The sequence below is a fragment of the Chroicocephalus ridibundus genome, chromosome Z (genome assembly GCF_963924245.1).
Source record: "Chroicocephalus ridibundus chromosome Z, bChrRid1.1, whole genome shotgun sequence".
NCBI classification, from domain to species: Eukaryota; Metazoa; Chordata; class Aves; order Charadriiformes; family Laridae; genus Chroicocephalus; species Chroicocephalus ridibundus.
The window spans coordinates 21,928,364-22,060,470 of NC_086316.1; the positions used below are offsets into that span (position 1 = coordinate 21,928,364).

The 132,107-nt window shown below is 41.5% G+C and overlaps 2 protein-coding genes across 3 annotated transcripts; one reads left to right on the plus strand and one right to left on the minus strand.

The window, feature by feature from the left end:
- The first annotated feature begins 20,419 nt into the window (after window positions 1–20,419).
- Window positions 20,420–63,291, plus strand: GRAMD2B (GRAM domain containing 2B). 2 transcript variants are annotated; one of them, XM_063320526.1, is made up of 14 exons: window positions 20,420–20,612; window positions 43,506–43,628; window positions 45,672–45,759; window positions 46,071–46,137; window positions 47,962–48,065; window positions 51,941–52,036; window positions 53,075–53,146; window positions 53,268–53,348; window positions 53,985–54,096; window positions 55,780–55,902; window positions 56,088–56,175; window positions 56,619–56,720; window positions 58,501–58,594; window positions 62,043–63,291. In XM_063320526.1, exons 1-14 carry the CDS (start codon window positions 20,488–20,490, stop codon window positions 62,082–62,084), a joined length of 1,317 nt encoding a protein of 438 aa, XP_063176596.1. In that variant the 5' UTR covers window positions 20,420–20,487; the 3' UTR covers window positions 62,085–63,291. The 2 variants fall into 2 exon arrangements, with proteins under 2 accessions (XP_063176596.1, XP_063176597.1); XM_063320527.1 differs by lacking the exon at window positions 20,420–20,612 and adding an exon at window positions 29,968–30,159.
- Window positions 63,292–79,971: 16,680 nt separating this feature from the next.
- On the minus strand, window positions 79,972–96,121 carry ALDH7A1 (aldehyde dehydrogenase 7 family member A1). Its single transcript, XM_063320408.1, has 18 exons — window positions 95,861–96,121; window positions 95,669–95,722; window positions 94,580–94,645; window positions 92,846–92,926; window positions 90,631–90,754; window positions 89,930–90,062; window positions 89,263–89,307; window positions 88,196–88,273; window positions 87,217–87,314; window positions 86,152–86,193; window positions 84,724–84,818; window positions 83,799–83,883; window positions 83,395–83,501; window positions 82,536–82,652; window positions 82,007–82,104; window positions 81,778–81,851; window positions 81,294–81,369; window positions 79,972–80,487 (listed from the first exon to the last, which is right to left on the minus strand). The coding sequence occupies exons 1-18, from the start codon at window positions 96,032–96,034 to the stop codon at window positions 80,433–80,435; spliced, it is 1,602 nt and encodes a 533-aa protein (XP_063176478.1). The 5' UTR covers window positions 96,035–96,121; the 3' UTR covers window positions 79,972–80,432.
- Between the last annotated feature and the right edge of the window lie 35,986 nt (window positions 96,122–132,107).

Below are 132,107 nucleotides of genomic sequence, written 5' to 3' on the forward strand. Positions count from 1 at the left end.
ACACAGACAGACCTTTTTCTGGACAAAATTAACAGCTGCCTCAGGTTTTGTGGCACCTGCACTTTCAAACGGCTTGAACTTCATGCAAGACTAATTGAACTGGTGCTTCACAAATGCAAGTGAATATGACTCCTGTGTGTTCTTGTAACAAAGTGTAGTTCTCCAGATTTGGAATGCAATTTTAATCTTCAGTTTCCTGTGATATCTTTGGACTCCCTTCCAACAAACTATCACAAAATAGAAGTTTTACGGTGACTTTACTGAATGAAGAGTATGTTGTTACTGCACTAATTTGGAAATAGTGTTTCAAAAGATGATGCAGCAAAATAGACACTGCACAGAAAACAAAATAATACAGATGCAAGTCATTGTCAGATCAGTTCAAAGCTACTAAGACTTAATATGGTTATTATTAAAATTAAATTATGATTATGAAGTAGTAAGTTCCAATACAGCATTAGGACTTGCTCATGAAGTAGCAGCTAGACTGTCAGAAAAAACTTCAGGACTGTGGCAAAGAGCGCATGAATATTTCTGCATGTGTGAAACATCCAAAGTGGAAAAAAAATCACAAATGGGTCCCTCCTTTAAGGAGATTTTAATTTTAAAGGTTCATAAAACATAATTGATTTTGTTTGCCTGCTTTCTGAATTTTAAATATGAAATGAAATCATAGGAAACCATCCAAAGAAATGGGGGCAGGCGTTGCCTATCTCCCATTTGTATTGTTTGCGAAATGCACTTAGTTTTTATTTCCATTTGCTCCTACAGAGCAGCCACGGGAGACTGCTGAAATATGGGAGTATCACCTGGGTACGGGGACTGCCCAGGACAGAAGGAGCGCTACTGAAATCAGTCCTTCTTAGGCTACAGAAGAAATGGGGAGGAACTGGATAGCTTGCACACCAGGGCTGAGGCTTCCCGCCTTTCCGCCTCTGCAGCCAGGCACAGCAGCCCTGCAAGCCCCCGTGCCGCCCTGCCTCCCTGTGGGCACCCGTGTGTTCCCATGGTTGTCCACGCTGGAAGCAGCCTGTGCTCTTGCTATGCCAGGGCCACCACATGCCCCAATCCCAGCTGCCCCTCACTGCCTGACTTGCACCTGCAGCCCAAATCCCAATGTCCAGGAGAGGTGCCACCCCACAAACCCAGCAATCTGGGCACTGGCTGCAGTCACCACCATGCAGCACAGGTGTCACAGTGATGTTTGAGTACTTCCCCTTGGCACATGCAGCCAGACATTTAAAACTGTTGAATTTTTAGAAGAAGAAAGAACTGGTCAGTGTCCATACAGCATTTTCTTGTTTAAATGCAGAAATGCTTTGACACGTTTTCTTGGACTCCAGACGCTTAACTGACCACACAGACCTCGTCCTATGGTTGAGATATGTAAGGCTGTTTTCTCTGGAAGTATCGTGATGTAGCAGCAGAGTCTGGTGTTCTTTAGCCATGAGCAGGGTAGGGCCAAAATCAATGGAAAAGGCTTTAGGAAGTAGGCTTCCCATCCTGCCCCAGATATAAAGCCATTTTCTAACACAAGGATGAGAATTCTGCACCTCCAGCTGCATTTATGCCTAGTGATCTAAAGGATAATCATAAAGGGACACAATAGTTTTCCTCTCAAGGGCCCCCATTTAAAAAAAAAAAAAAAAACCAAACAAAAAAAAACCAAACCAAAACAAAAAAAACCCCACACCCACAAAACTCAGAACACAATAAAAAAAAAAAATCTTTTTCAAAGGAGAACATAATGAAATTCAGACTCAGATTGTGCACGCACGAGTTTCTGTGCACGGATTTCTGAGCCAAGACCAAATGACAGATACCAAGCATGTTGTGACTCCTACTGTAAACATCTGACTAACTCAAACTATGCTGCCAATAGCCAATTAATTTTTCATAAACCTGCCTAGTTAAATTCACAGTGGCATTATAAGTGGAAGTCAAATAGCTAAGTGTGCCAGACATGAGTATTTTCAGTGCAATTATATCATGAGCCTGATAATAGCCACAGCAAAGAAAGAGGATTAAGAAAATTATCAGTTTCAGAAAAGAAGGATGGAAGAGGAAGGACAGAGTGGCTGGGTGGGCACCTGCTGGCCAACCACGGTCAACCCACCACATCAGTCATGCCTAGGTCTTGGTGAGTCTCCATCATGAAGATGTTTTTATGGCACACTGGAAAGACACGTTACAGCCCAGTGCTGAGTGACCAACAGGTGCATCAATCACCCTGGCACCAATCCCTGCCCTAGGATGGGCAGGGTTGGGGCTGCAGCCAGTGCCCAGCCTGCTGGGTTTGTGGGGTGGCTCCTCCTCTGGACATTGCTTGGCCTTCACCATGTGGTGCCCTGAATAGCTGCCTTCTGGCCGCCTGCTTTCCCCGCTGGGTTCTCCAGCTCTGTGTGGGTGGTAGTGCAGAACCCCCTCCCTCCCCCAGGCCACGTTACAACGTCAACACCAGCTAACATTGTTTTTGCTGTACTTACAAGGGCTGTGGGGCCAACATTGCTCCTGTTTCAATGGCAGGTGCAGTGAGATGAGACAATCTGGCTCTTTCTGACCTTGCCTGCTGGGGCAGTGAGTTGAGACAATCTAGTACATTATTGTCCTGGTGCAAGTATGGCGAGTTGGGATGATGAGGCATTCTGCCACTGCATCTGGAATTCCAGTTGCCTGGGCAGCACACCCAAGACCCCTCCTGCCTGGATCACGAGCCCACTTAGAAAGTTGCCAAGATCACCTGAAAAGAATTGTGCAAACAACACAAAAGTACTGACCAAAGACAATCATCTTGTGACCCTATAAGCATCAGTCCTGATGTGAGGCCCTTTGGAGCTCTCTGGAATCGCAGCAGGCTGCTACCCCACATATTTCATGACAGGATTCAGACCATCCACTGATAGAATCTGACAAAGGGATAAGAGTTAGGAGTTTTATACTGTCCACTGACAGAAGCTGATGAAGGGAAGAGGGTGAGTATAGTTTGATTTCGATCACTGGGTACCAAAATTTACTATAATCTGCAGAAAAGGAACCATCTTAATAATAGGTTAACCTCTATATCTGTATGTGTGCTTTGATTTAGGAAACTGTTGTCTCAGGTGAACCTTGCCATTTTTGAATCTGTAACTGAGTCTCTGTGTTGATTATAGCAAATTTTGTTAAATTAATTTTATCATTGGCTAATTAAGTATTAAAAATCATACAACCTAATCCTGTGTTAATACATCTTAAATTACTGCTATCTCAAAATTGTGCAGGATCCTAAATTAACATTCATGGCAGTGTGGAAATGCTTTTCCCAACCATCCATCCTGTGAGTGGTTGCATGGGGGACCTCAGCCTGGCCTTAGGAACATCTCCCCCACCACCTCTGCTGCCCAGAGGCAGCCCCTGAGCACTGCCATTCCATTCCAGGATGTCTACAAGACAAAGCTGGGGCTGTTTCTTATCTCATCACCGAGAGAAACTTCACTCCCTTACAGGGAGTCCTTCTGTGCCTGGCATCCCTGCTTCCTGCCAGTTTGACCCCTTCTTGCAGCTGGGCCTTCTTGCCCTCCATGCCTGAACAGTTACAACTTGAATTTCCCTTTCATATTCTCTCCTTTCTTGAGCAGTTATCACTCACACACATTCACCATTGCAATCCTTTCAAACTCCTCCTTATGCCTTTTGCTCTCAGTTTCCGTTTACAAAACGACTTGCTTTGTCTCACATAGTTTTATTCCCTTTGCCCCCTTCTTAATTTGTTTGCAGCTTAATTTTAGACACCTTCAGATAAGAAACTCTTTCTCTTAAACATATAGAGTATGGTAGGAGGGCCACATGCACCCAGCCCACGACTCGTGAGAGATGAGATCAATCACCACGTGGGCCGTGCTGTCCCATCATCTATTGCTGCCTCTAGGTTTTGTAATCATTTATAGTCATTCATGCAAGCACTTCTTCCTTTTCTTCTTCCTTATCCTCTAACATATTCAGCATTTTGTTCTGGCCTCTGCTTGCTTTTTGCCGTGCTCTATAATTTTAGATACCAATTGGGTACAACGCAGGATCAACTGAACTAATACATGCACAAGCACTAAAATTAATAAACCTAACAAATTGAACCCTCATTGTGGCTTCGGTAGTTTTTCCTAACCATCCTTCCAGTCTGGGAGCCATTCCCACCAGTCAAAAATGTTTTTCACCAGGTGTTTCATGCAGTGTCTGAACATCACTTCAGATTTTGTGTGCCCATTTCTATTCCCTGATCTTATTCTGCATCTGTGCTGCAAGAGGTCTTAACCAGTATCCACGTAGCTTCCTTGAGTGACGAGCATGTAATCAAATGCCGTTCTGTTTTGCAGGGCTACCTGAGATGCTCATTGTACCTCTAACCATAAGGCTGAAATAGCATTACACATCTCTTGCATTACTTACAACATACCTTCGAGAGCCCTTTATAATTCTGATTATAACGCTGACTGGTGGATGCAAGTTTTTCCAATTAGAAGGTCTTTGCAGAGAGTATTTTATCTTTTGGTTTTTATGCTGTGGTAAGTTTTGTCCATCTTTGCAGGACAGGTCTGGAGGTACTGAAATACCAAGAAAAATTGAAAACATTTTAATATACAAGCACCAGTCCAATGAACATGCAGCATCTTATGGGCCTTAGAATCACATACCCCTCACAATCGTTCATTCCTTAGGGTCTTACCATATAACAATTCTTACAGGTTAGCATGTGGCCAGTAATAATATAAACCCAAATGCAAAACCCCAAGCTAAAATTTCTAAAAATAATCACGAGGTTCAGATGATGATAATAGGGTCATCAAAGTCTATTCGCAGGGCTGTAGGCTGTACTTCTGTTGGTACGTGATCAAAAGAAGTTCATCCAGATCATTCGGCTCTGCTGTGCCTGGTGGTATGCTCTGCTTTGTATCTGAAGATCTTGTGGTCTTTTTACCCTGGGAAGCATGGATCCATCAAGCAGTGCCTTGCACTGCAGCATTAGTAAGTACCAGTATTGATAAGGTCCCTTACAGTGCAGCTGCAGCACATGTTCTCACTGTACAGTAACTAAGTGTACACTCACCCCCCCAGTTTCAACACGTGACAGACTTCAGTAGTGGCTCCTGGTAAAACAACTTTCAGTGGTCTGTAGAAAGTCCTTAAACATCTCATCAATAGCTGACATTTCAGAAAAGCATCATCTGTTAGTCTTAGGTTTGACTGTAGAGGGTGCTGTGACAGCCCATATTTTCTATTCACGGTGCTTTTTATATATACATCAGTGGGAGAGGTAACACATCCAGATATTTCAGGCCAGGCTCTGCACAATTTTTTGCCATTTTTGTTTTAAAATGGGAGGTTTTCCTCTCTGCACTGGATTAGGGATGATGGGCACAATGACACCTTGGTTCTATTTGTAGGACTGCCCAAATTTTTTGCATTACTTGTCCACTAAAATGGGTCTCCTTGTTGCTGTCTAGCATTAGGGAAATATTAAAGCAAGGAATTAGTTCTCTGGGCAATATTTTTTGCAACAGTGTACAAGGACATGTTTGTCCTTTGCATGTTTACAAGGACAGGCCTCCATCCTAAGAATATACCTAAAATGACAAGGATATACTCAAAATTACAGCACTTAAGCACCTGAATAAAGCCAATTTGGAAATTTAGAAATAGTTCTCATGGTTTATGGTGTGCAGATATACTTGTCTTCTCCTTCAGTCTTCTATTATTTTGTTGAAATCATGTCCTAACATTATGAAGATTGAAGAATGTGAACAGTACTTTGCTAGCAAGCCTCAGTTGTTTGCATCTTAATTTCTAACAAAATGAAAGGCCATTCCTGATCATTCAAGCTATAGAAGTATTTGATTAAATAAAAACGTGTTTGAATTAATCAAATCCTAAAAAAAAATGTGTAGAGTATTAAAAAAAAGAAATCATCTCTCATGCTCTTTAACTTTCCTTTTTCACTATTAGGTCTATGTTCAGATACACTAACATTTTAATGGTGTAGTTATTAGCTCAGTTTAGAATGGCCTTTGAAACTCTACATGTGAAATTACAGAGACAATTGGTCTGTTAAGTGCAGCAAGAGCACAACATTTTTTCTCAAAAGAACCAAAACAACTAAACAGAGTTTGAATGAGATATCAAGAATAACAGCGGAAGCCTCACAGGACAGGTATGCATTTTGATGCTGCACCCTCAAAAAATAAAAGGCAACACAGGACGCAATGCAAACTTTACTGTGTACCATTAAGTATAGGCAATGCAGGTCAGGACAACCTTGTTTCTTGGCTGCATTCCTCGCATATTTCACTAACAGCCTCTTTAACCCTTTAAAGACTGGGTAGTCTGAATCCTGGAATGAAAACAAGGCATCATGACCTTCATACAACAGCTGAAGCTCCTCTGAGGATAACTGAACACACGCATAGCATGTTCAGCTAGCAGCTTTATCTAGCTTTATAACAGGCCTTGGAGACTACATATCACCACCTGCACACTTTGGATTTAGTTTCCGTGGTTTGGGATGAGCTGAAAGGCCAATTTTCCAATAGCACACAAATGCCTGTGTTTTGATTGACTGCCAGATGAGGGAAGAGTTTTCTATGCATTAGAAAGAAGTCCTTTCAATAAGTAACATGGGAAGCATTACCAAAATTAATAGTTCCTGCTTGCCAATGGTGTTGATTGTTGCAGGGAGTGTGCTGACACCCTTCTGCTTTCCTGCACACAGATGCTTCATACAATAAAATCAAACACACTATGAAATCGAAACATCTCTGAGTCCTTCCTAGTGTGTACTAGTACATCCAGTTGTTACCATAACAACGAAAAATGCAGGGGATGAGATGTTATTTTCAACACTGAAATATCTGAAGAACTACTTTCCTCAGAAGAATCAAAACAACACTAAATACCCTCTTCTTCAGTTGCAATAGGATTGCAAGCTCCTACAAGCTGAAAAGCTGCTTTCAAAGCATTCCTGGGTAGTTTTGGGGAGCACAAATAGACACCAAAAAAAAATGCCATAGAATTAAAATACTTAAAACTGTATAAGTTTACGGGTTTTAAATAAACTAGGTTTTTTACTTAATGAAAAAAAAAAAGGTTTTTTCCTCGGGAACTTCTAATAACCAGCTGTTCAAGTAAATGCCATGCATGCTTTCAGAATGTAAGCTATGAAATATATACTTTTTCAATGTAATCCACCCGAAAAATTAATTTGCTATTAGAGTTTAGACAGTGTTCAAGCCAAGAATTCCAGATAGGCCTTTAAGTGCATGACAAACTGAATATATTCTTCATATCCCTAACATAACACTTAAGATGAAGTTAAATCACAAAGCAAACCAGGATGAGTGTCATGCATAAGCTGTTTCATCAGTTAGATAGTAAAAAAAAAAAAATAGAGAGCTTCTTCTCCCTCCATAGATGTTATATACAGACAGGTTAGTTTGAAAAATGCTCTGTTTTAAAATGGTGTTATAATTCACTGACAAGCATGTACATTTCTCCTGATCAATACAGCACTTGCTTGTTTCAATTTTTTAAATACATCTATAAATACTCCCAGCACATTATTATTTTCAAGAAAACCTGTGAAAAACTCAGAGAAGGAAACCTACAAAAATAAGGATACAATTTAACAGAGGGGAAAAAGTACACTAATAGCCAGATCTGGAAAGTGTGCAAAGTTTCTTGCAGTCTCACCACTCTTGCTGTGGTTGAGGTCAAAGGAACCATGCCAAGACACACTTAATGTCCACTAAAACGTCCACATGGTTCCATATCTGTGTAACTAAACCATGAAATTTAGTGCTTATGATGAAACGGAGCTCAAGCACATTCAATCTTTATTTCAGTTTGTGCAGTACTGTTTCTCAAGCCCACAAAGCTTGATCTTACAAGGAAAAGTAAAAACAATGTTTAAAGGTAAATAACTGCAAATACAGGCAGACAGCAGTTCTAGCAATCCAGAACCCTGACTATGGACTATGTGTCTATCTGTATGGAAGAGGCAGAGCTACTCCTTACTTAGGGGAGAAGTGGTGCAGAAAAATTCAGTTTCCATATCAGGAAATGAAATTAGACACTGCAGAAGTCTTCAAAAGCCGTGGATTCATAAACAGATAGATGTAGATGAAGTAAAGGGAAACCAGAGCCCTTCAGCATATTTTATGGTGAAGTTCATATTTTTGAACCCTCTTCTATCCATCCCTTTTGAAAAAGGGTAACTTATAAGATGTAGTTCAGAGACTTTTGGTTCCAAAAATGCTAAAAACAAGTTTGGTGTCTTTTTTTGACAGAAAGTGAGGGGCTCTTTTAAACACACAAAAGCCCAACAAGCAAATCACACAAACCTTTTTTTTTTCCCCCCATAAATAATTCTACTGCAAAGTTTCCAGCGAATTTTCAGATTTCAAGATGCATACTCAGTTCCACATGTAATTTCAAGTACTCAATGAGTGGCACTCCTTGTTAACACCAGGCAGCATGGTACATACTTCTTTACAGTTTTAGGACTGTGTCACATCTCCTGTTTCTCCAGCTTCAGGTGGGGCTACATTCAGCAGAATACTGTTATGCAGGTTTACAGCCAGAGATTCAGTCTGTCAACACATTCTACCACTACCACACTCAACCTTTTAGCACTAAGGGGAACTAGGAAGGAAATAAGTAATAACCAGGATAAGTGCATCTGTGCATATAGAGTAATCTAAGATGAGCATTGCACGTGAAACAGGTGAAGAGCTTCACTCTGTTAGGTTTATCGCTACAGGGGGGAAAAGCAACAGAAGTCAGATCACTGATTTACTCCCAGAGATCTCTCAGCTACGTACAGTAGTCGCAAAGTTCCATTGACATTTCTGTGCACCGTCCTAGCAAATGAAGCACTGTTATCAACGGGCCCTCTCCAAGCGCAAGCTTGGCAACTGCCTTCACACCAGCTTTGATCCACTGTCAGATTACCACATTATCTGCATCTGCAAGTTTGTATGATACAATAGGCAGTCCGGATTAGCATTCATCATTTTAACAAGTGTATTCCAGAAAGCAGACAAGCTATGGATTACACAGTTATCACAAAGAGTTTGTGACTGAGCATTAATTCCCTGGGATACACAGAAACAATTCTTTCTAAATGCAGATTCCAGAGCTAAACCTCCTTTGATTATACTTTTTCCCTCATCATATCCAGGACATATTCAACTCTCTTGTTTTGCAATCAGATCAGATTAGCATCTGTGTCACTCTCCATAATTCATTTCAGATGTGTGATTTAATATACCAAACACCTAATACTTTAAAGTTCTTGCATATGGATTGGATGATGAGAAATACCATTCCCAGAGGACTGGGGAGCAAAAAAAATAGCACAAGACAACTAAACCCTGATGAAGCTAAAGCAGAGCACAGACTCAGCAGTTCTGCAGCTAACTAGCCCTCGCAGAACTATAGACTTGCCCAAGTGTTTCCTTCCCCCCTTTTTCCCTTTTTTTGAAGGCTCAGGCTATTAATTCACAGAAGTTATTATTCACCACAGCCACTACGCAATGTATGAATTATTCACTATAACTTTTATAGCATCCCTTATAATTAACAAACCACAAACATCCACATCACAAATGAGCTACAGCTTATGTAGGAGGATCTCATGAGTACTCACTCATACCTCGTGGATACGTGTTCTTTTCCATTATCCAATAATCTCAGATGTAGAAAATGCAATATTGTCACAGAATGCAGACAATATTGACTTAAAAGCAGCATAATAAACATACTTTTTCTACAGAGAAAACATATGAGGCTTCTTCTGATTTCTAAATTTCTTACTTTCTGCCATTTTACATTAAAACTAGAAAAAAACTCACAACAAAAAAACTACCAAGCACCTGTTTGGACATCTGTCTGCTTTCAAATCTCAACTTTCTCATTTGTTCCATTATGCTTGGCTCAACCCCTTAAAGTAGCTTTAAATTCTATTCTTGCAAAACTAAACTACATTTAGGCACCATTTTATGAGAGTCAGAAGGGCTAATGGATCACAGTGGAAAAGGTTTTTTTTGGAAGAAAGACCATTGCTGAAAAGCTGTGTTAATTATTAATAAGTGACTGCAGAGATAATCAAGAGCATTCTCAAATAGGGAATATTTGTAAAGGATGCTCTTTAACTAAAGTGTTATCAGAATGGTTTTTAGAACAAATAAAAAAATGGATCATTGAATATCCTGAACTCACCCCAAGCTGTAGCAAATTCACCCACTAACTTTTTGCGGTAGTTTTCAAAATTGACTGCAGGACCCGCTGTTTATCATTTGTATTGGCCGCCACCCCAAGCAAGTGGGAAGCAGTAGCTGCATCGCCAGCAGGAGAGCTGCAGGTGCTCAGCAGGAAGCGGCGAGCGAACGCCCCCCAGCACTGGCCACCAGGCTGCCAGCGCCCACTAGATGGCGCTGTTCTCCCGTATATTTCGGACCTTTGGCTTTGAACGGAAAAAATAAGGATGGGAAAATACGCACTGGGGGGAGCGGGGTTTTTTTGGGTTTTTGTTTGGTTGGTTTGGTGAATTTTTTTTTTTTTTTTTTTTGAGAAGAAAATAGGATAAAGCTTCAGAAGAATATTTTATCTGCTTTTTCCTGCATGAGTGGTACAGGCTGCATCACATCTTTTTCTTGAGGCAACGTTAGATCAGAAAACTAAACTTTGTCCTAGCGTTACAAACTTGGAGGGGTGTTTTCTTTTTTAAATTGTTGTTTTCTAAAATAATTCAAGGCTTAGACTACTCTAGTGTTAATGCATATTATCTAAACAAATACTAAATTATACCATGGGAGAGTCTTCTTACTTTATTAATTCAAAGAAATAGTCAACACGTTTGAAAATAATTTATATAGAAAATATAATTTACCTTGTAGGTTAATATATTTTTTATATATATATATATATATATATATATATATATATATATTTAGATTGTGAGGAACAGAACCTGACCTTTTGTTTTCTGAACTTTTTCCAGTTTATACACTGACAAACGTCACAAGTTCATTGCACACAAAGACTATTTTTTCCAGATGGCTTACTCCATTTTGTCTTCATTTCAAAGTAATAGTTTATGCTCTTCCATACCCCTTGAGGGCACACCATGGGGGGGGGGGAGAAAAAGTATTTTCGGAAGATTTTGGTGTAAAAATGGTAGTTGAACCAAAAAAGGTGGTAGTTTTCCCCTGGAAAAAGAAAGTTACACCGAAAAAAAAAAAGTTATACACACTCCTCAAGGAAAGGAATAATGGTTTGAGTCATAGGGAAACTTTACTGAAGAGGGAAAGGAGAATAATGTGGAAAGTACTAAGCCAATAAAGTACAGTAGACTGCATCAGAAAAGATAAAGTGTCATAATAAAACACAGTGAAGATTTAATCTTTGGCAGTCTCAACAGAATTTAGAAAATAGGTGTGTTATTGCTGAAGGCCTAAATAAAGTTAGAGAAGAATTCACAGCAGCAATTGCAGATGGTCAATGAAGAATCACGTTAGAATCTACCTTTTTTAGCTTCTAATGGAAACCTCAGAAACAAGGCTGAGCCCAAAAGTTATGTTCAACATATGTTAGGCAAAGAACAAATCCAGTGCTTGCCTGAGTAACAATGCACAGAAAGCAACCTGCTGATGAAAAGTGTTATTATACATGCAAAGTTACCGCCACACCTCAAGAACCTAGTATAAAATAGTGATTTTTAACAGCATTTTTAAGGACATAGGATCAACATTACATTAGAATGATTCATGTAAAACCATCAGTTCTTAAACTAAGCAATGATTCTGATTATAAACCAAAAGGTGATTTTAAGTATGACTGCACAGGTTTCATTTAATATTTCAGACACAAAAATGTTAAAGGTTATCAAATAAACTAGCAAGTGAGCAAAAAAAAAAAAAAGTATTTGCAATATTTTCTGTCTTTCCTTAATACAAATAATTTACTGCCAGATGAGATCCCTCAGAAAGTAAATTAATAGGTAACATTTATTAAAATTTTTAAAATTTAGTAATGAAAAATAATGTTAGGAATTTAAAGCTAGATGTTAAAAAAACAATTAGTATTGTTTTCAGTTTTACTGGAACACTGGACTATGTCTCCTGTTTAAGTATAAGCAGACTTTGTTCACTTACGGTACTATTATATTATCAATAACAAAGTGATAGCTTGGCATAGTGAAGTGACCTACCAGTCTATACTTAGGCTTAAACATAAAAGATTGTTCTGGACACATCAACAGCTTATTTGGGCTTCTTACTATTAGCTTACTCTGTAGCTTGTTGGATGTTTTGCTCACTATAGAAGCTATTTTTCAATACAGAATAATACAGACTAATAGTCTGGATAGAAATCCAAATTCCTCTAATTTTAAATTATAACCTCTGTAACCATTGGAAAGTACAAAACACTTGTTGCATAATGCCAGTTCTAGTACAGATTTTGAAAGTGCTTCCTTATATTCTCAAACATGTTTCTACATATACTAATGATTAATACAAATGTTTTTCTTGGTAGTTGCCAACTTTGTTGCATTAATCTGCTTTATATTTTGTTCACTTTCTTTGAAAGGATAGGAAAATAGCCATAAGAATATTAAAACAGATATATAAAGGAAGCTGCTAAAAACCTAACCCCAGTTACCATCTGAGGAATGCATGCAGAGATGAACTGACCTAAATTACCATCGTTCGGCTCCTTTAAGCAACTCTACCTACTGCAAATTGAGTCAAACAATGGCTTTATGCAATTCACTGGAAGTATTAGGGACCGCAAGGACACAGTCCGGTATTGCTGGTCAAACTAAAGAGCTGAAGTTTTGAAGGCTCTCCCTACCTCACTTTGCTGAGTGACATGGGCAGCTTGAAGCAGCTTTTCACTCAGTATTAATTGGTAGCACAGACTAGATCAAAATCAGCCCGAGTTCCTTTAACCTTCCCCAAATACGCTTACATGTTCAAGTTTCACTTAGTGTAATTGTAAAAACATGTCTACTGTTATTCAACTCTCAGAGGTGGCATTAACTTCTTCAGGTGCTCTTTGTACAATGTTTTAAGCTTCTCATTAGAACATGCACAGTGGTATTTTAGACTAATGAGGCTCTATTCTTATAGTCTATCACTGCGTAATTTCCATTCCTTTATAAGCATCTGATATGGTGCAAACTCTCTTAAACGGTAAATACTGGCAACAACAATCAGTTTTCACTGATGTGTACTTTAAAATAAATCTCCCCATTAGGCTGCAGACCCTATGCCTATTAGCTTCAGACAAAAAATTATAAAAAGAAAAAGAGAACTACACACGCATGACAACACCTCGCCCATCTGCTGCAACCTCCATCCCTTCTCCGTGGCCCCTCTACGCAGCCCGATCCGCTGACCGGACACACAGCAGCGGCAGGTTCCACACCTACCGCCCGGATGACAGAGTCCTGCTCACCCCACCTGTGTTTTTCATCAGCAGCCTTCACTGACACCCCCAGTTCAGGTATTACACTGTCTCCCCTCACGCTGGAAGAGAAGCAACCCCCAGAGGTCTGGATAGACAGTTTCCTCTCTCGTAAGTACACAGTCACAACTTTGCGTGTTATTGCAGCTGTGCTCACAGTGGCAGGAGGGGACAGATACTCAATCAGTCAGCTCAGCTCAGCCCAGCAAATGCAGTGGCTAATGCTCTAGACAGGACAAGTACAAACAGCAACTCATGCACGACACCTAAAGGTGTTTTGGAATGAAAGAACTTAAACAAATCAACGGAAAAACAAAAGCAAAACCAAACAAAAAATATCCACGTTGCAAACAGTTTGCTTCTGAAGCAGTTTCTGAACAACGTCATTTCTAAGTTCTATTTTACCTTCAAGTAAAGACACAAGGCTTATTATATTTAAATAATGTACATAGCTAAATATAACATAATCTTCAAGAGAAAAGAGCCATACCTAAACCTTAGCCCCTGACAAGGCTTCTTCTAATTGTCATACCCAGACAAAAAAAGTTCTGCTTTTAACACAGTTGCACAGAGAAAGACAGCAGATTAAAACAGATGTTTGCATGTGCAGGGACAGAAATTTATCTCTGAAAAGACATTCAAAAGGAAAAAGTTTTTTTTTTAAAAAATACTTATTTTTATTTCACTTTCAGGAAGCACTCTACTATGCAATCATGAAAGATTAAACTTGTGTCTCCAACTCTTCCTCCTATTGTTTGTGTTATATACAACAAAAGTACATGGTAAGAGGTAGGAAAGGAATGTAACAGCTGGGCCAGTATTCTTATCAAAGAAGTCTACATCAAAGCAGTAAGTTGCCACTTTCCTCATAAAGAAAGAAAAACAGGTTGGAAGTGCTTAAATTTCCTAGATCTCTTTTACTTTCCTCATGAGCTAGACTCATCACTTCGTAAGAAAATCAAAGCAACCAAATCCATGATTTGTTCTGACTGTCTTTATTGATTAGTGTAGGCAAGTTTCTATCAAATGAGGTTTTTTCCATGCTTCCTACCTACAAATTAAGTTCACTGTTGCCACGCAGGTTTGTCTGACAGTGATCTGATTAGAAGCCTGACAAAGCTTCTGCTCACCTCGATGGAGTTTTCTATGTCTCAAATGCCCTTCCAGTTTTAACGATTTGCTACGCTGACATATTACAGCTGGCCTTGTTGGGAGTTTTATTCCTATTAGCACCTTGTTGTTGTTTTACTGACAGCTGCTTCTGTCTCACCAACGTTATTACTGTCTCATGTGTCTTCCTGGTGCTGCTACACTAGCTAAACATTGCTGGAATTTCCTACTTTATTCACTAATGCCTTTGGCCATGCAGCCCTCAAGAGGGGGTGTCACTGCACAGACAGCAATCTTATTTTACATTTTGAAACCAGTAGCTCATTTACGAAGTGAAGTGTTTGACAAAGCAGAGGTCTAGATAGAATACTGGTAGCATAAGCTCACCTCAGAGATGACAGTACTACGGGTAAGCAGAAATTTTCAACATTTCACAATGCTGCTTACTGAATTTATTTCTTCCTTTCCTGTCAGCAGCTTCTGCTGCTCAAGTACTAAAGCTGTACGTACACTAATTTTTTAGACTACAGCATTTCCTACTGCTACAAGAAAATTTTACAAAATCGCATCATTTCAAGTCAGAGTCACCTTTTGTAACCCCACCACATCAGACTCTCTTCTCCACTCCAATGGCTTTCTTCCAAGTTCATTGGGTGGGGGTTTGTTTTTTAAAAAACTCTTTCCTGTCTGGAAGTAGAAGCTCCAAAACACAGATAAGCCTGAATGCTCCAAGTGAGTAAGTATCACCTAAGGGCTCCAGAAGTTGAGCATAAGGGAGCTCCAGCAGGAAGAAGGTGATCACTCATACACTGGAGTAAGCACAACAGCATCTACTGAGGTGACCACCATGCCAGAAAGCAAAAAGACGTAGCTTTAAGTGCATGTTCCTACAACAAGGTTACTGAAGAGAAAAACAGCCACTGGCTTCCACAAACACAGACACCACGCCATTGAGTTCATTCCTATATACCTCTAGGTGTCATTCTTCTGTGCTACATTTTCATCTACCTCTCTCACTGCACCTGAGCAGCTGAAGAAGTTTTCTGTCTCCTTACTCCATCTACATGTTTGTGATTCTACTAGTTCTGCTCTCATCCAGCATTTCAGAGCAGCACAGAACGAGCCACAGCAATCCTACGTATCTGCCTATAGCATCCCACACGCTCAGCAATGCACTGGTCTAAGTTTAAGGAGAAACAGGCATACAAACTGAGTGTATCTCACTGTTGCAGGCTAAGCATAGGGTGGAACAGATGAAACACTAGTTCAAGAGGAAAACCAAGAAATCTAAGATTAGAAAGAGGAACAGAATATAGGAACCAAGAGGTAAAAATTATCTAAAAATGTCCAAACCGATTTTATATTGAACTAGTTCTGACCCATATTTCATTGTGGAATTGTCTGTTGAAGGGTGCATTTTTCAAATGTACAATTCAGAAAAAAAAAAATAAATTACTAGTTTTTGCACAGGCTTGGTCCAGGCAGCAAAACAGAAAACAGAAACTGAAGGCAACCCTAACCATGAAAGACAATGTCAGCTCTGAATCAGAGCAGCTGCTTCTTTATATACCACAGAAAACAAAAACTATGCAAGCCAAACCCATAAAGCAAGAATTCAGTGCTTTAGGCCACTGGTGAAATGTCGCCCTCCCCCCCCCCCCCCCAATTACTCTAGGGATCATAACAGACTAATTATGCACAGTCTTGTTCCTTAATCTTACAGGCCTGTAATTTCTAAGGCTCAAAACAAACTGATGAAACACCCACTCATCCATTCCTCTGCTCTTTATTATAAAACCCATAAGGTTTTGTAGCTGCACTCCAGCCAAGATGTAAACTCTTACGATTGTACATAAAAACATTCACTACCATCTTAAATCATTAATATGACATTCTGCCCCAAGTACAATGGCTGGTTTATTGTTGATTTGATTCATCCTTGGATGGAAATAAAATTGAATGTTTTGTTGAGAATGTATTTCCAGACACCTCTTTACCTTTTTTGCTTAATAATGTCTCCCTTTATCATCACTTCAACTTGCAATCTTTATGCCGTTTCTTACCAGTTCCCTATCACAAAGCACAAAGGCTTTCCTACCATAAATGAAAGCTCTCACTCTGAATACTCAGAATTCATTACTTTTTTTCTTCCTATCCAATAACATGAGATCATTTTAGTAAAGACATAGGGACTTAAAATAGGTGCAACCCAATTGATATTGCTGATATATTTACTGGTATCTCTTTCCTCAAAAGAAATACTTCAAGAACTGAGAAAGCAAAAAAAACCTACCATTTCTTTTGCTGAAGTAAGCCACTTTGAAAAAAAAGTTCACAGCCATGGGATAAAAGAACAGAAGAGAGTTGTAAATTTTTCAGGACAAATTCTAACCTTTCAGTGATGGCCGCTGCAGACTAAGAATAAAATTGCATGAGGTTCAAGGACACCAACCACTTTTTTTCCCCTCTGTCTATCAGAAACAATTGCAACAGTGCTAGACTCCACCAGATAGAGTCTAGCAGGTAAGCGATAACAGAGTGTCAGTGACAAAGGTCAGAATTAAAGGGCATGGTTTGATAATTGAGAAAAATAAGGATACACTTGGACAAATATGCATATAGAGTTGAAGAAAAGTAGATTACAGGAAGATAAACAAGAAATAAAGGGGAAAAGCTGTTTTCGTTATATGGGACGGCAAGAGACAGAGTCAAAAAAATATATTCAAGCTTACAAGGCACTGAGCTACCAATTTCTTCAGAACATGAAGAACAATTCTCTGGGGAGAAGTCCATGTACAGCAGATAGCCACACCATCAGGAGTATCAGCTTCTCCCCACACCTGATCCACTGCATCAGAAAGAGAAAAGATATTGGTGTCTGTTAACTACTGCTAAGAGATCTGAAGCAAGCCACTAAGAAAAGTAAATACTGTATCTGCCACATGCCTCTACAGGTGAAATTTCTTTAGGTATCTAAACCTCCCCTAGAAAATTTTATGGATACCAGGAATCAGGAAGACAGCGAGTGACTGACTGCTTGAAAATCTGTATAGCGCTTGTAAGCTACAAGGTTTGCATACACTTGCAGCAAAATAGGGCAATCCCAAGGTTAATCATACAGTGTAGATGCCCTTCCAATAAAAATGGCATGATTTCAAGTCTTACCTTTTATACAGGCACTGTCAGGGCAGCCCCTTTAAGCTCCTAACCACAAACTACCATCTCCTTCTTTTCTAGCCCTGAAACAATCTCCAAAACATTTCAAGATCACAGTTGCACAGAGCCCTAGAAATCAATAGCAAACTCGGTTTATCTGAGCCTGGCAATAAGGAGAGGAAAGCTCCATCCCTTGGGCCTAAAATGACATCACTACCTCCTCTGCTCCCTCTGTACCTCTTCTGCTCCCACCAGAAATGCATCTTGTAGGCCTGCTCCCCTTCTTGCCCTCAATCCAGGTAGTTACTGCTGAAACACTCAAGAAAAGTGAGCCCTCTTAATAAGCAGCAGCTGTAAGTCTGAGGACACTATCACAGCCTGTTTTTCTTTGCGTGGCCATACATAACACCACTGTCACTGCGACAAAGTTCACGCAGTGAACTTAACAGCATGAGATTTATGGTTGGACCAAATGATCTTAACGGTCTTTATTCCAACCAAAATGATTCTATGATTCTATGTAGTCAGGCCTGAGCTAGTCCTAAACTAGCTCAGTAATACCAGCTGTATAGCCACCTCAGCATTTAACTCACCAGCCAAGTACCTGACCTGGTTAGTACAGCAGTAGCACGGACAAACCTAGAAGCCCTTCAGAACAGGCATACGTGATGTAGTCATATAATTGCAGGCTGGAAAGCATAGATTTACCCTGTGGTAGCATAAACCAGAATACAGTAGTTTAGAGGGGGCCACAGGCCTCTGTAAGAGAACGTGACAACAGCAAAGATGCGTAAACTTGAGGGAAGAAAATTGCATCATGATTGCTTCTTGCTAAAAACGTTCCTCCAGTTACTCACTGAGGGAAAAATTCAATTGCCCTCTCTCTAACATACAGAAGGAACACGGTTGCCACTCTAACTTTTAATGAAGGGGTTTCATTACATTTTACTATAAAAATAGATTGTTTTCAAAGATAAATATTTCTTATTAATGATTTACAAGCTCACTATGCCACTTAAGTTTTCTAATCAGTTTTAAGGATGTTTGTTTCTTTAAAGACTTCCTATCATAAATAGATAGATATGAACAACAGAACAGAGCCAAGGACAATTCTCCTTGTGACTAGAGGAGGAAAATAGGTTTTTTTACTGTATTTGTTGAAGGTTATATCGCTTGTTTTATGGAGGAGGAATAAAGTACAGAGACTTTGCATAGCTAGCCAGCCCTGTGTTTGTAGTCTGTGATCGTGCAAGCTCAAGCAGAATCAGAGTGACAAAAAGGCCTCAGAAACCAAAAATGTACAGCATAGCTATACGTTAAAGGAGGCATTCATTCAGAACATTTAACCCGGGGAAAAACAAGAAGTCCAACTGAACTTCTAAGCAGCTTAAATACTGCTCCTAAATAAAAGTGTTTGATTTGTTCTGTTTCACAGGGAATACCTAAGATGATGAAAAGTGTGTATTTCATTACTTTTCTGCCTTTTTCCTTTCAAGATTTTTCACATTTATTTGGAATTTTCACTTTGAAGAAAATTGCTGTTTCATCTCTACCATTGCTTCTTAGCTATTATGCTAATCCTGTATTTTAATAGTTACAGTTTCTCCTGTTGTTTCTGACATTTATAGATTTAATGATAGTTTGCTTAATACTGATCACAAAATAAATTTTGTATTTTAAAAAGCAAAGACCAAGTATTTAGTCATGCAAAGAAACCAGAGGGGAAAAAAAAAAACCAATACCAAAATATGGAAAAAGACATCATAGTTTGACTAGATGTCTTTGATCTTACAAGTAAAACCTAGGAATTGTCCAAATGCATTTGTATTGTCTCACAATCTCTTTATAGATGCTGAGAATAGAGTGCTACACTCCACGTTTGTTCAGTCTCATAAAAAAGCCCTTATTACCATGCAGGTCCTAAATGAAGTTTAACAGAATTTCTGGAGGCCTTCGGGTGCTAATCTGGTATTATAAAAGGACTTGCAATCTGAAGAAACAGCATTTATCATTTCCTTGACTAAACTAATCGTTATAGACATCTTCAACAAACAGAAAACTCTAAATTTGTAGTTAATGTTTGCCAATTCCTATGGAAAAAATGGTTAGGGAAACTGTTTTTTTTCAGTTGGGGTTTGGTGCATCGAGAATTAAAAGATTATCTGTATTTAAACTGAACTGCAGTGACTTGACTTTATAGCAGCTATATGCAATGTGCACCAATTTGTCACTGGTGAAGTGCAATATAATAATTTTGACATGTCAGAATGGGTGGATATAGTTACTTCTGAAAGATATACAATTATGTTACTCAAACTTAGGTAATTAGAGACAGGTAGATAATTCAAAGTAGAATTTCTGACAGACCATGTTACAGCTTTTGGTACAAACCTGTCATTGAAACATTTGAATTACAGTTGTTGGTTTGCATTCCGTCTTTTTCTTAATTCATCAAAACCAAGTTATTGCTACTAATAATGACATTCCCAAGAACGGTGCACCTAGATTTGATGAGTTTTGTTTCCAAGTAAATCCGTGAAGTGCTGCACATAAAAAGGAAAACCACCTTATGATGTCACATCAATATGTTACTCATTAACTGATTTTAAAAACTAGCCTGAGCTGGAGTCACACCAAGACTGCACTTCCTATAGCAGTAAAAGGCTGTGTGTTTGAAGGATCGCTCTGGAACTGAACTTACCTAACTCTGCAGTTAACTCCAGTAATATGATGAGAAAAGGGAATTCCTTGGAGGACTCCGTTTTTCATTCTGAAAGGCAGAACAGCTTCCGAAAGTCAAGTAACGACACCCCAGTCAGCCCCACAGAGAGTTCTGGATCAGTATTTATAAGGTAAATCCTGATGTATTTGAGTGTTCTGTATGTACTTGGTGCCGGGGGGGACACAGGGCAGCAACACAGGAGGGCACTGGAACAAATGCACCAGTGAAAATACCCTGATGAGGAAGCTTAATATGAGAAGGCAATGCATGTAGAGATGGTAATTTCACTCATGTTACTGATTGCACTGGGAAGGGGAGCACTACCATAAAGAACAAGTTCGTAAGGGAGGACAGGAGGGTGTTGGTCTCTCTCTCCATACCTATTATGCTGAAGTAGAGCTTTGCATGTGTACAGCACTGTACACTAATAAACTGGTCTTAAAACGACCTCTGCGAGGTCATCCAATACTATCTATGATATCTGAGTGAATTTCTGTACAAAACAAATGTGAGCTTTGTTAGAACAGGGAATTTAACAAAATATTTTCATGTGCATTTTGGCCTATATGAAAATTTATAATGCTTATTAAATTATGTTTCAAGAGAAATGCTACCAGAATCATAAGGAGGGTTCATGGAAGTTGAATGCTTACATGAATGAATCCTGCTAAAGGGTTTGCTAGTAGAACAACTGAAACAATTTTAAGGGGAAATCTGTTTTCTTACTTTGGAAGAGCAGATATGTGGATTGCAGATTCACATTGTGGTGGAATTCATTGCAATGAAGACTTCTGGATAAATCATGCACATTTTAGACAGTATAGTTAAATGAGGGAAGGCAGTGTGGGAGGGTTACTGGCACTTACCACTTATCCTTCTCTATCTACTGCAGGAGATGCACACAAATTCTTTATATGGGGTGACAGCTCATATCACTAACTGGGTCACAAGTATAAATAAGTCTGCTGGCCTCCTTTTTCCTCTTTTGAAATGTTATTAGGGCTTTTTAATATTATATCTGTATAATGTCCTTTCTTCCAACTCAAATGTCACAGAGATAATGATGTCCAACAGTTTGAATAGGGAATAAGGAATCAGAAATTTTAAGTTTTAATTAGAGCTCCCAAAGTCTTACCTAATCTAATCCTTACCTTAACTAATCACTTAAAGCCTGTTTTTTAAAACAACATCCACATGCATTTTTCTATGCCTCTCTTGGTCTCATTTTCCAATTAGGCAAGGGACATGAGTACATCCAGTGGTGTCTGGAGGGTTCAACACAAGTAGGTGATGTTTAACCACATCTAATTTGGGCAATCTGTCTGACCAGCCCGGAACACTGGGCAGACAGATTTAACTACTTTTTTATTTACCACAAGATAACCAGTACACAAAAAGCTACCATATATGCTCTGAGAGCAATGTGATCAGCCCTTACAAAGAACAGAGTCCTTTGCCTCCGATTTCGCAATAATCAACCTGCCTGCCAAGCAGTGACCGGCAGGGGCAGACCTTCTAGAAATCCAGTTTACTCAATTGCTGTTTCAGTAAGAAGGATAATAAGATCGTAAAGCCCTGCTGTGAATCTATACCTTTATCAATAGCAAAGATGGAATAGCAGGCTGCAAATACCAGACAATCTAATAAGAAGAATGCATGACTGCACACAATGAGCTAGTAGCTGGGCTGAGCTCTCACCGAACTTGCTTTTCATGTGTTTGTCAGAGTCTTGATGCACTTAACACAAATTGAGCCACATGAAAAATCACGGAAAATGCTGCGGGGGAAAAGAAATGCAGGCTCTGCATTTTTAGGTACTATTTTCAATACAGTCCTATTTACTTAGAGCACATCTCCCATTATTTATGAAGATGCATCCAGAGAGAAAATTTACTATATTAATGACTGCTCTTGCTCATCCTAATTATTCATGCCTGAGGACAAAAACTGCCTAAGTTTTTATATACCTCTGCTTTCACGTCACTGTAATTGGCACCCTGTGGATGAGCACAAATTTGCCAGAATCCAGGGGCTTATTAACATTTCAGACAGGGGAGCTCACAGTTTATCGCCGTGGCAGCATGTTATTCCTGATACAGAGCGGAACTGATTTCAGAAGCAAATTAAAACTCTGGAGCTATACCCAAGCTGTCAGCCATGCATAACAGATCAGAGATTTGTATTGATAAACGTATTGGCCACGTGTGTATGCAGAATTTTATCAGCATGAATGTATAAAGTTGTTCTGACATTAGAACAAAACATTTTCCAGTAGTCCAGATCAAAATACTGGCAAAACCAATAGGGATCACAGTGTTCCCTGTGGAGCCCATCCCTATAATGTTAGTCAATACCCTGCATCCAGATCTCCTAAACTTTAGAAAAATCTCAAGCCTTGTGGGTTTGACCAATCTTCAGAATGACCCTGAAAAAAATATATTGAATACAAGAAAATGAGATTTTTAAGCAATTTAGATGAGGACTACTGACCACCAGCTCTGTGAATGTCATACTGCTACATATGTTAACATAAACCCTAGCAATAGTCAAATGCAGTTTGTATATCAAATGCTTGTTAAAAAAACAAAACTGGAAGAGTCAGCTTTTGCCAGAAACATTAATACTAGGTAAAAATTACAAATTAAAAAAAAAAAAACCAAGCAGGAAAAAATACAGTATGGAGAGGTATATTTTCTACATGCAAAGTCATGGAAATGGGAGTCAAAAGGGTCCTTGACTCCAATCCTGGCTTGGCAGCATATTTGGTGCACTGCAAGGCATAAATCAACTAAATATAATACTTGTGCTTCCCATCTGTGATCTGGCATTAATACTTACCTATCTTTTGCATACAGCAGAATAACAGAAAAACTGTGTCACAACTTGCAATAAACTGTAAAGACTTTTGTTGCAGTTGGGTTTTTGTTTGGACACAAGAAAGCATCCATACATTCAGGTTTTCTCTATGAACATTTTCGGATGGGAATGTGAACTTTTTTTAAGGAAATTTCCTTCTGCATTGAAATTATACCCCTCAGAAACATCCAGTGCACTGCAAGGCTGAGGCTTAGTTCAGACTAATCCAAGCAGTCATGTTAAAGAGATACCTGCCATCTTCTAAAAGGTGTGTTGTCTTTATAGCTCAGTTATGAGCACCTGAAACACTGGCAACCACTCTACTGCTCAATGGCTTACACCTGGGATTTGGTATTCACCCTATGTGGCCTTCCTGTGCAAGACATATCTATTTTTTTTCCCACAGAGTAATATAGCTCATAGTTCTAAATGAGACAAACCAGTAAGTCTATCCAGCTCAGTAGAACAGATTATTCACAACCTCATCTGATGTAAAGACTGTGAAAGAACTGATAGCATGATTCATTCTTTCACAGTATCTTGTGTCCTTCATTTTAACCTTCCTGGCCTCAGAGTAGGAACAATCCTTTCCTAAGCTCCTGGAAAGTCTGGGCACTATTTTTTCTTGTGGAAGATTCCATTTATCCTCAGATAAGCTGTGCTAACTTTCACTTTCTTACATATTTAACATACTGTACTGCTGCCCTTCAGAGACTGCCAGATGACTAAAGGATTCTCTCAACAAAATTATCACCGTATTTAGACGTACCATGTTTAGACGCACGCATGCACACCTGGTTCAAAGAGGCATCCGTGTGTATTCCTTTATGAGACACAGATTCAATAACTACATATATGTATGCACATTATTATTCATTAGACACATGCAATCTGTTTGATATCTTAAACATATGAAATTTTTGCCCATGTAATCTGTACACAGAGATGTCACACTTGGATGTCACCCAGGATCTCCTTTGAACATTCATAAGCAGAGGATGACAAATCAAGCTAAGCTGATCCACCAGGGCAGAACAAGCAATATTTGTATTTATCTTTTCCTGCCTATCTGAGCAATATATTAAATGACGGCTATAAATGCAGAAAAAAATGGACTTCACTGCCATGGGATTTGGTACTTTCATTACAAATGACAAGATCTAAGCACCACAGCATTCTAACAATGCCATCCATGAGGCATCCAGGGCAATATATTCCTTAGGAAATACACCATGACTGCTTTTTTTCACCTCATGAACTAAAAGGAGACGCTGACCTGTGTTTTTCACCAAAGTACCAACTGGCTGAGTGCTGTCTCACAGGTGGCAGAACTGAACTACTACATGTCACAAGGCTGCTTTTTTCAGAATAGAAGAAAGTTGCCATGAATAATTTGGAGACATGAACGTTCCTTTACTTCACCAGTTCCTCTGTGTTTTGCCATTAACCCTCCTTCCCATACTGTTCTTTTGATCAGTATGACACAGAGTAAAACACATTGGTAAAATGCACAGTATGCAGTGTGTCTTCTGTGGCTCTACACAGTAAGTTGTGTGAAGGTCACTGGTATCGAAACAGTAGTAAATGTGCTGATAGAGCACACACACAATGTGTAACACATTCACTATGAGGGAAGCTGACACCACATTACTAATAGCCCAGTAGTTTTGTGTGAGAATTTCTGTCCTTTTTCCTGCTGGGCGCTACAATACACAATTGTAGTGTAGTGTACTTCTTCCAATTGCTTCAGTATTCAGCCACAATGAACAGCCTCTGCATGCCTCACCATTTGTCACTCTGGCTTGTGGGTGACTTACATAAATTCTAGAAATCTAAGTTTTTCACTGTTTCAACATCTTTCCAAATGTCTATTAGTTTCTGTCTTATACTATCACAGCTCCTATTTTTATCGTTCTTATCAACACAAGTCTGCTTTCCTATTGCATTTCAACAGAGTAATATAAGGACTTATTTAGCAGGTCTTTGACCCATTAATGGCTTCCGAGGCATTTGAGTAGCTTTCACAGAATCCTACCAATGCACAATATCATAAAGAAAACTGAAGACAAGACATTAATGACCTATAATCCAAAAGTACCTGTATTCAGGTACTGTTAAGGCTGTATCTCTTTGTACCATCTCACATCTGCAAAGAAGTACAGAATAATTCTCTACTGAGAAGAAACATGCTCAGAGTACACAGAATGACAGAAATCACTGTACTCATTTTCTGCTTTGTTCCTTCCCAAGAACTTTCCTCACATTTAGGCATGCTGATACTCACCATATAAGCTGAGAAATACTTTATGAACAGCTTTGATGACTGTACTGAAATAAAACCCCAAGATAAATAAATACTGTTGATTAAGACAGTCTCTAACTCTGTTTATTTCCAGCTAGATTGTCTTTTTTATCATTCATCAGCAATATCCTATCCAAGAACCTCTAGGCATGGGTAGTAGTCCTATTGCTTTTTATAGTGACCTTTCCAATGTGTCTCATTGGATTCCTTTACTCTTCCTTTCCTCATGTCATTCAAGACAGGATTCAGAATTATTCTGATAAATTGAAGAAACAGTCTGAAAAAAACTAGAGTGAAATACAAAAAGGATATGTAGAAGGTCCTACTTAATCCAACCTAACAATCAGCTGCTAATATACTAGAAGAGAACAACATCTCAGTTGTCCTTTATAAAAGCTTTGCCAAGTGGCAGTGGTTCAACAATTAAACCTAAGCCAGCCTCACATTGCTGTGAAACACGTAAACACTTTACTACGAAATATAAGCAATGGCAGTGTGTATAGGACAGAAAATGTCATCTTGTAACGTTGTCTCTATTCAGCCTTTGTAAGGCTTCTGGTGTCCAGCTTGCAGCACTGTACTTCAGAAAAAAATCTGAACCTATTAGAGACAGTTAATGGGAAAAAAAGCAGTCCAGAAATCACAGTTTATACCTTTTATTTGAGGCTAAAGAGATGAAGAAAATGGGGGGAAAACATGAGACATTTTTTAAACGTTCTTCATATTGAATAAATTAAGAAGGAATGGCTTTAAATTTCAGCAAGAAGGATTCAGGATCATTTTAGAGATTAAAGAGGACTTCCCCCGGATGTTAGCAAACACTGGAATTGATTGCCTGAATACATTGCTGATTTAAGAACAACTTAGACAAGTGTCTTGCCAGGAATGACAGAGGAATAGCAGGCCTTGCCTTGGGATAGGGAATGAATTTCATGACTCAGTGAGACTCTCACCATTCTGCTTTGCTGTGATTTCATATATATCTTACAATGAAAGCTTTTCCTATTATTTCATTTCTAGTTTTAAATCCTTTGCTGTGCTATACATAATGTTGAAGGTCCTGATCATAGAAAACCCTCAAACTCTCTGAGGCCCCGAGACTACCTCTCATAGCAAGAATACATCAACTTTTGCCTACATGGCATCACCAGTACTGCAGGCATTAAACAGTAGTAAGTAATTTTATAGCACACTAACTTCTCTTTGCCTCCCCAATCTGTACTTCAGCAATTAGAGAAACACACAGTCCAGATTTTCACAAAACAATGGGTCTCTGTTGGTAACAGCTTGGTCTTCACATACTTGCTTTACTGTATCTGTATACATGAGCAATTATAACTGTACTGTAAAAAGGTCCTTTGTGCTTTTTTTGCATAAGACTTGCCACAGCATATCAAAATAAAAGTATAAGGTTTTCAAGCATATTCCACCTACATGAGCAGCTGCACATTTGATTGTTTAATATAAGGCACTCCTCACTACATATTACTGAGAATCCTGGCATTCAGGACTTCTATCACTCAAGAGCGTATCCTCTTGCTCTGGGGTTGCTGCACCATGCACAGTTTGACAAAGCTTGGCCACAGAGTTTCTTTTTCAAAGCCTCCAAAAAACACAGGCTATAGTAATTGCTTATTACTTCCACTGTCATTGACAGGTAATAACAAAATGCCTTAAGGAGGCATGTATTGAAAATTTGATAGAACCAAGTCTCTGACAAGAGTTACAATATCATGATATGGAACAAAGTGTTCAGTAAGGATTCATTTTTAGTGTCTAGGCTGCAGGCATCAATTTATTTGAATGTAAGTTTCTTCTACAGTAAATACCTGGACTAATTAAAACCGAGAGTTTTGAATACCTTGAGAATGGAGCCAGACAAAACCAAACAGACTGAGCTCCAGGGAACAAGCAGCTCCTTTTCAGCTCTTGCACCAGTGTGGTAGAGGCAGGAACCTCTAGAGATGAGTAAGCAGAACAGTCAGCAGTAACATTTATCTCTTGTAGCTAAATCTGCCAGAGACTGAAAATCTAAGCACTCAAAAGGCATCTGATTTTATTTGTTCAAATATTTAAAAGTCAGACTCTCACATACTGTAAACCAGCATTGTTCTGTTGGAGTGGGTAGAGCTACACAAGAGTTATTGAACCACAAGTCTGCCTTCAGCCTCAAAATTAGGACTAAAATAGCAAATGATAACTTCCTAGTACAATAAAAGGCCAAAACGAAATGAAGGGTATGCAGTAACTTTTCCTGCTGATTCCAGACATACTGTGCATGCCTCAGTAGTGCACACTGATAGGAGAGCAACTCCCAGGGAACCCAAAACACCACACCGGTTGCTATACCCCAGCAAAGGGTCCTGGGTCGAAACACACACAGGATGCCAACCCTGCCTTCCCAGCTCTTTCAGTTCCAGCTCTGCTTGTAGCCCAGACAGCTGAAATGGAGTGTATTCTGTTATCCCTTGGATAAATGGGATGCCACTACATAGCCACAAGTTGCATCCGGAATTAGCGGGTGGGAGAGGCTCTTCAATGCAGTGCCAAACCTGCTCAGGTGCTCCACAGGGGATCATAAGGCAGCAATCAAAGTTTCACAGGTGCAGGACCTAACAGGTCTGAATAATCTTTCTTGTAAATTACATTTCATTTATTTTCCACATATGCCTTGTTTTTCATGTTAAATAATACATAAACATTAGTTAATGGTGTCTCCCAGAAATACAACAATTTTAAATGTCTTCCTTTATATACAATGATTTTAAATGTCTTCCTTAGCACACAGTTTTTAAATTTTCTTGGACTAGAGCTAATTAAACCCACCTGGTCTAGCTAAAAGCATGCACTAATCTCACATCTTTTGCAGGATGCATGTGCCCAAGCAGTTACGCCAGTCCTGAGCCTTTTCACCACCAACATTTCTTTCCTTTTACTGATTTCCTGAATATATTGCAACAATACCTAATACTTAGTTCTTGCACCTTCAAAATACTGTGTGAGTATGAAGCAATCCTCACAGTGCCACTGGAAGGCTGGGTGATCTGCTTTATACATCTTTTAATCTGAAATGTACATTGGAATCTATCTTCTACCCCGATGTCCACTAACAGAGACCACCCTCCTCTACATATTCTCCCCTTATTGCCTGTGAACAGTACGGCAGTTAGGAAGAAAACTTAATATATTCTATTTTTAATTCTATTTGTATATTCTAACACATTAAGCCATGAAAACAGACCTTTTTCTAGAGATGTTACTGTGAACTCTCATCCCAAAGCTGACCTTCCTTAGGCTGCATCATTACAGCCACAGACTCCACGAAACATTTTTCACACGCGCATTGACCATGTGTGCCTGCCATGAGAGATGACCTGGCTGCCCAGGAAAGTGGCGGAATCACCATCCCTGGAGGTATCTAAAAGACAGGTAGACATGGTGCTTAGGTACATGGTTTAGTGGTGGCTTTCGCAGCATTAGGTTGATTGCTGGACTTGATGCTCTTTTAAGGTCCCTTCCAACCCAGAGGATTCTATGATATGCTGACATTTAACCTTCCTGAGTGCAGGCAACTTCCCCAACAGCCCCACCAGCGCAAGCTGGGGGAAGGCTACAGTCGCTTTGCTTTTTGTGCAACATCAGGTCATTTCCTGGGCAGGCAAACCAGCCTGGGGGGCTGCTGAAGGGAAAAGAAACAAACAAAAAAACCAACTCCTGAGGCAGCCAGAGATGGAAGTAACAGCTAATAACCACAGAAGTCTGCTCTAATGCAGCCGTTTGGAGGCCAGCGCCGGTATGTGGGCTACTGCCTGCTTCACACAGACACGGTGCAAACGCGCTGACGGAAACCTGTGGAAAGCCGTTTTCTGCGAGTTAGCGCCGGCCTTGCAAAACTCCCTCCCGGGCCGGGCCGGGCCGCCCTGTGGGCCGCACGCTCCCCGGCCCGGCTGCCCTCACCTCAGGGTCGCGGCCGCCGGCCCCTTCCCTCCTCAGGCCCCGTGCGCGTCTGTGTGCGTGTGTGAAACCGCATCTCCTGTCCCCCCCTATAAAACATTTAGGACACCTTTTGTTCGAGCCAGCGTGAGGCAGCTCCTCACGCCACAGCGCCCCGACTGAATAATTTAAGGAGCGTAACGGATCGGCAGCACGGGCTCCCGCCGCCATCCCGTCATTTCGCGGCCGCAGGGGGTGCCGACCTCCCCCCGGGGCGGTAATCAGTCTTCCTCCGGACGGGCGGAACCGGTTTTTAGCGGCTTCCCGCCGCGGGCTCCCGCTCCGGCTCCAGCCGGCCCAGAACGGCAGCGGCGGCGGTGGGGCCCGCCCCGGGGCGGAGCGGCGGGGGCGGTGCGGCGCGGCCCGGCCCGGCCCGCCGGTTGTGCTTCGTGCGGCGGCGGCGGCGGGGGGCTGTGAGGAGTTGTGTTGTGCCCATGGTGCTCATGACCGAGCAGCGGTGCGATGCGGAGGAGCCGAAGGCTGCGCGGGCCGCCGGCAGGAGAGAAAACAGGGGCGCCCTGCGGGTGTGAGTACTGCCCGGGCCCGGGAGGGGCGGCCGCCCGCCTGCTGCGGGGACCCCCGCTGCCCTGCGGGGGACGCGGCCCGGGCCGCCCTGCGGCGGAGAGGCGGCGGCGGGGACCAGCGGCCAGGCCCTGTGAGGCGGGCGGGGGTGGCGGGCGTTGGGCTCGGCGGGGGCTTCGTTCTTCTGGGCGTTGGCTTTGGAGTGCCCCCTTGAAGTTGCCGGGGGAGAGTGGCCGAGGACGCTCCGCGTCGCGGCTTCCGTGAAGTGCCAACATTTCGTCTCAGCCGAGCTCTGCCCCCTTCAGGAGGTGGCCCCGAGCACGGCGGCAAACTACGGAGTCGTACTTTTGGGAGGAAAGCGTCTAAATGTCACTTCAAGTAATTTCATGCAGCGGCATAGAAATCTTTCTCTGCCGTGGCACGGAAATCCAGCAGCTGTGCTTTATCACTTACAGGAATGTGCACAGGCTGCCGTGGGACGCCGTGGTCCTCTCCTCGGCATACCAAGAAAACCCATAACTTCATCAAAAGTTCACAAACTTTGATACAGGCAAGATGCATTAAAATGGGAGTTCAGCCTGACTCCTGTCACAGACTGAGACCGGCTGGACTGCTCTGGCGGGGCAGTGGGCATCCGCCTGCCTTGGCCCAGTTTCCCACCACAGCCATACACATACCTGGCCCCCTTCTGCTTTAAATCTGAGCAGTACTGTAGAAATTGAGCAGATAAAGAGATCAAAAATACTTACTATGTTTTCTTTGGGAGGAAGAGGAGGCCTTGCTGGCTGGTAAAAGCTGCTCAGGCTAACTGATGGAAGGTAGGGAAGTCTTCCCCTTCTATGGGTGGCAGGACTCTCTGCATTCCCCCAAGAACCTTCACAGCCCCTGATGGGCTGGGGACGTCAGGGGTTAAAGGCAGCATCTTCTGCATTGGTCTTTGGCTTCCTGTGGAGGTCTCAAGTTGTTCAGGTGCCTGTATGCCATGGTAATGGCCATCACGTGAAAACCTTGCTGGAATCAAGCAGCTGTCTGGTTCCATACCAGGCTCCTCATTAATGTGGGACTTGACAGTCCCAAGGATGCTGTTTGAGAAGTGAAGCAGCTGCAAACGAAGAAAGTAAAAAACTGTGTCTTTCTCCTCTGAAGAAGAAAAAAAAAAAAGTTACTTTCTTCTAATCTGGGATGATTCGCCTCCCAAAGAATTTTTCTTCACAAAGATTTAATCTTAACCAGCCTTCAGGAGAGAGAAGAACAAGTTACCAGCAACTAGCTCTTTCTCTAGAAAAAAACTCTGAGAAGGGCTGTGAGGTGGTTTTTTTTTTTTCCAAACTGTTGTATCCCTGGTGTCTAGGCAGGTGTATTCTCAAAGTATGTATCACGGTGCAATCTGTTGCCACAAATAACTTGTTTGTTAGAGAGCACTGGGAATCAAAGTGTCTTCTAAGTGTCCTTTATCCTGTATAGTGTAGTCACATCACTGACTTCACATTACAAGTGAGACATAATTCCCTGACCTTCTGTAGAGCCTTCTGACTTCAAGCCTTGGTTCCTGATCCTCCACGCAGAATTATGCCACTGAATTTAGTGAAGTTCTTCAGGTATGCAAGATCTGTATCTGATTTTTCTCTAAGGAGTCTAAGACAGCGTATAGAAAGCTTGATGTCAAGGGGTGTTGTTCAGCTGAAGAACTATAACAGAATCTTCGTTTTGATTCAGTTAGAAGTGAACTTGCAAAAGTTGTATCACTGAAGATTTGTTTTTAGAAAATTTTGTAAAATAGTGTGTGTGATTGCCGTGGAATTTTATTCCCTTCATGTACTTCCAGAGAACAACATGCAACCAACAGAGCTCACACTGACCTCTCTTTAGAAAAAAAAAGCCTATCAGAGTTATAGAGGCTAAGGGGATCGTTTTGTGTTTTCCAAAGCTCAGGGGAAAGATTTATGTGTGTACTGTAATCTGTACTTCCTGGAGGTATGCTTAAAATGTTGCTCGGTTTAGAGATGGACTTTATAGTTCAATATGTTTCTGCTGCTACCATAAAGGTGTCTCTGGTGAATAGGTGCTTCTGAAGGATTGACGCTGTAGAAGTTTTGGGTTTGTTTGGGTTTTTTTTGGGGGGGGTGTTGGATTGTTTTTTTTAAATTATTTCAAGATTAGATCTGAGAATATTATCTGCCAGTGATTCAGGAAACTTCGTGCAGAAAGAGTAAGCACATTCATACTGATTTAGAAAATGGGCTTCTCTGACATGTTTAGCAATAGTTAAATCTTTGCAAAGTTTGTACTACATCTCTGTGCATTGTAGAACTGCAGAGAAAACACTGTGTGGAAGATGGGCACTGTTATTATGCGGACCCAAAATAGTGATGTCATTATGTGGATTACCTCCCAAGTAAATCAAAAGTTCCTGCACAGAAAACACCTTCCAAGTGATGTTCCGTCACCCTCACCATTACATCCTGATGTGGCCTCAGACCAGAAAGGAATTAACCCTTGCATGGCGTTTAGTGGGTATTTATTTTTCTGACTTGGAAGTGGCATGTGTTACGTTTGTTGTGGCGCTGGACCTGCCTCAGCAGCTGTCAGACCCAGTGCAGGGACAGTTGGTGGAACAGATGCTGTATCATTGAAAACAGTGTGGTGTGTTAAGGAGAAACGGCAGAGGTGTAATAACGAGCAGTTCATATTCCGTGTCAGCATCCTTCTGCTTTCACAAACACTTGCTTCTGTGGAAGTGAATATAGCATTTTCTGGTTTCCACAGATAGTATTTGGCCTAGTACCATTAAATCTGTGCTGAATTACTGTATGGTGAGATGCTGCTAACATTAAGTGGCACATTCTGCTCCCTTAAGTTACAGCACAAGGTAATGTTCAGTTATGGAGTGTAACTTAAAGAAATGAGGAGGCTGGGACTTAAGACTAAGGTATGGAAAGTTTTAGATTATTATTTTTTTTTTTTGAGCAAAGACACACTCCAGTTACTGGGGAAAATATGCCACTGAAAGCAGTGGAAAATGCTTACAGGCAAATTATGTACTTCTGGGAAAAGAGAGAATGTGATTTTTACGGTTTGTTTGTCTGACATGTTATGCTACCATAGCAGATGTTTCCTAATAACTATTTATCAGTTGGCAAGTTAAAAGAAAATTAATTGACTGACCTGTGCATAATCATAGCTTGCTAACTTTTTTTCATAAAATCTCTTACTTAGCAGAAATACAAAATGCAGAGAAGAAAGGGGTGGTTTTTTATTACTGATTCAAAGTTTTATTTCAGCTTTGGTCCAGGTTAACTCCTTTCCAACAGCCAAACTTCTACTGTTTATTTGTGAGGGGGAAAAAAGGTGTATATGTGTGCCTATGTTACTCATGTTCTGTACTTTCAGTGGATGAAGATATTAACACATATTTAAGTATCATGTTTTTTAATTCTTCCCTATTTTATAGCAAAAGTTGTAATAGGTGATCTCAAAAGGAGGATAGGCTTGCAAAGTGAAACATTTAAATCAGCTTTGTGGCAGGGAAGAGGTTTCCAATCTGGATGACCTCCATTTTTTCATGGTGGTGTTTTTTAGTTGCTCTTATTTTTCCTTTTTTCCTGTCATTCTTACTTTGTTCACTGTATATACATGCTTAAGTTATAAAAGCAGCTATTAAAAAATGATTGTGCCATACGTAAATGCACACTATGAATCTGAACAAGCCTTTTCTTTGCACCAAAGTGCCTCATTGTCTAATCCGAAACACTCCCAACTGTGCTGCCTTTACTGGTTCCATGCAGTCTGTGAGAAATGCTTGTTAGGCAACATAATACTGCAGATAAGCTTTGGGCAGCGGGATTTAGTGCTGGTGTTTGACAGGTGATGCATAAACATAGTATCAGAGTATTGTCTTCTTACCACCGTCTACACAAGTGTTGCAGTCACATGGTTAGAAATTATGTGCTTATCTAATGATACCACTGCTGGGACTAATGATCTTCATGCTCTGTACATAGCTGTTGCCAACTCCATGTATATCCTTTCCAGATTACCTTTTTATAGTTGTGTTACTGTTATGCCAGAGAAATCTTGTGTTTGGTCTAGCAATACTTACAGACCTCTTTTGTAGTACTTACTTTAAGCAAAATTCATGGGTAGCTGTCTGGATCCAGCTGGGCGGATCAGCGAAAGTCTCTTCAAATATTGTCATCATGGAGCAAATAATTTCCCTGCAGATAATAGGGATACATCAGGACAAGTTGTCTTTCCCTGTTTCTCCACTTTTCCTTGAAAAGAAACATCCTGCTTTATCTGGAAGATCTCTGAGCAAAATTACAGCAAGATTATGCTCTCTTGCCAGAAAGTGGTAAATGAATATTTAAAACATCCATTTTTTCTTCTGGATAATGCAAGGGTCAGTGGGAGATTCTGGGAGGTTGTGAGCAACTGTTCCTTGCCAGTCCACTGTGTAGGGCCCTTGTCTCTTCTTTGTAAAATGGCATAGTGTGCTGTCTCATGCTGGGGTGGTTGTTAGAGTAATGGAATTAAGTACTGGGAGGTGGAACACCTGAATAAAAGGGAGAACCAGGGACTGTAGGGGTATGTACAAGGAGAATGCAGTTACCTCTTCTTCATTCCCTGGTAACTGAGCTTAAGTGCTGTACCGAAGTATTCGCTTCCTTTAACTAAACTTCTAGCTGGCACTGTCTGGCTTGTGCCTCCGTCCTTGAAAAATAAATAGCACACTAAGGTGAGGGAGGTTAATTAGCTTCCAGAAAGAGTGGCAGGAAATAATGTGCAGGTTGCAGATAGGCCGCAGAGAAACTCAGCAGGGTAGAGGATGTAGAGGCAGACTGAAGCCTTCCTCCTCTGTGGATGGATGTGGGGAGCCTTGTAGTTACCTTACTATGAAACAACAGTTCCTGACATACGCCAAAAAAACAACCATACCTAGGCATGTCCTTTACAAAGATCCATTCCTTTAGGCTCTTCAGTCATTTAGCCCTCAAGGAATCTTAGTTTATGTTGTTTGTGAAAGGTAGACCATGTAGGCAAAAGACTCAATGGCAATTTTGTAGCTACCATTTATGCTACGTTAGCTCAAGAAGAGCCATTTAGGTTTGTTCAGCCTTTTTCTGGACAAGATGGAATGTTATAGTACAAAAGTCCAGTAAATAACAAAATTATATATATGCCCATTTCTATATATGCCTTTCTACTGGCCACATGCTGTACGCCACAGGCTCATACTGAAGAAGGAGGCTTAGACAGCATTTGGACTCATCTGTGTCCTGGTGACACAGAAAATAGAAAGTCAAGCTGACCCTAGCAGGGATCTGGCCACTGCGTGTCACATCTGATTCTAATAAGAATATCTTTTTTTAGGACTTTGGAAGGAAAATAGTTCCTTATATGCAGTGTCACAGTCAAAGGCGCTGTTGTGATTACTGTTGTTTAGACCCTTTGTTGGAAGCTAGTATTTCCTACTGTGAAATAATAGCTTTTGCATTAGACTATCTACATTGGGCTTTTCTGTGAACACATAGGTAGGTCTGAAAGAAAAATCTTACAAGGTTGTAAAGATAATTGTGGGAAATTCAGCATTGCCAGACCCTTGGTGAACAGTAAGCCTCCAACAGTGATTTTGCTTTGATCTGCTTCCATCCTTGATGGAAGGTGTGGTGAAACAGGGTAGATGGACACAGTTAGATGCTCATTTTCGTCTAAGTTAGTGTTTTGCATTAGACCTTGTTGTACACTATTCTTTCTGGGAAACCTACAAAAAAAACATTGTACTCGGGCATCTTTTGAATATCTAATTTAAATTTTCTCTGCTCAATTAGTGTTGCTTTGAAACAGAGAAATCTCATGGATGAATGTGGATTATCTTTGTCAGTGACAGTTCTCAAAGAAACTGCTGGATGATCAAACCCCAACCATCCCTCTCTTTGTGTATATCCTGTGTGAAGAACCAACATTATTTTTCCCCCGTACATTGATTAAAGCACTTTGCGTGCAGTGTGTTGAGCCATTATTTCTATGCAGCATATTGAGTCTTTATGCCATAAAATAGAAGCTTCTGATCAAGTGATTCATGGCAGCTTTATTTTTTAACTTTGTTATCCTAAGCAGCAGAGAAAGGAATAAAGGTGTTGGTAGGATTGCTCCCAAACCTCTGCTATCATCTCTAACTGTTCTGCATTCTTAACAGTAGTTGTTAATATAATTGCTGGTGTCTGCTTTTTTTTTTTTTTAATTCTAATTCAGTCTCATACAACTCCTCATTTTTTTTCAAAAGCACAATTAATGCTGGAAAACTGCCAACCAAGTCTTGTATCCTGTGGAGGCATGTTGCTCTGGAGTTGTTCCTCCGAAAAACAGAGATGTAGCTTCAGGTAACGAGGCCAAAGCTTTATGCTTATGCTGTGGTGATCAGGTCTCATTTGTGAAGATGCTTGTGGTGTTCCAGAGGGAGATTTGTGGTGTTTCTACCCGAATTATGGAGCAGATTTAATTGATAGATGCCTGTGAGGTCATACTGAACGCAGGGATTGTGTATAGATGCAGTATTTATCTTTTTTATTGTGTTCGGTGTAGAACAATTGGTACACCTGACACTTAAGTGCCTTTGCCCTCTTTGCTGCACCTGAATAAGTCGTAGATAGGGAATCCTTCATTCTTTTCCCTTGTTCCTGATGCCTCTGGAAACTAGAGATGAAAATGTGATCTAAGGCTGCATGTTTCCTCTTCAGCAGGAATTGCGATCATGGTTTTTGCCTTGTTCTGGATTAGAAGATAAGGTAGGCTAGAACTAGGAGACAGGAAAACTTTTCCACCTAAAGGCTGCCAGTGAACTGGAGAATGAAAAAAATACATGCTCCAATCCAAAGTAGATGTGAATGAGGGTCTTCCCTCAGATCTTTTCCTTCAATTTTTTTTTTTTTTCCCAGAAATGCATCTGTCGAGAAGGTTTGTGCTGTTTGCTGGTTTTGGCCATGTCTATGTTCAGATAAATAGTTGTTGGTCACCCTGCTGAGACTCCCATGAAAACTGTGTCATGGGACTTTTGTGGAGTGGAGTGAAGATACATATGAGAGGGCTTTTGCTTTTTGAAGTAGATATCTGAAATGGAAACTCTTGAAAAGACAAGAGAACTAAATGGCTTATGTTCCTGTTCTACTGTTAACTTAATAAAATATCTTGTTATAGTGTCTCATGTTTCAGAGCACAGGGAATTCTTCTGTGTTTTTTTTTTTTCTATGGAACTTGATAGCAGTCTGGTTTTGATTAGACAGGGAATACAGCCAGTTAATAATAGATGGTATTTAGAGCAGAGAATTTACATACTTGCTAATGATGTCTGCAGTGTCACAGTGATCTTGCTGATGTCCAAGTGGTAAGGTAATGTGAAACTTGATCTGGTTATTATGTGAAACGTCTATTCAGTTGAAGAAAAAAATTCACTTTCTCTAACAGTATTGGAGGGGTTTCTGGTCAGTATTAACTCAAGAATTTCATTCATCCTTTTAATAAAGGATGAACAAGGATGTAGTAGGATATAGCAGAATAAAGGATGTAGCAACACAGACATACAAAACTACTCACAGGTGACTAATTGTGTTCCAAGAGATAGCTGTGAAATACAACACAGTGAATATTTCTGAAATTAATTACCTTAATAATTAAATAATATTCACAATTAAAAACCATCTTTAACAGTTGAGTTAGTTCCTCTTTCGGTGCTAGCTGACATTGAGATTCCACCTGTGGCTGCCAACCTGTTTCATCCTAGAAATGCATAGAGAAACACATGGTGTATATGCATGTGTGCCTATCCTTATGCATATGATATTCAATTAATGTGCAGCTGCATAACTTTGTCTCCATTATGCCATCTTTAACTGTGATCTCATGAGAAGAGAATGAGCCTGCCCCTTGAACAACCTGAGGTAGTTAAATCTCAGTCTGGTTCATACCTATTCATATTCACAAACTGACCCTTTGCCTTATGCAGGGTTTCACATCGCTGCTCCTTCATTAATGCTTTGCTGCTCTCCGTATTCAGTATAAATACATCTGCTGGCTTTATATTTGTCCTACAAAATATGTAACAAACGCCATATTTCAGAATCAACTGCTTTACTTCCTTCACTTTTTATCCTTAAGTACAGGTTGTGGACTAAGTATATGGAATTACACAAATGCCAAATGAGTACATTATGGCTATCCTTACCATCTATTATAGTGTCTGTTAAGCAGCTCTCTGCTTCTCTGTGGTTAGCGTAGCTGTAGCTTACAGCTGTAGCGAAGCTGTAGCTTTTCTCCCTGTTCTGATACTTTTGGAGTCTTGATAGTCAATTGATACTTTGTCTTAGAAGTAGCTTAAATCATAGCATTATTCTGAGGCGTGTTTTTTCAGGAGATTTTCTCCCGTAAACAGTGCCTTGTGCCACGTAACACTGGAACATAGCCATGGAGCTACTGGAGGCATTTTGCCTCTGAGTGACCAGGCTTTGTAGAAACAGACAACATCTAAATCCTCAACTTGAGCACTGTTGTTAGTTTATCCAGTACAGAGAACACTTGAATCTGCTATGAAGAGGACAGCGGGAGAGTTTACAGTGGAAAAAGTCTTTTCATCAGTCCAGGGGTGAAGTAATTCAACTGTGTAAGGTATGAAAGCAATCTGATCAGATAAAGCACTCTGGATTCTGATTACACATCCAAGAAAGGTTTGTTCAGACTGCTGTAGCATAGAAAAGATGTTTAGTGGAATGATGGGACGTGCCTTCTGGAAGAAGATTTAAGACTTTAGGCCTAGCAAAAGGAAAGTTGAGATGATTGCTCTTTCAGGGCTTGATAGGTCAAGGAAGGTCTGTGCTGAGAAGGAGGCCTCTGGCCTGCAGCTTGCTTAGCAGGGTGTCCTTTCAAGCATTAGCACACTTTATCTTACCACCTTGCAGTCATTTGTGCTTGAAGTATGTTGCCAGTATGTCTCCTGGATGCTGCCTAGATAAATCTCTTCATCCTGCGCCCTCTCCCCTGCTTTTAAGCCTGCCAAAGTCTTAATTTGGGATCCTGAAATGTTTTGAGCCTCTCCCTTTGGCTTTTAGTTTCTGAAAGAATAACCAATTCCGTTATCTGAATAGACTCAAGTCTGAGAGTAAGAATAGCTTAAATAACACTATGTCTTAGTATTTGGGCCTTTCACACTGCATTGGTTCCTTTGCCAAATCCTTTTGGTCTGCTAATAGCTACCCGACAGAACCAAATGATACAGAATGTCATTGTATTTGTGACGGGTAATTCTACATACAGTGTACCAAGCATGGTTGTGGACAGCAGGGGAGAAATTACTCCACACTCTTTTGGTTGATCATTTGCAATAATGCAGCAGTCTTAACTGATGTTGCAAAATTAATCTTTTTTGTATAAAAGAGACAAAGCAGGATAACAGGGCTTCTAAGGTAACATGATGACCCAATATGTAAGCTCCTTCCACAGAGAGACTATTGCAGCTGACTCACATAAAAACCCTCGGGAAATACTGATTTGGCTGCAGTTTTGCAAACAATTGAAGTTGTAGCTAACATCTCTGGTTATTCAAGACGCCTTTTTCCTCCTACATAACTGATCTGCAGTTTGTGCACCGGTGGACTGGTTTGTCACAACTTATTGTGGCTTTTGAACTTTTCAGACCTGTTATCATACAGACCAAGTAACGTAGATGTCCTTTGGGGCAGATCTGAGGAAGCTTTGTAGAAAGGTCTGTGTGGTTGTGGGAAATTAAAGGCTGTAACCACTGTACAGTTCTGGAGTTTTTGATATCTTTTACACGTGCCTGAAAAGTGATGTCTGGTAAGACTATATTGGGGTTGTCAGACAACTGTTGTTGTTAAGGCTCTCTTTTAAACTGTGGCCTTTTGGCACCTCTCTCACATTATTTCTGTTCAGTGCTTCTTATTCAAACTAATTTTGAAGGGAATAGGGAAAAAGTTTATATTTACATTATTGTCTTTAATTTTTTTTCCCCTTGAAAAATCCCCATTAATCTGACACAGCATGATCTTCTCAGGAAGTGTGAATTTTTCAGGTCCTAAAGCAGATTAGCGCCAAACAAGAAAACCTTTTGAAGTTCTGAAAACCTTCTTCGGTACAAGGAACTTGACAAACCTGTCTGTCAGAAAGTTTTTGTTTCACAGAAACCATTCAAATCATAAGTGATGAAGTTCCTCTGACTTTTAAAATACATTGACAAATAATGTACTTCGGAACACTTCATTAGACTGAAGCTTACTCTACTGCCTTGATGAATGTATTTCATAGCACTTTCCCTTTTCTGTAATTTAATTTTAAATTACTTAATTCAGTTATTGATGTGTATTTAAAAAAGGAAAAGAAACATTTGCAAAAAGTTAGAGTGCTTGCAACTCATGTTTATTTTAACTTGCTTAGATACAAGATATGATCCTACAGTAAGTGCAAACCTTGGCTTTGAAAATACTCCCTATGACAACCATTCTTTATTTGGAAACTAGAGACAACTTTTTGCCTTTTTTTTCTTTTAGCTGTTTTTTTTTTTTTTAAATAGCCTTTGGTAGTAGTACAAAATACACAATATATGTTCAATTTGAAAAAAGTGGTTTTTTCACATCAACGAAATCCTGATGTCACAAAGTTTACTTGCTTTGCCCTGATATTTGCAAGTACAGTTCACTTATGTGCAACTATTGCTAATGGTTGTATTAAGCATCACTTTGTTTCTTAAATGCACTTGATCTAATTCTTTTCATGGATTGCTGACTTTTCTGTGCTTTTGAAAAGCATTTATGAATCCTCACTCACATATGAAAATGTAAGGAGTGCTTTAATTTGCTTGTAATTTGATGAACAATATTGTACTGGTTTTAGGTCATACATGTGATCTTTTCTTCTCTGGAAGGTCATCTAAGATTCTTCTGATACTATAAAGACACCTACTAGGAACTCAGAAGCTGTGTGGAGCTATAGTTATCAGAAGTATAAGGAAAGATTCTTGTATAGTTTTTCATTATGTTAAGGGGGCATATAGGAGGTAGGGTGAAAGACAGACATAGCAAAACCGTATTATGTAGTAGGAATACACCCAGTTGCTACTGTCAATGGCATGTTTTACACAGGTGAGTCTCCTCACGCCTGAGATGTTTTGAGGAAACTCTTCCTATGTATGGGTACATTCTTCCTGTTCTTAGCTGCAGAAGATGATCCTGGAGAGGTGACCAGGCTGGCATGAGGTAGCGCAGCATTTCCGCACAAAGAACTCAGCAAGATTAGTGTGTTGAGATACCCTAGCTCTCCACCATCTGAAAGCAGCTAGAGGGAAGGAGTTCAGACAATAGAAGTTCCAGAATAGTAGTGGTTAACAGGGAAGACAGACAGGATAGAACAGGCTCATAGGTTTAACTGTTGAATTAGGGATTCATTTATGGGTGAGGGAAAAAGGAATATGAGTGGCAAGTAAAGAAAGTATTTAAGAGCAACAAAACACCTAACCATGCTGGTGTAAGTGAACACTAAAACTTGTGTTCTAGGTAGTACAGAGGTGTGGTGTGACACAGGCTGCTTTGATCAGTCGATAGCATTGCTGTGTAAGAATAGCAGGCTGCCCAAGGCACTGATGGACAACCGGTCAGGCTCCAGGCTCAAACTACATCTTAAAAATACTGCTGTGTCATGTAGCCTTATTCACTTGAGAGTTTCCGTGTTGCGCTGCTCTTTTGAAATGCAGGTGTGACTGAACCTGACAATTTTGCCTCACGCTGTTCCTCACTCCACTCGTGTCTGGTATTCTCTGGCCTCCCTTGAGGCCCAAGAATTTGGGGAACAAAAAAACCCTGAAAGACTGTGACTAAGACATTTGTAGGATTTGCAAACTTTTGGAATACAAGCTTCTCTATGCTTGTGGGGTGCATCCTGGGTTGGCTGTTCTCTCTGCTTAAAATCTCAAGCAGCATAAAACTGCTTATTTGGATTTTTCAGGCAAAAGATTGCATTCCACTTTAATTTGTCGAATTGACCATTTAATTCTAGTTTATGTTGGCTGAAAATAAAAGCTGATGCCTTCTGGTCAGGCAGGGCCAATCTAAAAGTGAAGCAATGGGGAAACAATTGTTATTTTTCCTCATTGACTTTATTAATGCTGTAACCCTTTCAAGTATACACAAAGTGCGAATTAGAAAGTGTCGATTCAGTGCACCTGTGGTGGGGAGTGCTAAGGTTGAGGAAAGATTAGATAGCGGAATAGTTGCTGTTTGTAAACGTAAGACCCCTTGAGAAAAAGTCCCAGCACCAGTAAGGCAAAACTCCATGGCTTCTGTCCTGTGACATAAGCTCTACTTTAGCTGCGAGGTAGGATACCTTCTCATTAGATCTCAGTTAAGATGTTGTGAGGTGTATCTTCTGATCTTATTCACCATAGTGTAAAAAAAACAATGGAGCTTTTTTTTGCCCTTCCTAAAAGAAAATAGATTGTTAGTCTGGGAATCTCTATCAGCAAAGCTTTTGTCTTAGTAGGAAAAGAAACTGTAAAGACACCGATGCATGATGGCGGTGGCTGTGTTGTTGCTGTAAAGTTGCAGAAATTAAACATCATAATAGAAAGCTTCTGTAAATGGGGTCATTCAGTCCAGACATTAAATTAACAGGTAAGATATTTTGTCTTTCTTAATCTCTTAGCCTTCAGACTCTAGTTCCTTAACATCTATTTCTGAGGCAGTGGCATGTGCTGTGAAAGGGCAGTGCGCTGTGGTGGCAGTGCTGCTTTTGAAAAATAAAACCAGCACTTTTGATACTTTGAGACGACCTTTTATTGCGAAAAACCTGCAGATGGACTCTCACAGAAGAAGTGAGAGGCAAAAGAAGACCCAGCTTCTTCTTGCAACCTTGAGCCGCAAATAATCTGCTAAGCACTAGGTACTGTCATGCAGGATGTTTTTCTCCCAACTTGCCAATCAAATTAATTTCCATTAGTCATTGGATCGGAGTACTGAACACGGAATGCATTTTTCCTAAACAAGGCATTCCCTTTGGAATGGAAGCTACAGCTACAAATTTTATGAACGTTGAGATATCCATGGCACTATTTCAATTTTCCTCTCTTCATTGCTGAAATTCCAGTACTGGAGCTCAGAATACTGTTCAGTGTATAATGCTGTCAAGTCACTAGATGAAGACTTTTCAGGACCTTAATATTAAAGATGTGTCATAATTTTGTTCTTCAATATGTGCTGTATTGTCAACGTGTTGCAGTGGCACTTGACACCGGTATGAATCCTGCCATACACATTTCTATCTCTCTCTTTTTTTTTTTTTTTTTTTCCTCTGCAGTTCAGACGGAGAAAATGGAACAGACGAAAAAAGAAAGGCAGGAAAGTCGCCTACTGTGTTGCTGCACACTGCTAGCAGTGAAATGGAGTATTTCGATGACCGGAAAAAAGTTGATGTTGCTAGGTAATGTCAGAAATGCTGTAATTTTTCTTCTAGTCAGATAATTAGAATGGTTACAACCCATTCAAGAAGCTACACTGAGTGGCAAGTTTTATCAGATATCCCAGTTTTGAGTTAGCTTGCACACTATGCAAGTAAATAGGAATGTGAGCCACCTTCCAGGGTCTGCTCTGTCAGTGAGAATAGTGGGAATTCACACTTTGGACTGGCTTAGCTTCCCGGTTCTAGGAGAAAAATACATTGCACTGTTTGGTGCCACTGCTAGTTACATCCCTTTCACAGTTAATTTGACAGGCAGTCAAACTGAGCTGCAGTTCAGGTCCTGGGCTGTTCCCAGAACACTTTCATGCTGGAATATTGATTGTCCATGGTAAAGCAATGACAAAAGTTTTAATTTTGGACTCTGTGCTGTATATTGCATCAGATTATTGTAATGTCTGTGTAAAAACAGCTGTTCTTCCTTTGTTGGAGAAATGGAATGCATTTAAAAAGAAAATTAAATCATACTAAAATCCTGCTTGGAGGGGTTCAATACAAATTTTGCATCCTTCTCACTTTGTCAACTGAACAGCCAATGCAGAAGTCATCAGTCTACCTGACACTGTGGTTTCAATCACAAGGCAGATACTGAAAAAACATCACTTAATTTCCTGAAGCATCTTTGAGGAGAAGCTATTTGAAGAAATAAGTGATTAGTTTGGGTTTTTTTGCAAACTCTGCCCGGTTTTACCTCTCACGTACAATGTAATTGACTGTGTGCAGGTGAGGGGTTGGCATAGGTTTTTGTAAGGCTCACTGTTCCTTTCAGTTTGACCTGTACTTGACACAGGCACACAAATACACGTACAGATGTTTTTTATAGTTTTCTTCTGTGAGGGACCACCTGAGATATGCAGCAAATCCCCCTGCTATCTAAATCAGTCCTGCTGTACAATCTCTTTCCTAAATCCAGCTTTATCCCCACTACACTTGGGGGTTCTCTTCCTCTCATGCTTACAGTTTTTACTGGAAATCCTGAACCTCTCAAGTTTAGGAAAGTAAAGAAGACTTATTGTGCAGGATAAGGTGCCATAATGGAAACTTCTGTAACACCTTTCTTTCCCCGTTGAATCTTCAGCATGTGTTCTACAGGTCATTCAGTATAGGAGTCCTGTGTTGCGTTTTTCCTTCTGTTCTTCAGTCTGTATCTGAAGGCTTCTAAAAAAGAACTACCTTATTTTTATAGCCTGTTGATATGCTTTGTTCTGTGCTAAATAGGTCTTGGGGATAATGTTCTTCTCTTCCTAGTTCATGAAACACTGTTGTCCCACCTCTGTTTTTGTTTTTCTGAACAGTCCATGCCATTAATTTCTCCTGTTGTATAAACAAACAAAAGTTGTTTTCTCAGCCACCAACAGAGACTTTCCTCTGTGCTTGTTCTACTCTAGATTTGTTGGGTTTTCAGTTTGTTTACATTTTCCAGTATGAATGGCTAGGGCTGTACAGGTACAACTTCCTATGCAGCTGACACAATTCCCTCTCTTCTCCTCTAGGATTGCTGACTATCCTAATGATTTCATTATACTACATTAAGCCGTTTGCAGCCATCCTCTTGACTTGTGCACCTCTTGTTTCTTCTCTGTTGCACTTGCCAAGTGATCTCACGCTTTATAGTACAAGTTGCCCTCTCAGCTACTAGCTTTTGTCTTGCATTAATAAGTAACATGCTTACTGTTAGTATTTCACATGCTGCCCAGAAACAAACCAACATGAAGCTAAGCATTGTGATAATTCATTAAGTTGTAAAAATGTCTTAAACTTTTTTTTTTACTTTCTTACGACTAGTAATTTAGAATATTTCTTCTAAATTAAAAGAAGACTTTCAGTGAGGGCTGGCATGGTTTGAGAATAAGATATACTCCTCTTTATTGTTGCATAATCCTTGATGAATCGGGTAATAGTTATTAAAGGATTAATATGTTTCATGGAAAAGAACATCCTGTTTATAATTTACAAGACTAATGAACCGAGTCCAGGCTTATATGAGATGACTTTTTTAATCTGCAGGACAAAGAGCAGCACAGATAGTCCACTCCTGACAATGGATATCAAGAGTGACTCCAAGATTGAAAGGAAAAAACGTGCCTCAAATCAGGTAGGGCAGAGGATGGACTTGTTTGTTTATATAGTAAGAGTAAATACATAACTACTGTGAGAGCCCCCTTGCTTAGCAATATTATAGTTTGTGGTTGTATAAGGACATAGGTTCCTTTTTCATCATTGTGTTAGGGTCTGGGCAAAGCAGGATACATACTTAATAGCCACATAGCAAAAATGAGAATTTGTTATAAAACAAGTGGGCAAAATGAGAAGGTATTGGGAGGACAGGAAGTGGAATGGGTCACTTGATTGTAAGAATATCTAATAAGGCATGTGTCTCTGGGTGTGGGGCTTTCTGTTTTTTAGCTGAAGGCAAATGCACACTTTCATAAGCTGTTTCTAGATGTTCCCATTGATGAGCCACTGAAACAAAGTAAGTATTAACCCCCTTGTCATTGCTGGCTGTGGATGTAAGATAATGTTGTTACCTGCCAACTGTGGTGATGTACAAGAGGGACTACCTAAACTTTAAGAACCTTAAACTCCAGCTTCCTGGAGCTACAAGGCCCTCATCTGCATGCAGTGGGTGTTTTTGTTGTAATGTTGCAAAACGTAAATCGTCACATGTTGGGGCAGGTCATCCGTGGGAATTGTAGCCTGCTTTGTGCTTCCTAGCAGAGTAACCTGGTGCAACATTGTTTTGGTATTGAAGCTTTCTTACTAAAGTTACTCATTAATTGAGACAGCACTGGTCAAGTGACTAGCTTGAATTTTTGCTGACGATACTTTAATATTTAAAAACACTGGTAGGATTTTAAAGTAGAAGCTGCTGCCCGAGCACTCCCACCCAACTCGAGGAAGGGCACACACACCACTTTAGTCTTTCTCTGCTCGGACCAGGGTCCCTTTGCAGCTGGCAACCCCCAGGAGCCGACAGGTGCCTCTTCCCACTCCTCACACACACATACGCTCACTCTCGGGCAAGATCCCTCCTTCTTCAGGGCTCCACTCTAGGTTTCCCGCAGCAGAACCTCAGTCATCAGATTTTATAAAATAAATAATTTAAATGGGAGGTCCAGCAGCAGGGTCAGCCTGGGCTGGGTGCCTCCAGAGAGGGACCTTGAACAAAGAAATCCCTGGGCAATGACACCCTTGCGATCTCTACAGCTGCCCCTCGTGCGTTTTTCATGTGTCTTTTAGTCCAGTAGTGATTTTTGGGTTGGAATCTTCTAACACTGCCTGGGATTCTTTTTCTGTGTCCAGGCAGGTCACTGACTGCTCTTACCCTGTTGATGTGCAGTCTCTGCTCAGGGTTGTCACGTCCTTATATCTCCTGGTTTATGCTTCTTGTACACCTGAGGTCCCTGGCAGAACGTGGGGAATGGAAAAGCCCCAGACCTAGGGAAAACACTACCAAAACATCAGTGTGTTATCGACATTTTTCTTATACTAAAAGACTAAGCGCAGCCCTGTACCATCTGTGAGGAAAATTACTAAGAAAATTAACTCTATTGTCGCGCAAAGGCTTCAGCAAATTGGCTATTCACGCTAAGTAAAGCTAGGCAAACAGCATAAATCACACCGTATTATAACCCTAAGTAATTTATTCTAATTAAAACTTACTTATTTAAGCTAAACAACTGATATCTCTCAACATAGCAGAAGGACTTAAAGATTCTACTGTTCTCTGTGGTAGTTATAATAAGTGTATTGTACATAGATATGTATAACAAACGTTTCTTTAAAGGAATAGAAGGGAAGCAGTTCATGAATGAGAAATGGTTTTGCTCAGTGGCTGTGAAGTAAAAGCTGTATTACCTTACACGGGTTGTACCTCTGTTGATCATCTAGTCCAGACAACTGCTATCGATCTAAAAGTTTAAAGCAAAAACCTTTAATTAAGCTCTTTACATTGACGTAATATGGTTACCTGAAAGCTAGTCAAAAAGTTTATAGGAAGCTAGGTGGTACTCTTTCAGAAAGGATTCTTGGTTCCGGGGAGCCAGTTGCATGTTACTATGCATTTCAGTCTTTGTTCTTCAGCTATTTTGAGTTTAAATTTAGGCCTGTGAAATCTACTGAGCTTGTCAGTATTAGTTAACCTTACTAAGTATTTCAAGGTTTGACGATGTTTGTCAAAAGGTATAAACCTAAACATATTATAGCTTTTTAAGTAGAGCAAAACAAAAGCCAAATTGATAACAGTTGGCTTGAGTTGTGGTTACCTTGAAGATTATAGAGTATCTATTTGTTTCAGGCTTTACCTGTGCTCTGCAGAAGGAAATCCTCTACCAAGGAAAGTTATTCCTTTCTGAAAACTGGATTTGCTTCCATTCCAAGGTTTTTGGTAAAGACACTAAGGTTAGTAAAATCTTTATGTACAGAACAGTAATGCTATTCCTTAACAATTTGTTCATCATCAGAAGTTCACGTTATTATGCAAAGCTAGAATACTACTATACTTCTAAGTATTAATGAGTGCAGTCACTGTTCAGAAGTGATGCCTGAAAGTCACACTAGAACTGCAGCATTATTATTAAAGATTGAGTTTTTCTCTTGGGGACTTCCTGTCTGAAAAAAATAGATGAAAGGAAAGGATCTGACATGCAGTGGTGAGGGCATTGCCAAGCCCACGTACCACAAACTGTACAAAAATGTCTCTCTTAGAGAGGAGGAGGAGGAAGGAAGGCTGAAAAGTGTAAGCACTACAGGAATGTAGTTGGGGAACTGGAGGGGAGGATCAAGCGTATTAAGACAATTAAAGAGGAAGAACTAAAACTGCCTTCTGAGCTGCGTGGCAAAGGTCTTTGAGGGATTCTTCTAGCACTCCCCTCTGTTCTGTGTAAACAGAGGATGGGGAAAGAAAAAACAGTTTGGTAGATTTTTGCTTGTTGGCCTAGTATGAAGAGAGAAAGGGGACATGAACAGTCAGGAAGATCCTAATTTACAAGATTTACTCTTTCTTGGTACAGATACAATTCACCTAAGGCTTGGGCCCCTGTGGTGAATGGTAGGCATACACATAGACATAAAATTTCTACACATAGAAATACACACAAAAATACATATAGAAAAAAAAATAATTTGTGTTTTAGTTCTGTTGATCTGGAGCTTTTGGAGTGGTTTTCTTTGTTTACATGAACTCTGCTTGGTTTTGGGCTTTTATTGGGAAACAGCTCAATTTCCTGCAAGACTTTCTTTGTCTTCTTTCTTGGGTACTTCCTTGAATGAAGTTCCTGGTTAGATCCAGACCCTTTGTAAGTTAATTGGGGGCTGAAACCAGCTTAGGAGTTGGCAGTATCTCATTTCTCTACTGTCAACTATTTTGACAGAACACCATCTGTCTTTGAAAGGGATTTTAAGATGGTGGAATAGGTTTAAAGAACGCTTAAAATCATTAACGACACATTGTTCATAGTGACCTTACAGGTTATTATGTTTTACTGCTTGGCCCAATAAACTGAGTTATTGTTGATTCGTAGTTAATGGATTCTATTAGTCATTAATGCAGATGGAAAGGAAATCAAAATTAACAAATGATTGGGTACTGTCCTTCATAATTAGTTATCTTGGCAATTAGTTTCATTAAAATTGAAGTGGCTGTATGAGCAATCTTCTGTTCACCACAAACAAGTGTGGCTACTTCAAACTGTGGGACAGCTTTCTAGATTCAAACTATGCTAAATGTATGCAAAAATGTAGTCTACTTGGTAGAGTTCTACTAGAAAAACCTGGGAAAAAAGATGCAGAATGATAATGATATAGTCCTAGGAAATTATCTTTTTCAACAGGGTTTTAAATGCAGGAATATATACATATTTATGTATAAAATGAAAAAGGAAAACCTATTACAAGACAGGGTAGTGTAGACAATATTTGTAAATGTAGCTATAGTGATATTCCAGATTATTCAGTTCTGGATCATTGTTTTCAGAAAACATTGTGGGGAAAATGAAGAGTGAAGGGGATAGGCCTGATCATTTACTTCCAGCTGTCTTCCCCTACCCCTGCAACCTGTATTTAAATATTTCTTCAGTCACATACAGCAGGCACAAGTTTTTAGGAATACCATCAACAAAAAAGCAGGAAAATCAGGGATATAATGAAAAATAATGTAATGAGAGGGGGAGGAGAGAATCAAGAATGAGATTAAGAGGAACATTCTTAGCAGTCAGATACACAGACAAAGTTTCCAGGACACAAAATCTCTATTGCATGGGACTTATTAAATAGTTTAAGCTCAGTGATAAAGTGTTTTATTTTGAGAAATAGCAGGTCTACACAGTCTAACAAATTTTTCAACATGAATTTTTCTACCTGCAGAAAGAAAGCTTTGGTGGAGGGGATAGGCATGCAAGTTAGATCTGAGTCTGCCGTGTAAACACTGTGCATGATCAGAAATAAGAAATTGCTTCTGCAGGATTGAATAGGCTTTGAAAGACAGCCTTATCTTTCCAGGTAGTTCTGTTTTGGCTATAAATATTGGCCTTGAGTCTCTCCTGGAGCTAAGCATTATCTTACACATTTTGGTTACTTTCCAACTTGCATGCCAGTGAACCTTGTTTCCTGAAATAATTATTACTCCAGGTGGACGTAAAGTACTTTGCAGTGATTTTACCATTTTAGTCTAATGCTGGGGTAACAGTGCAGTAAGCAAGTACTTAATCCCATTTAAGTACGCTTCAGTCTTGATTACAGTAATGTTATCCATCAAAATAGCATGCAGTAGAATGCCATTAACATCTCTGATTTAAAGTTCTTTGAGGTGAACTGAACCAATTAGAAAATTTCTAAGCTGCTTTTTTAATCATTAGTATTAGCAGAATTTCTGCTGAAAAAAATCTTCCAGTTTGGTTTTGGTCTGGTTTGTTGTTTTGTTCTGGTTTTTTTGAAGATTCTCTTCTGGCTACCTGAGGATTATGTGTTTTTCCTATAAACACACATCATAACTGCTCCCTTCTCCCCGCTCCCAGAAAAAGCTGTTTCGAAAAGTGTTGCAAAGACTTTGTGATACAAGGTGCAGTTTAAGAAGAAAAGGTGTAGTGTTTAATTACCCGTTGTCAAAAGACATGGCTTCTGAAGCAGGACAAATGGAGTTGACATGTTAAAAAATCAATAGAACAAATTATGACCAGATTTACAGATTCTTATACCCAGGCCTGGGACTAAGAATAATTAAAATTATATGCTTTGGGTTGGTTTGGTGTGTTTCTGGTAGTGCACTTTTTCAACAAAACTAAGTACCTAGTAAAGAGCGAGGTTCTAGCCCATAGATGACAAGCAGATACTTGATTAGCCATGCTTCAACAGTGGTTGCAATCTTGTATCCAGACCAATGTACACAAATGTGTTTTTTGTTACCTGAAACAATCTTTCATTTCATGACTTCGTGTTGCTGTTCGGAACAAAAGTTAACAAGGTTTTATGAAAGCGTGCAGAAAGTAAATTCATTCTCTTTCTGTACTGCCATGTGTTTTTAATTCAGGTCTGTGATTGCTTGTTGAACAGTCTTTGGACGCTTTTAATCTTGCTTCCAAATTTCTCAGGTAGTTATGACAGTGCGTGCCAGAGGAATTTTTAACAGGAGCTGTATCTTGATCATGTGTATGCAGGATTATTATCTTTGCCTAACTCGCTAAGCCCTAGGCTTTTCAACTGAAAGTCAAACCAGGTATTTGGTCCTTTGTGCTATTGGATTTATACGAAGAGCTCATACAGAATATCTGAAGTTAAATACTCTGAAATTTAGCAGATATTAAGCTAATGGGGTTGAATATAAACCCCGAAGCAGGAAGGAACTGTTGCAGACTAAAGGATTTGTAAGTGGTGAGAAGACTTTTATGTTCATTCTTCAACAAGCCTCTCTAGTCTGATGTGTTCTGAAAAGTTTTGTTTCTAAACAAAGAAGCCCAGCTTTAAGACTGGTTTGTTCTGCAGATCTACAGTGAACTAAACCTGTAGTCTTTTAAGAGACAGAAGGGTTCAGGAGAGGAAGACAAAAGCCTGGATTGGCATCTGATAAAATAAGATGTAAAAATAGTTAAGAAATAGTAATAATCTGAAACAATACCTGTTTCATATGAACTATTAGTAATCATGGACATAGAAGAGAAATCTTTGAATTAAGGGTGTTGAAAGTCTGCCTTATCACAGTTGGTAGGCTGGCTTTTTGTGAAAGAATGCACAGATTTGTATGTGTGTATTGGGTCTCTAACACTACATTGTTCTTGTTTCAGATTAGTATACCTGTGCTCTCAGTGACACTTTTGAAGAAAACCAAAACTGCCCTTCTTGTGCCAAATGCTCTGATCATAGCAACAGTCACAGATAGGGTAAGTACTAGGAAAAGGCAAAGCTAATGCACTCTGCCTCCTTTTTTTTTTCCATTTTTTTCTACTTTTCTTTTTTTCCTCCCTCCTTATTGGCAGTAATATGAGGCATTCTTGAAGGTGCCAAGTAGACACTTAAACAGCTATAGAAATTGGTCGCATGTGGGCATTTAGACTTAAGGCCCTGGAGGATCTGGTTTGAGGACAATCCTAGCTTCTTCTACCTTCTCTCTTGTAATAGGCAATGACCATTTTTTTCCTCTTACTAACTCCCTGTCTTTTTTCTTTGGATCTACAGTAATCAAAGCTATGTAGAACTTGGTGAGAAAATAAGAAACGGTATCTCTGGTTGCCACCTGCTCTCTGTAATCTATCATTCCCCATTCTCCAAGACTTCTGTGTCGTGGCACTGGGGGAACTGAAACAGCTGGGTCAGGAAGTGCATGCTCTGAGGGTTACCTGCCTTATTGGCAGCTCTGATATTATTCTTTCATTTACATGGGTCTCTTACCTGACCAGCAATACCTTAGATGCACAAAATGTAGTTGCATACTGTATACTTAGCATACTCAGGAATAGTAATTGTATGAATCAGTAGAAAATGAGATTGTCCTAAAAGCAGCTTTAGAAACAGCCTGTTTTCATTGCACAAATACTTTGTGGATGCAGGAGAGTGTACAAAAAATGAGTCGTTGTTTGGGTTTTGTTTGGGTTGGTTTTCTGTTGTTGTTCTTTTTTTTTTTTTTTCCTAAGGGGCAGCTAAAATGTAGTATACAAAGTCTTCTAAAAGAAAAAAAAGAGCAGATCTGGACTATGCTCTGATTCTGCAGCGGAACGTGGTAACTTTTGTGTGCCTGTTCTGTGTTCTTTGTGATTAACCTCAGATCATAGTCTTAGATGGAGTGAAGGTTTTTCCTCCTATACAAAAGTTCTTGAAAATAGTTACTTAATCAGCAAAACCACCTATCCGTTCTATTTTGGTAAAAGGAAAGTTGTACTGTATGCCTTTTCTCAAACAGTTTTGGCACTTCTGTTTTTCAGTACATGTTTGTCTCCTTACTCTCCAGAGATACCACTTACAAGCTATTAAAATCTATCTGTAGACATCTTGAGGTAAGTACTAATGGGAGTGAAGATGGTGTGTAGTTTTGTGTTCATTATTACTGTTTTTTCTGCTTTTAAATGCTAGGTGGTTTCTGAGAGTGTTCCTTGTTAACACTTCCACTTTTTTCAGGATACAAGCATGGGCAACAGTCCAAATCCCTCCTCTGCAGAAAACAGCTTCAGGGCTGATCGTCCTACAGCTCTGCCTTTGGTAAATAGCTTAGATATTCCATTCTTTTGTTGCATGGCACCTTTCATTGCAAGTACTACTTAAAGTGTCTGAAGAAAAGAAACTGAAGGAAATCATGACGTCTGTTTCTAAAACTTCCATGAGTTTTTTAACAATTCAAAGCAGCTGGAATGATCAGCATGAGTGTAACTTGAACTGATCACATGCAGTATATAAACACGTGTGTGTTTTGGATGTGTTTTGGATGTATTCCAAAGTCTGTATGCTCTATGTGCAGTCAGGTTTCACAGCTCTCTGTACTGACTTAAAATTGCTTCATCCTCTGCCATGAGCGGTTCTTGAAGTGTTTCTAGTTACAATCCTTCTTCTGTTCAGACATTTGAAAGAGCTGTGTAGTCTACTAACAGTCTTTTCTTTTGCACACAGACTTAATCACTTCGCGTGAAGGAAGGCGGGGGATGAGGTTTGAATTCTGGTGATCATACAGGGCTTATTTTTTTTAACTTGATCTCAACATCTTGATATCAGAGATTGTTCCTGGTTAAACAATTTTAAATCTTTAATTGTTGGTTCAGTTTCTAGAGGGAGATCAGAGGAAATAAGGTTGTTTAGATTTAGAACAGGGCTGAGTTTTCTTGTGACCTATCTCCCCAACAGGATTTCAATGAAGACTATTCTGATCTGGATGGAATAGTGCAGCAGCGGAGACAAGAGATGGAAGAGTCCAGCAGCACAGGCTCACAGACCCCAGAGCTGGAATGCTTCCAAGGTGAGTAGGATCGTGGGGCCCCAAGAAAATGAGAATGGTTTCGGCTGTCAGTTTTGCTTCTGTAATCCCGTTCTGATGTGGAATCTATGTTCTCCACAATCCTGGAGAATTACATGTTCTTTAAGGTCTTCCTCAAAGCCAAAATAGCTGCATTTCCATTATTATATCCCTTTGCAATCCAGACTCAGACAACGACTTGGTCAGCAGTGGATCTGATTTGTCACTACTGCCTCTAATTGCTTATCCATGTACTGCTCCCCACATCCCCCATCAGTTATGCTGCAGAGATACAATGTAGGACATGTTCCTCCTTTAAAAAAAGAAAAACAAAAACACACACACACACCCTATTTTAAAGTTGTTCAAGTCACAGTGTAAGTTCTTCTAATCTATACAAATAGTGTACTTTACCATGGTGGCTTTTGGTCATCAAAAAAGTTATTTTTGACATACGTTTTTGTGTTTTTTTAAATCTTATTTTATTCTTGGCAGTTATTAAGACACTTGACGATACTGTCCAAAGTTGTTCTTTCTTATCACTACTGTTTGTATTTTTATATGCCTCAAGTTCTTCACCTTATTAGCAGGAATGCTGTGTAGAAACTCACTGCATATAAGTTCATAAGTACAGTAGAACTTGTTTTATATAGCACATGCTGAATGTTCTTAGAAAAATGCATTGTTATGCTGTTATTACTCCAGGTTCTGTCTTGACTATAAAAGAATTTATATAATAAGAAACTTTTATCATTACTTTTAAATGAAATAGTGTCATTTTTTTTATGGCAGTTTTCTATCGTATTAGTTTTAATTAACTCTTCTTTTTTCCTATGTCTTTTGTTCAGTTGTATGATTTGGGGCTATTTGCTTTCATTGGTCTTTGGTATTTATTGTGTGTATATTTTTAATTGTTTGGTGGTGTCTGTGAAGCAATAACTAAATTGTGGTGTCATCACTTCCCACGTGAATACTTCTGAATAATGATTTTACTGCCTGCCTTACTTCCTTATAGGTAATAGCTACTTCAAACATTTCCATTTTCCTTTTCCACAAGTGAAAAACCAATATCCAGTCAAAGAATCACCCTAGGAAAGGGAATTGAGGGGTGGAGGGGAACACGTCTGTCACCTGTGATTCTGTTTCTTGTGCATCATTAGAGTAGTCAAGGGTGTGCAAGTAAGGCATGAACAAAACTGAGTGTGACTGAGTTTTTCTGTCCCATTTCTTTCAAGACATCATCTGCATTTAAAAAAGTCATGAAAGGGAGCTATAATCTCATTTTCAAAGTAACAATGCAATATCTCCACTTGATGTTGCTACCAAAGTTATTTGGAATCATTACGCTAGCATATTCAGTCCTTTTGAGAGATGACTTTTGTGTCTGTATATTATTCTGACTGGAAATTGAGTGATAACCTTCGAAGTTTGCGTAGGTTGCCATCTTTCAAAGGATCTGGAAATGTAAGTGCAGCATACATCATCCTCTTTCAGTCCAGGTGCTTCTTTATGTTTTGTGAAGATATGGAGTTAGTATGCAAACTGTTTTAAGGCTACTAAACCAACTGGTCCAGAAATGCACCTTTTAAAATCCTCCTCTTCCCCTGCTCCTTGACTGACTTAAGCTACCAACAGCTTCCTTTGACTTCATATATCAGTTTAAATTACAAATCTTGCTTTTAACAGATTATCATGTTGTTGAGACACAGACTCACTTGAAAGTTTCCAAGGCTGAGGTGAAGTCTGTCCGTTCAGATGCACACATTAAACGTGGACCTGATGGAAAAGCACGAAACAACCCTCGAAATGGTAAGTAATCAAGGGCAGATCTTCAGCTGGAGTAAGTTAAGTTTGCAGAGTTGTCAGTTCACATAATTTGGAAGATCTCTTTCTTGTTTATCCCTCTATTTATATTATCTGTTGCATGCTTCAAAAAACCGTTTGTGTGCTGTGGTCTGCTTTGATCAAAGTTACATTTGTTCTTTTTTTCGCAGGCCATTCTGAAGCCTTCAGGTTCTTCCACAAAGTGAAGTCCCAGAAGCTTTTATCTCTGAACCATGTACTTGTGTTTTATGCATTTCTGTAAGTTAGCAGTTAATACCAAGATTGTCAAAATACTAGGATTTTCTTACATTTACATAAATTAATATAATCTAAGCTTCACTTGGAAAAACAGAAATTATTGGGAATTGTGGCCTTTAGACTTTTCAGAAGAAGAAATGCTGAGTCAAGCTTACTTAATAGGCCTTTTACTTTTAAAAGCAAGGGGTGTCTTGGTTTAGGAAATATTAAGAGTTTAACTACTTGCAAGTTCATTTTACATGCCACTTAGCAAAGCCATACTCAAGGCTGAGATAACTGCAACTGTCTGAATGCCACTGATGGGTATTCCTGAGGTGTTTCTAAGAATGATACTTTTATTATTCAACATCTACAAGTAATAATTTAAATGGCTTTTAACATTAAATTTGTCAAGCACCTCTAAAGTTTCCATTAACTGATGTGCCTTATTTGCTCTCTTACAGTGTTTGTGTATTAATATTTTCTACCTTCTACATGAGATATAAAATCAGTGTCCTGGAGGAACGCCTTATTTCCATCACATCCTTTGAGTCACACATTAAGGAGTAAGACAAACTCTGTAATTTTTTCCAGTATCTGTCACGCTTATCTGTTTTCTTCAGAAACCACTGTGATGCCCTTGTGGGACTTTAGTGTCCTGTAGTTCTTGTGTCAGTGCCAGCCTCATCTCACAGCTTTCTGTTTAAGACTTTTAGTACAAATGTGATATATCATGGTGTATTACTGCCTCGAGAATATTTCAGATAGCTGTAACTTCAGTGTAAACTGCTGAAGTGAGCAGTTCCTATCAAAAGCAATGACGCTGTGGAAAAGGTATAACTTCCATCTTCAGTCTTAATGCCATTTGATTAGCCTAAGATGACAGAAGGTACTTCATAGTCTTTGGGCTGATACATCTGACTTGCTTTGGGCTTCCTATATTCTCTTTAGAAACTGATATCCTGTCTTGCTAAAATAAAATAAAATCAATAAATAAACAAACTGCACCACAAAACCAAAACAAAACACATAAAAAAAATTCAGACACACTAAGGGAAAGTTTTTTGCGTATTTGAAGAGGAAATAGGGAAAGGGGCCATAGTTCCATAGATAGTGCCATTCTGTAGCTAAAGTCATGGATGTCATCTGCCCCTGCATATCTCTTTTTTTTTTTTTTTTTTTTTTTTTTTTTTATTCTCCGTGTTGCATGGATAGGAAATACACAAACATCAAATGGAGAGGCAGTGCAGGGGCACACACCACAGCAGTAAGCCACTGTAAGTTGTATCAGCTTCCTGTTCCTCTTTTCGGACAGAAGGCAATTAACTGGATACTGCTGAGAATACCAATCAGTTTATTCAGCATTAAATTTTACATTAACTCTTCTCCCCTTATTATAACTGATTTTTTCCTGAGCAGCTCTGAAAAACATGGATTCGAAAGTAATTTGTAAATCTCAGTGCAAAACCTGCAGCCACATGTAGCATGATTGGGCATGCTGAGAGATGGAGAGGCACCACCCAAAAAACAGAGGGGGGAAATAAAATTCAAGACAGAGCCGTACCGAGGCTGGGTGGAACTGTCTCCAAAGTGCTGCAAACCTGTAGCAAGCTCTTGAATAAGTCTGCTTGTTAATTCAGCTTTCTTTGATGACCCATCCCTGACAAACAGGTCACTCTGACAGTGCGCTTGTGGTTGTGTTGAACAATGACTGTGCTGCGTAGCATCCAACTGCTCTCAGCTGTCTTCTGTGGAAAGCAGTAGTACTTGTATGCATCTGTCAGAAGACAGAGCTAGGTTATTGGTAAAAAGGAGTAGGAAGGAAGCGGTTCTTTATCTTAAACAAGCTTGCATTTATATTTTGCCAGTAATGCAAGGAGGGGGGTAAATCTGCCTCTAGTAGTAAGCAATGTCAAAAGCCAAAAGTTTGGCATGTTTTTATTAGTAGGACACTGTGTCCCTCTTCTAAAGCACTCTTACAAGAGAAAGTCCTGTTTTCTGTTGCTCTGTTCACAAACAGTACAAGTTACAGGATGATCTAATGTGCGCTTCTGTGGTGTCAAGGGGTTGGGCTTCTTGATTTCCTCCGAGTCACAGGACATGGAACTTATGCAACTTTTCAACTTATTTGCAGTGTAAATAGCTGTAAAGTTTTCCATACAAACTTCTGGAGAATGAGACCTCATAAAGAATGTAGTCAAGAGTGCAGAATTGACTTAAGCCTTTGTTTCTGGAAATGAGTACAGTTCACAATGTCACTATTGTATTCCCATCTACATGTGTCTCTCAGTTCTGTTTTCATTTTTTTCACGTCTGTCACAGTTACTTCTTCATTTTGTTTGACAGACATCCGGTGCGCCAAGGTTTGGGATCTCATCTGCAAATTAATGCTGATGCCCTTTGTGATGAGTTAACTGCTAATCTTATAAAACTGGAAAAGGTAACTTCCTATGATGTAAAGCAAATGCTGATACACTAATCAGGTTCTTGCTGAATTTCTATAGTCTGTTATTTTGAAAAGTGATAAGTTACCCCTAGATTTGATACCAGAAGCTGGCATGTTTTCCTAGACAAAGGACTCTTTTTTTGACTGTAAATTATCCCAACTACAAGCATTGGTATGTGTCAATGTTTTGCCTTGAGCTGAGACTTACAACCAGGAATACTAATACACCGGACGCTTCAAGGGTAATTATTGCATGTAATGATCTCAAATTGGTTTTGTCCAGCAAGGCTAAGGATTCTGAATTTAACCTTTATTACTATTTGATGAACTTTTCTGTCTGGGATGGGGTTTTTTTGAGTTTTAATTTTTTCATGAAGAAAAACGATGCTCACTTTCATATGTAGTCAGCCTCTTCATATGAAGTGACTGGAATTTGCCTGTTTCACTTCAGTAAAACAGATGTTGCTGCACCAGGTGTGTAATTCCCTATACCTGACCTTACCTTTACTTCTTTAACATTCTCTAATTGCAAAAGTAAGTGCATTTGCCGACTTAAATTGGAGACCTATGCAAAACAAAAGTAGGTGTGCAGACCTTATTTCCACTTTAGGTGCTGTGGTGGGCTAACCTTGGCCAGCAGTCAGGCACTCACCCAGCTGCTCTCTCATTCCCCCTTCCTAGCAGGGGAGGGGGAGAAGAAAGGAGGAGAAAACTCATGGATCAAGATAAAGGCAGGGAGATTGCTTACCAGTTACCACTGCAAGCAAAACAGACTTGATTTGGGGAAAATCAATTTCATACAGCGTCAGTTAAAACAGATTTGGGTAGTGAGAAACAAAGACAAATGATAGAACAGCACCTTTCCTCCCCCCTGTCCCAGGCTCAACTTGACTCCTTCGCTCCCAACTCCTCACCCCATTCCCTGCCCAGAGTGGGGGCTGGTGGGGGGTTACAGTCAGTACATAACAGTTTTCTCTCTGCTGCTCCTTTCTTCCCGTATTTTCCCCCTGCTGCAGCATGGGCTCCTCCAAGGGCTCCAGCTTTTCAGGAAATAACTGCCTGCTCTGGCATGGGTTCTCCACGGGCTGTAGTGTGGACATGTGTCCTCTTCCCACAGCAACTGCCTCTGCCGCTCCCTGCCCCTGCCCCCAAACCTTGACAACTGCACCTGGTATAGGTGTGTGAAATGGAACACATACACTGTCCAAGCATGGAAAAAAGTATTAGTGGAGCAAAAACAGAAGTTACTTGAATTCCTATGTGCTTAAGTCACATGGGTTATTTTTACCTCTGTTTCTAAAACTCAGTGTATGCCAAGGTCTTTCAACACCTTTTTTTCTGAAACCAAGTTTCTCAACTAGCATAAAGGTAGGATTATATAATATCACTGTTTACCTGTGTGGTGTAGGCTTTACAAAGACTGTCAAAAAGAGGTTTCTTCCCCTCACCTCTCCACCCTCTTTGCTGCAGAAGTCTGGAGTGATATTGCTAGCATAACCTCTCCGTATGCTCTGGATAATAACAATATGAATACAAGGGGAAAATGCTTACCAGATGATTACCAGATACAGTCTTTAGCCAGGTTGGGTCATTGAAGAGGTTACTGCTTTCCAGCTGTCTGGGACAGGCTGGCAAGATGGTTCATGGGAGACCTTGCTTCATTCCAGTGGGAAGCCAGCCAGCCAGCCCTTTGCAGCGGGGCTGGGCACTTTCCCACTCCCTTATATAGTCTCTGCTTGGACACACAGTAAGAAGCAGCTGGATGGTTGGATCATTCAGCTATTCCCAGAGCAGTGGCCTGCGTCCTGAATTAGAATCTTAAGTCATGTGCTTTTTTCAGATAGTGTCTGCAGGATTGGACCCTTGAAGTCTTCCCTTGTATTTGCCAAGTACTCAAGACACAATCCACTTGCTGTGCATACAAGCTAAATGAGTATTGCCTGTAGCTGAATATTGCCACATCCCAGTCCTTTCTAATCTAGATGAGCAGTGGTTATAACAGGATGTATGACCCTACTCTTGCACTGCAAAACTGGTATAAATCGAATAGTTTTATATTCTCTGAGCAAAGTTACTGCGGTTGCTTAACTGTTTCATGTGCCTTAGTGAAAAGTGCTAGTAGTTGTCTGCAGTTGGCTGCAGCAGCAAAGGTAGCATAAAAGTTCCAGTGTAACTTTTGACTCTCCCCTCATTTCCTGTGAGACCACTGCATAGTAAACCAGAGCACAGAAATTATCTAGGTTAAAAACTAAAAACTATTCTCCAGATAAAAAAAGTTCAGTGCAAAGAGTATGTTACAATGGCGTTTTCAGTGCAACCTCGTGATTTTTACAAGCTCTGCTTCATACTTGGAACCAAGGAATTACCAGGAATCTGGCTTAGCAGAATTTTGCTTTGGCATTTAAGTGTGTTTAGCAGGTAGTTAAAATGCACCACGTGTATCACAGGATAAAGCATTAAATTGGGGGAGGGAAAACATCACCTAAAGTTACTCATTCCCTTACTCTAATGTAGCTTGTTAAAAGGAAATTCCTGTGTATGCGCTGACTCTTATAAAATTAGGTGCATCTTACTGTTTTCCTTTCCCCCAAATGCCCCTCTTGAAAAAGGTGTGCATCTGGGCTAGAAATCATGAGGTAGGATTAAGAAATGGTATCCTTGAACCGGAAATACAATGGCTCCTCAGATTACAGTCTGAAAGTAGCTGTTACTAAACCTTCTGTAGCCAGTGACTGCTCGTTATTAAGATAGCAAGAACGTGTGTGCCAGGCAATGTGACCCACTATATTCCCCCTTCTCTGCTTTTAAGGACAAGGAGATGAAAGGTGTATAAATAGGCTGTGTAAAATAGGTCTGCGCAAATCATCCTTGATGCGACTGGCTGGCATTACCTTCAGTGTAACAAGGGGAAGATAACCCATAATCAGGACACTGAATCTGGCAAATGGGACATGTCTGCTAATGGTTCAAAAACCTTATTTTGCTGCGCACACGTCATAGCTGGCTGTGGAGCTGAACCTGTTACAAAACTATTTGGATTATCCACTTAAACCTAAGAGCTGTGACTTTGAAGTTTGAGGCTTGTGTTGGGTTTTGATCAAGTTCAAAATAGGTGGGTTTCTTGTCCTTTTCTTTCTAGCTCTATTTTTTTTCTACCTTATTTTCTCATACCTAAAGAACGAGAGAATCTGTAGGAGGAAATTGCAGGAGATACTCATAATATGAAAGCTAGGTGTGCTGCTGGCTGATTGTATCCAGATGTTTCCTTTGACTCTAGTGCAGGAAGCGTTTAACATGAATACCATTGGTATGAACAGTTGTGGCAGAATTAACATGCACACACAGAGTATATTGAAGAGTATGTCTTGAGTTTATTTTTTCATTTTTTTAAATGCGGTGTAACACTTCCTGCCTCCCAGTTATTTTTCTCTCTTTTTCTAAGATACAGAACAACTTACAAAAACTACTTGAAGATGGTGAGTGAAACATTGATGCAGTGTTCTTGGACTGCTTCAGACCTCATTCTTCTCTCTTGATGAACAGTTCCAAAGGAACTCTGCTGGCCAGAGTTCAGGTTTCTTTGTTTTCGGTCCAAGCCAAGCTTAAACTACTGTAAAGCTCATGTCATAATGCAGAAAGTCAGTTTATTCTTGAGCATGTATCTATATGTTTTGAAAACATACATGTTTTGATCTACATGTATCTATATGTTTTGAAAATAAGGGGATTTTTCTTTCTCTGTTGTGTGTGAATTAATGGATTTTATAGCTTGCTTGATTCTAGACTTGCTTACACCAGTGCAAACTTAGTGCAGCTCCTTTTACCTCAGCATTTACTTTCTGCCTATTGTCATAGAAGTGCAAATAGGAAGAATTTCAGTCATGACTCATGCACTGAAGTGTTATGTGAACGAGCTGGTATCTGTCTCGGCTATGGTTATGAATCAGTGCTGTGCTCTTCATTTTTACTTCTTTGTGCCCTGGCATCCCAAAGATCAGAAAACAGACACCTCTGGATTTGGTTATGTGAAGTACTGAATGTTTGAGGTGTGCTCAGTTCTCAGGTGCTGTAAAAGGGCTCAATTCCACTTTCTGTGGCATTGCGTCACCACTGAGGGTAAGGTCTGTTCTACTGGGCATTCAGTTTCCATTGAAGTCAAGCTTGAAGTATGTACGGACTTGCCAACTTAGAGTCAAGTTGCTTATGAATAGCAGTATGGGTGTGACTTATCTGCAAAACTTAGGAAAAACTGCTACGTTTTTGGTCCACTCATGCGGTCTCTGTCCATTAAGTTAATCGGTGTGAAGACCCTCAGTCAGCTTTCCTTGGCATTGCGTGGGGTTTTGGTTGGCTGAGCAAGTGGAATTTGTGCTCCAGTTGATGGAAATCTGTTCTTGGTACGTGACTCCAGGGACCGTATCTTTCCACATAATAGGCACTGGCGAATTAACGATGCAGCAATACAAACAATCAGTAGAGTGAATGAAGAAATGGACACCTGCTTTGTTATATCATACTATTTTTTTTCACAGTGCCTAAGATAGGATAACTGGGGATTTTTAGCTTTCTGATTCACCAAGCAGGCTGGTTAGTTTTTAAAATGCAATATTTAGGATAATAACAAGTAGTATCTGTAAAGTAACAGTATTGTTTATAATATGCTATGCATTTTATAACCATTTCTGTGAAATGTACCTACTTTGTTTAAATAAACTTTTTTGAAAGAAGTGACTTGTTACTGTAATTTGGATGAAACCAGTTCCATCCATCAGTTTTAGTCAAACGTGATGCTCACGATCTGAGTAGGCTCATACCTCACAGTACAGTTTGTGCAATACCCTGTGCCCAACACGAAGAGTTAGGAACTGCATCCTGCTGACGTGCTTCCTCTTACTCAGCTTCACTCAAGGTCTTCCCAGGCTGCAGTGACAAAGGTAGGAGCAAATTTGACCCCCAGAGCTCCGAGGAATGATAGCTCTCTAATGTGCCTGCCTGGCTCAAGATTCCATCTGAGCATGGTCTGTCAGAAATCTGTGAGATTTGACTGTTCTCCCTCTGCTTTTCCTTCCTCAGCTATCATGAGAGTATTGGAATACTTAGTTTCACAAGAAAGCTATTGAAATAAGTTATTTTTTTCTTTTTTTCCCCCATCCTTTTCCCTACTCTCTTCTTCCCCAGTTACACAGCTTATGCAATATTTTGAATGCTGACCTCATCCTCTCCCTTCTTCTCTACTTCCCTCCCTTTAATTCCATATCGATAACAGAAGCCTGTAATTCTGTTTATGGTTTAAAAATTGATGCTACAAGTCACCTTTATCAAAGGAACTTCAAGGTAACCTGATTACATCCAGCAGCTGAACTGAGTTAGCCTACTACTCTATTACATCAGCAAGGATGTGCTTTGCTATGGGCCAAGTGCAAGGTCCTCCACCTGGGTCACGGCCATCCCAGGCACAGATACAGGTTGGGCAGAGAATGGCTTGACAGCAGCCCTGGGGAGAAGGACTTGGGGTTGTTGGTGAATGAGAAGCTCAACATGAGCCGTCAGTACATGTTTGCAGCCCAGAAAGCAAACCGCAACTTGATCTGCATTAAAAGAAGGGTGGCCAGCAGGTTGAGGGAGGTGATTCTAACCCTCTACTCCACTCTGGTGAGACCCTAGCTGGAGTACTGCATCCAGCTCTGGAGTCCTCAGCACAAGAAGGACGTGGACCTTGTGGAAAGGGTCCAGTGGAGGGCCATGAAGATGATCAGAGGGCTGGAGCACCTCTGCTATGAGGACAGCGTGGGAGAGCTGGGGTTGTTCAGCCTGGAGAAGAGAAGGCTCTGGGGAGACCTTATAGCAGCCTTCCAGTACCTGAAGGGGGCCTACAGGAAAGATGGGGAGGGAATCTTTATCAGGGAGTGTAATGATAGGACATGGGGTAACAGTTTCAAACTGAAGGAGGGTAGATTTAGATTGGATATCAGGAAGAAATTCTTTACTGTGAGTGTGTTGAGGCACTGGAACAGGTTGCCCAGGGAAGCTGTGGATGCCCCATCCCTGGAAGTGTTCAAGGCCAGGCTGGACGGGGCTTTGAGCAGCCTGGTCTAGTGGGAGGTGTCCCTGCCCAGGGCAGGGGGGTTGGAACTAGATGATCTTTAAGGTCCCTTCCAACCCAAACCATTCTATGATTCTAAAACAAGGCGGGAAGAGAGAACATTTGGCATGTACCTTGTATAAAGCAGGCAGGCTGACCCCTTATCATTAGCCATAAGGGAACAAAATAATAACCGAGTGAATGAGTAATCGGAGGTGGATGCGTGCCCTTTAGCCCGTTGTGGCAGCATGCCAGGGGAGGCGAGTATGCACGAAGGCGCCACCGTGCTTTTCAAACAGAGGAGAAGCAAATTACAGTCCATAGAAAGAAGTGGTGCTTAGCGCTAGTGACGCTGTAGTCACACCAGCTCACTGATGCCAATTCGGTGTGGCCACCTCCTCTCTGCCCTCAGTCCCCCTTTTCCTAGAGGGAAGATGTCATAGTGTTGGGAAATTGGTGTGGTGTTGGGGAAATTGGTGCACCGTTGGGTGGTGCGTGGTACCGCAGTACTTCCAAACTGGGAGACAAGATGCATGCTCAACACCCTGTGGGGGCAAAGTTTAGAACTGTGAGTGCAGTGTATTCGATCCTGTGGTTCAGTCTTGTGACTGCAGAGGAGGGGTTTGCCCCAGTCGTGTTCGGGAGGGACGTAACACCAGTGGTGATGAGCAAGGAAAAGATGCTTCCAGCGGGATGGGAGTCAGGCAAAGAGTAAGGGGGCTTCTCCTCCCAGCATCCGTAGTAGGTTCAGCAAACAAAGACCACGAGGAGGGTTTTTTCTGCTTGGCAAGGTGATTGCAGGAACAGGTAGGAAAGATGTGCGACTTCAGGGAAGTCAGAAATCTACACCAAATGTTTAGCACACGGTATTAATAATGATCACATAATTCGCTGCATAGGCTGCCTGGAAACCTGATTTTAAAGGCCAATTTTCTTATTTCTTTTGGTTTTGTTTTTCCAATTTTGTTTGTCTGTTGTCCCTCACAGCATGGAGGCTGGAAAAAAAAGCTGGATTTCCCTCACCTTGAAGGACCTAGCAATAGTATCAGGTTCTGGTAAGATGCTTTGGAACTGTGTGGTAGGCAACAGGGGCACATCACTAAGGTTTTCTCTAGTTGCAGTTGGTGACCCAATTATTTTTTCTCAACAGTCTTTGCCCAGCCTTCTTCAGTTCATGTGAGTGCTTATTCTAAGGGAGACAAACAAACAAACAAACAAACAAACAAAAGGCTGCTTGATTTTCTTTCTCAGAAAATGAATTTTGAGGAAACCCCCAGGACAGGACACGGTGGTGGTTGTGGGTAGGAGCCATAGGCGAGACCTGGCTTTTCCACATACGTTCTGCCAAAGTCCAGCAAGTGGACTCCTTACATCCTGGCCTGGCGAAACTAAAGGGTTTTCTCTACCTCACTGGTATGAACATGTACCAAATGGCTAATAGTCGCTGGGGGGAGGGACAACATGGAAGTATATTATAGGCATGATTTCCTGATGTTTTGGAACTCACCTACATTTAGGCTGCTGTCAAGAGGAAGAGTCCGAATTTCCACATTTCCCCTCTTCTGTATTCCTAGCTGTTATTTTCTGTGCATTTTCACAAATAGCAGAAAGGAGAGGGGGGGAAAGTAATGTGGGTTTGGAGAGGCTGGTTGGGTTAAGGCGCTATTTTGTGCCAAATTAGTTGCCTGAACTGGCTTGGGCTGAGGAGTATCAAGTTTATGATACTGTTGGTGTGAAGGATGCAGTCAGCGCTCTAAGAAGGGGAAGCCCCCACTCAGCAGAACATGGAAGGCAGGAACTCCCATTAGCTTCTGCAGAAAAGATGAAGAGTTTTGTGTGTGTGTGCATGTGTTTGAATTTAATACTATCCCTGCTTTCACCGGAATGAAGCTTCATGCAGGTGTGTAGTAATGGTCTCCGCTTCGTGCCATGCCTGCACTTCCATTTCCAAGTTTCCACCTAATAGTCAGCTGACAAACGCTAAATCAGTCTCCGGGTTGGTGTTATCCAGGCCTTTGCGGGCCATTGCTCAGCTGGTTCAGCCACAGCTGCTAGCGAGGTGTTACTCCCAAGGACACAGGAGACTGCATTTACAGACCAGGTGTGACGTGCAATAAAGATCGTAAAAAAGCTGGCTATTTAGACAGAAAACTGAGCAAACAGTTAAACTGAGCAAACAGTTCCTTTTGTGCTCAGTGCCTCTGTGTGTGCTTCTATAAACAGGAGAGGAATAGTGTCGTTTGAAAGGATTTTGCCAACATCTGCTTTCAGTTTGCCTGCTGAGACTGCCTCAGTCTGACATGCAGATTTGCTCAAGAGGGAAAATTGACTGATCTCCTTTGACACTTCTAGGTTTATGGTTTGAACCCAGTGGAGCTTTCTGCTAAACATGGTTCCACGTAATGAGAATTTACAAAAGGGACGGGTGTTTTTCGCTCTCTTGGGTTATAAAATCAGCGTAATACTATTTTATAACTATAGAGCTTCATGGTAGCCTGTTGTTCAGTGACCAGCCACAACAAAATATATGCATAAATTTCATTTAACTGTCTCTTCAGCTATTCCTTGTTTATCAGTAGCCTTCCTGGATTTTAACAACAACAAAAAAACAAACAGTAAAATGCATATATTAAAACAATGTACACTATATGCACTAACTCAGCAGCATTTGGGAGAGTTTATTCCCTGAGCTTCACACAATGTTACGATGCCTCTAACTATTCCTGTCCAGAATACCAAAATACAGGCATTTCACTGATACATTTATAGTTGTTTTTCTAGACCTTCTGGGTTTCCTCCTGGTGGCTTCTACTGACCCTCCAGTTCCCATTTAGCCAAGCTGGCCGGCGAGACTGTGCCTGCTCAGTTTAGATTAAATCTAAAAGGATTTGTGTGACCAGGCCTACGTCCTCACAGGGCCGTGGTTAGGAGCCCTTGTCTACACCTGCTGTTGGGGGCAATCCCAAGAAGCAACTGCTTGGGAAAGTCCTCTGAGAGGATACCGGCAGGATTGGTATAATAATCAGAAGCTTTTGTCTTTCTCCCGTAGCTGGTATTGTCTCTATTATGATTTACGGGCTGCAGCATTTTAGCAAGCAGAATTCGAGCAGGAATTCCAGGCAATCGTATGCTAGCGAAGCTTTCCCCAAGCTGGGGAAGAGCGGCTGGAGAGCTGCCTGGCAGAAAACGACCTGGGGGTGCTGGTCAACAGATGACTGAATATGAGCCAGCAGTGTGCCCAGGTGGCCAAGAAGGCCAACACCATCCTGGCTTGTATCAGGAACAGCGTGGTGAGCAGGACTAGGGCAGTGATTGTCCCCCTGTACTGGGCGCTGGTGAGGCCCCACCCCGAGTGCTGCGTCCAGTTCTGGGCCCCTCACCACAAAAAAGACATTGAGGTGCTGGAGCAATACCAGAGAAGGGCAACGAAGTTGCGAAGGGTCTGGAGAACAAGTCTTATGAGGAGTGGCTGAGGGAGCTGGGGTTGTTTAGCCTGGAGAAAAGGAGGCTGAGGGGAGAGCTTATCGCTCTCTACAACTACCTGAAAAGAGATTGTAGAGAGGTGGGGGTCATTCTCTTTTCCCAAGTAACAGGCAATAGGACAAGAGGAAACAGCCTCAAGTTGCACCAGGGGAGGTTTAGATTGGATATTAGGAAAAAATTTTACACTGAAAGGGTTATCAAGCACTGGGACAGGCTGCCCAGAGAAGTGGTTGAGGCACCATCCCTGGAGGTTTTTAAAAGATGGGTAGACATAGTGCACAGAGGTACGGTTTAGTGATGGGTTTTGTCAGAGTTGGGTTGATGGTTGGACTAGATGGTCTGAAAGGTCCCTTCCAACCCAGGCATTTCTGTGATTCTACAATTCTATGATTCTAAGGCTGTGTTTCTAATACAGGATGTATAAGAATATTCCAGCCATCCCCTATTAAATTTATAAATGCTTTGCCTGAATCACTTTACCTTTTTTCCCCACAATGGGCAGTATTTGTGCCAAAAATCTTCTGGAAGGTCCAAACAGCTCTCCAAAAGTGTAGCTGTTGGTGGAAGGAGTAACCACCCTGAGTTGGATGTCTGTTTACTAAGTAGTCATCTGTGCCAAAATACTTGGAAATTACGTCCTTGCAGAGAGCGTGCTAGAAAATTACTGCTTTCCATAGACATTTCATACTGACTAGGCTTGCTCGCTGCCAGCCTCTGTGAGTTCACTCTAGATAGCTCTTCCTCCCTCCACATTTTTTTTTCTTTTGTCCATTGTGTGTGGAGCCCCATGCCAAGGTATTTCATTGTGTATGTGACCTTCTTGCCTTGCCAATTTCTGTACTGAGTTCATTTAGATACTGCTTAAAAGTTCATTGTGTTCTTAAAGTCAAAAAGATATCTTTTCCCAGGCTTTGCATAACAAACAGCAAGCTCGTGCTATGATGCATGATGATGCAGTAAGTGCATCGTATTCTGGAGGTATGACATTCTACATTAAGCTTCATAACAAGGATTTATTAGCCTTTGGCAATGCTGGTAATTCGGGCTGTACAATAAAGGCCTCTTCAACTGCTGTTCTCACTTAATGGTATTGATAAGGTAATTTTCCACTGACTAGGCATTTTAGCAGTGCTTAGCAGGAGATTAAAGGAAAATCATTCCAATGTGCTGTCAAGTACAAAATTAAAAACCAGCTCTTCATGCTATCTACAGATAGATAGATAAGAGCTCCTTCCAAACAGAAAAGGTAATGAGTAACTTAATTATAACCCTCCATGCTGCACCTGGCACGCAGAACAAAATACAGGTCTGAATCCTTCCCGCTATCGCGGCAATACGCACACGTGGCCGCTTTCTGGAGCAGGGGCAAGGTGGGAAGAAAGTCAGCTTATACTAACAGCTGTTTCCACGACGTATGTACTGAACCATGGACTTTCCCTCACAGAAGAATCATGTGACAAATAAATGCTTTATGACACTGGCTTCTGATACTAGTGCAAAGAGATGTCCTTCGCACTATGTTTTCCCCAAAACCAGTTCTAAGTGACGCCACGAACAGCACGCGTGAAAAAAATGAAAATCCACATTAGCTGATGTGGAAATGGTCAGCCTTCTAAAGACTCTGATCAAAGGTAATGGCTATAAGGAAGATGGCCGTTGAACTGAAAGACTTAAACTTCTTGATTGTGGGGACAAATCTTCCACACTTCTCTTCCAAGTCCCTTCGTACATTTCTGGTTCTGAAATCAGGCTTTGACCATCGCAGTAACTCCCCCCATGAAAAGAATTTGTGGTTTGGGTTCTAATTGAACTAATGCGAGCACAAGAGTGGGATTAGAGTTAGGACCCTCATTTTGAGGGTGCTCAGACCTGGCTATTGAGAGCTCCCATATTTAGTTACTGCTTCTTTCTGCTTATAGCCCATCCTCTGCCTCCATTTCCCTTCTTGTGCTACCAGATGTAACCTGGATTCAAAAGGTGGTCTGCTAAATAGTAACTTATACAAAAATAGTTAATTTCCTACCAGATATATGAAGAAGAGTCTTTAAGACAGCCCAGTATCAGATAGGCCTGTCGAGCAATGCCTGAAATAATATTTTAGTTTTGCTGACACAACTACTTTTTCCCCTCTATTGTTTTCTGTAATTTCATTCCAAGCAAAGTGAAGCAACATTGGAAACCGCAAGAATATTCTGAGGCAGTTTCTCTGTACAGCTGCCCTGTACCCCTGTGCTTCCCCAAGGAGCCATGGGCACAGAGGGGTCAGAGGGAACAAATGCATCAGCAGCCTTAACTTAGGCTCCCATGTGTGAAAAACAGTGAAGGTATTGTTGACTTTCACCATAATAACAAGGCTATAAATATTTGACTTATAAGGATAACTAACCTTTAGTAAATGAGGAAACATGAGAAACCTCAAAGATAGCAACTAACAGCAGCTATGAAGAAAAACATTTGAGAGAAATAAAAGAGAACTTCTCCAAAAGACCCCACAAATGATTAACAGAAGGAAACAGAAAGAATGCAAGAATGTACCGCAAAAGCAGATGTATTCAAATTGTATCGGAAAAACAGAGACGTTAATGTCTAGATTATAGAACATGCTTTTTTTTTCTTTTTTTACCCTGACAGTTTTTCCAACAAGTAAAAACTTTTTACACCACACTTCAAGCATGGACAAGTGAGGTTGTAAAAGCTATGCTGCTTTAGCCACTAAGTTATTATTGCGTGGTGTCCTGGGCCATCCTAGAAGAGTTCTTGGGAGCCTGGACTTGGAAAGCTTGAAGCAGCGTGGGATTTCCCTTACTGCCCATTCCTGGCTCTGCCTGGGGAGGTGCCCCATGCAGCAGAACAGTTACGCTTCCATCGCCCCTGGGGCAAAGTCCTTCTGTACGGTACCTTCACTGGGAAAATTGTAAATCTCCAGCTATTTCACCACTTTTTCTACTTGGTACTTCTCCTGGTGATACCACTGCTCACACCTGTGTGCCACTGCTGTTGGATGAGAGGATGCGCTTCTAGTGGATGCTCATCCCACACTGGTACCATCAGGGACTGTGGAACCCCTGGGAGGAGAGAACTATTCCTTCCTACGTTGAACTTCACACAAATTTTCATAAGCAAATAAGCTTGCAGGCAGGCTAACAACCACAGCCTCATGACAGGAGAATGCAGTGTTCTTATCAATCACACTGGGATGAAAAGTGTAACGTTAAGTGCTGAAAAAGTTTGCCATCGTTTCAGATGTGAAATTTGAGCAAGCGAAATGCAGATCTTTTCTGCGCTGAAATGAGGTCTTGACATTTCCTCCAACATGTTTGTCCTTGTATCTGTCATCAGTCTAGAACAAATTTTGGCAACCTTATTCAGAAAGTCAGTAGAAAATCTGCCCCATCAAAAAGTAAATACTAGCAGCCTGGATTATCTAATCAATTTATGATCAAGAACTTGTCCAAAGGAAAAAGGTCTCTGTGTTGTTATGGTCTTCATTTGGACTGCTTTGCATTGCTTACCACTGTATAACTCATTTGATAATGCAATTTAAGTGCGAATTGCTGCAGTGGGTGAATGTGTACTGGCTCACAGGTCTGAGCAAACAGTGGCATCTGGCTGAGGGCACTGACAGCCTTTTGGCAGCAGCACAAATGACAACTCCCAAGAAGCAGCACTGCCAAGCTGCTTCTTTCAATATAGGTGTCTTGAGGAAAAAAAAGAAAAAGGCAATAATATTAGTGCCAAAATCTAGTTGTCCTAGGGAAGGCACAGTTCAGGAAGTGCCAATGAGCCAAACGAAAGAAACTATCCATTCTCACCTCTTATCGTAGGCCTAGGGGTTCTTCTTGTTCCTGTCAGTCACGTGCAATGGGCCCGTTCCTCTCCTGGGGCCAGTTGATGAGTGAGTTTCTCACCTGCGATTTTATTGGCAATAGCATGCGTCATGAGCTAGGCCATGGGAGCACAGGGATTTTTGAATAACCTACATGACCTGTCTTTCTGCCACCTCTCTAGCACTCGCAGTGAGCAATCCCTCACGAAACACCTGTGGCCAGCTACATTATTATTATTTATTGCACTACTCATAAGGCGGAGCGGCTGGTGTCTTTCCTGAGATTAAAAATGAGTGTAAAGAAATCAGCATTGCCTGACCCGTAAGGGTTTAGCCATACGGCTGCCCGACTCACCTCAGACACATGCCCATTTCCATCTCTTCTACCATTAAGCACTGAAGCGAGGCAGGTTGTGACAGTTATCCAACCTGCCAGCAGCCGCCTTCATTAAAGACCAGTTCTGCTGCCACCCTGCCGCCACCCCCCCTTCCTGGGCATTGCTGCTGCTTCCCATCCTCACCAGCACGCCTGTGGTGCAGTGCCATCAGTATCCCCAATTTGCTTCCAGGAAAATCAGCTGGGGTTATTCTGTGCAAAGTCCAGAGTGCAAAGGTGTGTTGCATCAGCTCTGCTAAACAGGCTAGAGCATCTGAGTAACCGGTTTGGCAGAGGAAGGGGGAGCTGGAAATGGGCTTAAAGGCCCATTAATCTCCTATGGGTAGGTGTGGAAGATGCCGCTTTGGATGTTTAATTCCCTTTTGGCAGCACTTACCTGTATTTAAGAGCAAGCTTGTCTAGGACCATCATACACACACATATATACCCCCTGGTCATAAATGAAAAGAGTTAAAACCAGATTTTGTGAGATTCTCTGGCCTGGCTCAGGGAAAACCTACTGAATCAGGCAGCCAAAGGCCGCGGGACGGCGGCTGATTCACTGCCAGGCAGTTCGTCGGGTCACAGAGAGAGGAGCAGTGTCCCAGAGGGCAGCGCAGGTCCCGTGTGGGAACCGCAGGGATGAGGCAGCCCTTTAACCAGTGTTTTGTTCAGCCTCTAATTCAGTGCACAAGGCAAAATCCTGCTTCGTAGCGCTCTGGCCACAATTGTGTGAAAGGAGCCATCTTCATATTGAAATCTCTGTGCTTTTACCTTGCAGTCGCTGCATCAGGTAACTGCAGGGCAGTAATAATGTCTCTGGAAATCTTGTAGAACGGGAGCAGATCTCTCTCTCAGTCTGGGACGCTCACGCACGGCTGTTGCTCTTACCCTCGGAAACACCGCAGTCAGGCTGTCGTGTTTGCGCTCCACAAGCGCGAGGACTTCATCGGGTACCTCTGACCCCCGGGAAAGGGGGAGGACACGGGTGGAGGCGACACCTGCCTGCTCGCCTCCCAGAAAATACCATTCCAGAGTAATTACACAGAATTACACGCAGAACGTCCAAAGAGAAACAGTGCTAAATCAGAATAATGAGAAAAGAAGGGCACAAATATTTTCTGCTCTGCTCTGTTGATTCACTGAACCGTAACAAAGATTGGCTAATCTCACCTCAGTGCTGGGGAACGAGAAGATACAGAATGAGGAACGAAGCAATTAAAACAAATGTAAAGTCATGGAGGTGCTATAGAAAATACATGTTTGTCTGTAGGTATGCAGGGGAAAAATGAATTTTTTTACTTGGGTCATATTTGCTCAGGTGCCAGAACCAGAGAATTTTGATCTCTGGTAGGGAAATAACGAAAGACCACAATTTCCCAGTATTTTAACACTCGTTGCAAAATAGGTTTTCTTAGCAGCTTAAATACACAATTCAAAATATGTTTTCTGGTTAGCTGGGGGCCATTGTAAGCCAAGCAAATGACTTATTTTTTGCAAGCCCAGCAGACTCTGAAATGCCAGTGCCTTAAGCAGCTTCAAAAAAGCCCCAAAGAAACAAGCTAGTACTCTGATGAATGACAAACTTCTCACTCGCAGTAATTAGGAAATTTGTGATTAAAAGAACTCATAAAAAACGTCTTGCAAAGTATGCTTCATATTTACTAGTTCCTGTAGGAACAACACAATGTGGCATAACACAGGCTAAGTACCAGCAAGGTCTAGCTTCTCGGTGATCTGTCAGTATTTGTTGTTCAGAAAGAAGGCAGCAGTGACCAGCCAGAAGAGTCCATGATACGATCAGCATGCGAGCTAGAGTACTTGGACAAATTTTGGCTGGCATAAATCTAACAAACACAGAGATCTGAAACGCATGGATTACCACATTGGAGCTGGTTTTAAAAAACACAGAACAAAGAGATTGGTGGGTTGTTTTTCTTTTTGTTTGTTTTTGGGTTGTTTTTTTTTTTACGCAAAACATGCTGAATGACATCGGGACAATTGTTACGGTAAAGATTAAAAGAAACATAACCATCAAAACAAGAATGTTTCTTCTCAGATGCTTTCCTTTGTGTTGTTGAGGTTTTTTTTTTTTTCCTTAATCACAATAGGCAGTTTTTGCAGCCTGTCCTACTGCCAGATTCATGCTCCAATCAATGAACTCCTAACAGATTTGGAGGCTGTGGACGATATAGTTCCATATTGAATATGCCTGTCTGTGATTCATCTGCCCTAATTGCAGACTTATGTGTTAGCTTAAACTACGTCTGGCTCCTTTCCCTGTTCTCCTCATCCAGTAATTCTCTTATTCTTTTGTTCCTTTATACAATATCCAAAAACATGCTCTTTCAATCTATCCTATTTTGTACCATTTGCAATAGTCCTGTCTTATCTTTCCCAGCATTTCCAGTGTAATACCCAGCACCTAAAAGCCTGGTACTGGGTCTTCTCTCTGCTCTGCAACACTGCCTGTGTCTTTCACCCTGGCCTCACCACCTCCTTTGCCAGCGGTTTTGTATTCCTCATCCTCACTTTGAAGGCCCTTCCTTTTTCTGCAGCCAGTGACAAGCTGCTGCCTTCCTACAGCTTCCCTTGCACAGCTGTGGCACTTGTCTGACTTTGCAGGGAGTCACGTCAGCATCAAATCGGCATGGGAAAAAAACCCACAAATCAGTAACACAGCTAACCAGAAAGTATGGAAAGAAAATTAGTGGGCAAGGCAGGGTCCCAGCAGCCAGTGTTGGTTAAGCCTGCTTTAGAACGGCAATGCTTGATTCGCCGTTTTTAGATTTCCTACCTTGTGCTCCATCCCAGACATTTTTCTTAATGCTCTAAGTTTCTGTCTCCTTCGCCGTCGCTCCATGATCCTACATACACTCTCCGTCAGCTAAGAGCCACACATTGTTTTTTCAACCTCCAAATGTTTAATACCATAGCAGAGCTTAGGAAGATAGTTCACCTTGTACTGTATCACGGAACGTCACCATAACCACAGTCTGCTATTTGTTCTGCCTTAAACCAAGACCATAAATCAAGTGCCATGTGGGTCAAATTGAGAGGAGAAGGAATCTCTTTACTCTTTATGGACAAACAGATATCCCTCATTTCTCAAACACATAATCGTAAGTACATACAGTTGTAAGTGAATGCAGTCCACATAAGCTAGAAGCAGGTTTACATTCTGGCGTTGTATGAGTATCCTGCATACCTCAGGTGATAAATGTGTTATAAAAATACCAGCAACTGTGGTTAAAAAATGTAGTTAAAAGAAATACAACTCACAGAAGAGGTATGTGCTGCACTTTCTAGATACTTCTCAAATGTGGCTGCCACGTTGTACTGAGAGGTTTATGTCATTATAGGTCAGTCTATATCACAGGCCAATGAGTTAGTAGCCCCTTAAAACCTACAGGGGACGACAAGTGCTTAGTAATAGTTTGGTGATTAAATAAAAGCCTTAGGAGCAAGAGAGATGGTACTTATCCTCTGTTGTTCCTCAGTCTCCCGTTTTTAAACTTGCCTGCTGTCATTTCATTACCTCTGTAACACTCCCCTGAACAAGTGAACGGTGATGCCGCCTTCACTACCGCATCTAAGGAGGTTTGGGACACCTGTAAGGACAGTGCCAGGGAAGCGTGAAACACAATTACCACTAACTTCCAGCTTCCTGGACTTCAATGTAATGAAAGGATGTGCCTGCCTTTACAGTTCAGAGATGTTGCTTGCGCTGTTTGTTACCTTTAACCCCACCTTGAAATCAGGTTGCAGGAAAACAGAGCCATAAGACCGGAGAACAGTAACATACTGGGTAAAGTTTGAATTAAACAATTTGTTCTTCCCTGGAGATGAGTACTCGGCTGAAACACTGTTATTTTCATCCTTTGGCTTTTGGAGTTAATGTTTTATATAACAATTTGCTAATCAACAGAGGTGTGTTCAATTACCAGCTCAGAAATAGCTTTCCCAGATGTGCCGGAATACAAAAGATGCTCAGAGGAAGAGGTTTGTGTTTTACACAGCGGGCTGGCGAGCGCGGAGGCTGCTCTGTGCAGGAGGGATGGCCGCTTCGCAGGCTCCAGCCTGACCAACAGCGACACCGGGAGGAACAGGATGATTTAAAGAAAAAAAAAAAAGCTCTGCTACGCCTTACCGTGCAAGTCCCTGGCCCAAAATGCAGCAGCACTTCCCTGTTACCTGCAGGAAAGCAACGAGCTGTGTAGAAAATCAAAGCCCATAATTTAGCAGGAGAGAGGCTGTGAACAAGTGTGTCCCCTTGCAGCAGGTACCTGCAGGTAACCCCATTCAAGATGCAAGGTTAGACGAGATGCTTTGCGCTGCAAGAAGCACTCCAAGGGCACGAGAAGTTTGCAAACAACTGAATGCAATTAATCCATTAGTTTTCAAACACTAGACATGTAGCAAATGACAGCGTGATCAAGGAATACACATTTCAGAATACCGAACACACGACATTAAAAAAGTCCTTGCCAATCCATTGTTTCTACTCAAGAACTTAATTCTATGTGATTAAGACGCTTCACTGATATATAAGCCTCTTCCCCTGAGGGAAATGAGAGTATACGCTTGTGCAATATATGCCCAACACATTGGTGCAGCACCAACGTGGCAAATGATTCAGAAGACAACCCAGGGCAAAGAGCTCTTCTGTAATTTACACATTATTTTTGAGATTAATGTTGAGATTAATGCAGAGACTTGAACGGATTAGTACAGGCTAGCTATGAGTCTTGAACGCAGCAGCGATACATACAATATCATCTCACACAGAAACATAGGCAGCTGCCATGAGTTAAAGAGTTCTGGCAGCCTCGCGGATTTGAGGCCCCATCCAGAAACACCGCTTAGCGCTCAATGACGGAAATGCCACAAGAAAACAGCACAATGTAATACCAATGGGTTGGTCTGTTGGAAGTGAAAGATAACAATGAGCACTTCCCCAGATGTTTCAAATGCAGCGCTGCAGGGCAGCTATTTGCAAAAACCCAAGTTGAGACCTGTTACTGGCGAGTAGTATTCCTGGTTCCTGAAAACAATTCCCATACCAACTCTGCTATTAGAAACTGGAATAGGGTGCAATAAAATGGAACAGTAGCAGCCTGCAGCTTGCAGCCTGAAGGTTTGATTTTTCTCTGTTTATTGAAAAAGCTATCGCTGTCTTTGTTTATCAGTGCAATTAGTGGAATTTGCATTTTTCTTCAGTTAATAATATGGCAAAAAGAAAGGAAGTTACTTGCAAGACTGTTCCCAACAAGGTCATTTCACGGTAAGCGATACTGTGCTAACAAATGAATTATTGATCACGTGTCATTTAACACTTGTTATTCACTGGTGTTACACACTCAGTGGTAATTAAGTTTATGCAACAGTGGAAGCCGCTGATGGAATTTGTATTAAAACTGCAAGTTGCGTTACATTGCACATACCAGTACCTCCAAGACACATTTTATGAATTCTCAAATTGCTTTCCTTGGGCGAGATAACCCAATGGCAGCTAATGCAGTTTACAATCTCCTAAGCGGACTTTCCAAATTAAAGCAGAAATTGAGAAACAGGGTGTTTACAGCATCTCTAAACCTCCTTAGTTTAATGCTTCACCATAATCTTAACTGCTTATAGGCCCTTAAATCCTTGCCAAAACCTATTACAATCCGCAGTGGTCTTTAAAACGCACTCTTCCCAGAGACACTTCCCTGGAAGCCATTCAGTTAGTCAGTTCAGGTAGGATTCTTCAACAACAGGTAACTAAATAAATAGAAGGGTGGAGAGAAGAAAATTGCAAAAATTGTCTAAGGAATTCAAAGCTGGCTGGAAAGCTGATGAAGCATTATGATTACCTCCTGTAATGCCGTACTAGCATTCCAGTGACAATGCAGATAACATGATCTTTGGAGCAGTAATTCATATACTCAGCAAAAGTCAGGATGAATTTATAATCGACTTACAGAGAGTGCCTGTATTTGTCTACATAAAGCGGATCTAATGCCCTTACTCATAATACGCAGAGGTAGTTACACAAGTATTTCAAGCTGAGTCCTCTGCAAGACTACTCAAAAATTTGTGTTGAAAAGCTTGTTATGTATCAAAACAACAAGTTAGCCTTTTTTAATAAAAGTTTAGCATGTTTGCTGTGCCTTCACCCTCTCGATTACATTCCTACATTTTTTCCATTCATACTCATTTTCAGATAACGCTTTGAAGACCAGTCAAACATCAGACTCATCATCCTATTTTTGTTCCCTTCTGTGGCCTGAGCTCACGTATCTAAAGCCAGATGGCAGAGTTAACCTCATTCCTGTAAATTAAACTCTGTAAATTAAACTTGTGAAATTATTTTATCCAAGAAGAGTAAAAAGGTCTTTATTTTTTTGAACAACAGATGTGACATAATGAGGCTACTCCAAAAACTATTAATAAGCAGCAAGAAGAGACAAGAGAGAAGCTCTTGAACTTATTTTTCATTGTTGAGAGTTTCATAGTAACAGTCAGTGCCACAGAAGAATGTTAAAGAATACAGCTTCGAGAACTTGTGCTATTCACAAAATAATTACAATTGGAAATTGGATGGTTTCTTTGCCTTCTATCTGTTAATGATTTATCTGCTTAGAGGATTTCAGTTCTTTCTGTGTGCAAATACACAACATTATTTCATTACATCTGTTTCCTAATTAAATGTCCAAGCACAAAGAACTACAGGAGAAAGTTCACCTCACTGTAAGAGACTCAGTAGGAAAAAAACTTTGAACTTCAGTAGGAAAAAGCTTTGGCTGCCTACGGTTCCCTCTACAGAAAGTGACACTCAAAAATACCTTCTATAATACAGACCTAAAATTCAAAACACTATTTTAAAACTAGATACTAAGGTGAAAAAAGAACAGCTAGCATTGTGGTATGTTGGACGTTTAACACAATTTGGATGATACTGCTATTGTAACATCTTAGCATCAAAATAAATTAAAAGACAAATCAGAGTCCCAGAATCTGAGCCCAAAATGAACAGCTGTGCCACATTCAGAGATCATGGAAATTTGGCACACGAGATTGAGAAGAAATCTCCTCCGAAAAGTGGTGCTTTGAAAACCTCAGGAATTGCTCTGTAGAAAGGTAAAATCAGCTTAGTGCCTTTTCTCATACTGGATTCTGAGCAAGGCTCCTAAGTGAGGTGCTGACGGCTGTAGTCTTCAGCAGCCATGAGAAACTCACACCTAAGGTGAGACACACGTAAACAATTTGCCTTTCCCCAGCAAATTCCCTCTGGGAGAGGGAAATTCCCTCCTGGCTGCATCTCCAGTTCTTCAGCTGGCTTGGTTGTAGGGTGTCACAAGGGCTGTGACAACCTGAATTAGCTGTGACTCCTTTTAGTGTTTAAAGGAGGCTTCAAGAGACTGCAGTATCCCTTGGTCTTACCCCTCGTCTTCCAACGATTGGGGTGAAAGTCTCGTTTCTGAAGGAGAGGCAGAAAAACTAAAGGAGCTGGTTTAGCCCAGTGATAGTTCTCCCAGCTAGAAGCCCAATGTGTGAAAATGGACAGTCAACTGAATGTTCCTGCTCCAAAACAACGAACAAAACACCCTAGAAAGCCAAGATATCTCACAAAATGTACCTTTATTTATGCATTGAAAAATAGCCCTGTACTGTCCCCCCTCCCCAGCACCAGGTATCTGTAGGAAATTCAGCGTGTAGTTTGAAGCATAGACCATTAGCTGGTAATATCAGCAAATGGTGAGGAGGCAGGAGATACGGACAGTGTTGATACTGAAATATAGTGATAAGGCAACAGAAGATTGTCCAGGCTGCCTGAATCCGAGTTTGTTAGTTTCCGACATCCTCCCTTCTTGTCAAAGACCACATACTTCTCATTTGAAGACTGAAGCAGTAATTTCATACATTGAAAGTGAAGCAATGTTAGAGTAGCTGATTTTTTGACAGAATTAGTATCCTTGCTGCAGATAAATTTCAGCTAATTAATTTTCTTCCCCATGAGGCTTAGAAGGTGCTTCATTCTGAAATGCTAGGAGAGTTCATGGCACGGCCGTTCATAAGGCTGTTACTGAAACTTGATTCCTTGAGCCAAAGGTAAATCCTTGCTGTAATTGATTGTGCTGGAAAAGAAACAAGTATTTAGAGACCGGACTTGATCTCTGAGACAGATTATGCAGTCCACCTCCTATATACAACACTTCTGATTTCTGTCACATGTATATAAAAGACTTCTGTAAGCAGTTTGCCTATTCATAGTTATGAACTGACTTTACTCCAGTTTTCAATATAGTAACTATGTATGGGGAAAGGCCACATTCACCGTTATCTCTTCCTTGATAGATCAAAGAGAAGGTAAAGTACTATTCTCTATTTAATCTCTTACTAGGAGAATGCCCATCTAGAAAAATCAAGGTGGGGTTTCTCGTGTTCATAAGCCTTTGCATGGAAACCAAAGTTAGCACATGTAAAGTCTAAGGGAAGCCAGCAGAAAGTGGGAATGGTCAACCACTACAGACTGTCAGGAGATTTATGGATGGATACCCAACGTGTAGCTAAATCACCCACCACTGGCAATAGAGGTGGCAAAACCCCTCACTGTGGTTGCCACTTCATGTTTTTCCTGACAAGTTTCAGTAATTTAATTTTTAGACAAGTTTAAAATCAGGCAAGAGGGGAAAACCAGATTTTTTTTCTTTCCTTTTGAGGAACAGTGAGTAAAGAAAGGTCTTTATCTAGACCCTTCAAATCATCTTCTACTAGTAACACAGACGTAAATTCTTGCATGAAGAAAAGGCAGTTACACTCATACATGGTTATCTCACATTTAGCAAAGATAACCTCCTGTAGTCAAGGATTTATACGTTTTGAACTTTTACAAGTTTATCTGTAATTTACATTTATTTGGAATTTAAAAAGTCTGTCTCACCAAGTAGACCGTCTCATATAAAGTTTCCATGAATCACTTCCAGATTCTCTTCCCCCACCAGTGTGCTTTTCACCACCTGTAGGAAAAAGTTTATAAATGAAAACTTGAAATTTTTTTTGAGCACAGGAATCTGGACTAACTCCAGGACGAGAGACATGTTATGAAAATTCATGGGAAAAACTGTTGCTTTGCCCTTGTTCTGTATCTGAAATAAATTACTAGAACACCGCCACATACATCTCACACAGCTAGCTCTCTCCTCATGCTTGATCCAAAAACCATCTGCCTGGAGTTTAAAGTTTCATCATGCTGGCACCAGAGGACTTTGTTTTAAAACTATTTTGTTTTGTTGAGACAAGAGTACAAAAATGTGCTTTAAAAGAAATGAAGCCTGAGGAATAATATCAAGTCATAATATCAATAATATACAATGCTAGAGGATTTAATCATTTAAAGGATAAAGAGAAAAGCATAAGTAACATACCAAAAGCACCTCCAATCTCAGCCCCACTGGTTGGGATGTTGACATTCACAATGCCACAGTCAGATCCCTTTGGCCTACAAAGAAAGATAAGACGCAATTGCTACTCAGGATCAGGAAAGGCTCCTTCCCTAATATGAGGGCTATAAAATGCTCAACTAGCATTGTGCATAGGTTTACAAAAGACATGAACCTATGCTTCAGGAAGGTACAAAAACAATTTAAATCATACCCAAGCCAGCGGAAAATCCTTCCCAAATCCTTGGTAAAGATACTGCTGGAAAGACCTTGTTTTACTTCATTATTCCATGCAAAAACCTCCTCTTCCTCCTAAAAGGAGCATGAACATTCAAAGCAAAGCAGTTACAAAGAAGTACTGTGAGAAAAAAAACCGTATCACAGCCATAATGTGAATCTAAACGAATGCCACTTGTCAAATACATCTGCACCAAGTTAGGAATAGGATACCTCCACCACTGCACAAAACACACAACCTGCTTTTGAGCAGGTTGATGTGAACAATAGAAATCTATTCCTGTACAGACTCTCATCTTAACTCCAGTGCTCTTCACAGAAAATGCATAAATGTAGCTACGCAGTGCGGTAAGCTATTACATTGGATATCCCACAGTGCAGAACAACAGTTACCACTTCTTGAAGTGCCGGGACTATTACATGAACATGACATACATCTCAAATCTCTCTCCTGACTCTTTTGTTATCATCCTTGACACCTGACTAATTCCCCACTGTTATTTTACCTTAAATTTCAGCACATACAGTATGGGGGCAAATGTCTCAGTGTGGACAATGGGTGCATTATGAGGAAGGCCAGTCACAATGGTTGGTTCAACATAGTTTCCAGGGCGATTTATAACCTTCAGAACACATAAAAGAAGAAACAACTGAGTAATTTCAAACCTGTATCATGCTTAGTACTAGTGTAGGAAGGGAATCCTTCATAGTCTGATTACTATAGTTGTGCCCAGCAACCAGAAACAGAAGGTCAGGTCATCTGAGTAGGTAACTTAAATTTCATTTATTTAAGTATTTAAAATACAGAAGCATAACTTAGTCTTCTAACAGGTAACGAAATCTCAAAGTTTAGCAGCTAACAAAACCCACTTCCTTTCTTGTACCTGTAAGCTGATTAGTAAACTGATTACAACTTTAAAGGTATTAGGAATAAAGAAAGTGCCAGTGAAAGACAAGAATTCCCAGAACATCATAAGAATTAAACATCCCATATGATGAAGATGTGCAAGTGGCTCTCTTGAATCTTTATGATGTTTGATAGTGTGAATCCAGGGAAAGAGCAGCAATTTTTATTTGTTATGTGTTTGATATTCACCATTTACATGGCTGCTTGTATTTTCACCATCACTTGCAACTAGAGAGTAGTACAAGGAACAGCCAAAAGCTCTTAGCCGTTTCTTAGAGAAGGTAGCTTCCAAGTAGACCCATCTTGGGTTGCAATTCAAACATTCTCAGACTGACTAACTTAACGTACTGTAATGGCTGACAGAACAAACTGAGGTACAATCTTGGCCTACGCCACCACATTACTGTATTTTTTTTGCTAGAGCACTAAATGTAGCAGGGAGAATAAAAGTAAGTTACCTTTCCACCATAGACCACAGAGCCACCCTGTTGTTTTGCTTGTTCTACTGCATCAAGGAACATTTTCACTGCTTCTTTGGTATGAAGGGGCCCGTACAGAGTGTCAGCTGAAAATAAAAGATCCAAAGACATACTTTCAGCAAAACTGTATGTGTTTGCAAATATTCTTATAATGACATTTTGGGAGTAATTATTTAATCTGTCCAAGATGAGCAGTATTAGCTGGGTTCTTCATCCCCCCTTCAGCGTTTGTATTCTAAACGAAACCAGCTGTCACCAGCTGTCATTCCCTGGTAAACTGCTACAGCTAGATAGGTTTGATCTATAATCTTTTTGGAATTTAAACAGAAAGAAACAAACAGAAACTTGTCTCCTAAACCCATGAGTTGGAAATAGCTACTTACAATCCCACGGATCACCAATGCGGACCTGGGCATAGGCCTTAGCAAGCTTTGTCACCACCTCATCGTGGATGCTTTCATGGAGGAACTAAATAAAATGTGGTAAGAAGGTTGTATGAGAGCTCAGCCTATGTACCCATACCTGAAGTACTACTGCACTTCGAAGGGGGATGAATAAAGTGTGAAGATAGCATTGCCCATATTCAGCAAATCCCAAAGTTAAAAATAAACACATGAGGCAAGGCCTCAAAATAGCACCAACACCATGAAATCAAGATTTAAAATCTTCACCATGAAGACTTAAAAGAAGCAAAGAAACAAAAGCCTGTTTTAATTTTACCCCATCTCAGATGAATGGTATCGGTGTGTTCTGTAAACTCTTCAGTTAAGTGTTTTAGGACAAATACCCAAGTGATTTTCATTGCTATACACCCTTCCTAAACACCCAAAGTTAACCCGCATCAACTTTGACAAATATTTACCCAATCAACCCAACTCTGAATAGACTACACAGACACGGGCTGACATTATAACACCTTTAAACTTGTTGAAAATGATTGGTTAAAAAGCAACACACACCGCCTTGCTTTGCTGAATCTAAACCCTGCATCACAATTTGTAGTAGGCACAAGCAAAGAAGGGCTGGCAATGAAAACAGAGAAAAATAAAACTATGGTTAAGGTTTTATTTTCCTGAGTTTTAGCAGCGGGTACATTCAGAAACACATACAAAGAAACTCCTTAGAACTGAAATTACAGTGAAATGACAAACTATCGTCTTATTTTCCCATCATACTGATTTTTGACAAAGAAAAATGTGTTTCAAAGATTATTTGCATAATATCTGGAATTGTCAGGCATTTTCTGAGCTAATTTGGAGTAAGTTTAAATTCAGAGCTACCCAAAGCAAACAACACACATTTACTCACCAGTCTCCTGGCAGTCGTGCACCTCTGACCCGCTGTTCCCACAGCAGCAAATAGAGCAGATGGGATGACTAGGTTCAGATCTGCATCTTCAAATACTTAATAAAAATTAAAACATCAGCATGTTACTGAAGTAAACAGGCAGTTTGCAAGACAAGTTGGTTAAGAAGCACTAGGAACAGTCGCACTAGCATAGTGCACTAAGATACACAGAAACACCTCAAAACTCCTATTACTTTTACACCTGGAATTAGACACACACAATTGGACATACATGTAGGTCTGAACAACTAAAGAGAGCCTTTTGCAATACAGCTTGCAAAGAACTTCAGCTTCATTTCAATTCAAGAAACTACATGCAATTTCTTGACATTTTGTCACCTTCTCCTTGTCTCACTGAGACATCTAGCAGCATAAAGAAACAATAGTAAAGTGTATCCAGATGGCATGCAAAAACATAGCGAAAACACACAGGTACTCAATAACATAAAATATAAAGAAGCTGAACAAATTCATCTGGCTCGAAGATACTGGGATGTTTAAATCAATGCTAGTCTGTATAAGCCTTGAAGGATCCCCAAAATATCACTCAGCTTAACCAGTCCCACAGAATTCTCTAAGTATCCAAAATTATTATTAAATTTGGGACAAAGTTTAACCAAAAAATGTTTATGCTATCACCCAAAGCCAACTCCAGAAAAAGCAGGACTTTCATATGAAAAAAGAAACCATTTTTTAAGTATAAAGAAAGTTTATGCTACTGGTTGCAAAGTAGCCCAGGAAAAAAGAATGACCTGCTCAAATGTGACTTTCAGAAGAGCTAAATATTCTAGATAGCCAATTACATTTGTTCATAACATAAGAAAGGTGCAACAGAAGGCTATAACACAATGGGACGGCAATTTAGGTATTTATCTAGCTTATATTTTCTTTCTGCCATATTGCTCAGCTTCACAGTATTTATGTCTACCTGGGAACTAGGTCATACCTGAAGCTACTTAAACCTGTAAAATGCACTACTGAAATACATACCTGCATGCTTTGCTTTCAAGTATCATAAGTGTCTTAGAATTTATATATAGGTACTTTTATTCTAAAATGCTAAAAATGTGGTGTTCATGAGATTAGAACTATCCTAAAATCAAATTCATTTAGCATTTTTCACATCACACTACTGAAGCTTACTGCTTCTCTCATTCCCTTCTTCACTTCAATGGTGAATACATGTAAGAACTTGAACTTTCATTTTTTAACCTTAAAACACTAACCTTTCCACAATACTGAAGACAGAAAAAAAAATCAACATTCACTACGTACTTTTTAAACCCCCACCATGGAAAAAAAAGAAAAAACCAGACAATTTGCAACAAACACTTGTATACCAACTTCCAAATATTATCTATGGGATTAAATTTCTACAGTGCATATTACCAATAATGGCATTGTTTCCTCCCAGTTCCAGCAGACTTCGACCTAATGAAAACACACAAAACAAGTTATGTTACACGCACACGAATTCACTGCACCTCATTCAGTGAGGTTACCTCTAACTAAAGCTAAGTTTCATTAAACATATTCTTCTGGATATACAAAAAGTTTTAGGCATCACAGTCAGCTAATCACTCCAGTCAAAGCAGAAAATTACACTGAATACGACATCTACCACATATTGTGAAGATACCTGGAGAGCAGTTACAGCAGAAGGAAGCTGAAAAAAATTAGGCAAAACTAGCACTGGAAAGGAAAAGATGAAAACAGAAAAAGTTGCAGCATAAATAGTATGATGCAGACTAAGAAGAGAAGGAGGTGCTACAGAGATCAAAATGCACACAAAAAATTTAACCAGGCTTATTTATTTCTCTGGCAACTGTTTTATCTCAAATCTGAGAGAAAAAAATAAATTGCTATCTACTTCTGGGTGAACATTTGCAATCTGTTCTGATTTTTTCTTTTTTATGCTCCTATGAACTTCAAATGTATTAAACGACCTGTTCAAAAGGTTTTCTGTTTAAAACTGAAGAGTTAAAACCCAGCAGCTGTGCATGGACTCATGCCTGTACACTTTTCAGTATTTGCAACAAAAACAGCACCTCAAAAATTGTAACTTTTTTCTTTATTTATAAGGAGTAAAACACAAAGGGGCATTTCTCCATGGAATACATTGCCAAGAGACCATAGCCCCTGGCTGTTCATCTCGACAATCTCCACACAATTATATTAATGGACGGCCCTCCCCCAGCTCCCTGAATTAACTGTAGGGACATGGATTTGTGGATACCCTAAAAAAAATTGCTGGGTAGCAGCAGAACTAACTGAAAAATGCAGTATCTAGCTCTGAGCAGTTTCAACATCCTATTTCAACTAAGTTGAAAAAAAAAAAAAAAAAGCTAGCACAAGAGGTAAGTGAAACAAGCTGTTATTTTACAGTCCTATAGAGCTCCCCTGTCTTTCACAACCATGGAAAGGAATGAAGTGGAGGAGACCCCACACACTCACCAAATCTCTCCTGAACCATAAGCGCTACCTGCTTGCCCACTTTTGTGCTGCCAGTGAAGGACAACAGGTCCATTCTCTCATCTCTTGCCATTGCTGTCCTGCACAACGAGAGACATACCACCATGTTCAACGGAAGAGTAGACAGCTGGAAAAGCTGCTTGCACTTTTCACATAAATCAACTTCAAACAGGGAGATCTTTGAAAGTCAGAGCCACTTCTTTGAAAACATCTGGTAAGTGACTGAGCAGGAAAGCTTCTTCTTAGCCAGAAATGAGGAACCAGGCTGTTTGCCTCCCCCTTTTCAGACCATAAGAGCATCAACTAGACCAATTTTGAAATTTAATCTTAAGTATGTAGTGAGATCAGCTCCAGTTATTATGTTCCCTTAGAAAATATGCATGCCTATCACTTTTCTTTATGCCTGCCTTCTGTTTTGTCTTCTCTTGAAATGCTCAAAAGATACATCTGAATATACATTTGTACTGGGAATTTCCACGTTGTAATAATCAAACAAAACAATTTGATCTCTACATTTTCCAAGCATCTATAGTACACATGTATGAGCAAGTGCAGATTTCTATGTAAGCATGGAAAATGGGGAAGTATTCTCCTCCACAAGTGGTCCAAAAGGCCAATGGGCTAGAAATTGAAAATTCTTAAGAACATGATGAGTGGAATTTAATATTATCTGCATTCTTTGGGTGTAAGCATATGCAGAAGTAGAATATAAACTTAGTCAAGCTTCTTCATTAAATATCTGATAAGTTATTTGTTAGTAGCTGATCTCACAACAGCAAGTAGAAATAGGTATTATGCTTACAGCAGGGCCAGAGTTTCAGATTGGTTGATAAAAATGATGGCAACAGGTACATGCCTGTATTGGGAACTCCTGAAGATCAGAATAACTTTACAAGTACCACCTCAAAGAATATTCTTTATCCTCTATACATCTTCACAAAACACAAGAAATGTTACCTACCCAATGTCTGCTCCACCACAAACCAGAGAACAGATTGCTCCAGGCACTTTGTTATCCTCCAAGACTTTGGCAATTATCCTAGAATCAAAGATGTAAAAATTTCAGAGATTTCTGACGTGTGCATACAATAGAGAATGACCAATTTAAACTATCTGACCATGCACATGAAGAAGCTGCAGATTTTTAAAAAGCAGCAGTCTTGCAGTTAATTGACTTGTAGTTTGTACAATACATAACATACTTCTCTCATGAAGGACTTTGGTGTTACAATCACAGCTCACACAGAAGACTAGACTTTAAAATATATTCATTACACATTCACACAACTAGCTCAGACAAGTGTGTAAAAACCTTGGCCATAGAGTCTTTCACCATTAGAAAGAGACATTTATATAACTTCATGTAGTTACGTAAAATACTCGTAGTAAGTAGTTTTGGGCCGTTGTTCTCACAAGTTAATATTAAAGATACAAGACTTACTAATTAGTTATTCTAAAGTGGCCTATTTATATTTAGTGTTTAAAAATAAAGGTTACTCATAGCACACAACAGATAAGTATTTAAAATGCTAATATAGCAAGTAAAGTAACAATAAACCTAGAACAAGTATCACTGTGACATTTATTCTTTGGAGGAGTTCTGCTTTTCATCAAGAACGAGTTTTGAACCCAGGAAACACATGCTAAGGTGTTACTAGGTTTGGATAAGACTGTGTGAAGGCATCCAGCTAGCCAGAAGAATTTGCCAAGAAACTGGGTGCTGATGTTGGGCTAAGACTCCCAAAAGAAGGGATGATTCTGAAACATGAATACATGATTGAGAGAAAATGAATTTCGTGAGTTATTCATCTTCTACAAAGAAGCAAACCACAAAGCTAGCCTGACTTCAGCAGCAGCACAGCCCTGGTCCCAGAAAAAAAATGGCTAACAGTATAGTTAACATCATTTATATACTGCTACTTCTTAGGTAACAAGGGGAAAGCAGTTGTTCTGACCACTAAACACTACCTCAAAAAGAAAAGAAGTTGTTTAAAAAGCAAAACAGAAAGCAAATAAACCAGAACTCACTTTGTAACAGCAACACTAATGAGGGATGTTGTAGGAGCACCCTTCCTAAAAGGAAAAAGAAATATTTTTTTGTAAAAAGAATTACATTATTTTCTTTTCAAGTCTTTGAGAATAAGAAATAATTCAAATATGCCATTTGTATGGTATCTCAAATCCAGCACAGTTTGCTTAGGCTGGTTTTTGGGTGCGTGTTAAGACAGGAACTCAAGCATTTCTTTCCACAGCTAAGCCTTCAGAGCTTCTACTGAAATCCACATGGACAAGAGATATGCCAGACATTAGAGTGAAGCAGGCAGATGAAAGCGAAGCAGGAGCAAGGAGAGGAAGTAAAGCTACTTATTTTGATTCTTAATTTTAGCTGTACAAATTCTGAAAATATTAACTGTTTGCTACCGCTGCTGCAAGACCTCAACCAGGGTTCTTTACTAACAGCCCATTTGGCTAAGTCCTGGACAGGTCTGAATCTCAATATTTCATAGAATAGGTTACCGCAACATAAAACAAAGCTCTTTGACTACAAATGAACCTAAAATTAAATAAAAATTAAGCCTACATGAGACAGGATCAAATGTACAGAAACTCAAGATATCTGATAACAATTTTATGCCTAAGATAATAGCTCTCTAACTTTAAAACACTGTTAGCACGTTGGAGAGCTATGTCTTACCAGAGGCAAGCGTTTCCACAGATCATTGCAATTGCGCTGTTCCACCCGTAAACCGCTACAGGGAAGTTAAAGGCCGTGATGATTCCTACTAACCCAACAGGATTCCACTGCTCTATAAGGGCATGGCCAGGTCCTGAAGGCAAAGATACAATGTAATGCAATTGCATCCATTTAATGTTGTTTGGTTTGTTTTTTTTTTTACTTTCAAAAGGAAACCATGTGAGCAGGGGACCTAGCATCACTCCAAGGTTAGCTAACTTGTGGAAAAACCTAATAACACGACAACATGAAGTTTTACTATTTTAACTATTCAGTTAACAGAATGGTGATTGGTTGCTAATCAGTAACTGACAAAAAGGTCTCTCATTTCTAAGTACACTGCTGAACTTTTTACATACTCTCCTCTAACACCTGCATTAACAAAAAAAAAAAAAAGAAAAAAAAAAATCAAAGAGGATCTAATGCTTCAAAGAGTGGAGAGAAAATCCGTTGCCTGCCTCTTTCTATATGCCACAGGCTAGATACTTCATTAGGTGGCGCTACTGCCTACCAGCACATCTATTCCTAGACAACATGCTCCCTAAATAACCCACTGTACAGAGATTTTGCTGCACTACATCACTGTCTATTTAAGATAGATCTCCACCTCTTCATTTGTACAAAACAAAACCAACCAAAACCCAAAACACACACATACTTACTTTCTGAAGGCAAAATAGGTCCACCAATCATTCGGGACAAACCAACAGCATAGTCACAGACATCAACATACTCCTGCACTTCCCCAACACCCTCCACAAAAATCTTTCCCATTTCCAGAGAGACCTGAAAAAATTAAGAGCAAGACAAATTTATGTTTAAAAAAAAAATCCCCTGTGTCCCCAATACATTTTGTCTCCCACAAATGTCAGGTATATCCGTACACCAAGTAAGATTTAATAAACTTTTTTTTAATTAGGAGAGATTCACTTCTTCCTGAGTTATTCACAGCTTAAAGAAAGAACACAATAGACAACTAGGCAGGAGTCACATTCCCATAAAATAGGAGGAAATTAGAAGAGGAAATTAATGAACTGGGGAAATGAAAAATAATCTACTGAAAGGAATATCCAACAGTATGAGGTTCATAGGTTTAGATCAATGAAACACTGAATTTCCATCAGGACGTTTGCATACATTGTGGACCAGGCATGGAATAAACTGGAACAGAGGGATTACTCTGCTCCAGGAAAAGAAAAAGAGTCATTTACATAAGGAAACTGCTCATTTTATGACATCTCAAAGTGAGTCTGAGAGATTCCTTTTTCAGACACTGCTGAAAATGTCTACACATCTTTAGTATTTTATTAACCTGGGATGTTTAGGATCTTTTTTTTTTTTTAGCTGAAGTCAATGCAAAGATATGTATTTCTGTTAAAAGCACGTTAGAAATACATGGCAGACATATAAATTAGCAATGAGAATAAGGCGGTGTTTGAAGACATTTTCCTTCAAAAGTGAGAAAATTCAGTAGCTTAGGAACTAAGAAGTCACCCATTTACCCCCACTTAATTTTCCAGTCACGCTCTGATATTTAGGTGTGACTTTCATGCAGATATCACCTACCACTTTAGATTGATGACTGTACTTTCAAAAAGCTGGTAAGTGAGGAATCAGGTTCAAAGGATTGCCACAAGATTTTATTCCTCAAGCAAAGGTTACAACAAAGGCGACTAAATGTATTTCTAGGTATTTCTATGATGTCTGTGGTCATTTCAAGACAGAAAGAATAGTCCCTATCTGTGATCAGAAATGGGAGGGGCATGAGACATATTTACTAAGAAACACAGCATTGAGTCTGTAAGTACAGTAGCGATACATCTGGACACTTGAAAAGAACATTGTGAGGCAAGGCTGGAAATTTCCAACAGCATATTAAAATCTGAGTTGCCATACCATTCCCTTTCACATATCTAAAGCCAGGAAAAGTCCTAAAACCTGTATACCCACTGCACAGCTTTCACCCTGAAGTCAACCCCATATCCTGGAAGAGCTGAACAGACTTCTTATCTGCTTGGGAAAACTAGAAAAAATGCTCTAGCAATAAGCAACAAGTGTTGTCCAAGGAACACACAGCAAACGTCTGTCTGTCCACACTCACCAGGGAAGCTGTACCATTTTTGAATATAAAAGTACATTAGCACTCTAATTCCACTACAGAAACTCTGCTGAGGAGACAACATCAAGGGAAACAGCGGAACAAAGTTTTGTAGGTTAACAATATGGGCTTGACTACACATGGAGTTATTCACTGACAGCTGTTTCTGAATAGCAGCACATACAGCAAGCCCTGTAAAAAGAGAGAGACAAGTTCCCCACCTGTCTCCTTTTCTTCCCTAGCAACTAGGGTTTTAAAGGAGTGGTCCTTCAACCTCTATGTCCTGCACAGCACTGCAAGAAGATCTCATTAAGACCATCTCACCTTCTGAAGCCTTATACCTCTACATGTCAGTTTGGAAAACCCTGTGGATCACCAGAAAGACCTCAAGGTTAAAAGCTCAGTATTAGAGGAAGGTCTTTTTCAGGACACTTTTAGTATCAGACAGTGCCCTATCTGACAGGCAAGTGGGAAACAGCAGGGCAACAGATGTAACACTCCTCCTGGTCAAAGTACAGGCTCAGAAGGAATTACACTTTCTTTTCTTATTACAGATTATCATTTTCAGTGTACATTGACAGAATGCAATCTTTATATTTTTCTTTTCCTTTTTTGAAATTAAAATTTCTTTAGGCAAGCTAACAGAACTATCAGCATTTTAACTATCATTAAGATTAGTATTGCAGAGTGGTATGCTAAAAACTGAGAAAAACAGTTTTGACACACCCCCTCACACATCCACCCTCCCCTGCAAATTTAAACTCCTTAAAACACCTTACCAAGCTTCCTAGAACTTTGATTTTTTGTCTCAGGGCATCGCCAATCTGTCGCACTATTTCTCCACGCTTAGGTGCAGGGATCTAGTCAAAACAAAAGCAAATAGAAAAATCTATTTGAGATTGAACATCTGTGACTTCTTCTGCATATATACTGCTAGTTTTCTATTCCTGCAGCAAGAAATCAGTGATTGCTGTGCCTTTCCCCCTATCTTCCCAAGACTCATTCATTTTTATCATGCGCACTGCTTTACAACAGTTTTGTGCCTCACAGAGACTGATAACATTGCACATATTTATGACTGTTCAAAACCTCAGTTCCACTGAATATTGCCAGAAACATTCAGATTATTAGTTGTGCTGCTTCTGTTCAGCTACACCACACACAGAGTGACCAAACAACCAGCTGCACCTCAAGAAACAAGCATTTTTTAATAAAACCACACTTACTGGTTTCTGAGCATTTGAAGCGTATTTAATATCACATTTTCAAACTTTTTGTTTCAGTATGATGACCATGGCTGCTGACATTTATTTTGTTAGCAGATGTTGAAATCCATAGAAGCCTCAGTCATTGAAAAATTAAACCCATATACCAATATTCATAAGATTTTTTTTTTTAATGTGGTATCAGTATGTTAGGTAGAAATGAATAGCCAGGATAAATAATAAACCATACACACGCACATATTTACAGGATTAGAACCTGCTGATGAACAGGTAGTTGGAAAGACAGAAGTGGCGAATACATAAACCATGCAAGCTTATCTCTTCCAGGCAAAAGGTAAAATCTTTCATTAAAATAACCCAAAATTCCCAAACTAAAACCTAATAGCTTTGAGATAAGCCTTTAAAGCATTTGATCTGTTGATTCTTTGTTATCTGTTAGGCTGCTTTCAAATTATTTCCAAACACATTAGGAGCCGTCACGCACGCACTAACATTATACTCACAAATTGTAAGAGAAGGACACGTACTAACATATCCTGAGGAAGCCGTTTTGTTTGTCCTAAACTTTGTTCTCTTCAGGCAAAGCAAACTAATTTGCTGGATAACATACAGAATGCCCAGTACCTTACAAAATTCAGGTTTCAGTTTGCATCAAAGAAGTGGCAAGCAGCTATAAAAAACAAGCCTGCCATGGCCAGCAAAAGAATGGACGCAGCCTGTCCATAGCTTGTACAGGGACACTAAGAACTACAGCTTGCTAAGGAAAAATAGCTAGTGTCTGACACAGCAATGTAACACCAAAATTTTGGAATAACATAGCTTTGCGTTTTGTGAAATATCAGGACACACTCAAAAACAGCAGTCTTCCTCACCCCTTGAGAACAAGATACCACCACAAGTTAGGTATCCAGATATTCTACAGAGTTCTTGCAGTGGAAAGCATGTGGCAACACGAAGCTAAACACACCCACAGGGATAATTTGCTTGCTACAAGGTTTCTGAACTTCAGCAGACCTGTTGGCAATGGCTTACAGGCACAAACCTGGGTAAATTTGCCAGGCTTTTTAAAACAAACATTTTCCACAAGTCAATGTCCTCATCTTTGTACCTCAGTTGTAACGTGCAAACGTTGTCTGGGTTTGTTTCTTGAGGTTCTCATTGCAGGTTTTTGCTTTAATGCAGCATACACAATATGAACATGTTTTTTACACTCCCGCCTGACAGGGCAATTTAATGGTGTTCACCTGCCAGAGATATATTATAAAAGATAAGTCTCTGTTAACTTACATCAGCCCAGACCTTCCATGCCTCTTTAGCCTTCTTTACTGTTTCTTCATAATCCTCCAAACTAGCCTACATGAAGAAGCACGTCAAAGAAAAAGTTAGGAAAAACAAACCTCCAAAACAAACACCACAGGAAAGCTTCTGCATCCAACTCAAGACATTTCTAGTGGATAGTACTGCACTACAGAACACCACTTCTACAGGAGGTTTATATCCTGTATATAGTTTGGTCCCTATAGGGCATGTTGAGCTGCTTGAAGTTTCTGTCAAGGAAAAGCATATGTGCTGGCTAAAAAAAAAAACCAAACAAAAAACCAAAACCAAAAACAAACAAACAAAAAACCAAAGCACCCAACAAACCGTCAGCAGAAGTTTTCCTTCAGATAACAAAGGATGGTCCATAAAGAATAGTTATGAGGCAGGCATTCACCATATACTCATGTATCTTCTTCTACCTTCAATACCACTGCTATTAACAACATTAAACAAAGGCCGTGAGGACTGCCCTGTTCCACCAGCCTCACTGGACATCATGGGCTAACCGAATCCTAATACAAACGGAGCAGGTTAGCGCCGTACCACTATTCTCACACTAAAGACTCCCACAAATTTACCACGTGAATGCCACTTTGCTCTCTGCTCTCCTTCGTGCCCCCCCCCCTCCGCCCCCCGCCACTGAACACCCGCAATCCACCCCTGCTCGGCAGCTCCCGCTGCAAACGACGGCGGGCAGGAGGGGCCCTGGCTCTTCCCAACAATGCTTGCGGGGGGGAAGAGGAGGGAAGAGGGCGAACAGCCTGGTTTTCTTCCCAGAAGAGCCACGGGCTTATTTCCAGCAGACGGCCCGAGCTCTGAGAGGCCCCGCCAACCACCTCCGGACTCAACACCCCCTGGGGCCCCTGTCCCCACCCGCCCCGCCGGCTTCGTGCCCTCCGCCAACCCGGCCGAGCGGAGGCACGGCTCCCAGTCCAAGGCCCAACGTACACCCCTCACTCCGGCCACGGCGGCCGGAGGCCTCCTCTCGTCCCGCGGCGCCGCTAGGTCCCCGCCCGCCCGAGGTCCCGCGGCCGGGCCGGGCCTAGGGGCGCTTACCTGCCGGACGCTGGCTATGGGCTCGTTGTTGGCGGGGCAGTAGGTCGTCACCACCTAGAGCAGGAGGAAGGGGATGAGCAGCAGCAAGGGGATGAGCAGCGGGTGCCTTCTACCCAACGGCAAGGCCTCAGGGCCGCCGCTCCCGCCCCTCAGGGCCCGGCTCCCACCCACAGGCCGCGCCGCCGCCCGCACCTGTCCGCGGCCGCCCCAGCGCCCGTTGTAGACGCCCGGGTTCTCCTCCTGCAGGCCCAGCTCCCGCAGCCAGGCGTAGCGCGGCTGGCTGACCAGCAGGGTAGACATGGCGGCCGCCGGGAACCCAGCACGCAGCGGCAGAAGCGCGGCGGCAGCGCGGCGCAACCCCAGCATCGCCGGCGGCCGCCACGGGTGGCGGCGGGGCGCGGCGGGGGGCACGCGGCAATGGCGGCCGCGACCCGCCCCCGACCCGCCCCTCCGCCGCCGCTGCCGATTGGTGGGAGCGGGGCCACGCCCCTCCGCCGGGCACCGCCCCCTCCTGCGGCCCCCTGCCGCCCCCCCCCGCCTTTCGGCTTCCTGCCGCCTGCCCGCCCCCTCACTGCCCCCCGCCTGCTGACTCCTTTCCTGGCCCCTGACGCCTGTCTGCCCCCTGCCTGCCTCCTGCCTGCCTGCCTGCTGGCTCCTTGCCTGCCTGCCCCCTGCCTGCTGGTTCCTTTCCTGCCCGCCCCCTGCCCACCCCTGCCTGCCTGCCTGCTGTCTCCTTTCCTGCCTCCTGCCTCTTGCCTGCCCCCTGCCTGCCTGCCCCCTGCCTGCTGGTTCCTTCCTGGCCCCTGTTGCCTGTCTGCCCCCTGCCTGCCTGCCTGCTGGCTCCTTTCCTGCCTCTTGCCTGCCCCCTGCCAGCCCCCTGCCTTCCAGCTCCCTGCCGCCTGTCTGCCCCCTGCCTGCCTCCTGCCTGCCTGTGTGCCGGCTCCTTTCCTGCCTGCCCCCTTCCTGCCTCCTGCCCCTGCCCACCCCTGTATCCTACCTGCCCAGTGCCTACCTGCCCCCTGCCTGCTTCCAGTCTGCCCCCCTGCCTCCTGTGGCCTGCTTGCCCCCTGCACCGGGCCTGCCTGCCTCCTGCCTGCCCCCTGCCTGCCTGCCTGCCCCAAGTGAAGGCAAATAGAGTAGAGCCCAGTCCATGTAAAGTCCCAAATCCTCCCCCATTGCAGCTTCCCCTCAAGGGTCACCATGCAGTGGAGTCTCACAGTTGGCTATTTCTAATTGCAGGGGAAAATAAAAGCACAGGCAACAAAATAGGGAAAAAACTGTAACTATCTTTACTCAATAAAGGAGTAATAGCAATAATAATATTTATGAGTATGCATAACCATTTTCATTCTTTAACACCTTGCTTGAATCTCAATGCAAAGAAGTGGCTTCAGCTTCTAGGCCGGCCACTTATCCATGTTCCATTGTTTGTGATTTTACAATCTTTTCATTTCTCCTTTCCTGTCTACAGGACTAACATACTTATCTCACTTGAGATGCACTCATCTTGCAAAATTGCAAGTGATTTTATCTCATATTTTTAAACTGTAATTCCCCTTAAGAGGCTTTAGAAATGTAGATGACTTATTATGATCGTGAAATCTCATTTGTTTTCAGGAATGCAGTATTTTCTGAATGACCAAACCAACTAGGAATAAACCCTGTCACTAAGCTCTAAATGCCTTAGCACGTATTTAAAGGAGAGAAGAGAAGAGAAATGCCATTGATCTCAAGAATGCCATAATTTATTTTTTGGTTTCCACAACTACACTCTTTTGCTTACTGTGAATCACATTAACTGTAAATAATTTGCTCTTTAAGAATTGGTTGTTCAGGTAATTTTGTTGAATGAAAAGTATCTTTGGATGGTGTAAACAGATTAATACTATAAAGTTGTCTGGCAAGGTTCAAGAGCTGACGATGCCATTGGCTTCACTGCATGCAAGTTCAAATTGCTACTTGTACAAGGAAACCAGGTTTGGACACTACAAAACTTGTATCAAAAAGTCAGCAATCCGTTCACCTTTGAGGGGAATATATAAACTCAAACAAAAGCAACTCAAAAGGAAAATTAGTATATCTGAAAGGTAAAAATCTTTTTTTAAGCAGGAGGATGAAACCTTACATCTACCTGGAGAACAAACACCATCAAGAGAACAGCAGTACAGCCTTTCTTCCCCTGCTTTGACACTGTGCTTTTACAGCCTTGACCTCAAGAAGCTATCCTACAGACGGTATGGTAGGTCAGTCCCTGGAGCTGTTTGTTCATTGTCAAGCTGGCAGAGCCTACCAAAGAACTGTCGAATAGGATTCCATCACACCTGACCTGGACTGAGCTTGTTTTGATCTAGTGACCCAGAGGTGTGAAGCATCCCTTGAGATATTCTACCTCCTGATGACTGTTACTCATAGTGCAAACCTTTTTCTTGGAAAGTTAATTTAGTATAAAGATCAAATATATAGACAAAATAGGCTCCAGCCAGCTGCACAGTATGCAGAACCTGCTGAAGCTGGAGCTGCAGCAGCTCAACAAGCGCCTTGGGTAAGAAGGCTCTGCTGAGGAAGTACCCCATACACTTAACTAAGAGGTCTTTGTGGCCATAACTGTCGTTGCATAGAGTTCACTGGCACAATAAAATGCTGAACAGAAGTCCACAGCTTTGAGTTTGAAATTGTCCAGACACCCATCAGAGACCATGATCTCCATTGACCCTAGTGAAACTTCACAGAGATCTTCCTCGTAAGGTTTGGCCCTGGCACATCCCAGAGGGAATGCAGGGATATACTCCAGTGCAAGGACACGAACTTTCTCTTGATATTACAGACCAAGATTGTGCACCCACTACCTCAAGAGCGTCAAGGTACCTGAAGGCATCAATGATCCTTAATGGACATGACTAGCCTTGTCTGGAGCCTCCATCCCTCACCCCCACCCCCAGGCATTGACTGGAGCTCAGCCCTGGGCTGGTCCCTCCTCCGTGACCCAGCCACAGCCATGCCTCAGCTTGGACAAGGATGTGGCAAGCCAGACCCTGTCCTGGGACTTTCTGGCCTCTGCCCATCACCATGGGATCTGCTTGTCAGCGACTGGCTTTGTCCTGACCCTGAGCTGCAAACTGGCTTCCTGGCTTCACCTCGGACCTGCCTCAACACCGCCTTACCTCCTCACTATCTGGGCTGTGACTTTGGCTGGTGAGGCCCCTGTCCTACGTCCCAGCTCCCTGTCACCACGGGAGCAGTGGCCCCTGCTGCTCCCTGATGGAGAGGGTGCAGCTGGCTTAGGCTGGTGGCCTTTGAGAGGTGATGTTTTCTAATGCATTGCACAATCTTGTGCAGACTTTCACCTTTTTTTGGCCTTATATGTCTATATATATGGTTAAAAGGGTATTTCACAATAACATAGCTGCAAGATGTCTTTAACCCATGCATTGGGTTCTAGCAAGAAAGTGGGACTGTCAAATGTTTAGGGCAGCAGCTGAGGCATAGACAACATGGCTTCAATTCCACAGACTCTCTGTCACTGTAAGCAAGCAATTCTTCCAGCCACAACTGCACCCAGCTATTGGTACAGTAGCCATTGGTCAAGCCACAAAGAAAATTGAAACCCTGGCACTGTGCCTGACCTGGCTCTGTTCATCTTTTTTTGCTCCAGAGTGTCCAAGCAGATCAAATTGTCACTGTCATAGGTGGTGCCAAAGTCCTTTCAGGAGGGACGCGGGGAAAACTAGCCTGCACTGTGATGGCTAGTGGTCAGATATGCAGGACAAGCCATGCCAGTCACGTTGCTTTTCAGCCATCCACCACAGCAAAGATGTGCTTAGACCTGCATAAAACATTAGCGTGGGGCTCAAGGTTTTTTCTTCCTGCCATGCCCAAGCCCACACCTAAATGTAGATATGTCTCCAGAAGTTACACGTGCAACAGGAGTGTGAATTCAGGGCAGTATCTGAAATACAGCACAGATGCAACCTGTGCTTCTGTCCCGCACCTGCAGAGCAAGGCTAATCATGGGAGAGCTTGCAGGAGACAGAAAGACTGTGCAACAAGGAGCTATGTGAGGGTGGGGGAAAGGTCCAGCTACAGTATATACTTTTTCCTATTTGTTCTACATGGTCATACTGAGATTGATATTTTAAATCTTTATTTATTGAAGGGAATTTCACTGAGAAATTAGCTGTCTATGCTAAGCTTACATTGCCGTGTAATCATGCTAACATGACAATATGCATTCCCATTGATTTGGATGAGTTGTGTCCACTAGTGAGAATGTATCTTGGAATCTGTGATATTTAAAACTGGTCATGGAATATTATTCTGCTTTGAGGACATAATTAAGGTTCATGTTCACTTCTACCAAAGCTTTCAAATAGATGGGAAAAGATCCATTTCAGTGGTGCTTGTGAAAGTCAGTAAGAACATGTCCTCATCTTGTCCATCAAAGTTTCCGTATTTCCAGATCAATCCATGAGCTGAATCATCTGAGCATACTCACAGGAGCACTTGGCTCCAGCTCAAGGAAAGCAACATGGTGGTGGAAGGGGGCTGGAGGGGGAGGCAGTTTTGCAATACCCCAGTCATAAGCACAGACCATGGATCCTGTGAAACTGTGCTCTTGGGTTCTGGATTCATTTCATCAGTGCTCTTCAGATAAGCCCTTCCTTGCTCTGTGCTTCATTTCCACATCTGTGGGAAAAGGTACAAGCTCCTTCCCTCTTTAAAACATAATCCAGGCAGTAGTAGCTGCTTGGATACAATGAGGATGGAGGTTAAATGTCCATGTTAAGAAGAGGAGATCCCAGAGCTCTTACATTTATGTGAAGTTAGAGCTGCTTCAGCCCAGTACAAGGAATTCAGAAAAATGGAGGAGGGAGGAAAGGGGAAAAGGTTCCAAAAACATGCTTACAAATGTCACCCCTTTCATGTGTTTGCAGCATTACACAGCCTCGCCCCAGAGCAGCAGTCCCCTCTGTCACATGTACATAAGAGCTATCTCAATACATTTCCAGAAGGAGCTGTGTGTTTTTCTCAGTGGTAGTGTATTAGGAATGTAGAGAATTATGCTGATTCTTGCTATCAAAATAAAGCTGCAGGGAGGAAAGCAAATGACAAAGTTTTTCTCCTGACCTGAGATCAAATCAGTGCCCTTCACTTTTATAGTTTGTCAGTTACTCATATTTTAAGGTTTCCTATTTACTCTGCACTGAAAGTGATAGCACTTATGAATCACTTGAATCCCAAGAAATAGACACGTACGGCTGTATAGCCCATAAAGACAGAAAAAGGTTTGAGGTATTTAAATAATAATAAATTAAAAAAACAGCAACAACAAAACCTCCACCCAAATGGAAAGTTTCTTGTCATATTGACAAGGCAACATGGAATTTAGCATACATGTAAATATAGACTTTGTAAGGTTTCATCTTGACATAAGAAAGATATTTTTTTATGATGAGAACAACCAGTCACTAGAACAACCTCCATGGGGACATGGTAGAGTACTCATTGCTGTTGGTTTTCAAGATTCAATTGGACATGGTGCTAGATAATCTCATGTAGGCTCCCTTTCCCACAAAAGTTTGGACCAAACGATCTTTTGAGGCACTTTCTATGATTCTATGACATATGTGGGGTGTGTTGCCCTATAGTATAATACATAAGTAATGGAGAGAAGAAGGACAAAAAAAGGTGCAAAAGAATTTAGAACACGCTTGAGCAGTTTTGATGGACGTGAGGTACATTGTGAATGATGTTGAGAACTGGACAACCTGGGGAAGAAAAAAAAGGACAGTGTTTTATACATATATGTGGATGCTTGAACAGTTTTGCTATCAGCACAGGGCAAGACTGTCCATATCAAGTGAGTGTCCCAGAAAGGGTTTCCTCACCAATTTTCATGTTGCCACCATTCCCATTAAACCTGTAACCTCTTCAGGCCAGGTTGTAATTACTCAGTAACTTCCTTCTGCTTTTTATATTAGTGATGCCTATCTAGAAAGTAGATCACATTGAACAATGACCAATCTAGAATTTTCACAGTGTGTTTCCTTTAAGACTTTAAATAGAAAGAGCATTTGTAGAAAAACTGGGATAATTAAGGAAGTAGGTAACATATGCTGACATTCAGTCAATTTCAGGGCAGAGAGCTCCAAAACAGTGTTTTCTCCCAGTTTTCTGCAAATGGGTAAAAAAGAAATATCTTCCATCTTCACTTGGAAATAGTATTGCCAGCTCACAACTAACATACCTTTAAGGATAGAAGGAAGATAGTGAATGAGTTAAATACAAGATTATTATAAGAGGTTTGTGTTGTGCTGAGTCAATCCAAAATTATTTTCTTGTATCCCCTTTCTTTGCAATCATCAGAAAAGAAAAATTCTTTTTCACTTGTTTTCTTTTGACATTGGCCTGATTTAGGAAATATTTTCTAGTTTATATGTTGTTTTTTGTTTCTTCATCCACACAGTTCCTAATAAAGGATACTGTGGCCTACCACTGAAGTTGCAAGAAAGAACTCCAACAAAACGAACTTCCTTTAACTTTGTTCTTATTTAGGTTCTTGTGATCAAGGAGCATAAATCAGAGATCTATCTGCTCAAGAGAGCAGGACAGCGAAATACAAGTGATTGTAAGAGAGTTGAACCATAGGGAATTTCTCAGGCTCTGCTGGAAACTTTAAGGTTTGCAAATCCAGAAATTGTGTCAAGGAAAAACAAGTGTCATCATTTTCTCCATAAAAAGCAATACCTTATTTATAAAATATCTAGACGTGTGTTGGAGTACTAATAATGCTAAGTGCACTGCCATATGGGTACAAGAACTATATTACAAATGCGTTGTCAGTTTGCCAGTAGTTCCTGGGATGAACCAGCTGTTTAAGAGACACAACACCCAGCCAGGGCTCGAGGAACCGCGCCAAGCAGCCAGCATTGTTAAAAGATTTCATGGTTGGATTCTCACTTATCTACCAAAGTCTCAGCACTGTTTTGGCAGGGCGGTGGTGTTCAGAACACTTCATTTGTGTGAATTCTCTTTCTTGTACCAAGAACAGAGCTTAGACTGTTATCTTGTTTTTTATTAAAGGAATGGGGTCTCCCTCTTTATTTCTTTTCTCCTTGATTATAAGAGAAAGTGTAGAATCTTTGAAGATTTCCCACTTATCAAATTCCATTGAAAGTTCAATCTACAGTTCAGAAATTGTGTGTCAGTGGCAGGAGAAGAAACATAAACAGTTTATTTTGCACTTGGAGAAGTAGGCTAAGAAGTAGATTATCAAAGGGGAAGGGTTAAAATCCTGGGATATGCCCACCAACAACTCTGTTTCATTGTCTTCCACCAGTGAGGTCAAACCAATGTTTTGTCATTGAAGGCACCAGATTTTTATTCTTTTTTTCCTCCTAATTGACCTGTTTTTATGTGTTGTAGCTTCCCACACAGGAAGAAGTGGAGGGCTTGAAATAAATTAACTCCGTGGCACAGCAGGGCAGTGCAGAGGTACATGGGGTGATGTAGCAGCTTTATCAAGGCTACAGTTGCAATCTGATTATTTTACTCAACCACTGGGAGAGCTGGTGGAAACAAATCAGTATGCCTTTTAAGTTTTTCTTTGTTTAGGCTGCTCAAATTATGTCCAATTTAGCTTATCATTTCAGGCAATTTTCATTTTCAAATTAGCGTAACATTAATTTTCTTGTCATAAAATAGGTTTCATTTACATAGTTTTCCATGTGTGCATGTGTTGATAGGGAGAAAACTTTGTTTGGAAATACCCAGCAGAAACAGTTTTTCCCTACTCAGCTTTTCTCTCAGGCTGTAAACTTTTGTGATTCTCAGCCATCTCTTTGGTTACAAAGGCAATCAAATTGCAAGCCCATCTTCCCAGCAGCAATTAAGAGAGGTTAGGTAAAAATCCACAGAACTCTGCCCTAGGGCTATTTCTGGAGAATGAACAAAATATAAAGGTCTTCATGTCACTGTCTGGCATCTGTGAGTGAATGAAGAGGAAAAGGCATCAGGGAAATGGAAAGTGGCTGTGAAAGAGCTTAAGGCTAAAGTCTAAGTTATATGCATCCCCTGGGATGCTAGCCCTTCTTATGACATGTATGTCTAGGGAAGAGTCTCATAAAAAGAAATGCATTTCAGACTCCTTAGAACAGCGAAATGCAGCAACCTTTGTTGTAGCCCTGCTTCAGGAAGGGGTTTGGTGAGATTCCTTTGTTGCAAGTAGTCCTTGCATGTTATTTAATCTTAACTATAACAAGTGCAGATCCGGTCATCTTGTTAACCCTGAAAATATACAAGGAAGTTTTCTGCCTCTGGATGTGTTTCTTGCAGTGACTAAGATGGAAGCATCTGTGTGTAATTTATTTTCTTTTTTTAAATCTGAGACAAAATAAGATGTTCTAGTTGACTAGAACAGTCACCTCTCCTACCGGGAGGGCGGTAGATGTGGTCTACCTTGACTTAAGCAAGGCGTTTGACACGGTCTCCCACAGCATCCTCATAGGGAAGCTTAGGAAGTGTGGGTTAGATGAATGGACAGTGGGGTGGATAGAAAACTGGTTGAAAGATAGAGCTCAGAGGGTTGTGATTAGGGGCACAGAGTCTAGTTGGAGACCAGTGACGAGTGGTGTTCCCCAGGGGTCAGTACTGGGTCCAGTCCTGTTCAACATATTCGTCAATGACCTGGATGAGGGGATAGAGTGCACCCTCAGCAAGTTTGCTGATGACACCAAGCTGGGTGGGGTGGCTGACACACTGGAAGGCTGTGCCGCCATACAGAGAGACCTGGACAGGTTGGAGATCTGGGCAGAGAGAAACCTTATGAAGTTCAACAAGGGCAAATGTAGGGTGCTGCACCTGGGGAGGAACAACCCCATGCACCAGTACAGGTTGGGGGCTGACCTGCTGGAGAGCAGCTCTGTGGAAAGAGACCTGGGAGTCCTGGTGGACAACAGGATGACCATGAGCCAGCAATGTGCCCTTGTGGCCAAGAAGGCCAATGGCATCCTGGGGTGCATCAAGAGGAGCGTGGCCAGCAGGTCAAGGGAGGTCATCCTCCCCCTCTACTCTGCCTTGGTGAGGCCGCACCTGGAGTACTGTGTCCAGTTCTGGGCTCCCCGGTTCAAGAGGGACAGGGAACTGCTGGAAAGGGTGCAGCGGAGGGCTACGAGGATGATTAGGGGACTGGAACACCTCTCTTATGAGGAAAGGCTGAGGGATTTGGGTCTCTTCAGTCTGGAAAAAAGACGTCTGAGGGGTGACCTTATCAACGCTTATAAATACTTAAAGGGTGGGTGTCAGGACGATGGGGCGAGGCTCTTTTCAGTGGTGCCTGGGGACAGGACAAGAGGCAATGGGCACAAACTGGAACATAGGAAGTTCCACCTAAACATGAGGAGGAACTTCTTTACCCTGAGGGTGGCAGAGCACTGGAACAGGCTGCCCAGAGAGGTGGTGGAGTCTCCATCTCTGGAGACATTCAAAACCCACCTGGACGTGTTCCTGTGTAACCTGCTCTAGGTGACCCTGCTCTGGCAGGGGGGTTGGACTAGATGATCTCCAGAGGTCCCTTCCAACCCTATGATTCTATGACTCTATGACTCTATGACTCTATGACTCTTAGTTGTTCAAAACAACAACAAAAAAAAGACTTTTAAAAATATTTTACTCACATACATCACTTACACTCAAGGTGTAGTGATTTGAACACCAATTTCTTGCAGGTCAAGACAGACCTAAGGGACATCCCAAATTAATCACCCTGCATGTTTGTAAGAGGCAGTTGTCAGCAAAAGCTAAGTGGTTGATCAAAATATTAGTGTATGGGAAGGAGCAACTAGGTGTCCCTAATTATGCTAGCCAGGCAGCTGTGACCAGCACAGATGACAGTGTAACAATATTGATAGCAAATCCATTCCTTTTGGTTATTTAAATCTAGTGCTATGCACAATTATTGCAACAAACCTCTACCTTCTATGTTGTGGTTTCCTCAGGTTAGAAAGAAAACAATGTAATGAAAGAGATTTTAAGAAATAGTAGGGCTAGGTGTATCATAAGCATTTGTAAAATAATTCATATTGCCTCTTAGTTCCTGAAAATTTATTATATATTTAATAACATACTGATTGCATTTGTTCTGCAAGGAGCTCTAAAAGGGTCTGTTTGAAATTTTACTTTGCTCTTTTTTCTGAGGAAAGAAGCATTGCCATGGAAGCACGTAAACAAAATCACACTTTCCCCAGTTTCACAGAATCACAGAATGGTTTGGGTTGGAAGGGACCTTAAAGATCATCTAGCTCCAACCTCCCTGCCCTGGGCAGGGACACCTCCCACTAGACCAGGTTACTCAAAGCCCCGTCCAGCCTGGCCTTGAACACTTCCAGGGATGGGGCATCCACAACTTCTCTGGGCAGCCTGTTCCAGTGTCTCACCACCCTCACAGTAAAGAATTTCTTCCTAATATCCAATCTAAATCTACCCTCCTTCAGTTTGAAACCGCTACCCCTCGTCCTGTCATTACACTCCCTGATAAAGAGTCCCTCCCCATCCTTCCTGTAGGCCCCCTTCAGGTACTGGAAGGCCACTATAAGGTCTCCTCGGAGCCTTCTCTTCTCCAGGCTGAACAACCCCAGCTCTCCCACGCTGTCCTTATAGCAGTGGTGCTCCAGTCCTCTGACCATCAATTTGTAGGATCATTTACGTTGACTTAGAGTGTACACACCCATATTAAACTCAGGGAGAGTGCCATGGGTTTGTGGTAAATTTACAACCAAGAAAAAAATAATCATGCCTGTGTCATCTTGTGGCAAAACAGTGGCAAACTTAAATAATGAATTCTATTTTATTTTGGCTGATTATAGATTTTCTAATTAAAGAATAAAGACATTAAATAAGACTGCCTACTTATCTTTCCATGACAAACAGTAATATGGGTGGTTAAGACTGCTTTTGTTTAGTTTTATTTCTTTTCACTGAAATGCTTTATTGCTTAGTAAGTATGGGAGGTTTTTAGAGAGTGGATGAGCTTTTGATTTGCCATGGAGAGACCTGTTGCTCTGAGGGAAGGGATCCCATGGGAGCCCTCTCCCTCCTCCATGGCAGGGGCAGCTCTTTTAGAGTCAGTGCCCAAGAAGGAGGAGAGGGAATGAAATTGATCCTTTTTGTGGAGTATTGTTCTGATGAACCGCTCAAGAAGAGCCATAAAATTGAAGACTGTAACCCTTAAAGACAGCTTTGATTTAAAGGCCAGAAGAAAATCTGGTGGACTATGAGCTGTTGCTGGAGTAGGAAAGCCAAGATGACATTTACATAGTACGTGTCGGCTGTGGACTTGGAAATGTTGCTATCTCATAAAAACGAGAAATTAACCAAACCCATTACACTTCCATATCTACCAATTAATGAACACTGAGATTTGTGAATCTCTAATGACCCAAAGAAATGCCCCATTTCCAAAGCACAGCTTTCACTACCATCCTTGAAAGCTTGGATCTGAAGCCATGTTTTCCAAACAATTGTTAATAAACAGGAGTGTATCATCAGTTATCAGATATAGCAACTCATAAATGTGTAGATAAATGACGTCAAGTAAGAGTAACTTCAATCATCATTTTGAGTAAATTGAGTGTAATCAGAATGGATACAGTCCCTTCAGGTACATATATTTCTTCCAAGTACATATATGCGTAAAACCAAAATGATTTTTCCATTATTTCCAGTGAGCTTTTCAGCATGTCTGAAGGGAATTAGCAGTATCTCATGAAAGTTTTCTAGGAAATTAGTGCCTACTAAAGACCATCGGGGAAAATGGTAGGTTTTACCTAGACCACTAGGTAAAAAACATCAATAAGAAATAAATTTTCATTAAAGGAAGAAACTTCCTGTGCAAAATTTTTAACTTCGTTAAATAGCGAAGTATTTTCATTTGTCAGTTTGAGCTGAACTGAAACATTTTTGTTGGGAGGTTTGTTTGTTTTGGAGTTTTATTTTACCTGTATCTGCAACTTTTCCTTCCAATATTTTTCATACATCTCTCTTCTAAAATACCATGAACAATTATAGGGTTGTAATATGTGTACCTTTCTTTTTCAAGTTGTAAGGACTTCATCCAGTTTACTTCTGAAGCACCTCAAGCACCTCCTGACAGAGATAAGTAATGTACCATTGGAGTCAGCAATGCATACGGTCACTGTGACTGTGTGTCCTGGGAGAGGTAAGTTAATCAGAGAGCTCAGCCTATTGAAAGGAACGAAGAAAAAAAAGTACTTGAACTCTAATTTCCATGTTCCTGCACAACATTTGCGAGAGATATAATTTAAGGTGAATGTGCTCCAAAATAAAAAAGTACAGATCTCAAATTCATGACAGGATTTTCCATTTTGCTTCATACAAAATAGTTATTTAGTTCTTCATCTGAAGTTATCAGAATGCCAGAATTTCTGTCCCACGGAAAAGCATTATGTCTGCTCTTTTGCTGAGGCCCTTGAAAAGCTGAACTAACGACCCTTGCATTGTACACTGTCCCCACACCCTTACATTCTTTTTTCTTTAGAGCATGACAAACTTTGCTTTCTTAAGGTCTGAGGTCTGTCCTCTGCTATTCTGTAATCCTCACTCTCCCCCAGATCTTGAACATCACTATCTCACGGTCCCTACAGCCAAGGCTGCCCCCCATTACCACCTCCCCCAGCAACTCCTCCTTGTTACTGACCAGCAGGGCCAGCTCTGCCTCATCCCTGCTTGGTACCTCCAGGACCTATATTACACAGTTGTCCCTGACACCCTCCATAACTCTCCTGGAGCAGGAGTGTCCCACTGCATCTCACTTGCAGCCAAAGTAAGGGAGGTTGAAGTCCCCAAGGAGAACCAGGATGGGTGTACTTTTATATCACCTAGACAGGCTTTGATTCACATCAGAACATCCTGTGCACATTTCATATTAGGAGCTGTACAATCACCATAAGGCATATGAACCTTAAGGATGCATCCCACCTCCCCACAACATCCGACAGAAAAAAAAAAAAAGAAAAAAAAAGCCAGATCATAAATTATTTGGATTATTTGGAAACATGTCACTTAAACAATGAGAGAAAGAAAAACCCTATGTTTTAAGGGACTTACCTGGAACTTCAGACTGTTATTTCTTGTATGACCAAAAGCACATTTGCGCTGCTAATAGTGCTGAGGCCCTGAGCTAGACATTAGCTTTTAGGTGTACCTGTCACTTGCCAGGTGAGGTCTGGAAGCAAAAGACCAATGAATGTTCAACATTTTGCCCATGCTGATAACCTGTGTCTCTTGTCTTGTAGTGTAGTCAATGCTGAAGATGAAGGGAGTTAAAGAAATGTAGGTTTTGTATAGCTATCATAACAATTTTGGCAAAGGTTTTTCTCAAATGTAACTTAGCATCTAAATGTCTATGTGGGTGGTAAGCTAGCTGTGAAAGCAGCCTCCCCTCTGTGACTGTAATTATTCAGTGCTTTGCAGATTTGCATTTCTTGCCCTTTCAGTAGCATTGCCTGAGGAGAAAGGTTGGCTGTTCAGCTAAAACAAGCCTTAGGCAGAGTTCTTTGTGATATGCTTAGAAAGGACATTCAAAAATAAAATTTAAAAAGTCCAAGTGTTAGCTCAGGTGAATCTGGATTACAACTTTGCATATTAGAATAACAGGGAGTGAGAGGGCAAGGGAAGAGCATACACAAGAATGAGAAGAACAGATATTCTACAATAACTGGCTGTTACAGAGGCATTATATCCTTGAGACATATGCTTAAGTTCAAGCTCAAGAATATGTCCAGAGGAAAAAAAAAGTATCCATTTTTAATGCTTCAACACCCAGCTGAATCAAAGCCTATAACCACAGGAGACACAGACTTGGCACGAGATGGAAAAAAAAAAAAAAGGAATTCCATGTGAAGCCCCACAGGTTTTGAGGGGCAAAGATCACCTTCCTAGGAAACCTGGCTCAGCAGCCATCAATGCTCCCTCCCTCCGTATAATATTCCCAGGAATATTACAGATTTGGGGCAGAACAGGGCATGTCTGGAAGGGCTTTGGGCTTGTTGGTATGGAATAATGCAGTGTTAATTCCTAAACCCAATGTGGACAAAAACCAAGCCCTTCTCCTGCCTACCTTGTTAGAGGAGGGAGGGGTTGTATTTGACCCGGTCAGCATCCTTAGAGCCAATGCATCTACAAAGCCTGGTCCCATGCATTATTCCAGTGGTTACAGATCTTTCTTGATTGGGGAAGGCATCGCCAGAAGGACTCAGCTCTTTCTTCCAAAATGAAGATAAATTATTTAACCCTGCTTTTGAAGCTGTCCTGTTGTGCAGTACTTTCTTCTCTTAATATACTTACCCCTCGAATTAAAATATCCACTTCTGTATAGTTATATCAGTCGAAGTCATTGTGCTCTCTAGTAGTCAGCAAGACATGCAGGATTAATTAACACTTCGTGGCAACCCTGAAATCCAGTAAGACCGCTGCCTGCATAGAACTGGTGGGGAAAATAAACAACCTAAGTAATTCCATGCAACAAACAATTGAAAACAAAATGATTATATTGCTACTCAGCTTTCTCTTAACTTTCAGTGTGTTTTTTTTTTTACTGCAGACAATACACTTAGATCCAAACAGCAGTAGATCAGATATGATGAGACAAGATTTTATTACAAGATGGAAGAAGCCTGACTTGTTTTTTTAAGTTGGTAAATCACTTAAACACATGTCAGAGTACATTGATTAAGCCTATACCATTGTGGCTCAGACTAAGGATGTGCTTAACTGCTCTGAATTGAAGCCTTAACTGGTGGATAAATACCTAATAAAATATGAGAGCTGAACAGGGACTTCTCTATTATGATTCTGAGGTTTGTCTTTCCATAATGATTTTACACCCTCTGACCTGCCCAAAAATAGCTTAATTGTTGTGATCTGATGAGTGTTTTGGAGGCTGCTGGCAGCTTGATTTGAAAGCAGTGAAAGATAAACCCTTTCATAGGAATGTGACTGGCTCCATTTGTTTTTGAATGATCATTGAAAGCTTCTTAGAATCCTTCTGTAGTACTGTGTGTTTGGACACTAAGACTTTTATAGTAATTTTTATTATTGTTTACATTAAAATAAATAAGTAGGAATATGATGTTTTGGGAGAGTGGTAAGTCTAAAAAGTTTCATTTGACATGCCCCTTTAGTCTTTTTATTTTTCGCTCCATCTCTTGTGTTAGCAGAAAGTAACATGAGTCAGCTCAGAAAATTAAGTCATCCAGATAGATATTAACTTGTTTAGCAAATGCAATAGCAGTGCAAAATAATAATAGTAACAAACCAACATCAACAACAACAACAAAAAAAACCCAGACAGGAATAATTTTAACACTTTGGTGACTAACTACCCCAGAAGAGTTTTGTCTAGTTAAATACTTCATCCACTTATTCAGTTAGAGGCAAGAGTTACAAAACAGGGTGTCAAGAGTTTATTTCAAAAGAAAACAGCAAATTACACATGGTGTTTTAGAAATTTACCCCTAATTATCTGTTCTATAGAAAAGGGGCTCTAATTGAAGCAAGGCCTAAAGTTTTATTCACTCATTCATTCACGTAACTCATTAGGTGGTAATTAGTGAAAGTGGTTACTTTTAAGACTTGTGTATATCCTGAACACCCAGGGGATACCCAAGCATACTGAAAATATAACATTACCTTGATTATTGTCTTCCACATCATTGGTTACTGCATAAAGAAGTTGACTTAGTGGAAAGCTTTCTGCAAATTTCAGCTTTGTACACAGTGTCAGTGTGTTCAGCCCAAACTGCTGCAGCTGCAGCACTGCTCATGTTTGACCTTCTGAGGAAGTCAGGAGGTGGTACTAATGGGTTGGTGCTTAAATTATATGAGAACTGAGAAACCTGGACTTCCTAGGGAGAAGTTCAGGTTCTATAAACTTCATATCTGTAAGGAGCCAGGCTTGAAGGCAAGGCATGCTTCCTGGGGATCTCATTTCTCAGCAGCTGAGGGACTGGGAAGAGCTTTGGTTCCATGGGGCGGCAGCAGCATCTGTGCAATCACAATGAAGAGAAACACCAAGTATGCGTACATCACAACACCTAATATAATAGCCTACTGGAGGCCTGCAGCAGGTTGGTAAGGCTTGATTTTATTTGGTGGCACAATGACAGTCCAGTGGAGACTTTTCCTGACAGTCAGAACCAGTGTTCTCTACTGGTGGAAAGACCTCCGGTGTAAATTAATGACGTCCTTCAGCACACACAAAAGCTGTTCAGTCAGGAGCCAGGCTTGCCTGGCCAGGGAGGTAGTGGAGGCAAATTCTGCAGATGGTGGTGGGCACATTTGTCAGAGATCTCACCTGTGCCAGGCAGCCACCTGGCACCTGCAGGCAGCAGTCATAAGACCTTCATTTCCTTTCGCTTCCTAAAGTCTTTCTGCAGATAGATGGTCTGGTCCAATACTCTTTTAGATGTTCCACGTGAGGATCATTTAATGTTTTAATACAAAATTTACTTATTTGAAGATATTTGACATTATGTGGGATTTTGATTTAGAAGAGCGATACAGCAACGCACTGAAGTCACAATGCAAGCACAATATAGCGATTGCAATATACAGTTGAACCACAATATAAACATGATTCCCATTATGAGCCCCTGTATGGTCCACTGCTGTGAAGGTCCACAGGCACTGGGAAGGCATAGCTCGGTTGAAGTCAGCTCAAGCCCATTGCTTTCTTCAATGTCCATTTTGTTGGTTGCTTGATTTTTGTACTCTATGTTGGTCTGAGACACGTATACAGTCCCCTCGTATTGGTCTGTCTGGCTCAGGAACATCACACTTTCTATTGCTTATTTAGGCCATTTACATAACCAGTTGATCCCCTCACCTGATGCATCCATTTATTGACAACACAGGTCACTCATTCATGCCCTTGGAGTTAAGTTCAGCATCCTTTACAATAGCTGAGGCCATTTCCTAGGTTTCTTTCTGAGCCTCATGAGCACATCATCTTTGTCTATCTTCTCTGAGCCTTCTCACTTTGTAGGGTTTTATAGACCGGTCACAGCTAAGAACAGCACAACAGTAAGTGCAGGCTACCTTCGTGCCTCCTTGCCAGCATGGTGTAAAGGCCTAGTGAGTGGCAGGAACATTTTGGGGTGTTTCATGGGAGCAGTTGCACATTCTGCCTTGGAATTCCAGTGTCCAGAGGTAGCAAGTAGATCTTGGTCTCTGGAAGCCCTTGTAGAGGCACCCCGGACATGCTGAGGAGCAGCTAATCCCAGGGGAAAGGAAATGATACGCTTTCTCCTCTCCTACAGCTACAGCTACAGCCTTCGGTGATGGCTAGCAGTTAGGGAGCAATGCTGTTGAGAATTTTGCCACCTCGTGGAAGTTCACAGGGAAAACAGCTCTGCATGTTTATGAACACTCAGCTGCCCAGAAGGAACATAACCAGAATGGGCAAGTTTCATTGTGGTAACTGCACAATGGCACTTGGAAGGTTAGCAGCAGCACAGAGCAACCCATACCCTGCAGAGACCATTATCTGCCCAGCGGCAGCTCTGGCATGTTCTCTGCATGCCTGTGGTAGCAACGCAAATGAAGACCGAAAAGCTGACTGTGATATATTTGTGGGATGGTGTAGCTAATGTGGGATATGCTAATAAAAAAAACCCAGCCAAATTGATTGTCCTGGGCCTCCTGCTGACCTCCTTCCCCAGAGGAGCTGTCTCTGCCCTACCCCTCCCCAGCCCATGTCCTCCTGCTCCCAGTGTGTGCCCAGCTGCCCCTCTTCAAGGCACCCCATGGTGCTGCCCCTGGCTCTGACCCTGCCATGGGAAGGGAGGGGGTACGATTCAGCACCCACTTCCCTGCAGGGATCTTAGGCTTCTGCGATGGGGATCCTAGAGGAGAGACATCAAGAGCAAGATCTCACTGGAAATGGCCCTGGTGTACCTCCAGAGACATCTGCTCAGTGCCCATGTCTCTGCTGTGTGAGTACCACACATTTATCGAGTGGAGCAGGAGGGAGGCAGGACATCACGCATGGTTTCAGGACAAGCCAGGGAGAGGGATGGGGTGCTTACCCCTCCACAGACTGCAGGTCCCATTGGCAGCAGCTCGGCCACTGCCACTGCTGTGTCTGCTGCTCAAGAACACAGCCTCTGGGCTGTGTTCCTGGGCACAAGAACAAAGCCTCTATGTGCTCTCCCCCCAGGAAGATGCAGGTGGGCAAAAGCTCTTTTGATTAAGAAATTCCAAAGCATGTGACCGCTCATAGAATCATAGAATGTGTTGGGTTGGAAGGAACCTTTAAAGGGCATCTAGTCCAACCCCCCTGCAGTAAGCAGGGACATCTTTAACTAGATCGTGGGGAGCAGACCCAAGCCTCCAGAGGGGAAGGCTTTTCCCCATCTCTATGAGACTTGTGGTTGGGATGAGGTGGAGCAGATCTGTGTGGATTGTGGGAGAGGAGCCACAAGGTTACTTCTTTTCACAACTGTGTGGAGAAACAACCCACAGCAAGATGCCTTTAACTTCCAGATTCACTTATTTTCAGCTCAGAAGTGAAAGTCCCTCTGTGAAGGAGCTTCGCAGCCTCTTCTTGCTGGCCCAGGTCACTCTTGATGAGCACTCTTGTCATAAAATCATAGAAGCATATAATGGTTAGGGTTGGAAGGGACCTTAAAGATCATCTGATCTCCTTTCAGCGAAGGTTTGTACCCCATGTTCTGGACTGGTAAATTGCCTTGAACACTAAGCATTAGCTGGAGTCCTCCACAGCCAGTGCAGCTCACCTGTGCTAGCTTTTGGCAACAAGCTGGTATCCATGCAGGCTCCTCATCTGGTATCGTCATGTTCTAGAAAAGAAAGAGACGATGACTGTCTTGATGTTGTTCGGTAAGTTTAGGATTAGCAAGGTATTCTCTGACACACACTGCCAACATAGTCCAGCATTTACATATGAATAATGTGAGAACAGTTAGTTCTGTCCTTTAAAGGAAGAAAAAGTCAAATCAAGTCATTACACTCAAACTAAACTGCCAGGCAAACAGGGCAAGTCAGCATGGATAACCAATGCATGGTTATTGATTTTACTACCATATTTTTCTGCCAAGGGATCCAAATAGCAGCAGTTCACTGCACAGCAGAACCCAGGCTGTTTCCCATTCCTTACAAGGTTTTGGTATTTGGCAGTGAAAGATGACTGGTAGCAACATAAATCATGTGCAAGTGCAATTACTGCTGTAGAACTATCACAGTAAAATGTGATTTTAATTGTGTGACAGCTTTGGTTGGGTCAAAAGGTAATGCCTGGGAGAGTCTAGTGATAATGCCCTTGGTAAGGACAGACATTAAAACTGAAGAAAAAGTGGATGGTAATCTCAGGGACAAAGGTTTTTTTCAGATCTTTTGCTTTTGCTTTTCTTTATAAACAGAACCAGAACAGAATCAGCCTGGAGGCTATATACATACATATATGTGTATATACATACACACACACATACATATATACATATTGCTAACAAGAAAGATGGCCTGTGTATCTTTAAGTAGGAAAAGAGGAGAGCAAACTTGCTGCTTGAAAAATCCCTATGAGTTTAAGGACTTAAAAATAATGTAAAATGCAAAAATATTGTCTGAAGAATGCACATAGTGAATGATATCTCTGTGTGTCATACTTTATTATGGGACCAGGAACCTGCAGGTCTGTCTGTAGGCATGCTAGAAGGCTGGATGGTTGAGATGGCACAGTGAGAGTACAGGAGCAGCAGAACTCACAGAGCAAAAACATTTGTGCTTAAATGCAATGTAGACTGTGCACGGCAGCCTCCCATGAGTTTTACGGTTTATTAAAATAGTTACTCAAGTACCTGGAGTCTCTGGTACTGGATGGCGTATGTGAGAATGTGCTGACCCAAGTGAATGAATGAAGCAGGAAGGCTGAAACTGAGTCATGCAAGGAGATGCCGATGAAACCCTGAGCAGTGGGGCTGTTCGGAGGGTGCTGATGGATTTTCTGCATTCAAATCAGTCCTTGAAGCAAAGTCAAATATTGCCCTGTGTGGAGCTTTTGACTTGTGGACTAGGTCTAACAGGGTGTAGGCACTACTGGCTTAATGAGTAGGGTAGATACCTGCTACGAATTGACAAATGCCGTGCTGTTCTGAGCTTTACCTGGGTCCGCTTAGGGCTCTAACAGATGTATGGTGGCATGTGGAAATCAGGCACAGGGTGCTGCTGCCACCCCAGCTGTCACCCTCCCTGCCCCTCTGATGGGACCTGGCTCTCCTGCAGGAAGGGGGTTCAACTCACACTCCCATCTTCGGTCACTGCACTCTTCAGCTTCGTATAATAATACAGTAAATTGAAAATGGTCTAATATATGTTTTCCTAAGTGCTACTGATTCAGGAGCTGATCTGCTAGGAGATGGGCTGTCCTGTGGAGGACAGCCTTCTGCAGCAATGTAAACCACCTGGTTTGTTTCCTGATGTATATGCTTCTGGCCTTAACAGTGCTCTACAGGGACTAAGGAATTAATTTTATGAGACTGGTGTGTGTATCCTGACTTTTAAAACCAGAAGAGCTACTTAAAATTTATCATAAGCTGTTGATTATCATTAAGGTGTATCACTCTAAATTGCCTGTGACCCCTGATAAGTGAGAAAGGGCCTGTCATATCGCCACATCTTCAACATTAAGTACAGTCAGTTCTCAACTATTTGCAGTGACTAGTGATGGAGCAAAATGGGTAAAACAAAGCTACCAATAATGGAAATTATATTTAATTGATGCTCTACGAGCATGCAGTGAGAGACTACTGATGAAAAGGAAGGCCAGTAACACTTGCATTTTGATGGTCAGGGGCTCCTGAGAGGTCACTGAAAAGAGCTGGTGCACGACTTGTGCATGTGGCTGTTCTGCTTCTTGACTCACGTGAGCTCTCTGGAGCCAAGCGTCTCCACTGCCCGGATAGCAGAGGGCCGGTTGTGCTGGCAGCAGTACAAGAGGAGCATGTTGTCCTGACAGCTGGCTTGTGTCATCCAGCTGGTGTGTTTTGTCACAGCTCGCACTGTTGAGTCTTCAGAGACAGAAACTGCCTTGTTATTGCACGTCTTGCACAGAGCTTAGCACACTGAGTCCTCAAGCTTGGTCTAGCATCCCATTCCAGTTTACAGCCTGTAAACAAGTGTATGAAAGAAGATTTCATAGGAGCCCCAGAGCCTTTGGCTCATGCAGATTTGTTGATTCAGCTCTCACCTCTTTATGAAAGATGTAGGATTGCAGTAGAAAGACTGCATCCCTTGTTATGACCTTCCCAGTTGTACTGGGCAACTGTTAAAGAGCTCTAAGAGTTTTTTCACATGTGCTTTTTGAGGACTGTGCTCTTCTGTGTCACATCCACGTGTAGGTGGCCTCTTCCATGAGTGTATTTGCTGGCTCTTGTCTCAAGTAAATTCACAGTAGACTGGTTTGGGAATCCATTCTTTGGGGAAGCCAATGTTCAAAAGACCTGTTTTTCTCTTTCATCTGGAAAAAATAACATGTGACAGTGTTTCTGACGTAGATTTGCATTTGTAAGCTGACCGCTATCATACCTATGGACAGGCAGTGAGAAGAAGAACAGAAATACTAAAATAAGTATTTTTCTTCTGCCGTTTCTTTTACCTGCAAGAGTCCATTCTTTTATGTAAAATTGTTGTTTACTTGCAAAAGCATTAAAAATCAGAAAAGGCTTTTTGAAAATATATATTTTACATTTATGCTTGAACACCCAATGTTGGTTATCAGTGACAGAAGGTCAACCAGATTCTTCCTGTCTAGTTCATAACCACTTCAGCTCTTTTCTACTTTTTGCTTCAACGAGGCAAAAAGCATCATGCTTCAGCATGATGAAAAGCATCAGCATCATGCCAAAAGTCTAATCACCCACATATTGGGCACACTTATACCATTAAAAAATGTAATATTGCCTTTTTGTCCTCTACAAAACAGTTCTCTTTTTTGCATTTAAAAACATTGAGTATAGTGCTGGCCAGTATTGAAGGAATGACATAATGTTGGCTTGACCCTGATTTGCTTGTTTAGAAGGCTGTAATGTTATAAAATCTGGCCTCTGAGAAAAGAAGAAATTATCTCAATCCTTCATGGAAGCATGCTGCATTATTGTGCTGTGCCTGCAAAAGCACAGCTCCAAAGGAGTGGATTTTAATCATATAGAACTTAATTTTCATCTTGGACAAAATCATTGTGTCCCCAAGTAATATTGACATGGCTTTACTGATTTTTATTCCTGTACTTTCTTTTCAGTTATGAGCCTTTGTATAGTCTCCCTATCTATTGCTAGAAGCCTATGCAGGCATCATTTCTAAACTTCAAAAATCCCATGTCATTGTCTCACCAAGGACACGTATGGGTTGAATTTTTTCCATATTTCTTCTCAGCCCCAGCAGGGAAGACAGATTAGTCTAACCCCTGGTGCATCTTTAACCATGCTAAAAGTTATTGCACCCACAGGGTGCCGGCAATGACAGAAGCAGTCCTTCCAAAACCAAGCAGAAAACCAGATCTGGAGCCCAGGGCTCAGCACCTTCCAGGGCTGGTGCTCTGGGAACTGACTGATCACCAGATCATCTGTCCGTGTTGCCAGTGTGAAAGCGAATGAAACAGGGTAAAGTTGAAGGAACTGCCAACAGAATGATTTGGGAGGGGGGGTGTCTGTGGCTTGTGTGACCAGTTGTGCCCCCGCGTTAATACATACGTGTGTAACCCTATAGGGCATGACATAACGTGCGTCACACGGTGGTGCTGCTGCTCAGCAAATGGGAAACCTCTCCCAGTAATGGCAAGGGGAAAAGCGACACCTACCACTGTACAAATGTATTGGCTTGTGTGCCTGTGTGGTATGTGTGTCTAAACACTGGCTTTCAGGTGGGGCAGGAAAGGTTCATCCGTCTTCTGCTTGTGTCATGGCTGATAAGTCAGATACTGGGTTTTTCTTGTGCTCTATCTGCGTAGCTCGTATGCATTCCTCTTCACAGCAGGTGTTTCAAGTTAGTACCAAACAAACAACGAGCAGGCCCTGGGCATGCTGTGGAAGAGCAGCAAATTGCCAAGGAGAGAAAGTTTTAAGCTTCACGAGTAGGTTCATAAACAGGAAGCAATTAAATGATGTAGAAAACAGCTTTTTGATTTCAGCTTCAGACAGGATTAGAGTCACAGCTTTGTTCTCAGTGAACTCACCCTTTTCTTTGTGCTATGTTCATAAGCAAAGATATAACAACTAACAGCCAACCTCATTAGTGAAATGAACTATGCCATTATTATTAAATCCTGTTGTTGCCTTGTGCCATTGTCAGCATGGTATTTCATTATAACCATGATGGTATAAGGACAAAGAAGGCACAGGGGCTGCTGGAAGAAGTAATATACTTTATTAAATAACTGGTAAAACAGGAAGAAATGGACAAATTTTAAGTCACTCAAGCCCTTCTTCAGATTTTCAGGTTTGAGGACCCAAAATTTTCTCTGATTTTTCTGATTATATCAGTTTATCTGATAATGTCTACCAGCAAACCACTTCCTGCTTTGTTAGAGTTGGTATTGGTTTATAAGCGCAAAGAAGGAGCCCTGACTTCCAGTGGACCTGCCAACCAATGGACCACTCAGGGCTGAATCAATTCAACTAAAGATTGGCAAAACAGCATCTAAGGCTCTTAGACACATTCATGTATTGTAAATGGCCATTGCCGAAAAATGTACTGGCTGTTGCAAACCTTTCATTTTTATATTGCTTTACCAATAAATAACTGTTTAAAAAGGTAAGTCTGTAGTTAATGGCTATGGTTTCTTAAGCACTGCATGAATTCTGGTGACTTGATGACAAAATCTTTAATGCAAGTGTGCTACCCTACACAATTTCACTTCTGTTTGGTTTTATATTTCTCATTGTACTCATGAGCCATTGCATATCTGCTGTTGTTCGTGTCGATGAATTAAATACAAGTCTTGATCTGAGACAAGTTCTTTAAGTTCCTTAAGGGACTTTTCTCATCACAGACCACATGGATAATACTACTTGGAGGCAGGTAGGAATACTCCAGTCACTACTTAACCCAAAGGGAATCTTTTCACTGCTTCTGGTCTGATTTCCACTTCCCACACATGTCTCTTCAGCTCAGCTGGGGAACAGATTATGGTTTTGTTTTTTTTTTTTATCTGAGGCTTTGTATTTATTACCCAGATACTCATGACTTTACTGGATTTGGTATATTTCTGCCACATCCATTGAAAGAGGATTAATGCATTGTATAGCACAGTGTATCATATATAGGCTTTGCCTTTTTTGTGATTTTGATTTTGGAATTTGGTGTCATCCCTGTTGTTGAGAGATATTAGTTGTTTAGCTTAAACAAGTAATTTTAATTAGAATAAATTACTTAGGGTTATAACATGGTGTGATTTATGCTGTGTGCTTAGCTTTACTTAGCTAGATTTGCTGAAGCCTTTGGGCCACAATAGAGTTAATTTTCTTAGTAATTTTCCTCACAGACGGTACAGGGCTGCGCTTAGTCTTTTAGTATAAGAAAAATGTTGATAACACACTGATGTTTTGGTAATGTTTTCCGTATGTCTGGGGCTTTTCCATTCCCCACGTTCTGCCAGGGACCTCAGGTGTACAAGAAGCATAAACCAGGAGATAAGGAGGCGACAACCTTGAGCAGAGACATCAACACCCTAAGCAGAGACTGCACATCAACAGGATAAGAGCAGTAAATGGCCTGTCTGGATACAGAAAAAGAATCCCAGACAGTGTTAGAAGATACCAGACCAAAAATCACCATTGGACTAAAAGATGCGTGAAAAGCATGTGAGGGGCAGATGTAGAGACCACAAGGGTGTCATTGCCCAGGGATTTCTTTGTTCAAGGTCCCTCTCTGGAGGCACCCAGCCTGGGCTGACCCTGCTGCTGGACCTCTCAATTAAATTACTTATTTTATAAAACCTGACACTGTGGAAAAGCTAGAGTGGAGCCTGAAGAAGGAGGGTTCTTGCCCGAGAGTGAGCGTATGTGTGTGTGAGGAGTGGGAAGGGGCACCTGTTGGCTCCGGGGGGTCGCCTGCTGCAAAGGGACCCTGGTCCGAGCAGGGGAAGACTAGGGTGGTGTGTGTGCCCCTCCTTGAGTGGGGTGGGAGTGCTCGGGCAGTGGGTTCTCCTTTAACATTTGCCACAAAGAACTACCATTATTCACAGGATCCACTTTTTTTTTTTCTGACTTTCTAACAGTGATAATAAAAGATAAGTACATGTATATTAGAGATGGAAATCTTTATAGAAGGCAGTTGGGGCAATGCCTTGTAAGTCTGCTCAAATATTTTTCTAGGGGTTGAAAAGCAGCAATCACTCTTTTTTAGAAAATTGCTTTTATGGGGAAGGAAGGACAAGGCAGGTGGTAGGTGTATAAAGTACTGTATAGGAAAGGATGATGTTTTTCTGTGACAGTCTCATCACCCAAATCTGTTCTTTCTCACACATACCAGGTCAGTGAATGCCTTAGAGAAGACAGGAGATCTGACTTCTTACAAGCAATTCATTATTTTTCCAATGTGGAAAAAGATGCAAAATGTTGCTTTTTTTCCTTTGGTACAAGACTCTTTCTTCCATCTTCTCTGAGTGTGGTTTGATGCTTTTCTCCACAACCTTCATTTTGTGTTTTCTCTCCTGGAGTTTCGTCATGCAGCCAAGAGAGGGCAGCAACCAAGCACAGAAACTGCATGCCTGGACCTATATTAGGTCACATGGGAATTTAATTTAAGGGATCATTAGCATAGGAACTCTGTGTCTTACTATAATTACTGCTCAGTGCACTTAGCCCACTGCCAATTTGTTCTCACTGCAAAAGCAGACCTTTGGGTTTTTTTCTCTTTCCTGTGTGTTTTCTTGCAAACAAGACAAACAGACAAACACCAGACTCTGCTCTGGAGATGCTGCGTAGAAGGCATAGATCCCACACCTGCATTTACACAGCTTTACAGGGGACTAAATGCATGGAACGAACGAGTGTACAGCTATACTGTATCTTTATGCCCATGTGTAAGACATTTTTGTTGTTCATGATGTCAGCTTCCTACTGCAGGCTGCATTGCCCATAATACACTGCTCTGCTCTCTAATGGGCAGCATTTTGTCTCAAATCCACCATTCCTGTAAGATCCAGAGCCACCACCTTCATGTGCAAAGCTGCATGATCATATCACCACATGTCCTTAAAGACATGCTTATTCCAGTATTTATTGACTTGACCCAGGATGAACCTGCTTTAGGAAAAAAAAAAAAAGTAACCTAGTTGGTTTTAATACAGTTAGTTATTTTTACCTCAAAAGGAGTTGCAGTGTTTTGGCCCCTGCCTCTGGAGGCACTTGGTTCTCCTGCACATATTTTTGAGATTACATCATTAAAACACAACATTCATGGTGGACTTTCACTTAATGAGGAAAATGTCATGGCCTGATGGAAAATGGAGATAGAGGGAGTGAGGCTCTGTGTGGGTTTGTGTTACTGTGGAACAAAAGTGCTGTTGCTGTCTGTGGCTCTGATCTTCCCAAACACGGGTGCTGGCTCTTTATCCAGTCATTGGAAAACACCCGAAGCTCTACTGATAAAATGAAACTAATATTTAAGGACAGAAGCACACTGTGGGGAGACGGATGGGGCTGTAACAGTGGGAAAACATGGAGTGGTGGATGACTCCTGCCACCTGTGCTATACTTAGATTTGAACAGACTAATGCTGGCTTGACCTTGTGTGTAAAAAAGGAAAAGCCGTGGATCAGAGCAAGAGCCAGCTGCGGGAGACCTTGACGGGCTTCTCCAGGCAGGAGGAGCTGAGAGAGCACTGAGTCCACAGGGAAGGTGTCCGGGCCCAGACAGCCTCACGTCTAAAACTTCTCTGTCTCTGGCCCAGGGGAAACACCTGCCGTCCCACCGGTGACCCTGCTCATTTCTCCTCAGCCGGAGGGCTGCACAGCAACCTCCATTTTAGGGGAAAGGAGGTTAAACGAGAGGAGGGGAAGCCGAGGAATAGGGCTGGTGTGGTCAGGCCAGGCAGACACCTGCCCTTACCGACCAGGCCACATTCTGCCCCAGATGTCCTCCCTAACCTGGGTGAGGGCACAGGAGCCCAGATTAATTTAAAGGCCAATTCAGTTGCCTAAATTCCCTGGAGGGTGTGAGCCTTGGCTGCACTTTCAGGCTACAGCTAAATCGCTTTGGCAGCTGCTGGAAGGGGCAGGACCCCTCCTGCCCAGCTCTGCCCTTGGGGCTTTGCTCAGGTTAGCAGAATTAAAAACACCAGCTCTTCCAGCTTCTTTGCACAAAGGGAAGATGCTCCTGCAAGTTCAGCTCAAGCTGCGGAAATGACAATTAAAGAAATGAACAGGAATGAGACAGCGAAAGGCTGGCTGCTTAGTTTTCTGACGGCGCTGCGCCTTGTGTCACCGTCCCAGCGCTGAGGCATTGGCTTCGCAGTGCTGCTGGCACGGATTTCGGCTGGGGTGGGAGCGCAGATCACAGGGGACAGAAGAGCTTCCACCCTGCCATCCCTATGCCAACATCTTCAGCACCTCCTTTTGCAAGCAAAGGAACCACAGCAAGAGCTGGACACCCCCTGGGTGGAATTTCCTATTGGTGGGTCTCCATGGGAGGTGCCTGGCCTGCTTGTGGGATGGAGAGTGCTCATCATCGAGTTCACCAGCAAAAAGGGGCTAGAAACTATTGAGCTTGAACGTCAGCTTTTCTCTCAGCATTTCTGCCTTCTTTCATTAGCACGAGTAATAACATCCTCCAGTCAAATGCGTTTGTTATTTCGAAAAGGCAGGGAATAATTTTTTTTACATTATCCTAACACCCAGTAGCTCTTTTGCTTTTTTCTTTCTCTGACTTTTTTTTTTTTTAAATAATGGAGAAAGAAGACATTAGTCACACCAACAAATCATTTTTTGGTGTGTGTGTTTTTTGTAATGGGCAGTACTAACTCCAGACAAACCACTCTCAGCAGACGGCAGCAAAAGGCTAACAGCTTGAGTAAAGGTCTAGGAGACTCCAAGCCAATTAATGAACTCTGCGGCCTCTCTGGTGAAATCAGAGATCACAATCACAAGCAGGGCTCCAGGAGTTTGCAGCAGTAATGAGACTACTGAGGCTGCTTTCTGAAAGTTTGTGATTCTGCGTGCTGACAATGATGAAGATGAAGCCATCCAGATCCAGAACCTGCTGCAGAATAAATTTTGTGTTAAATCTGGAATAATCTTTGCAGAGATGCCTTGTAGTGAACATATCTTGGAAAACTTAAGTGATGCTGTGGCTCAGCGTGGACTATTATGCTATTGACAAAATTTTCTGAATGGATCTCAGTATGTCAATGCTCTTAACAGCATAAATCACAGCTCTGTGATACCTGTGAGGCTACTAAATAACCCACTTACCCAGGAGAAGACTTTTTTTTTTTTGTTTTTCAGGCTGTTAATGCACTGCAAGAGAATAGTCCTGGCTTTGCAAAACAAGCAGAGAAAAATTTCCACAAGACTACATACAGGCAACAGTGAGAGATAGGGAGGGAGGAAAGGATGAAAGAGAAACTAGAGCACTTGTCATGGTGAAAAACTGTGAAGGCAGACCATGTTTAGAGTAAAGCAGAAGTGATATTCCTTGCTCTTGTTTTATAAAGGAAGGGAAACTCTTCTTTTGACAATACTAATGGTAAAGTTCTCTGCCAAGTGCGTTAACTAAGTACTGCTGAATGCATGCCGTATTTGAAGGCATGCCTGTCACTGTGTGGGCTTAAAGGTACAAGATGCTGCCAAACTGAAACCCTAGCTATGTTTGGTTTTATCTTGTGAGCTCTGCCAGACATGTATTCTTTTCCATTAACAATGTACAGCTTTTCACATCTTGTAGCTGATACTGAAAAGTATTAATAAAAGAGGAATATTTGTCATCACCATGAAATCAATGCATTATGAAAGGCATTCTGTGAAAAACACTGTCACTTTGAGAAACGGACATTTCAAGAATACTTTATTTTTGTTACATTTGGGTTTTTTTTCTCTAAAGAAAACTTTTTCAGATGTGGGTTTTTTTATTTCAAGACACATTTTCTTGTCCCATTCTGAGACTAAACTTTGTTTGGCACATTCTTTAAGGGAAAACATTAGTCAATTATATTGGAGAGAACAGTATGGGAGACTGTGTTTGTCTTCAAGGCAAGTGTTCTGAGCTGAGGCCGGAAAAGGAGAGACAGAGAAATGGCATCAGTTTGAATTACTTGTATTTCATGCGCTTCACATATCCCAGTTCTTAAGCATATTTGAACAGATTTAAAACAGGTCTCCAATGTTCTTTTTTCCTCCCGTACTCGATAGGACTGCTAGCTGTGATTCAGTAAGCCAGCTTGCATGAGGTTCCACTATGGTTTTGTACTGCTGATGTGGAACATAATTACTAAAATAGCATTGGAAATCTTTGCTTCTTCTGTTGGAAATTAAATTAAAACATGACAATTTATTATTTTCTGAATGACCAAAAACTGGCTATTCCAAATGTAAGGACAGTCAGCTGTGAACAAAACACTTTGTTCCTTGCTGAAGAGAAAAGGCAGCAAGAGGGGCTTAAGTGTCTGGATCAGCATTGATGCTGTTCTTGTGGGAGGTAGCTGACGTGATAGCTGTGCCATTGCTTGCATGCAGCATGATTTTGGACACGATGCTTTGTGTTCTGCCTCTGTTCCCTGTTTTGTGAATGAGAAGAATAACAGCTATGAATCTCTGTCTCAAAAAAATGTGGGGCAAGAATGAGTTACGGACACACCACATGCTTCATCCACGTGCTGGCTGCACCCTTGTGCTGCAGGAAAGTGAATTTGTGGAGCCGAGGGGCTGGTGGGTGTCCGCAGCCCTTGCAAAGCACCCTCAGTGCAGCCAGTCACAGTGCCTGGGATGGCAGAAAGTCCTGAGCAGGGTAGAGGGTTCCTCAGTTAATCACCCCTGGTGTCCCCAGTGCTGGCTATTGACAGCCAGACAGGGCTTCTGACTCCAGTGCTGGGGACTGCTTGGTCACTGAAAGCAGGGAGGGGAACAGAATTCTGCTCCCCTCTGCCCGCCTTGCACGGTGAGGTGGCCAGAACTGCCCAAGCTCCTGAAGGAAAGTCACAAGCACCGTGAGCATGGGTGGAGGGTTTCGGCTGTGGGAGGCTTTCAGAGTTCCTCTGCCGGTGCTGATTCATTTAAGTGATGTCTACAGTATTTTTTACCTTTTTCGTTTTTCCCCTCAGTGTAAATGTACTTTTTCCTGTGATGTTTAAAATGGTAAACATAAGACAACCTGTCCATAGCGTACAGTCTATAAACCATACCAATGAGAAGATTACGCAAAGAAGACAGAAGGAAAAGAGAACGGGAAGAAGTCTAAGAGAAACAGGAGGAGATGTGGTCTGTTACGCAGTAAAATGTTTCCAAAAAGGGAAACCAATTTTCAGGGTTGGACCAAACCCCAGCAACCCAGAGACTCCTGTTCTTGACCTACCGAGCTGCTGCATTGTTGTTGCTACTTATTTCTTTCACCTCTATAAAACCATTCCTTCTGGCTGATCCCAGGAGATACCAGTTTCTTTGATGGTGAGAAGCCCAGATTTGCAGGTAATACTCTACTGTGCAGCTCTCAGGCAATGTTTGAGCGCTAAAGTCCCCGGGCCATTTACGCTTTAATGTTGTTCCCTTTCAGTAGCTAGTTCAGAAAAAAAGTGTTCCCACAAGCGTTACTGCCTGCTTATACTGCTGCATACTGCCTGCAAGAACCACACAGACAGCTGTCTTGTACGCTAGGTGCCTACAAATAAGAATTGCTGTCTCGTTTTCATGCAGAAATGTGTGCCTTGCCACTACGGACCATTCTCCTGCTGGTCTTACTGGGGTGCTTAGTGTGCTGCCCTGACGGCTGACAACCATCTGGCTGTTAAGCAAGGGTCTGCCTGGGAGTTGCAGGCTCCAGCCAAATGAAGCTCCTGTTACTTGTCTTGGGTTGCATTCGCAGCTGACTGCAGCTCTGCCTTACCCCTCCCGGGCAGCTGCCTTCATGCTACGTGCGGCATTCCCCGAGCACTGCAGCAGAATGCAGCACTTAAAAGCCTACGTGGGGATACTCTGGCAAAGGGAGGAAATTTGTATCCTGTGATAAGTAAAGCCTAAGAAATGTGCATGTCATCCAGCTGTGACCTACTCCTGCTCGCACACTCGTAGATGTCAGTGCTGGAAAAGCAAGGTGGGTGACCCTCCCCAGCCCTTGGTGCGGTTAGAGAAAAACAGGAATTTTGAGCATGCTACTGGGTACAATGCCGCACTACAAAACAAATATATGGAATTACGTCTAAAGCTGAATTACTGCTCTCAGAGAAGCCAGAGCACTGTTGCCATGACTATCGCATTTGCAAGGGAGACTCTTGTCTGCATCTCAGAGCACTCTGCAGCTGGCAGCCTCTGAGCTGTCTCCTCCTTCTGGAGGTCCCAAACGTCACCTTGATACCACCTGTCCCCTCACTACGCTCTGTCCTGGCAGAAGTGACCAAAGAATCAGAGATGAGGAGAGATCTCAGGGATGCTGAGCATCATGCTGGACTTGAGTGAAAGGGTCCTGTCCCTGGCTGGGGGGACAGGGAGGGGAGGGCACAGTGGTCCCCTGGTTCAACAGCAGTGTTTGAAGCCAGTGTCTTGTTAATGGTTGGAAATTGGACCTGCCTGAACAGATGAGGAAGGATGGTGGCGAGGCTGAGGGCTAGGACAGCAAGGCAGTACACTGGAAAAATCCTCTCTGGCATCAGTCTCAGTCCCCTCTCCCCATAGTGGGTTCGATGCTCAGAGATCTCTCCATGCTTTGCTCATTCAACTTTTAAACAATGGCAGCCATCCATATGTTACAGCAGGCTACATACATTTTATTTACAAGTCTTGTGATAGAAGGCATTGCACAACGGGATGCAGAGCTAACACACTTCCTAACATATGCCTAATGGTGTATCTGGCTTTCTCTGCAATAGGTTATTTGTTCATTTTAAATTTTCCTTTGCTCTGCCTGAAGGCCTATGAAGACTTATGCAAAAATATGCTGAGACTTATTAACTGGAATAAACCATTTTCTGGTTTGTTTTGTTTGTTTGTTTTTTGGTTTTTTTTTTCCTCTTAAAAGTACAATTCTATTGCAAAATTTCTGGCACTTGTCTCAGATGTTTCCCAAGCAACTTGGCCTGGGGAAAGCATGAAGTCGTGTGGCTGCCACCTTGCCCTGCACTGCATTCATCCCTTAGAGAAAGGGCAGGGTAAAAGCAGCAGCCCTTCCTTCTCATAAAAACCACCAATCTCATTTGGTGTAACCACTACAAGGGGAAAAAAAAGGCAAAAAAATCCCAAAACTGAGATAAGGCAACTTTTCCTCAGATTTCAGTGCTGGGGACGGTTTGTCTGCACTCTCTGGCTGACAGCCAGAGTTGAGGGGTACACACGGAAAAGATGGTTCCTGAGTACCCGAGGTACTAGTGGCATAAATCCAAGGGATTTACAAACCTTAAATAAGCTAAGGCAATCTGTGAAGTACAGTTTTAATAAGCTCAGTGTGGTTAGCATCAAAAGCCAAGCAAACAGCTCCAGTCTGCTCTGACTGAATCTTCTGAGGCGTGCTTGCGAGAAGCCCCAGTAAAGTGTATTTTAGTAATCCAGCCTGCAGGAGAAAATGGAGTCGATGCTCATATGCTGCGGCAGTGGAACAGGCAGTCTAGATAAGGGGGGAGTTGGTTACATGGGTGTCTGTTGCAGAATTGCTTAGAAATGCGAAACCCTGCTGTTAAAGGCAAGTGCTGCAGAGCTTGTGGGGTTTCCTCACGCAGGTCGGGTGTCTGGGCGGGAGGATGCACGGCAATTCCCAGGGGATGGCTGTGGCTGATGGCGGCTCCACAAGGAAAAGAGCTACTACTGAAATGACACCGGTCTTATCAGAAAGCCACCAGACAGACAGGCAGAGACATCCCTGCACAAGGGAACTGAAAAACTCAGTAGCTGAGCCTTATGTCATTTTAAAAAAACAACAACGCAAACCTCTGTCTCCTAACATAGAATTAAGCCAGGCTTGGAAATAGTTTTCCTGTTAGTCCATGCCCTGTGATTCTTCAGGGTCATGCTGGAGCCAGCAATTAGAGGCAGATTAATGAGAGATTCCCCAGTCATGATTTAATAGGAAGCTACTCCCAGAGATCGTTTTGCTAAGAGGCCACACGCTTGTCTCTGGCTAGCTGCTTATGGAAATGGTTAGAAGGCAGAAAAGGAGAGCACAACTCTCCAAAGCACATATGTGTGTGACTGTGTGCGTGCGTACGTGCACACAAACCCACGTGGCCAGAAACCGCTGGGAACAGGAATTCTATGCTACAGACAGAATGTTTTCTGGATATATATGGCAATGTAAAAGGTCATGGCTAGTCTGAACCGCTCGGTGTCTCTGCAGACTTCCAATGACAGTTACAGCTGCAGACGACTAAAATGAGAGGACACTTATAGCACTTGCATCTGAAGCCAAGGACTGAAATACTACCGGCATGCTCCCAGCCTCTCAACAGCTTCTGCGGGAGCTGCAGTGTGTGGCGTGTTGCAATCCAGCCCGTTGCCTAGCACTTGTACTCTGTTTTGTTTGCTCTCTCTGCTCGTGCTGGCTGCTGCTTACGGTAAATGGAGTATTTCTGTAATTACACACACACACACCCCACTTCTACTGACATCTATTTGAGGAAGAGTAGCTTTACCACATAGATCATAGAATGGTTTACTTTAGAAGGGACCTTAAAGATCATCTAGTTCCAACCCCCTGCCCTGGGCAGGGACACCTCCCACTAGACCAGGCTGCTCAAAGCCCCTCCCAGCCTGGCTTTGAACACCTCCGTAGGGGCATCCACAGCTTCCCTGGGCAACGCATTCCAGTGTCTCACCGCCCTCACAGTAAAGAATTTCTTCCTCATATCTAATCTAAATCTCCCCTCTTTCAGTTTGAAACCGCTACCCCTCATCCTATCGCTACACTCCCTGATAAAGAGTCCCTTCCCATCTTTCCTGTAGGCCCCCTTTAGATACTGGAAGGCAGATATAAGGTCTTCCCAGAGCCACCTTATTTTCCTTTTTATTTCCTTTTCTTTTGCTTCCAAGCATTTTGGAACCCCTGGAGCCTTTTGAGCTTTCTGTCAGCCCAGAGTTCTCCCTGGCTGATCAGCTCCCTAGATTTTCTCTGCAGTGTATTAGTGGAGTGGTCTCTACAAATGCCTGGGAGTTAAATATGCATATTTCCAAGTATCATGACTAGCCTAGTAGGTTTCATTGTAGGTGAAATGTCTGTTCTATATTTTGAAAGCAGAGGATGTTACGTTTTTTTTATTCCACCCACTGTGGAAATCTTGTGAATTCAATAGCCAGAATTCTGTATACCTTTATCAACATTGCCGGGTCCGTCTTTTCCTTGGCCTGGAGGCAAAGAAAACAACAGAGGGATAATATGCATGGGGTAAAAAAAAGGCAGGAAAGAGACTGTGAGCAGCACATTCTGAAAGTTTCGCGTCTGCAATATACCAGAATGGGTACAGCCTGTGGTACAGGAGAGGCTTCTGGTGTTACAAGGGCACAGCCCAAAGTTTAACATGGCAAAGGATTAGTCAAACCAATCGATGGTAAGCAAAGTCACAGTGCATGCTCAACATATCTCTGGTAGAGGATCACACCATGGCAGAGCACTGTTTGAACCCAGCATGGCTAGCAACATGGACACAACTGGCTCTACCTAATAATGGCATGGTTAATTTATATTTAATGGTAAGCTAATTTTTCATGCATTTTTTTATCTACAGTTTAACCAACTGTTGACTTAAAACAACTGTACTGATGAACCTGAGATTATTTTGTAAGTTGAAAATTTTGTTTTGGCAGAGAATTTTACTCTGGCGGTTGTTTTCATTACATTTAAATTCTGCCGTGTCAGATTTACAGGCTTTACTGCTCAAGATCTGTCATACAGCCTAGGGAAGCCTCTCCCAAAATGCCTGGCTATTGTTACTGAAGAGGCAATGTACGGTCGTGCACTGGCTAGCTGGAACGTCTTTGGATGTATGAATTCAGATGTGCAGGTCTTTTACGAGCATGCTAGGGATTGCCAGGAGAGGAAGAAAATTGTGTTTGTCTTCTTGAAGGGAAATTCAGCTTTCGCAAGCTTGGCAAATATTGACCTAAAAGCTGGGTGCACAACTGCCACTGATTTTAATGATAGAAATGTTTGAATTTCTGAAAATTGCAACCTCTGTCAATGTGCTTTCAACCTCTTAAATTAGCACCAGGGGCAGCAGAGAGAGAGGAAAGGAAATTTTGCAGGTTGTACATTAAATACCAGAATAGTTAGGAAAGATGTAGGTTAATTAGACTGTTTAAAAACCCTGATTCCTTTAATGAGGGTATTTATTTGTAAACTTTCCTTATTTGTACCTTTTAGAAATACCCACATCATGCGGAATAGCACCTGTCTGCTGTAGTATATTTCCATTACTAAACTGCTGTGTGTGTTTTAGGGAAGTTAACCTATAAACTGTTTCCATGATATATAAATACATACGTACATACATACACACACATGTGCACATGTATAATTTAATAGCCTATAAAATTAGTATGATTTGCACAGGTTTTTTTTACAAATCATAAACAAGCTGGTTATCGTTTTCTTTTTATTTCCCCATTTTCATAGTACAACTAGAGAAAACTAATGAGCCAAGTATTGTTATGGATACTGGGGGTAAAACCCTGGCTCAGCTGACTTCACTGGAAACAAAATGTCATCCTTACGCTCCAGGGTGAATAGGCAGAGATGCTTATTTCCTCTTCTGAGGACCAGACTTCTCTGTCTTGGTCTGTGTCCACACGTGGGCTGCAGACAGTTTCTGCTGTCGGTGGTGAGTTAAGTGCTCAAGGACAAGGAAGGCTCACAGACTGCCGGGGCCGAGCAAACCTGCCAAAACTTTTCAGTTCCTGCAGACTCACATGTCCAGCCACCTCGTGACCTCTCTTATGATTTTAACACCAATCTGCACCAAATTTGTCCACTTAAGCAACAACTAATGAATTCAGCTCCTAGAGCTTTGTTGACAGGACGGTGCAAGCAAGAGTTGACAGTTACAGAAGAAGAAACCTCATAATCTGGCTTGCCCACAGTGGACTTGCATGCAAAGGGCTGGGGTTTTAGACCAAAGGGTGAACACCTGGATCGCTGAGGTCACCTAAAGTGAGCAATCACATTTTAGGAGACAGCCTAAATATGCAACTACCTCATGTGTGCAACCTCCCCAAGCCAAATGTGTGTCC

What these genes read in the sequence shown, in the direction of transcription:
- ALDH7A1 (XM_063320408.1), bottom strand. Translation starts at nt 96,034, where the DNA reads ATGCTGGGGTTGCGCCGCGCTGCCGCCGCGCTTCTGCCGCTGCGTGCT. An exon ending in AGGAAACAATGCCATTATTG is followed by an intron (nt 84,819 to 86,151) that starts GTAATATGCACT and finishes ATTTTTATTAAG; the next exon opens with TATTTGAAGATGCAGATCTG. An exon ending in TGTATGTGCTGAAATTTAAG is followed by an intron (nt 82,105 to 82,535) that starts GTAAAATAACAG and finishes TGCTCCTTTTAG; the next exon opens with GAGGAAGAGGAGGTTTTTGC.
- GRAMD2B (XM_063320526.1), top strand. Translation starts at nt 20,488, where the DNA reads ATGATGAGAAAAGGGAATTCCTTGGAGGACTCCGTTTTTCATTCTGAA. An exon ending in TCTGGATCAGTATTTATAAG is followed by an intron (nt 20,613 to 43,505) that starts GTAAATCCTGAT and finishes TTTCCTCTGCAG; the next exon opens with TTCAGACGGAGAAAATGGAA. An exon ending in ATCTTATAAAACTGGAAAAG is followed by an intron (nt 58,595 to 62,042) that starts GTAACTTCCTAT and finishes TCTTTTTCTAAG; the next exon opens with ATACAGAACAACTTACAAAA.